The 128,037-nt window shown below is 47.5% G+C and overlaps 6 protein-coding genes and 1 long non-coding RNA gene across 11 annotated transcripts; 3 read left to right on the forward strand and 4 right to left on the reverse strand.

Moving 5' to 3' along the window:
- Positions 1–15,188: 15,188 nt before the first annotated feature.
- Positions 15,189–46,005, reverse strand: LOC122388230 (probable Xaa-Pro aminopeptidase P). 4 transcript variants are annotated; one of them, XM_043379114.1, is made up of 17 exons: positions 45,742–46,005; positions 37,580–37,670; positions 31,874–32,019; positions 30,391–30,509; positions 29,865–29,979; positions 29,594–29,707; positions 29,249–29,386; positions 28,881–29,007; positions 28,458–28,584; positions 27,203–27,349; positions 26,915–27,116; positions 20,933–21,081; positions 20,605–20,701; positions 18,772–18,840; positions 18,548–18,624; positions 18,276–18,371; positions 15,189–15,946 (listed from the first exon to the last, which is right to left on the reverse strand). In XM_043379114.1, exons 1-17 carry the CDS (start codon positions 45,800–45,802, stop codon positions 15,719–15,721), a joined length of 2,103 nt encoding a protein of 700 aa, XP_043235049.1. In that variant the 5' UTR covers positions 45,803–46,005; the 3' UTR covers positions 15,189–15,718. The 4 variants fall into 4 exon arrangements, with proteins under 4 accessions (XP_043235049.1, XP_043235051.1, XP_043235052.1 ...); XM_043379115.1 differs by lacking the exons at positions 15,189–15,946; positions 18,276–18,371; positions 18,548–18,624; ... (1 more) ...; positions 20,605–20,701; positions 20,933–21,081 and adding exons at positions 21,510–22,562; positions 22,831–22,926; positions 23,177–23,253; ... (1 more) ...; positions 23,943–24,039; positions 24,670–24,818 and having other exon boundaries at positions 45,742–45,995; XM_043379116.1 differs by lacking the exon at positions 37,580–37,670 and having other exon boundaries at positions 45,742–45,995.
- A 12,595-nt stretch (positions 46,006–58,600) lies between these two features.
- Positions 58,601–108,220, reverse strand: LOC122388239. 2 transcript variants are annotated; one of them, XR_006257759.1, is made up of 5 exons: positions 107,969–108,220; positions 72,150–72,255; positions 71,740–71,860; positions 59,637–59,735; positions 58,601–59,331 (listed from the first exon to the last, which is right to left on the reverse strand). It is a non-coding gene; the product is annotated as an uncharacterized LOC122388239 (long non-coding RNA). The 2 variants fall into 2 exon arrangements; XR_006257758.1 differs by lacking the exon at positions 107,969–108,220 and adding an exon at positions 72,792–72,834.
- Positions 73,687–77,948, forward strand: LOC122388238 (cytochrome P450 2C15-like). The gene is made up of 2 exons (XM_043379125.1): positions 73,687–73,951; positions 74,895–77,948. The coding sequence occupies exons 1-2, from the start codon at positions 73,867–73,869 to the stop codon at positions 76,259–76,261; spliced, it is 1,452 nt and encodes a 483-aa protein (XP_043235060.1). The 5' UTR covers positions 73,687–73,866; the 3' UTR covers positions 76,262–77,948.
- Positions 78,258–80,737, forward strand: LOC122388236 (cytochrome P450 2C15-like). Its single transcript, XM_043379123.1, has 2 exons — positions 78,258–78,460; positions 79,348–80,737. Exons 1-2 carry the CDS (start codon positions 78,376–78,378, stop codon positions 80,715–80,717), a joined length of 1,455 nt encoding a protein of 484 aa, XP_043235058.1. The 5' UTR covers positions 78,258–78,375; the 3' UTR covers positions 80,718–80,737.
- On the reverse strand, positions 88,349–91,277 carry LOC122388237 (cytochrome P450 2C15-like). The gene is made up of 2 exons (XM_043379124.1): positions 91,059–91,277; positions 88,349–89,869 (listed from the first exon to the last, which is right to left on the reverse strand). The coding sequence occupies exons 1-2, from the start codon at positions 91,141–91,143 to the stop codon at positions 88,500–88,502; spliced, it is 1,455 nt and encodes a 484-aa protein (XP_043235059.1). The 5' UTR covers positions 91,144–91,277; the 3' UTR covers positions 88,349–88,499.
- On the forward strand, positions 101,215–103,285 carry LOC122388235 (cytochrome P450 2C15-like). Its single transcript, XM_043379122.1, has 2 exons — positions 101,215–101,428; positions 101,749–103,285. The coding sequence occupies exons 1-2, from the start codon at positions 101,344–101,346 to the stop codon at positions 103,119–103,121; spliced, it is 1,458 nt and encodes a 485-aa protein (XP_043235057.1). The 5' UTR covers positions 101,215–101,343; the 3' UTR covers positions 103,122–103,285.
- Positions 108,221–117,223: 9,003 nt separating the features above from the next.
- LOC122388243 lies at positions 117,224–120,095 on the reverse strand. Its single transcript, XM_043379130.1, has 5 exons — positions 119,944–120,095; positions 119,214–119,806; positions 118,899–119,021; positions 118,615–118,690; positions 117,224–118,359 (listed from the first exon to the last, which is right to left on the reverse strand). The coding sequence occupies exons 2-5, from the start codon at positions 119,286–119,288 to the stop codon at positions 118,061–118,063; spliced, it is 573 nt and encodes a 190-aa protein (XP_043235065.1). The 5' UTR covers positions 119,289–119,806; positions 119,944–120,095; the 3' UTR covers positions 117,224–118,060.
- Positions 120,096–128,037: the final 7,942 nt, after the last annotated feature.

Here is a 128,037-nt window from a genome sequence, read left to right on the forward strand (position 1 = left end):
TTCCTCAGCGAAGCCCGTTTTGAAAACAATTAACTTTTTAGATATTTACTAACCTGAGGAAAAGAATAATGACGCTTCGGCAACAACAAAAACTGTTTTATCCTCTAGATCGCTGTGCCCTCAAGACGGGGAATGAATGGGGTCTGAGACGCTGAACAACACGGGCCGTGCAGCACAAATTAACCCGCGCCGTGCTGGTGGCCTGAACTTTCCGCCGAGTGCTGGGGGGGGGGCGTTTTCACGCCCCCCCGTCTAACTCGGCTCCTGGGCCACGTAGCGACACGCGGTAAGCGGCAATCGAAAGAGCGTCAAAAATAAGGACGAAAACACTTCGGTCATTTTTTGGGTCAGGTCAAAGGTCAGGTCACCAGAGGTCACCAAAGGTAAAATGTTGACTATTTCAACATTTTGGAAACTGCCAACGGCTATCTCGGGAACCGATAGAGCTACAGCGCCGCGGAAAAGCGCATTCGATAGCCCTTTTACAGACCTTTCTGAGTAATGTTCTCAGATTTGACCTCAGGTCAACGGTTTAGCCTCTAGAGGGCAAAAACTCCAAAAATAGCCGTTTTTACGAAAAACGTTTTTTCGTCAATAACTTTTGACTCATAAGCGCCATGACATTACTTTTGCCAGCATCGTGTTCCTCTCGTCGAGACGCGTCGAATGAACTATTTGTTGACCTTGAAAGGTCATTTTGAAAATTTGACCTCAGGTCAAGGTCATGACCTGACCGAAAAGGGTCATGTTGCATATCAGTCGATCCGTATCGTCGAGCTGAACACATCTGACGTGTTTTCACCGCTCTAGCACGTCTCTATCAAAAGTTATAGCCAAAGAACTGCTGGCGACCGTTCATGACCTGAGATGACCTCAGGGGCACACAGAGGGGTCACAGGTGCATTTTTCCTATTCAGTGTGTCATGTTTACCTATGAACCGATGTTTGAGAGCGTTTTGAACGATACTCGTCCAAAAGAGGCGCATTTCAATTTTCTCCCATTGACTTATAATGGAGAGGTCGCAAAATTGACCTGACCTTAGGTCACAGATATCAAAAATCCGAGATATACATTTTATACATACTGTTACTCATATCAATCGCTGAAAGTTTCAAAGTGATCGTTCAGTCGGTGTAGCTATAGCGAGCCTTTGAACTTTTTCTGAGGTAAGGTCACTTGACGTGACCTGGTGACCTGACCTTGAACGGCCTAGGTCTGAAATTTTCACAACATGTGCGGAAATGATGTAGGAACACGTGTACCAAAAACGGCGGCGCTGCGCGCCGCCGTTTTTGAGATATTCGCGAAAAACCTGAGGGGGGGGGCGTAAAAACGCCCCCCCCCCCCCAGCACGGCGCGGGTTAAACGGAACGCACGATAAATTAAACGCAAATACGTTTGGCTACAAAGCGCTCAGATACCGTACAATTTCGCTCTTGTTTTTACCAGACAATAAGTAGTGGGCTTGGCAGGCCGTGGCGGGGCTGCCTAAAATAATTGCAAGCCGAGCTGTATGTTCAGAGACAAACAGGGCAATGCGTTGATATACGGGAAGGTCACAAACAACAAATGCAGCAGCATATCACGTGTCCACTGGCGCACAATCAAACAGCCTTTCTATAGTCCTTTGTATGCATACATACAGATAAAACTGTTAGTGATTCCTTCCTCTCACAATCTACCTAGGTGTATCCAGGTAAAAATGAAGTGAAAAATCTCGCCATCAGCCCAGCTTGAGCCTCCAATAGGGTAGTGCCGTATCTATGCATGGAACCAATCTTGGTGTGAATGGGGTTGAGCATATTTAGCGCCATTGACATTCTGACCTTTCCAAGATCGGGGCAGCCGCGGCGACCCGACGTATCCCGGCCAGGGTTGTCGATGGATACTGTGAATCGTGGGGTCACGGTGCCACGGCTGCCTCTCGCTCCCCGAGTTGAGGGCTATCGAGCCCACTCAAAAGGCACTTACTCAACAACCGCCCACCTAAGCTGAGCTGTATGGGCTGCGGCCGCAAGGCACACATGCGGATGCGGTCTTCATTCGTGCATCCGTGTGGCAAATACCTAGTCTTGATAATACTGCTTTCCGATTATATTTTTCATTGATCTCTTACATAAGTGAAGGTTTGGTTTGTAGATTATTCGTGAATTTTGGTGTCAGCTAAACTGCACTTTATCTCCATCCCTTCCCCTCTCTCCCCCTCTCTCTCCCTCTCTCTCTCTCTCTATCCCTCTCTCTCTCTCTCTCTCTCTCTCTCTCTCTCTCTCTCTCTCTCTCTCTCTCTCTCTCTCTCTCTCTCTCTCTCTCTCTCTCTCTCCACGTTCGCCCTCAATACCAGCCCGTTGTCATCTTTTCCGTGGGGGCGTTGATCCGGCGTTAATATCTGGGACGCGTCCCCGCGGGATCTAACGACATAGTCGTGTACCCAGTCGAACTGCGGACCAAACAGGACCCGTCGCTGCTCCAACGATTCTATCGCCGCTGAGCGAGCCGGATGAGAGCTGATTGTAGTTAATGGTGCAGTGAACTGATGTCTCTATTCAGTGAAGCTGATCGTAATTATTTCATCTACGTAGCGCACTGCCATCTTATTCTATTCCATTTTATAAGTTCTGAGATAGACCAACGAACTTCCAAAGACTTGCATATCATAAATTGATAAGCTTCCTAGTAAGCGGAGCTTTGGTCTGCATGTTTTTTTTTAAGTCATAGTTTTGCATATAATTATGGCGTGGCAGTAGATACAATTATCTCTCGCCGGCCCAGGGGGGTGCCGCCCCCCCCCCCCCCAGGGAGTTTACGCGATAGCTCCGAACACGTCGGACATAGAGAGCTTAAACTTGGCATTCCTGATCTTTGATCCAAGCCGCATCTTGTGACACCAACAGCATTTTCAGGTCAGGTCATGTCACTGACCAACGACGTCATACGTGAACCTCTGCACGATCCTCAGATGTCGCAACTTCGCAAGTCCTCAGTGCCAGAGGATGTTTCACATGAAGATTAATCCTCGCCCGCACATGCCATTTTCCCATCCTAGAACGCACATGGGGGGGGGGGCTGGCGGTTGCCACCCCCGCGCCATTTCCTCTTTCGGGCCATTTCGTTCCTGTTGGAGATAGAGCTTCGCGAAAAAGACAAAAAAGATTATTTGGGAGGAGACAAATCCAATGATACCCAGTTTTACCTTCTCAGGTCAGTCGTTGACCTTCTAGATCAGGTCAAACTAAAAAATGTTGCTGTTTTGGGTCACCGTTGGATATCAAGTGCGCTGCTTATCATATACCGATGACGATGCCGTTTTCTGGTGCCAAGCCAGCTAGAACTTCTTTGTCACACTACCCGACCAGGTTTTTCCTGCTGAGGTCATTTCAGGTCAAGTTAGGTCAAGGTCAATGATATGTGTTTGTATGTCTGTGTGTGTCTGTGTGTATACTGATGTGTGCACCGACTGTTTATGTGTCCATATTACATGAAATCAAGATCTGAGAAGCTTTTACCAAAAATGCAGTCAAAAAACTTCATGAAAAGAATTTAGCTTGCCTAAAGCGCAATTATTTTAGATGACCTAGGTTGACCTGGACCCTGACCTTGACATCTGTACATCGTCAAACAACATGTTCCATGATAGGTGGGAGGTGAGACTGGCAAAAAAGACCGAAATCAAGGTGTCAAAAGCTCACAAGGCCCATAGCCAACGCAAGATGTTGAAAATTGGTCATTTGGGTCATGACATGACCTGAAAAACAAGGTCATATCTCCGAAACAAAAACCACAGAAACTTGAAATTTTCAGTGGACATCAAGAAAGGATAGAGGAGCAGCTATACGAAAAATCAGGTTTCTAGCTCTAAAAATGTTGAGTGCAGAGCAGAAAGACTACCTGGGTGGTGGCAACCCCCCCCCCCCCCCATGTGCGGGCGAGGGTTAATAAAACATAAGCTCATCATCCCATTTCTTAACTGCAGGGGTTGCTGACAGGACGAAGCTCGCGCTGATCTCTGTTCCGTCGGAGTGCACTCCGCCGTATCATCCGCGCCTAAATTCCACCATTCTGCGGCGCATTAACTCGCCGCCAGGCCGGGTCCCGGGGCGAACAAGTTGGTCAGTGAGTTGGGCCGAGTTGGCCAGCGTTGTAGTCGACCGCACTCGTTACCTGACATTGTGAGCGAAGGCGGCGGCCCTCCCTCACGCCAGATTATGCCAGTAACGAGCACAGTAAATTTCCATCAGTGGGCGGGCGCTTCGGGATCGCAGCGCGCAGCGAGCGCCGGCAGGTGAAACGGCCGCGCCGTAATGGGAAACCCGATTATCTAACCACCGTGCGGCAAAAACAGTGTCCCTGCGGCCAACTACAGCGAGCCGAAGTGGTCGGGGCAGCCGCCTAAAAGAGATCGATTATGGGATCAAATTGGACAGATGCCTCACCCTACGCGATGGTTGAAACCAGCATTGAGCATTGAGCATGATCTTCACCCAATACACATTCCTCTGTGAAGCTAAGCTGAAACGAGATGGGGATGTCAGTAAATAAGTAAATTATAACAGTTTTTCTCAAGTCAAATGGCTATGCCATGGCTTGACAGCCAGGGATACAAATGTAAATCTCGATTATATATTTAGGTAGGTGTTACGTCCTCGGGCGCTAGTTTCGGAACTGGAAATGTCCTATGCGAAATGAGGACAGATTCACATAGTCAAAGTCATATCAATATTCACGTTGGTTCCCTAGTGCCCTGTGCATGTTTTCGTTGTTTGCCTTTATAACGCTGCTCTGCTGTACCCAGAAGCGCAAAATACAATGGCGCTACCACAGAACCAAGTTTGCAAACTTGCTAAAACATGCTCCCTTGCCCGATCACCCCAGTCCAGAGGGGATTTCGCTTTGGAAACGCAAAATTAGAAATCCAAAGTTGTGCAGACAAAAAGTTCAACATTAGACTTACGAGTAAACACATTAGTGTATAAACAAGGCTTAGCTGGTCGGTATTCGTTACATTACCTATATGAACAGCAAATGCTTTCAAAGTATTCGTTGCATTGGCTAATGCGGCTACTTAGAACTTATGCTGATATAGCATATTACATTACTATTTCAGCAGCTCGTCGGTCATCTACAGACAGCCGCATTTTAACAAACTGTCAGACATTCCCAGTCGGCTAGATTCCAGGAGGTAAATTGTGTTTATGTTGTCCTTACCACTGACCTGAAAAGTAAACTTTTTGGGCACATACAAGTTTGACAACGATTACAAGTATTTCAGATTATCACATTGTCAGGCATATCACGTCCTGACAGCCATGAACTGAAATCAGCCGTGAAACATATCCACCTCTCTGCAACATAGTTATACATGTAGTTATTCATGTATGTAGGGCCAACAATGATATTTTTGCTGCATTGCCGTCAAAAGAAAATAGTCTAACTTCATTTGCAACAACTGTCAAGTTACAAGTAACGCCTGTTAGTGTGCAAAGGGCATGTCCTTTATACATTACTAAAAATTAGGACAGTATTCATGTTACCCTTGATATCTTATCAGTATGAAGATTTCTGCATGGTAGCACGAAATAATCTATTTTCCTGGGATGTTTTCAGTGGCGTCTGACACTATTGTGGTTTCCTCTCTTGGCTTTGCATTCACACCCTCAACATTTCATATCTCGTCTGCTCAGTGTGGCGTATTTCTGGGGGCATATTTACCGGTTACAGAGAACGCCAGCTTACCTATCCAAAATCTTATAAAGCCAGTCGTTTATACAGTTGGTTGCTAAACGACAGTTGAGCGGGCGTCACTAGCAGCTAACCCCACGAGTTCCGCATTCCATACAGTCTATGCTATACCAGCGTGTGATAAGACGAAGCGTCTAATGAATTCTCGCGGAAGTGGGGCAATGTTTCACGCGGCCGCACAGGTCGTCATTCACGCGTCGCTACTCCCGAGAGTGTCGTACACTTCGTCCAACAAGTGGCTGGGGACGCTCGCGGCTGGTACCAAAAATTAAATGTATATGCTCCCGGAGTTTCAGCTGACCTGTGACGCCGCAGGGGACAAGTGTGGCAGACAACTGGGTCATTGGGCCTCTCCTTAGAGCTAGATCCTTGCTCTTAACCACGCAGGTGAGTTCACGGAGAAATAAGCTTATAACAGGAAAAGCTACGCACGTTTGCGGAAGAAAAAGACAACTATCTGTCGGAGGCATATAAAACGTTAAGCTGAATCCAAAGTGTGCTGCTTGTAACAGCAACCTGCCTGAGCGTTACGCCCTCGTGATGCATGAGGCGGGCACCCGCAGCCTCGGCCCGGTGCCCAACAATCTGGAAACGATCGTGCCGTGCCTCTGTCTGAGATGAGACACATTTGTAGCGCTGCCAAACGGCGGGCGCATCGGAACCCGGTAGCCCGTACGAGAGACACAATGTTTGGCTTACTGGGGCTAAGCTGGGTGATGCGTTTACCAATTGCGCCGTAAAGATGACGGGGACAAAAACAACATGAGGCTATTTTTATCGCTCTTTGGTCTTTACATTGTGTCTTGTTTCTTCCGTGTAAATTTCGGCAGAAACTACTGCTTCACCTGCTTCTGAGGTGTTGACTACAGGCTGGTGAGATAAAAGCGTAGTCTGGCTCAATAGACTTTTACACAATATATGGTAAGGTGCTTCAAATACGAACGACATTATGCGGAAAAGAAAGCTGCTTATACGACAGCAATGCACTAGCATCATGCAAAATTGAGAAGTGGTCACAGTATGAAGTGTTAGAAGTGTGACTCTGAGAATTGCAACTGCAACATTGCAAAATAAAGCACTTGATTCTTTTGAGAGCCGACCAGGCACCTACTCGAGCTGCCTGGACAAGGAAATTGAGCACTCTTACCTTTTGGAGTGTTTAAACAACATCCTGAATCTATTGCAGTTGCCTTAGTAAACTAACGAAATTTTATAAATCTTTGTCTACATACATGCACTCTCAAGTGTAATCAAGGTGGCATATATGTCAAATGCCTGCTCCTTTACAAGTAGCAATCAGCAATGCACATGCAGGGGGCTCACATATGTCTAATGCAGAAAACAGTCTTGAAACAGTCTACCGTAGGTCAACAGCGCAAACAATGGTTGCATTGATGATTACACCTTTGTACGTACACGTGTCTCTCTGGATAATGAATGGACCGGACTTCCCTTGTATTTCCCTCATATCAAATTGCATGCATATATTTATCGGAAAATGCATCCTCACATTTTGGCAAAAGTAGGTTTATTCAATTAAGTATTATAGAACAAGCTTAGACCGGATCGACATCTTCATTTTCCATAAAATACATACGGGCCGCATTATTAAGCTGGGGAAAACAGTGCAATATCTGCAGGTAAATGAACATACTCGGATGACATTTTCAGCTCCGGCCGTCCGGCTCGGCCGCTCATTCCGTGGCCGAATGCCACTCAGAAGCGCCATCAGTTTCAGCCGACCGGCACACATTGACGCTGTCAGCCCGCCTCGACAGGCAATCGCTATTCGCCGGCCACCATTTTTCCGCCTGTATGAACCTGCTGTCGCCCTGGCGCGGGGGTGGCGGCGGCCCGCACGCCGGCTGACCGCTGCCCGCCGCCGCCGGCAGTTAGCCGAGAGCGGCCGCCTATTGACCACGTGTCAGCGCCAGGCCACCGACCCCGTCACTACCGGTGACGTCCAGTGCTGCCCGCCGATGGCCGCACGAGGAGAGCCGGCGGCCAGCCGCCGCACCCTTTGATCTCCGCGGCAGCGCTGCGGACGGTCGCGAAATAATGGTCCGCGTGATGGAGCCCACAGAGCGCCACTTTGCACTCCAGAGGTGGTCTGGCCACCACCTCGCCGCTGTCCGACCACCCTAGTCCAGTGACCCGCTCGCTCTTGTTATGCGAGGCACGGGCTGGGAAAACAAGTCGTTGGCAAAAATGAAGGTACCAAAGTGAATAAAGATGAAAGACCTGACTATTAGATGCGAAGTGGAATAGCTAAATTGTTGACGCGGTGATAAATTGACCGTTTAAAGGTTAAGCATTTTTCATTCTTCATTTTCAAACATTTAGATACAGTTGCAAGCAGCAGAGCATCAGATGACATGAAATCGCCGATGTTTTCAAGATAGACAGTCTTCTTCAAAGCAAACGTTTAACACTCTTCGGGACTTTGAGCAATCTTCCAAATGAATTTGCATCCTGGCGATAATTAAAGTGAAATAAGTATCATCCTGAGCACTTAAGGTAATTTAATTCAGAAGTCCGTCATACAAAATGGCAAGGAAAGGCAATTATTGACATCCGGAAAAAGGCAATAATCCAAGTCATTCCAAGCAAGTTCAAAACATTCCATCCCAAGCAAGTCATTCCACCTCAACATTTCCGTTAACTTCGACTCCTCAAATGTGTGAAATAAATCATAAATTGTTTCGATCAAGTAGCTTTAATGCACAGTTAACACTTCGACGTCCAGCTTCACAAACACCTCAAGCACACACAAGAACACGAAACACTTCACCTTGAAGCACTTAACCAGCACCTGCGGCCCTCCTCGGCACCTCGCCTGCACCATGGTAGCGATGTATCGGCACTGGGATCACGCGGCGCGGGTATATACCGGCCGCCTCGGCAGCACCATGTCGATTGTCGGATCCCATCAGAGTCATCACTCTCCGCTCGGCTCGGGCTCATTGTGGCTTGTCGGCACGGGCCAGCTCACCTGCCCAGGAAGTCGTCAGCTGTGTGACCTCGGTGGGGTCAGAGGGGACGCTGCCGGTGGGGACGGTGATTAGAAGTAGAGATCGAAGCTGCACCGTGCGCAGTGATGATTTGGCGATGACAATAGGTGCAATGGAATGTTGCGCAATAAGTAAAGTTTGGTTTGCTGTTTGGAGGAGATTTGAGCGAGCTTTATTACAATTCAGACATTTTTTACATACTTCTAGGCGTGAAATATCGTTTTCTGTATGTACGTCATGGATGCTTGCAATATGTCAGTGCCTTCTGCCTATCCATTTGGACCAAACATTTAGCTCCATATGCGATGTAGGCACTTACATACATTCTTTACAGCAGCTACACCAAATACATAGTCAGCAGCTTTTTGTCTTCCCAATTTTTCCGCACACTAGGATAAGGTGCGTCATAATTGGAAACACGTTTATGGTCCAGTTTACGACCTATACGGAGGGAGCAGGAATAGCAACCAATGTTTTTCGGTTACCCGATTCTCTGTTTCCCCCTGGAAGCGGCGATCTTCGGTGAAAATACGCACACAAAAACACGCTTACGCGAAGCTTTGTCAGAATCCCTGTCGGGACGGACGCAAATAAAGCTACCTGTCCTATTACACGGTACCTATTGGTTTCATGTATCATCGGTCGCCGCATCCGAAGAGGGTGGAATGACTGTGCCGCAACACACATTGCCTGGCTGGTAGGCTGTGCCGCACCACATGGCCTGGTTGGTAGACTGAACCGCAAAACACAGCCTGGGTGGTAGGCTGTGCCGCAACACATCGCCTGAATGGTAGGCTGTGCCGCAACACACATAGCCTGGCTAGTAGGCTGTGCCGCAGCACATCGCCTGACTGGTAGGCTGTGCCGCAACACAATTTTGTCGGTAGTCTATGCCGCTTTACATGGCCTGGGGGGTAGGCTATGTATATGATAGTGATGTCAATTACGGAAAATCGGAATACCGATACCAAACCAAATACCAACCAAAACCACGGGAAAATACCGAAACCAAACCAACTTGAGAAAATGAGGGAAATACCAACTTTTTACCGATTTCTTACCCTCTTGTACATTAGTGAGGGTTTATGATACCAACAAAATACCAAACACATTACAATTGAAATACCAAATACCAAGTTGGTATCGGTTTGGTATCGGTATACCAAAAAGTTGGTATCCGATTGACATCTCTAGTATATGATGTATAGCCTGACTGGTAGGCTGTGCCGCAACACAACACACATGCCTGACTGGTAGGCTGTGCCGCAACACACATGCCTGGCTGGTAGGCTGTGCCGCAGCACACACAGCCGGTTGGTAGACTGAACCACAACACATAGCCTGGATGACAGGCTGTGCACAATGCAGAGCTGGAGTGGTAGGCTGTGCTGCATTGTACTGTAAACTAGAGATGTTCGTTTACTTTTTCTATATCGGGCTTGATGATCAGAGAAAATCGGTTTGTGACAGTTATCTCTATGCATCAGAAATAATTTATAAATAATATCAGCAAACATGGGTTTTGTTATTTCAATTACCTACAGTCAACAATTTGTTTATATAAAACTAGTACCTACCTATATTTCGATAGCTGTTGCCGTTGGACGTGGTATCTCTCAGAGAATAGTCCCAAGCCTCTCATGAAAAACATTCAACTTACCAAGTCCTCATCACGCTTCTCTGACAAAAGTTGACCAAATCAGTCCGACCGCACGTCCCTATTATTGACCGTGGGGCGGACACCCCTGCTCCCCTGGTTAACCCATTTATGCCCAGGAATATTGACCATCATGAAAATCGATGAAATCAAGATATGTTACGCTTCTACCAGGGCCTTGCATGGAATCGAAAATAATTTTTGCCGGCAGCAAAAGTTTTTCGAGAAAAACGTAAAAAACGTGCGTTGCGAAATCGCAACGAAGGGCACACCGGGCGCCATCAGCGTTGCGAAAACGCAACGACGGGCACATCAGACGGACATAAAGTGCACTAAACCGCCGTATATGCTAGTTTGTTTTAACATATATTTCACCAACTTTTGAAAAATATTGCTTGAGAATGCGGAACCCACATCCCTCATGCTTTATTACCCGCCTAAGAGCCTCAATGAGGGAGCATAACTTAAGGGTTCGCGAACGGGGAGATGGCAACAAACGGTCATTATCAACAACAATTGTCCATTTAAAGTACCTAGTGGTCGGCACGTACCCTGGGCGGTGCTTTCTTTTTGGAAGTTAGACAGAGCCATTAGCCCATTACCCTCTCATATGAGAACCCCAAACTGAAAACAATTTAACCGAGGATTGGGAGTCAACCAGTGCCTCGCCTAAGCGCCTATCCGCAATACCATTGTTAACCACCCTCCTAGGAGTAAAGACAAATTCAAATGCGGGGTAGTCGTGCACACTCTTATAAAAAATGAGCCTATCCGGCTTTCACAAATTACCTGCGTAAGGCGTAGAGCGTCATAACAACTCGGCTTTAAGTGTCTCCCAGGACCCATTTTATCACTTTTACACCTAATCCAAAATTTTCATTGTCCCACTCTCAGCGACCTTCACACTTGTAACCTCTTTCTCGAGACAATGCCAGGGCAGACTGGTGATTCGACGCAGTTCACACTTTCCAAGTATTTCGTCAATCCGTTCTTTCCATCTTCAGGATAGTAGAATCCTTCTCCATGCCTCAACCTTTGTTTCGAGCTGGACGGGCAACTAGGTACATCGCATTCGAGCAGCTCCCATAGGAGCACAGATCTGTAGCCGGATACAGAAAGTGCTTGGGAAGGGGGGGGGGGGTCTGGTTCATGGGTGGCCTGGATGGATGGGCTCAGCCTCGACGATTCACCATGCCCGCTCAGACCAATGTTTTCCCTAATTCCAATAATGCTTCTAGCTCTAAAATGGTCTGATTAGACAAAAGGCCTACCCTCAGTAAAAAAAAAACAAGCAATGCTTCACATCAACCACCTTATCAATCCGTGCAAACCATGAATTCTAAAAATAAACTATTATTTTCCAGACGCCCTCATCACTCCTGCCGAAGGGGTCTGTTGCCCCCGAGGGGGCATATCCCACATTTGCCGCTTCTGCGAGTTATCTTTTCTAACGTAAGGGCCAGCGGATTGCATCCAGAGAATGACAATGCTATCTGTCGTCTGATACCTGACTACGTCCCCATTATTTAGTACTAAGTAGATCCAATTTTCAAAGTACCTCGCTATCTCTCAGCTCCGTTAGCATCGCCGACCGTTTGATGCAGGTCCTTTTCCTACCATGCGATTTTCAGATGCTCGAAAACCCATTGCTCGAATAGCCCAATAATCTGCGAGAAAAAGAAATGAGTGTTTGATAACTGTTTAAGTGAGTTAATGTGAAACGTGTCGCAACATTCACGTGCAAATGCACCTTGCACTTTACATACCTACACGTCCCTCACGACTACAAAACGAGAAAGAGAGAGAGAGAGAGAGAGAGAGAGAGAGAGAGAGAGAGAGAGAGAGAGAGAGAGAGAGAGAGAGAGAGGGAGAGAGAGAGAGAGAGAGAGAGAGAGAGAGAGAGAGAGAGAGGAGAAGGAGAGAGAGAGAGTTGGGGGAGCGTGGAAGAGAGGGAGGAAGATTGGAGAGAGAAGGAAAGAACCCACAACGTATCTCAAGTGAAGTCTATTTGATGTTCCTATACTTCCGCTGCCCTGCCAATTTGCCCCTTGTTGCGTTTTCGCAACACCCCTGTCTTTCCGATGTGCCCAACGTTGCGTTACCGCAACACGACTGTAGTCGTATTTGAAAATAGTCACAAACCCTATTTGCAGCATAATTTGTTAATAAAATGTATATTCTAGCTATTGTAGGGACTCTGCAGAATATGTTCACACATTATTCATTACGATATAATCAATCACTTAATCTACTTATTTTGGTTTTCGTGACGTCATCACTGACGGGACCTTCGACTTCCCTCTGGGAGCTCTGGACGGTAAGTTACCGGCCGCACAGACTTGTAACTGCGTAGCATTATGCGCGGATCCATGCTAAACGCGCTGAAACTTGTCTCATCGGTGAGACGCCATTATACACTTCTCAAGATTTGATCACGTCGACGCTTGCTTGTGTTGCGAAAACGCAACGAAGGGCGTAAATGGGTTAACTAAACACGGCTCCTGCGGGGAGGGAGAAACTTTGGGTGACGACACAATGCCCTGGTAATCGGAGGGGCGGCTGCTGAAAGGAGGGAATCCGAGATGTGGATGGGGAAGGAGGGTGTAGGGGTCGTGGCAGAAAGCAACAAGTCATTCACAAGAGATAGAGACGGATCGGTATACCCACCCGTTGCCTTTTTTGTTGACATCATCGGTAAAATACATATAGTTTGCCCCTTGGTAAAGGTGATTTTCTTGTGATTTTCAGTTCAAGTTTGCGCGAGCCATATAAAGGCACGGGTTCGTGGGTCCGGTTAATAGGTCTCTTCGGTAACATTTTGTTTGGTGGTCTCAGAAAACAAAAACGGCTCATATTTCCCCGCATCTCGCCACACCTCATGGTCGCTTGATTTCCACCCCATCGCGCGTCCGTCAGTCCCCTCCTCCCGTCCCCCGCCTCAGCTTCGATATCATATCGGCGCCGTACGGATACCGTCGCCCGCCGTCGCCCCCGCGCCGTCCTCCCGGTCCCGCGGGACAGTGACGACACGCCGCTCCGTCATCCCATCGATGTCGATTGCCGTCGCCGAGCCGCCCGGCCCGCCCAGGAGGCGCAACAAATAGGCCATCACGAAGCCGCGACGTCCGCGGCGCGTCTGAGACACCTGCGGCGCAGCGTCCGCCCGCGGCGGCGAGAGACGATCAATGGAGCATCCCCAAATGACGGATGACGCCGGAGCAGTCAACGACGACGTAACGCACCGAGATGGCCGCAGAGTGATCGCTCTGCCTTTTCGCACCGTCAGTTGCTGTCAGGTCAGGAAGTATAGGGACACGGAAACTGAAATACGGACTGACTCCTGTAATGGAAGCTGTGCTTTCCGAAAACACAACTCGACTTGGAGACTGAATGTTGAAGATCTGCTCATTGGAGCGTTGTAATTACAAAATATAAACGAAGCGTGGAGATAGAGACAGAGCTAAATCAACTAAATACCTATCCGGGGCATTATTCCGGGACTTTACAGTGCAGCTGTAAGAGGCTTTGACACACAGTTCATTATAATTGACGGGGATTCACCTATTGGTGCTCAACGGCATCGCAAGCTTATTATGTACTGAATCAGTGAAGTCCCTACCGCACACACAGACATATTATTGATTAAATAATAAACAAATTACCACCTGGGTTTCTGTACTCGTGACTGCACCCGATTATGGACCTCTGACAAGACATTACATGTCGGCGGCCATAACTCTAACTTGTCAATTACATTCAATTACCCAACACCGCCACCCCGCCCGCTGCTGCTACAGGGTAAATGGCGCAATCGGGCAATGCACCTCCGCCGCTACGGGCAGCCGTCACGAGCGAAGCACAGGTCAGAAACGGACATTGTTCGGGGCGTTTCTGCCGCCCGCTCAAATCGACCCGGCCGGTATGTATGTAGAACGGGCTAAGGTCATCAAAGTATGCCGTAAAGTGGTGCATAAACAAGTATGCAAAGCATGTCGAACAGATCTTTTGCCGGTTTTGTTGCCGTTTGCAGGTGGTCATCGCGGCTCGCAATTTTACCGCGTCAGGTGAGGAAACGGGCTCATTGCAGACGTACCTGCATCGTCGCAGCTCTTTGCAGCTGCGTCACTGCATACACAAGAACCATTAGCTATCTTTTGTTATGTGTGGGTGAAAATGTCACAGGTGGTGCTGAGTGCCTTCGATTGCTTGTGACACTGGCACAAAAGCGGGGCGAAGTCGGAAAAAAAGAATAATTTAGTGGCATAGGAATAACGCAGTCCCTCGAGTTTCGCAGACAGCGCAAAAAGCGCCGTTACATAGCGCCACCAAATTTAATAGAACCTTTGAAATATATCCTAACTATCTAAAATCTCAGTGACCTCACTTTCATGTCATGTCACCCGGTCACGAAATCGGTACCTACATCGTCAAAATAACACCGGAATGACCTTCATTATATAATCGAATGCATAGTTTTGCATAGATTTTGTTCATGCTCGCAGGGTATGCTAAGCCGTCGAGTGTCATAATATGTGTTTGACTTTGCATTTTGTGGACCTGAGGTCACCTAAAGGTCATTATGTCGTAATGCTGAAAATATGCAAGCGAAAAATCAAATAGCGTTATATTTATGAAAACATTAGAGATATCGATCTACTTCACAGTAGTGTTTGTGTTATGATACTTCACCTTACACCCATACATAACGTTTGTGTTTCTTCGGCGCAAAAACGGAAGGACATTTCTTGCATGTCACCGTCTGTTTTGCAATTAAAATCGATCATCGGATCAATCGATGTTATTGAGATTGAAGGACAGAAATGTCTTATCAAATCGAAAAATACAGACAGCCAATGGCTTGTGTACCACAAGCAGCGTACCAGCCTGAAAATCTATCATGAATTGTAATTGGTACTCGGCTGGGCGAAAATACGAAGTGCCAGCACTTATACCAGCACCCTGTACCTATTGCAACACTAAACACTTCGTCCAACAGAGCCAAACGCATAAAGTAAATGTAGGAACATCTCATTCTCAACGACGCACTCAACTTTGTAGTGTGTTAAAGGTAAAACGACATCGACTACTTCATAACATCGCATCGGCTGAACCAGATTTGGGTATCGTATCCTAACTGACATATATACCTATTACATACCTATTACCTTAGACAGCGAAGTAGTCCCAACTGCCAATCGCCTGGCAACATTTGTGTATATTATGGGGTGGTCATCTCACTCAGATACGTTTTACAAACAGCACAAAAATATCCTATACACATCAATGTTCCAGGCACCCGTAAAAATGGTATAGTTATAGGACTCGAATTGCGACAAATGAGAGCAGAATGAGACAGACTGAGGCGATGGTGCTGCCACCTGCCGAGTGTCCGGAGAAGTCCACAGATGGCGCCACCTCCGCCCTACGGATGGGCGCCGTCCGCTTGGTAAGCCAGTGGTAGGCCTGCTGTTTGTCCTGGCTCTTCAGAATGGCGCCCACCTCTTGCTCCACAGTTTTGTGGTAGTCATTCAACCACCATAGCTAAAACAGGGAGAGATTTCACATGGCCTGAGGCTGGTACCGACATGGTAGATGGATATTATGGATAACCAGGGAGGTTGACTAATGGCTTGGTCGATATGCAAGATGCTGTGAACGTTACTCTTTAGGTATCTGCGCTAATGGAAAGTTTCAGGATTAATAATGAACAAAATAATTTGTTATTAACGGGCTGGGCCTTATAATTCCTTTATGAGACTATCTGAGCAAAAGGTAAACTGCGAATGATGCTAATGGACATCAGCTGGATAATATGTAAATATAGGTAGGTATAGCCCCACAGAGTTCTCACAAGTCCCTGAAACATATTTATGATTAAAAGATAAAATAATGATGGTGGTTTGTATGTCGTACATTGTCTAGACCACCAAAGGCTCGCACTAGTCGGGACAAACTATTTCTAGGCATTGAAACCTCCACTTCTTTTCAGTAATGACTACGTGCTAGCATAGTGTAATAAACCAGTAAAACGCCTTTTGGGCGAAGAACGAGCGAGCGAGATAGTGATCCCTGCAGGCTGCACGTGCGGAAGGGCGAGAGGGTACTTCCAACGGGTTTGCGCAAAGCACCCTTCTAACCGGTCGCTAGCGGTGTGCCAAATTTGAACGCAATCGGCCCAGCCGCTCCTGAGATCTGGAAGCGGCATTCTGCACGTGCGCACGTGCAAACGGGGTCCAAACTGACTTTTGCACGGACCCTACTAACTGGTCCCCAACCGTGTACCAAATTTGAGCGCAATCGGCCCAGCCGTTCTCGAGATCTGGAAACGCCCCTTGCACGTGCGCACGTGCAGTAGCACCTTAACCGCAACACATGGGAATGCATTGCCTGGTGGGTCCCTACCTGTATGCCAAGTTTCAACGAAATCGCCCCAGTAATTACCGAGTTAATAAATTGGGAACAAATTTGACACCTCTTATTGTTGTATTTTGCACGTGCACTGGGGGTGACCCACATTCATCGAGAGTATTCTATTTTTGGTAGAAGGGATGTTGCTACCCTACAAAAATTACCGCAAGTCAATCGCCCAAGCGGCTGCTGAGATATGAGCCTCTCAAAATCACTACTTTTGCAAAACAGCTTGAACACCCTTGACTTTTCACGTGGCACGTGCCACGACGGTCACTGAGGTGTATCAAAAGTAGTCAATTACGGGGTAGAAGGGATGGGGCTACCCAGCAAAAAAGACCGCAGGCCAATCGGTCCAGCGGTTGCTGAGATATAAGCCTCTCAAAAGCGTTACAGGCCGGGCCGGGCCGGGCCGGGCCGCTCATACTGAGATTTTTCCGTTATATTGAAAAGACTCACTTCGCTCGCTGCGCTCGCTCGCTCGTAATAATATAGTGTTAACAGCATAGTGTTATTTACCAGTAAAACGCCTTTTGGGCGACGAACGAGCGAGCGAGATAGTGAGCCCTGCACGTGCGGAACGGCGAGAGGGTACTTCCAACGGGCTTGTGCAAAGCACCCTTCTAACCGGTTGCTAGCAGTGTGCCAAATTTGAACGCAATCGGCCCAGCCGTTCCTGAGATCTGGAAGCGGCATTCTGCACGTGCGCACGTGCAAACGGGGTCCAAATTGACTTTTGCACGGCACCCTACTAACTGGTCCCCAACCGTGTACCAAATTTGAGCGCAATCAGCCCAGCCGTTTTCGAGATCTGGAAACGCCCCCTGCACGTGCGCACGTGCAGTAGCACCCCAGCCGCAACACATGGGAATGCATTGCCTGGTGGGTGCCTATCTGTATGCCAAGTTTCAGCGAAATCGCCCCAGTAATTACCGAGTTATTAAATGGGAATAAATTTGACACCTCTTATTGTTGTATTTTGCACGTGCACTGGGGGTGACCCACATGCATCGAGAGTATCCTATTTTTGGTAGAAGGGATGCAGCTACCCTACGAAAATTACCGCAAGACAATCGCCCAAGCGGCTGCTGAGATATGAGCCTCTCAAAATCAGTACTTTTGCAAAACAGCTTGAACACCCTTGACTTTTCACGTGGCACGTGCCACGACGGTCACTGAGATGTATCAAAAGTAGTATATTACGGGGTAGAAGGGATGGGGCTACCCAACAAAAAAGACCGCAGGTCAATCGGTCCAGCGGTTGCTGAGATATAAGCCTCTCAAAAGCGTTACAGGCCGGGCCGGGCCGGGCCGCTCATACTGAGGTTTTTCCGTTATATTGAAAAGACTCGCTTCGCTCGCTGCGCTCGCTCGCTCGTAATTACACTATGGTGCCAGCAATAGGTTTTTTACTCATTAGTATGATTACCAAATTATTCATTGGACCACGCTTATATCTTACCTGACGACTAGACATGAGCTCCGGGATGATCATACTCCTTTCGAAAGGTACGAGAGTGACCGGCTCAAACTTCATGTACGGCCCGTCAAAGTTGTACTGAAACAATGGAAGTGTTTTGCGTTATAATTGTTTTCCTCTCAATACGTCGTCACGGACGAAATGGGAACAGTGCGACCTTACGCGTGAACACGGCACCACGCTTCTCCTACGAGTTCCAGCAATTATGTCACGGCAACATACCGCACAATAGACAGACTCAGCGCACTCGTTACCTGAGTGGAGGCCTCCGTCACGAGAAGTATCGTCTCCAGACGAATACCAAAATCTCTTCCATGATAATATCCGGGCTCTGAAACAAACGTCACACAGTCTGTTCGTAAACAGCGGTTTTTGAAAATCATAGTATCGCTATTCGCTAGCACAGCTGTTGTTTACTATTACTGAAATACATGTGAGATATTCTGAAGAGTCGCAGGCATGAGCAATTAAAACTTACCGTCGGAAAAGAACTGTCCCACTTCCAGTAGATGCCCAGCTCTCCGGCTGGTTGATATCAGGGTCGGCCCTGCCGCACACGCATGGTGGTGTTACCGGATATTTTGGTTATTCCACACCAAATCCATCAATAATTGACCCGACCCCCTTCGATTTTGATGAAATTTGTTCGAAATGACCCGTAGATCTGACCAAACGGGGTGACCGACGTGACCGTAAGACAAAGGGTAGCTAGCGATACCATCAAAAGTGATGCATGCTGATTGAATAGGTAAAAGTGGAAACAACCATGGAACAATAGACAGTGATATATTGGTATCAATTGAAACGTTTACTAAAAGCTGATAAACAAAATGAAACATGTTTAATGTTTATTAACAGAACAATTCAAGGTAGCATCGGAATTGATGCAATTTCCAGGCATAACCATAATTACGAAGGCTTAGGGTAGGTAACTGTGGGGAAAACGCACCCCTGGGTTAAACGCCTCCCCTAAAAAAATCGTATTTCTTATCGACGGATAGGTGTTTTATCCTGTCTTTCAGAACAGTCAGCTGCTTGTTTACGTAGGTCTCTATTTCCGGTTCTGAGTCTTGAGGAGCAGCGTGGGTAGGTACTGATGTTGGTTTTGGATGTTGTTTTTGTTGTTTTTACAGAAGATTCCTAATAGTTTGATGCCCTCTTTATATCACAAACGTTGCTATTGTGCACATCACTCAAAACTGCGTTTTATTGTCATTCTGTTGAATATATTATGCTGCGGCGTTAGTGGCGCATTTTTTGTCAATATTTTGCTGACCGGAAATGGAGTGGATGGGGCAAGACGCCTACTCGATGCATGGGGCAAGACGCCCCCGGTTTTCTGAAAGGGGGGCGTTTTGCACGGTGGTGAGAGTGCAGGGTAGCGCCCTATAGGTCGGGGCCGAAAAGGCCTCTCCCTGTCCTTTTTTGCTGATATATCCTAAACGACTGCAGATATCGTCACCAAACTTTCAGGACTCCTCCGGGCATCCATTTTACACATTACAACAAAATTTTATTCCAAAGGCTATGATAGGTTGACCAAAAATGACGTCAGAATGACGTCAAGTTCTGCCATGTTCATCATTTTCTGTTGATAGATGGGGTGGGGGCGCTTTGCACATGGGTGTGGGCGTATTACCCAGGGTATGGGGCAAAACGCCCTTTTGCAAGGGTATGCTAAAACCTTTTTGGGGGGTTAAATACCACACGCAGGTGTATTTTCTTGGTCTCAAAACGTAGTAAAAAGAATGAGCTACATGATGGTGCCCAAAGGTTTCAGTAATCTGTGTTGGGTTGCGTGTCAGAAGGTTTCGCGCTTAAGGGGGGCGTTTTTGACCTATTCACCCTATATGTGGCTCCAAGAAGTGCAATGAAATGCAAATTAGTTGAGCTAATTTAAGTAAGGCGTAAACGCAAAGGTGTTTCCTTTTTGTTTCTGATTGCATATAATTATCTGTACTTAGTATTGGGAGATAAAAAGTGTAACAAATTGCACATTACTGCAAGTTAGGGCTTATTTGTTCTAGCAGATGGCGTGACTTTTGACGTCATATTTAAACCCAAGCGATATATAATGAATAAAACATGACGAAGCCGACGAAGCTGCACAGAAAACATCATGAATCACATAGTTATGTAGAGCGTTTTGTGACATTACAACGAAATAATTACGAATAAGTAGTATCGCAATGCCTAAACACAAACCGTGAAGCAATCTACATACATTAATGTATTTAGACATTCACCGATTTAAAAAAAGAACGTCTCTAGGCTCCAATCATCACACCAATGTGATTGGTGTAAGCCTGACCTTCATGTACGGCGAGGTAGGAGCCGATGCCATGACCCGAACCGTGTCTGTAGCTGAGGCCGGCGGTGAACAGCGGTTGGCGTACAGTCAAACTGAGCTGGAAATAAACACAGACAGCCGTGAGATGGACGGAGAGAGAGAGAGAGAGAGAGAGAGAGAGAGAGAGAGAGAGGGGGGGGGGGTAGGGGGAGAGAGACAGACAGACAAACAGACAGACAGACGACAGAGACAGACAGACAGACAGACAGACAGACAGACAGACAGACAGACAGACAGACAGAGACAGAGACAGAGAAAGACAGGAAGACAGACAGATCACGTCTCTTACCTGCATGTCTACGGTATTGTTATTGACAATGAGGTCTGCCAGGTCTATGGCACCCATCAGGACGCGGGTGTAGGCCTCTTTCTGAAACTCAGTCGGCTGTCCATAGTGCATGGTGCGGGTCACATCTGTGGTACCGTCCAGATACTGACCTGGCGAGAAAGACAAAAGGGAAGGTAAAAAAAGCTGCTAGTGAAGTCACATCCATGTAATGACTATAGCCAGGCCATCGCTTTTTAACGGGTGCCATAGATCATATGAACGCTTCTAGTGCATCAATGTGATGAGGATCTACATAAAGATAATATGTGTTCTGATTACCATGCTAACAGAAGTCAGCTATTTTACATAGCGATCACTCTATATGTCTGCCTTTGCTAAGTGGACAGCAACATGATGCAAGATACACACTGTTTTGGTCAAATATGGCTGTGCTCATTCCTACAGACATTTCATACGCAATACGCATGCAAATGCTTATTAAACGGCCAAGCTATTTGCGAATAACATCACATTACATACGATGAAAAAATATACAAAGTGCATATGTGCAGATCAAATTTATAAGGCTTCGTCACGCGTGACTTGGGACCAATACACACTGAAAATTATATCGATATTCGCGTAGTAACTGAGTGAACCCTACTCATCGTTGCTCAAGGCTAAATCATGCTTTGGAAAGTTCGATGAGCGATCGATGTTGAGAATGCGTCCACATCTAAAGACTTCGCATTTCGTAGTAACAGTATATTACAGAAAACGTTATTTCATAAAACTTACAGGCATATTCTATACTAAGATGATTGAGTTCGTAAAAACACACTGCTCGCCAGTACAGTTGGATAAACAAAGTAAAGTAAATATCACAAAGAGCTAAAGGTAAGGTTTTTTTTTCGTTGGGTTAGGCCCTTTCGGTCTGGCAAGACCATTTCAGAGCCGGAAGGATGATAGGAATTAAGAGGGAGGAGACATTGGCCTGGGCAGGCATCCTAGTAAGTCACCGGGGCTGAGTCCGTCCCAAAGGACAGGCCGACCAGCCCCCCCCCCCCACCCCCAAGTCCCCAAGTACTTACTGCACCCGGCTAGGGGTGTGCTCCCTTGGGAGCAGCGGAGCCGCTCCAAGGGAGCAGCCCGCATGAGATAAAGTTGCCTATCCAGCCCAGACCGAGGGCTGCGGCGTGGAGAAGGAGGATTTGAAAGTCCTGAGGATGGAAACGACGGACGGATGTGAAAGGTTAGGGATGATTCGAATCAAAATTAAAAGACACAGCCTCGAATAAATGTTAACCCCTTAGTTCATAAAATGACCGAGTTCACAAACAAAAGAATTCATCGTTAGCAACAAATGGCGTTCTACAAATATGAAGTTGAGGCGACACAATAAAACACAAGCCTCAAAATAAACAGCAGAACGCAGAGTATTATTATCAGCTGAGACTCCAGGTAATTAGCAGCGGCAGTGCTGCTAGCTGAAAGTCATTTTCCCGAGTCAGGCAGATGGCGTCATATTCGCCGGCTTTATCGGAGCGATGCGGGCTGTGAGCCAGCGCAGAGCCCTCTGCCGATTCCCCTGTCGCAGGACGGCGCCCATCTCTTGCTCTACCAGCTGGTGGTACTCATTCAGCCACTGCACCTGCGGGAAAAACGGCGGCAGCCGGTGAAGGGTGTGAGCGTATGCACTGCGTACCCACCAACCTCAAGCCCGTGTTTAGTGGGTACCTACTACCTACTGGGCATACGATTGGCGTTATCTTTTTCTCTGGAACTTAGTATTTATCGTCTGATATGAGCTCATTCCACCAAAATATGTTATAATCTGGTCAAGTTTATCATGCTTAGTCAACTTCAACTCGAGAAGCTCACAGAACAGCGACGCATCTCCCGCTGCCGTCTGTTCTTACCTGGTCCACGGTCATCAAATCTGGCTCAATGAGATCGCGCTCAAACGGCACCAGGGTGACCGGCTCGAATGTCATGTAAGGCCCGTCAAAATTGTGCTGAAACATGCATAATTGGTATTGGGTCGCTGTCCAATATCACAAAAACGATGATGGTAGCGAAAGGTCACCTTAAAGTATCATGATAAACTGGCAACCTAGGTGCATGTCCTACACACATTAAATTTTAAACGATTCTGCCACGTTCAAAACCCCCCAAACTTGATCATATCCCTCATAAGCAATATTTTAAGAATTATAGCTACGAATGCTTCACTACGGACAACGTAAAAATCGTATTTTAATTTACCTTAGTTTCGGCGTTCTTTACCAACACTATATTTTCTAGACGAATGCCAAAGCTCCCATCTTTGTAGAACCCAGGCTCTGCAAATTATCGACGTTGATAGCTGTCAAAACAATTAACCGAAACAAGACGAAAAAGTTGATACCAGTTAAAGGGAAAGTAAAATTAGAGAAAACAAAGATGATTGCTTTTTGTCACAGCAATATCTACGAACATCGGACACTTGAGTGGCAAATGCTTTCTTTTGACTTTCACTTGACGAGCTGGTAGGTAGACGACCGACAAGTATAATGTCAACCATATCATCTTACGTACAATGTCGCTTTGTAATCAAGCCACGTAACAGAACATGTCATTATTTACCATTTAAATGTCTGCATTGTCATTTGCAGAGCAGCACACTGTTTTAGCGTTTTAGCTTTAATAAAATGCTACAGTATAAATCCACTCACCATGAGACAGGAACTGTCCTAGCTCAAAAACATGAGGCAATTTGTTCCTGAAAGAAATATTAATGGGACCTGGAACACAAAATAAGTAAGGTTAATGTACACGACAGTTGCAATTAAAGGTACCGGTGCGAACCTATGCAAGCGACATGATATTTTTCATTTAACAACACAGCTTTTGCGCATTGTGAATATTAAAGAAGATTATATTTAATTGGATGACATGTAGCCTTGGAATCATAAAAAACAGCAGTGCCACTAGCCAGTAGCACCCACTTTGCCAACACAAGCTGATGTTTGTACAATACGTAATTCCACACCTTCGTGGATGCCGAGATAGGATCCGATACCGTGTCCGGAGCCGTGTCGGTAGCTCAGCCCAGCTCTGAACAGTGGCTCGCGAGCCACAATCTCCAGCTGCGGGGTCAGGGACCGAGGCAAGGTCACATGGGGTCACTGCTGAGTGCTGACACTACCCACTCGGTACCCAAGCACTATAGAGTCATTTAGGTCATCGCACATCATGTGAATAAATAAAGGTAGTAATTTGCACTTATTGTTTTATATCCGTTGGTTTCTTTTCAGTCAATGTAAAGAAATCGAAGAAATAAGCTATTTAGGGTATACAGCTAAATAAAAGTGGGAACCGGGAAGAGTGATTTCCCTTCTTCTTCGTCCAACATATTATCTTACATGTTTTTATAATACATACCAAAGAAAATATTTCTGCCCGCCTGTACATACCTAATTAGTTACGGTGCTCGGTAGGAATTTGCGGAGATCTACAAAGTTAGGCAAGAAATATTGCCCGAGCTGCCCGCCACGTCGGACTAATGACATTATACTTGTGCTATTTCATTGCTTTTGGTTAGGGTGCCCTCCTAAATTTTCTTGGAAGTAATATTACTCACAAAACGACAGCATATCCTCTGATATCTAGGGTTCTTCTTTTTCCAGCGTGCTTTGAGAAGCTCCTAACACATCGCGAATGCAATATCAATTTGTCATATCATCTAGATATGCCGAAATTGCGGCGTCCTGACCTACCTGTGTATCAGTGATCTTTCTATTGACCACTGTTGTGGCCAGGTCAATAACTCCCATCAGGACGCGGGTGTAGGCCTCCTTCTGAAACTCGGTCGGCTGTCCGTAGTGCATGGTGCGGGTCACATCTGTGGTACCGTCCAGGTACTGACCTGAGGTCAGAGGAACACGACATCAAACGGGTTCGAGTGCAGTGATCGAGAATAAATCACATATAACTTATATGAACACGACATAACTATATTTAAAAGAAAAAATACTTCCTAGGAAACATATAAAATAAATGCACATTTTGTAACGATTCGCTGAAAAAATTGAAATGTGGTTCAACTTCCATATCGAAGGAAATTTGTAGGTAATATTTAATTTCAGCAAACTAGCTCTTCACTTGAATTAAAATGGCAATGCATATCGGCATTTTTGTCCAAGCATTGATCATTATTGGGAGTATAATTTTGTAAAATGCGGGAAGCTTAGCGCGCTTATTTTCGCGCTATCGGTGGGGCAAAAGGCTCAGCAAAGAACTGAAGCAATCGGTGCTCTGCAGAGCATCGAACGCTAAGTATCAAATCGTGTTACACGCGCCAAAGCTGCCATTTTCCAGTGAAAGTTTGCATAAACTGAAACACTAAAAGCAAGGCATAAGCTTACCATGTCGTTTGAAGAAAACCAGCGAAGTTAATGCAGACGCACCGGCACCAAATGCATTCATTTCATTTATGCATTTATTTAGCAAATGCAATGCGTACATTCAGCCCAACAAAGACTGTGATCAAGGCACTAATATAACGCAATGCGCACATTCAGTCCAACAAAGACTGTGATCAAGGCACTACGTGTAAGCGGGAGCAGATGCAAACGCAACGGCAGACTGAAAGCCCATGCCTGAAAATCCCACTCTCAGGTGACGAGCTGTTGTAAATTATTTCCCCGTCGGGCCGGCGCTATGTACTAAGTGCGCTCTCGCGGTGCGCGGTGCATGGACGATCAGATGATCGTACAGTCGCCGAGTCTCGCACAGTCTCGAAAACCAGTGCTCGAAAAGCTTCGCCGTGCGACATATACATACCTAAGTATTCGTTCGTTCGCTGGCACTTGTCCCGCTGCCTATTTGATTATTCGCTAGTTGTGTTGAAAGGAATTGAAGATCGAGAGAGGATCGTTTGAGTATGTTGATTGTTGAATTCGAGCAATGAAGCGGATTGCCTGCTTTCGTAGGTTGGTACGTAATAACTTGTTTGCTCTTCAAAAATTTACTTCGTTTAAAAGTCAACCGATGAAAATATTTGTCAAGTATCCTAAACAGATGGCATCTTGACCACGATGTAGCCGGTAAAGTACAAATTGAATATTTCAGAACAGGCCAAATAATACTATTGTAACAGAACAAAATAGTTCAAAGCAAGAAGATTCTCTCTCTCTCTCTCTCTCTCTCTCTCTCTCTCTCTCTCTCTCTCTCTCTCTCTCTCTCTCTCTCTCTCTCTCTCTCTCTCTCTCTCTCTCTCTCTCTCTCTCTCTCTCTCTCTCTCTCTCTCTCTCTCTCTCTCTCTCTCTCTCTCTCTCTCTCTCTCTCTCTCTCTCTCTCTCTCTCTCTCTCTCTCTCTCTCTCTCTCTCTCTCTCTCTCTCTCTCTCTCTCTCTCTCTCTCTCTCTCTCTCTCTCTCTCTCTCTCTCTCTCTCTCTCTCTCTCTCTCTCTCTCTCTCTCTCTCTCTCTCTCTCTCTCTCTCTCTCTCTCTCTCTCTCTCTCTCTCTCTCTCTCTCTCTCTCTCTCTCTCTCTCTCTCTCTCTCTCTCTCTCTCTCTCTCTCTCTCTCTCTCTCTCTCTCTCTCTCTCTCTCTCTCTCTCTCTCTCTCTCTCTCTCTCTCTCTCTCTCTCTCTCTCTCTCTCTCTCTCTCCACTTCATTGGTCCCCGCACCCTCTTTTTTGCATTATCTTCAGCCGCAATCACCTCCCATGGCCATTTGTAGCAGATAGTTCAAACATATGCCGATACTCATCTCCCCTTTCCAACTGGGATATCAAACTTGAGCTGGTCATGCATCTACATATATTGCTTAGTACTCGGTGCATGGAACTGAGTACTCAGTAATCGTGTGCGAGTACTTAGCTACTGTAGGTTGGGCTCAGTACTATGGGCTCACCTCCCGAGTCGAGCAGGTAGGTAGAGCTGGTGTCTATGGGGAGCTTGGTAACGTTACTCGGTACTCGGTACTTGGTACTCAGTACTCAGTAGGTACTCAGTACTCACCTCCGGAGTCGAGCAGGTAGGTGGAGCTGGTGTCTATGGGGAGCTTGGTGGCGTTACTCGGCGCGTAGTGGATGACGGCACCGTTGCTTCCGAAGGCTGAGATGGTCTCGAAGCTAATCCCGCGGAACAGCGTCTGCTCAGCGCGGAATTCCTTGAGTTTTTCGGCAGCGGATATTTCGTCCCACTCTTTGCCAGCGTGAATCTGTAGGGGAGGGCGACACGTTTTAGAGAGTCGGCAATTTATGTCACAGCTTGAGCTAACCTCATCTCTCTTCGTGTATTACTCACCTCCTCTTCCATGAAGGCCAGAAATTCGCAGAGAGCTACGCTGTCGCGCTTGTTGGCAGCTTTCATCCCCGCAATCTCGACTTCATTTTTCCTTCCTTTCATGCGCACAATCGGAGACTCGACAAACACCAACCTTGAGGCTGGAACCTGACAAACAAAAAGTAATCAACATGTGTTTCTCTCGACTTATCAACTTGTCAGGCTGAAGCTAACTTTGTCAGATCACTGCCTTCGTTGTTACGCTCAAATTCAGAAAATTGAAGGTTTTTCTTAGTACAGAGCTTAGACGCGAAAAGCCAGATAATGCTGATCAAATTCCCGTTTTAACCATATTAGTGGCAGGCTCCTGGCTACCCCTATTAGTGGCAGGGGGGGGGGGCTGTTTACGACCCCCCCTTGATATCTCGAGATCTAACCGGCCGATTTTCAAAATTCAAACGGCATTCGATTTGGCTCAACGAGATCTAAATTTCTAAAAAAAAATTAAAAAAATGTCAATAGGGGGGTAGAGGGGGGTAAAAACGAGCATATTGCAGATACATTTTAGACTGTTTATCACGGCCAGGTTTCTGAGCCAATCTTAACGCAACTTTTGCCGATCGATAGAGAATGAACCAGGAATTCACATGGATCCTAAAAATATGCATTTTCAAAAATCATAGGCGGATACAGATCATTGAGATTGGGGGTACACAAAAAGTATAGTTAATAAGGTTTTTGTTGGTACTGTTTCTAAAAAGGGTGGTAATGGTCTTGTTATGTTACAATTTTCTTATGAAAGAACACTACAATTGTATTGGTCATGCATAGGCGGTGTCAGGGCACCTATGTTGGGAGGTAAAACATAACCCCCCTTTTTGGACGCCTGGATCCGCCTATTATAGCAAAAACGTGTCAAAAGAGGATGCACAATAACTGTATATGTTATCACATGATACCTTTCATTCACTGTTCGTAAAACTGGTGCAGCATCGTGATCTTCGCCCAAATGACTCGCTTCACGAATAGGACCCCCCAATTCCCAGTGCTCTGGAGCCGCCCCTGGTAAAGTTATGAACTTGAAATTTTCAGGGAATGTGCCCAATTTAGTTTTAGGAAAAGTCAAAAAATTTCAGCATCGTAGCTTCAGAGGTTTCGGAGATATTCCCGAAAAACCTGAGGGGTGGATAAAAACACCCCCCCCCCTGCCACTAATAGGGTTAAATCAGTGCCAGGAGTACACACTACAAAGCAATGTAAACAATATTATTATTACCTGGTTGTAAAAAGAAAAGCTAACACTATCAATAAAAGTCGATTCGTCAGGGAGAAGAATCTTTCCCTTCCACTTCTGCCGGATGTAGGTTCCAAAGTTGTGAAGCACTTCTTGATAAAAATGCAACCTAGATGACATAAAGAAGTACGTCAGCAAAGTACATCCGTCTTCCCGAGAGACATATCACGATTTAAAATAACATAAACTAAATAGACAATGTTTCCTCCACAAACACACTTACTGACCAAACAATCATTACTCTCTTGTCGAAATCCATATACAGTTCATAAGGAAAGCTGCGTCCTCGACACAAGAGAGCTAAGGCAAATTATTGATGTGGTTTACAATGGAAACCATCACTCACGTGTGGTAAGTGAGATAAAAAAGTCGTGTTTCCAGTGCCTTTAGTAAGCCCGTACTCACGTGACACACATATCCCCGATCTGACATCCGGGAGCTCTGAGGTGCTGTCTCACTTCGTCCGTCAGTTTGTCGGGGTCTACCCACAGATGGACGCTGTCGGAGTCAATCACTGCATACGCCTTGAAAACTGCCGACAGAATACGACATATCAGACGGAAGGATGGTGACAGTTGAGGTAGTCATGATCACGCTTGATTGGTTTGTATACAAACCAATGGTGTTTCGGGTATACCCGAAACACGATGACTGCGCTAGCCCGGTCAACCATAGGACTATCTTCACATCAAATGGACCCCTGCAACTTTTTTTACAGATATTCAGAGGACGTGATGTCGAGCACGGAATATCGATTGTCCGCTGTCCCATACCGGGTGTGTGTGGGATGTCGTTTCCGCGCAGGTTGAAGAGCCAGGCGACCTCGTCCAGTGCCGAGACGAGCAATACCTCCACCTTCTCCTCCCGCATGTAGTCCCGCGCCTCCTCCACTTTGCTCTCCCAGGTCTTACCTATGAGATAAAGGAATCGGGTCGGTTGCGTGGGTCGATTAGGTAGCTATATGGCGGAGAGAATACGTTTTCAGAGAAAATGGAATGTCAAATTCATGTTATTCTTTAGCATTTGACCTTCTGAAGAGACAAGGTGAGGAGACAGGCTCACTCGTGTGTCATAGCAAACCTAGCGATTATAATCATAGCGTTCTACCGAGGACGTACCGGCGTATGTCAGATTGTGAACTACAATCGGCTCATCTGATAGAGGCGGGCGCCCTTCCGTCCAGATGAGGTCAATCAGGTTTTCGTAGGCCAGCTTCATCTGCATCCCTTCCGCTGTGAAACACAATGATAAAAATAAGTGAAAACAATACTGGAAATGAAGGAAGAACGGATAAATAAACGAACAACTTCACTAAAAAAAGACAAAAAAATGAAACAGATCGAAATCAGAATACCTCAGCGCAGCGCAACGGCACGTTGAGAGACTGACCTCTGAGCTGGCTGTCGATGTAGAGCCAGTCCTTGGCAGCGAGAAGTCGCGGGTCGGCACCCACAGAGCTGCCCCGAGATAGCTCCGAGGTCAGCCACTGCACCTCCGAAGGCGGCTGCACGAACGACGCAGTTGTCAACATTCAGTGAGGAACGTGGTTGTGAGCGTAAATATAAACGTGCAGCAGCTTTAATCGAGGGTCTGGTTCGGTAGAGTAATGCTCAGTTTTTTTGTTGCGATAATTCGAAAATGATAGGCATTGCTCCTCACATTTATTGGCAACGATAAAGCAATAGCAAATGAGCATATTTTCATGTGCGCCTCGTACGTCAATCCTTGCACCGACCTTATGTAAGCATATAACGTAAGTGCATACAAAACAAACACAGTTACACAAGTGCAACAATCATCGCCAAACGACCTAAACAAGTGCGGAACTAAATGGTACCGAGTCGAGTGTTGGCGACTGCGTGCGGCCAATGCGCCGCGCCACCAGCTGAGTCACTCGCTGGGACCGGGTACTGACCTTGGGTTCAGTTCCGTTCCTCATCAGCTCCCAGTTGCAGTCCATCTCCTGTTCGGCCTGCAGGAAATAGCGGCCGTCCGTCCACAGGGCCGCCTTGTCCTTCGTCACAATGGCCAGTCCTGCACGGAGGAGGGGAGGACAGTGAACGTTACGCGTGCATGTGCGGGGAGGAGGGGGGGGGAGTGAACGTCACATCAATCATCATTGATGAGTGATCAGTACGAATCAATAAAGTAGCTCCAAACTTGTTCCGCGACTATTTGAGATCCATCAAAATGTCTTAGCTAATTGGTATACAAAACTAATCACCAGTATAACGCCTTTTGGGGCGAATAACGGAGCGAGCGAGAGGGTGAGCCTTGCACGTCCGAAATTTCGAGGGGGTACCTCCAGCTGACTTGTGCACGGCACCCTACTAACCGGTCTCTAGCGATGTGCCAAATTTGAGCACAATCGGCCCAGCCGTTCTCGAGATCTGGAAGCGGCACCCTGCACGTGCGCACGTGCAAAATGGGTCCCAACTGACTTTTGCACGGCGCCCTACTAACCGGTCCCTAACCACGTGCCAAATTTGAGCGCAATCGGTCGAGCCATTCTCGAGATCTGGAAACGACCCCTGCACGTGCGCACGCGCAGCAGCACCCCAACTCTGGCACATGGATATGCATTGCCTAGTGGGTGCCTACCTACATGCCAACTTTTAGCGCAATCGGCCAAATAGTTACCGAGATGTTGCAACAATCACAAAAGTGACACCTCTTCGTTTTGCACGTGGCACGTGCATAAGGGGTCACCCACATGCATCGGGAATAGTCCAATACTTGGTAGAAGGAATGAAGCTATCCTACAAAAATTACCGCGTGTAAATCGGTCAAGTGGTTGCTGAGATATAAGCGTCGCAGAATCGTGACCACGGCCGGCCGGCCGCTCACACTCAGAAATTTCCGTTAATCTAAGGAAAGACTACGCTCGCTTCGCTCGCTCCGTAACTACTTGCTGATGGCTTACCATCCGATGAATGTTTTTTATGAATGAAGTGGAGCGTGACACTCAGACGCCGTAAGTTTGGGTTGGCTCGGTATCACGGAGATAGGTCACCTGGCTGTCGGCATCGTCGACGTCATTCTAGGCCAAAGTGGTCTGGCGCTGCGCCTAAATAACAGCACGCGACAGCGGCACCATGGCAGCCAGACAGCACGTGCCGGTGAGGTCAGCGGCCTCCATCACACACCGGGATCCGCTGATGTGACATCGGGGCACCGTGGTTTTAGCATGGGACGTAGGTGACGTAGGATAAGAGTATTCTAGTCTAGCATCGGTGTGACTCAATTAGGTACTTGCCTATCAATTACGATGATCATGTATCATGATGATAACTATACTGCGGAAAGTACTCAAAGAAGATTCTTGAACTTCATCCCACCGCTCCGTAACTGCGCTGACCGATCACGTGACCCCAGGGCACGCCCCGACCTCTACTGACCTGCCGAGCCACTGAAGCCGCTGATGAAGCCGATGCGGGCGTCGTGGGGAGACACATACTCGGACTGGTGCTCGTCGTCCATCGGCACGATGTAGGCGTCGATGTTGTACCGCGAGTCCGCCATCACCTCCCGGAGTCTCTGTAGCCTGCAGGGGGCGGGACGATAAGTGAGGTCAACACCCAACAACAAGTTGGGTGGTGTGGTCCCAGGGAGAAATGGGCATGTGATGCAAGGGTGGGAGTTTCGATGAGGCACACATTCGTTAGGTTTTTGTCTAACGACGCAGTCACGAATAAAGTGAAAGATGCGAGACGAAGCACACATGTCTTGGAACTATCACAGGATTGATCACGTGAATGTCATTATCTTTGACACTGCCGCTGGTCCCTATAGCAGCTAGCTATAGCACAACACCATTTGCATCACATAAAAATTCAGCTCACGGCAGGGGTGAGTCACTGTCAGTTCTGTTCAAGGTTGTTTGCAGTCTGAACAAACACGAGTCTGCCCATGTGGCACCATAGTGCCACCCCTTCCAAACCAATAACATCCCCCTCTCACACAAACAGAGCGGAGTGACAGGAACCTCGCGTGCTTCGAAGCACTGGAACGGTTGGAAACAAACAAATGACATGAGCGGAAACGGCTAATGACCGCCGCACCGGAAGCATCATGCTCACTTCATTGCTCTTTGCAATGATAATGTTGATCGGAGGGGGAGGGGGATGTGAGGCAAGGGTGTTGATGACTCATCAGTAATATGCTAAGCACGCAGAGAGAAGCATTACGCAAACACTAAGCTCCGAGATATAGAACAGTAGCTCGGTAATCACCCGGTCTTCACTTTTTACGCAAATTGACCACGACAGAAATATGTTACTATGACGTATGACTTCGTATCTTTCGAGTCCGATATGAGCCCCAATTCCGCAATATGCATAGCATATTATATGCAATCGGAACTGTTGCCTGCTTCTGTCGCACAAGATTTAAAAGTAGTCCCATGTGCCTGTCCTAAGTCATCTATTGGCTGCTGTAGTAGATTGTGCTTTTATTCTTCTTCATTACGTGAATTCGCTCGTAAGAAGTTTTAACCCTCGCCGGCACAGGGGGGAGGGGTTGATGCAACCCCCTAAGGTTTTTTTCGCGAAGAACTCGCGTAAAAAAGCGGCTGATCGCGACGTAACTTCCATAGTGCGCTGAAATTCGCGCAACTTATAGAACAAGGATGGGTAACGTGCCTGTGAAGAGTCACAGCTCGATCGGGCCGGTGGTGAGCACATGGCGCGTGCTCAAAAAGTGCAAATTCGCGTCATAGACTTTACATGCATAAATCGGCTTGCAAAAATGGGCGACAATGGCTCAACTTGCCCGACACGGGTCCGGTCCCCGTGCAGTATCTCGGTAACCGTGGGTCTTTTTTTTTTTTTTTTTTTTTTAAGTGCATTTATTGTCAAATAAACAGCATTACTGCCACAGTCCAGTCATCCATCACACTTCCACTCTTCCGCGATCCGCCCACAAAAGATGCAGTAAAGAGCACATGAAACTGCATAAATAGCATATCAACTAGATCATTATCACCATTCTGAACCACAAGCCCTTCCGGCATGCCAGCGGTCGTCACCCACCACCAACCGAATACAGAGGCCGCGGAGACATTTACGTACATATGGCCCGTCGTCGGCAGCGCCCAAAGCGCGGCCCGCCCGCCGGCGGCCTCCACAGCCCGGCTCTCACGGGGCGCGGGCACGGAGCACGGAGTTGACGCACGACGCATTGCAACATCGCATTAAGAGCGGAGTTCAGCTCATCTCGTCGACAGCCCCCTCCCCCACGGTGGGGGCCCCACCCACCCACCGCGAGACGGACGCGCGGCGCGTCAGCTGACAGGTATGACACCACTCGGGTATCGGTGCCGGCGTCCGTCCCTGTTACAAATGTCAGAACGCACATCAGCGCACAGCAGCCGGATCAGCTCCACCAGGGAACGGCCACCAACACGGCCACCGCGGCGACGCAGGAAGCCGAAACGCGGCCGACGGCAGCGCAGGCCGAGCAGCCAGGCAGCGGCAGCCATTCTCCGGAGGCGGCGAGGGCGGGCAGCCCAGGTCCCCCCGACAGCAGCGACCGGGATGGCGACGACGGCGGCGGTGACGGCGGCGGCCATCACATTTCAATCGGTGCCTATGTTTTGTAGAATATTTATAACATTCCCCCATTTGTTTTCGAATTTTTCAAATTGCCTAGAGTTTTTAGCCGCCTTTTTTTCTTTCATGGCTTCTGCCCGGAGCAGGGACGTAAACAAAGGGATACTAGGGGGACGGTTCTTATTTTTGGAGCGCATTATTGTGTGTTTTGCTACCAATTTGATGAGTATTTCAATGTTTGTTTCCTTGTCACGACAAGGAAATATCCAGCTTTCAGGTGTTGTTATTAAGTTGATATTATAATGACTTTGAACATGTGATTTTAAATTATGTATAAAGTTTTGAATTATGTTGCATGTATACAGAGCGTGAAACAATGTATCGTCGTTACCACAAAGGTCGCACGCAGCAGTTTCTGTTTTTCCGATTCGGCAGAGAAAAGTTTTAGTCGCAACAATGCGGTTAATAATTCGATAATGAAGTGCTTGAAGATATGTGTTGTTTGTAGACGATCGCACATCGCAAAAAGTTCCATTATGCATAGAACCAACATCTCGAATCCACTTACAACTTATTTTAGATATGTGTGAATCGCGATTTACTTTAATTCCTGTTACTAAGGTTTTATATACCACTTTGGAAAGATGCAGGTTTTGTGAGAGAAGCTTGATTTTAAAAGGTTGAATAGGATACCATATGTGTTTAGCTATGCATGCTACATTGGGGGAAGTATCAAATGCCAGGCTTCTTATTATGGAGGTATAGCACAAAAATGTCATTTTGATTTTATATGTGGCTGCAAGCTGCTCTCTGCTCAGTAGCGAGCCATCAAAAGGATTGAACAGGTCTGATATAAATCGAAGGCCTTTTTCGTTCCATTCTTTAACGATAGACTTTTTGTATTTTGTGCTGTCGGAAAACCATATGAAGTCCGCGAGTATTTCATCGTTGTCAGGTTTATATGCAGTGCAGAAACTCGACCATCCGCGAATTACTTCTTCCCAAAACCTGTTCTTTACCTTTTTGGCCTCCATTCTTAATTTCACTGACCCGAAGCAGACCAGGTTTTCTAGTGGTGGAATTGTATCCTGTGCAATAATTGCCCACCCAACGTCTTTAGGTGCCCAGTATAATCTTTTAAGCCAGGATACTTTTAAACTTGTCATGAAGGAGCGAATATCTATCATTTTAAGGCCACCCCCGCTAAATTCTTTTGTTATTAGCGCACGTTTTACTTTATCCGGGCCATTGTTCCACAGAAAGCGGTATAGTATGTTCTCTACCTCTTTAATGGTCTCTTCCTCAAGGTTTGGTAGTGATGTCAATAAATGAACTAGTTTTGAGACTAAAAGAGATTTAATAACGGTTATTTTTCCAATTAACGTTAGGTGCCTTCTACGCCATTGCGCTATCTCTTGTTTTATCCTCGGTATGATCGTTCTGATATTGTTAGACGTTATATTGTCATTATTTTTGTTATACACTATCCCAAGAATCTTCATCTCACTAACGACGCTCAGACCTAGTTCCACAAGGGTGTCAGTCTGCACCTGGCCTATAGGGAGACATTTTGTTTTTTGCAAATTGACTTTTAATCCACTTATCTTTGAGTAATTATTAAGCTCATGTAGTATGCCTTTAATGGAACAGATGTTATCGCTTGAGAATACAATGAGGTCGTCGGCATACTGTGATAATCGGACTTCCGTTCTATCGGATATATCGATGCCTCTTATACAAGGAGAGGTATTCAATTGATACGCGAGAGGTTCCATGATAAGATTAAACAGATAGCCGGATATAGGGTCACCTTGTCTAATGCCTCTTTGCATGAATATTTTTGCACCAAGATTGCCATCTAGAAGGATACGTGAGTTTAGATCTCGGTTAAGAAAAAGCACATTGACGAGCTTTCGAAAATAATGACCAAAATTATAAATCTCAAGCGTGTTTGACAGGAATTCCCAGGAAACTGTATCAAAGGCTGCCTCAAAGTCCACCCCCATCACAATCCCCGACCCATCCTGACTGTTCAAGCGCTCAATAACATCGTACAGCAGCCTACTGTTTTCCCCAATGAAACGTCCCGGAATGTATGCTGTTTGAGAGGGTGAAACGAGTTTGTGTATCACAGCTTTTAATCTTTTAGCTATTGCCGCCGATATAATTTTGAAATCTACATTTAGTAGCGAGATAGGTCTCCAGCCTTTAGGCGAATCCTTTGGTACGCCTGGTTTAGGAATCAGCTTAACAATACTTTCGTTATGTGAATTCAGATTTTTGTGATCTTCGAATCTCTCAATCCATGCTCGATATAGAAAGATACCTAATGATTCCCAAAAATGTTTAAAAAACTCGGATGTAAAACCGTTCGAGCCCGGCGTTTTGCCCTTTTTCATGTTCATCAATGCCTGTTTCAGTTCTTTCAAAGAAATAGGTTCGTCTAAGACTCTTTTTTCATGTTCATTCAACTTCTTCCTTATATTATTACTCAGATAACCGCTTGGTATCACGGAACGAGTTTTGAGATACTTTTTCCGAAGTCCTTCAGAAAAATATTCAAGTATTTCTTTTTTATCAGTGATAACTATCAGTGATAAAAAGTGAAAGATGCGAGACGAAGCACACATGTCTTGGAACTATCACAGGATTGATCACGTGAATGTCATTATCTTTGACACTGCCGCTGGTCCCTATAGCAGCTAGCTATAGCACAACACCATTTGCATCACATAAAAATTCAGCTCACGGCAGGGGTGAGTCACTGTCAGTTCTGTTCAAGGTTGTTTGCAGTCTGAACAAACACGAGTCTGCCCATGTGGCACCATAGTGCCACCCCTTCCAAACCAATAACATCCCCCTCTCACACAAACAGAGCGGAGTGACAGGAACCTCGCGTGCTTCGAAGCACTGGAACGGTTGGAAACAAACAAATGACATGAGCGGAAACGGCTAATGACCGCCGCACCGGAAGCATCATGCTCACTTCATTGCTCTTTGCAATGATAATGTTGATCGGAGGGGGAGGGGGATGTGAGGCAAGGGTGTTGATGACTCATCAGTAATATGCTAAGCACGCAGAGAGAAGCATTACGCAAACACTAAGCTCCGAGATCCACCCTTCTACAACAGTGCTGGCGTCTTTTGTCACGATCTGACAGTCACTGGGTGAGCAATCAGCATGTGCTTGGAGGGAGACAATCAGACGAAACACTGAGAGGACCCAAGGAATGTCTTAGCCGCCTTAGCAATTAAGTCATAAAATCTAGAGAAAACGTAGACCATCAGGTCCTTCTCGGCTGAGCCCTCCACATCGAAAGATGTGATTTCCTTTTATCGAAAACGAGACACTGCCAGATATCATTTTTACATCGTGGAAGGCATCACAACACGCGGACTTTGGACTTTGGTGCAACCACGACCGAGTGTTTGGATCAGTTGGCCATTGCGAATAATTTGCATAAGTACTTTCACCTGATGTTGAAACATGAATGCAACCGGTTTAGAAAGGGTGATGTTCATTTTACTAGGTGCTGACAAGCATAGCAGCCTCACCGTTCAGACGTATCAACTCTGTTGGGAGGTGCCGACGGTCCATCCTGACAGTCCGGACGGGTGACAGGGGCTCCGGAGATCGCATCCAGAACTGGAAAATTACCGGCAGTGATATGCGTTAGTGATGTTATGAACAGTCTGATACTATAAGGTATATGATTATATAGTCGGCTGACTGTGTTGTTCTTTACCTTGTCTCGTCACTATTTCTTGAGGAAAACAAATTCAACTGCAATTCAGTGGCGCAGCCAGGATTTCGTTTCGGGGGGGTCATCGCTTCCAAAGCGGGCCCCCTAGTGTGCGGGCCCCCACCCATTTTTCAGAATCTCTCCATATTTCATACGCATTCTGCTGGGCGGGCCCCCTTTACCTGCACGATAACCCTGAGCGAGTTTGAATCAGAAAATTTGCATAGAACAGTAGCTCGGTAATCACCCGGTCTTCACTTTTTACGCAAATTGACCACGACAGAAATATGTTACTATGACGTATGACTTCGTATCTTTCGAGTCCGATATGAGCCCCAATTCCGCAATATGCATAGCATATTATATGCAATCGGAACTGTTGCCTGCTTCTGTCGCACAAGATTTAAAAGTAGTCCCATGTGCCTGTCCTAAGTCATCTATTGGCTGCTGTAGTAGATTGTGCTTTTATTCTTCTTCATTACGTGAATTCGCTCGTAAGAAGTTTTAACCCTCGCCGGCACAGGGGGGAGGGGTTGATGCAACCCCCTAAGGTTTTTTTCGCGAAGAACTCGCGTAAAAAAGCGGCTGATCGCGACGTAACTTCCATAGTGCGCTGAAATTCGCGCAACTTATAGAACAAGGATGGGTAACGTGCCTGTGAAGAGTCACAGCTCGATCGGGCCGGTGGTGAGCACATGGCGCGTGCTCAAAAAGTGCAAATTCGCGTCATAGACTTTACATGCATAAATCGGCTTGCAAAAATGGGCGACAATGGCTCAACTTGCCCGACACGGGTCCGGTCCCCGTGCAGTATCTCGGTAACCGTGGGTCCGATCGGCACGAGGAACACAGTATCGTGCATGAGAATCGAACGGGCTATCGAATGGTGTGCGGTGCAGGGATGGCACGCGGCACGTGCACCCGTGAGGGCACTTATGCTTGAAAAATTGACGTTTTGGACGGATTTTGGACTTAATGCTATTTTTGGGTGACTGTCAGACGGAGCGGGTTCAAACAACGCTTGTTGGCAAGAGAAATGTACCTACCGCCTCTCATGGGAAAATTGTGAAAAGCTAATTGATCAAAAACAAGGTGGAACAAATTGCTGGAGAAAATAGCATTTGCTTATGACTTACTTAATTACAGGGGTTTTGCTACATAACCTGGTATGTTTGACAATTGAAATGGGCATAGATTGGAAGAGCATTCAATTGTGACCAAGGTCCAATCATCGCTTTTGCATGACGAGCAACAATATTCTTAAGAATATAAATGTTTCAAACCTCTACATAGTAATTCATCGATGGCTTTCACTCTTCAATAACCTACGCCAACCTATGTCATGAAATACACTTGGCATGTTCTATAGTAGAACGCATGGTTATTATCAGACACGAGCACCTCGATGCGATTGATATTTTTTTCCCAAAACCAAAATGCTTAGCCGTCAAAAGGCAATCGACCGTAATGGATACATAACCCACAGACACAAGACCAACCAAACGCCCACCGATCGAAAATACCCCTTATTCGCGTTGCGAAGCAAGCGGGTCACCCTAGCGGGCCCCATTCACCCGGGGGCTCGGGCCCTATCCACATGGGGGACCAAGCCCTATCCATACGGGGGCCCGGGCCACGTTCACCTGGGCTCCGGACCTCGTCCACCCGGGGCTTCGGGGCCCGCCCACCAGGGGGCCCGGGCCCCATCCAGCCGGGGGCCCGGGCCCCGTCCACCCGGGGCCTGGGGTCCGTACTCCCGGGGGCCCGGACCCATCCATCGGGGGGGGGGGCCCTGGCCCCATCTACCCGGGGGGCCGTGCCCCATCCACCTAAGGGGCCCGGGCCCGTTCTCCCGGGGCCCGGGCCCCATCCACCCGGGGGCCTGTGCCCTATCCACCCAGGGGCCCGTGCCCTATCCACCCAGGGGGCCCGGGCCCGTTCTCCCGGGGCCCGGGGCCCATCCAACCGGGGGTCCGGCCCCGTCCACCCGGGGCTCAGGGCCGTTCTCCCGGGGGCCCGGGCCCCATCCAGCCGGGGGCCCGGGCCCCCTCCACCCAGGGGGCCCGGGCCCGTTCTCCCGGAGCCTCGGGCCCCATCCACCCGAGGGGCCTGGACCCGTTCTCGCGGGACCCGGGGGTCCGGGCCCCGTCCACCCGGGGCCCGTTCTCCCGGTGGCTCGGATCCATCCACCGGGGCCCCATCCGCCGGGGGGCCCGGGCCCTATCCACCCGGGGGCCCGGACCCATCTACAGGGGGCCCGGGTCCCATCCACCCAGGGGGCCTGGCCCGTTCTCCTGGGGGCCCGGGCCCTGTCCACCTGGGGCCCCAGGCCGACCCCTCACCCGAGGTGTCGCAGTGGGCATTTCTCGAAGCGGGCTCGTCCGATTAGATTAGGACCTCTCTCTCCTCTCTCTCTCTCTCTCTCTCTCTCTCTCTCTCTCTCTCTCTCTCTCTCTCTCTCTCTCTCTCTCTCTCTCTCTCTCTCTCTCTCTCTCTCTCTCTCTCTCTCTCTCACTCTCTCTCGAGCGGGCCCTGACAGAAATTTCGGGGGGGTCAGCTGACCCTCTGACCCCCCCTGGCTGCGCCACTGCTGCAATTTTAGGCATTTGTCATATCTTCATTCTGGAAAAAATCACCAATATCGGTAGCTTCTCTGAATATCGTACTATTTGTTGTTCTCTCTTGATTTGATCACACCGATGTGGCTTACTACATAGCTATACTACATACACGGCATTGGAAAAAATATCGGCATTGCTGACAAAAAAAAAACAAAAACACGAATCACAAACATGGAACTTTAATATCGAAACTGTCGTAGTCCACATATGAACGTAAATATTGTGCGAGAAGCTAGACATGCGCAATGCGCACAACAGGTCCGGGGTCCCATGTGAGCCGGGGACAGGGACCCACACGTCACGTGCCACACTGCAGTCACGCACCAGGCGGATATCAAAGAAACCGCTGTGCCTGTTCAGCGCAGATGTGCAAACACGCGGGAGCGCACGTAAACAGGGTAGGAGGGTTCAGAGAGGTCGTGCCATGGCAGGCAGGGGGACGGAGAGGTAAACCGTCACGTGTGTCGCGGCCTAGGGACGCAATGAATGTATCAAAGGAGTAATATCAGACCGGTAAGCATTCAATAAACAAAGGAGTGGGATGTCTGTTCCTCAAATCCAATAGCTCCTCATCAAGACGGTTTCCTGGTCGCCAGTATTTGCTCGGGTGTTTCGCATTGCCAGTCGCCAGATATACACTGCAGCCAATACGCGGCATATTTGTTCGCGGTCACGTGACCTACTAGCCGTCACCCTTCACCAATAAACCTCGGCTGGAGCGTCAATGTGTCAGTGATGTCACCCTGTCTGAGGGTGGAGTTCTTAGTCGCGTGCAGCAGCCTGGGCCACTCGACAGGAAGCCGAGAAAAGGAGAGGGTACTCCAGAGGAGGAGGATGACAATGCAGAGGAAAAAAGCTACCTCAGGAAATATTGATTTCCAGCCGCCCACGGTGGTTTTTCAGTGAGGACAAAGACAAAGACCGGGATTTGAGAAATGCAGCGTTGACGATCTGAAATGTGGACTTACTAACAACCCCTAATCTGCCTCTCAGCTGAATGACATCGTTAAAGTGTAGCATGTAGATTAAATGCGGATCGCGGCCTGAATAGTCGCTAAAAGACGCTTTGTAATACACTTGGTAGGGGGATATTTGGTAGTGGCTTAAAACAAGGATGTCGTTATTTTAGGATTGCGGCATTATCACAGATCGTCGACCACTATCCTAGCAACTTATTGAAATGGTATACAGATTGAACATCGTTTACAGAGCAATTCTGAACAAAAAGCATTACGACCTAGGAATAGACATCTTATACGGATGTCTGGTGATTTCACGATGACCCAATGACTTCGCATACGGCAGACTTGCATGACTAACTACATCATCATTTTTCTGACGTTCAACTCCATCTTGTCCGTCGTCTCGCGCTGTTCGTTTGACCCCGACCCCGTCCCGCTGTCTCGGTGCCGCCTCATGGACCGACCAGGGAGGGACGGGGGTGAAATTGGAGCGGCGGGGGCGGGGGCGGCGGCCGTCTGCGTTCCCTGTTTATTTACCTAACCGTGCCCTCGGTCGAGAATAGGAGGCGTATGCACGCCAGCAGCGCTCCACGGCTACCATTGACATCGCTGGAGGTTGTAGTTGTGAGGTCTGGAGGGTGGATTTGTCGTCCATGGCAGTTGTTGTCCAGTTTTCTGGCGTGGCCAGGGCAGACTGACCCCGTTAGCTGTATACGGCGGGGCTAGTGTGGAACCTCCCCCTCTCACTGAAAAAGGTAGCATGTGTTTTATGGCCACTGGTCAGAGTAAAACAGTCTCCAAGTAGTCAGCTGGTCGGCTTGACCACGGGTTAGAAATGTCCCCTAGAAGCCAAGCATGGTGTGGAGGGGCAAAACCGTCGCCCCGTTCTTCAGCAGTCAGTTGCCTACACGGCTCGGATAGGAGAAACTGTACCCCCGCTCCAGCAGTGTGTGTGTGTGAAATGCTGTTAAAGGTAGACTGCCACCTTTTTTCCACAAAACGGTTTTCACTAGAGCTGAGCCACCTATGTCCCAGACTGAAGTCGGTTTTCCGAAATTCGAACCCGTTTGCGAGAAATCGGAGACCAAAGTTCAGTTTGATGCCATTTTTTTAGTCCAAGAAAACCGACATCTCTACTGTTTATCGATAACTTTGAAACATGAATTTTCTTATCTTTTGGTAAATATATGCCAAAACTTTGATTGTTTCGAGATCAGAGAAGAATTTTGGAGTGTCAAAATAAAAGTTAAACTGATATATTCAGTAGTTCATTTTTTCCAAAAAAGTGTGGGAAATGGGGTTTAACATGGGCCAGACCCATTCCAAATGAGCCATGATTTTTTTAAAATGTTTTACGAACTTAAATGCAAAATAAATTAAACATGGCCAACTTCTCATGAAATCATATATTAGTAAATTATAAAATACCTTACTTTTTCAAATAAAATGTAATAATCTTATGACCTTGAAGTCTAGTGATGTGTAAACATTGTCGCTAGACATTAACCGATTGATAATTGTATGAAAATCGACAATTTTTTTCGCGATTCACGTGATGATACTTTGTCAGGTGAATTCTAAAATTTTGTTTTGTCCAGGGAATAAATCATAGGCCGATCTGAGAAAACTTTTTGAAGGTGGCATCCATATCTCCACTTATTCAGTGGCATGGCTGCAGTCAGTGACGTGGCCCAACAGTCATCACTCGTGTGTATACCGTGAGGTCTGTTTTGACTGGAGGTATCTCCCCGGCACAAAGTCCAACTATAACTCCGTCACCTGAACATAAACGTCCCTCCCCGACGGCTCGTCTTCCCAGACCGTGACTGGGCCGTAAAGCTGTGCACGACCGGTGACCAGCACGGCATGTGTGCACGGCGCTGCACAAACTGACCCAGGCAGACGGCCGGAGGTGGGTGGGACCCTTGGGTGGGACCGTGCCGAGTGGGCGGAGGCCGTGCTGAGTGGGCAGAGGTAACAGCCTGATGCAGGGTTGGGGTGGGCGGCTGCAGAGAGGGCATGTGGCTTCGTGATGAGAAGAGCCTCCAACTCTGATGGGTGAGTGAAGGAGGCGTATGGGCGGCTTGACGCAAGGCCATTTCAGTTTTGTTATATGAACATATAGGATCCGTATGATTTCTTGGAAAATAAGACGGTTACAGTGTGATTGTTTGTGAAGTTGTTTGTGAGTTTCCAGACCTGCAACTTGGAAGTTCAATATCCGGGTACAACTACAAGTGTCCCGTTATCAAAGAACAAAGTTCGCGCTCCTAAATAATCGCACCAAAAGAAACAAATTCCGGTGCTATTTCAATAATAATCTAGCATCCGTGTGTTAGTAATCAACTTAACCTGATCCAGCCGCACTGTACATCTGAAAAACACACGATGGGGTGGGGCTGGCTGCTGTCTGAATGAACACCTACCTCCCAATTCGGCCGACTCCTTCAGCAGTCCACCTTACAGACTGAGGCTCCCCTTCGGCTGCCCTTTCGATCCCCACTCATAGTAACCACAATTTCAACTGAAATAACTCTCTTCTCCGATGTTCCCTTTCCCCAACACCACATGAAAGACGCTTCAGTCCACTTACAGCCGGAGCCCAGCTGTTGCTAGTCTGATGTCCGCCCAGTACCGGCCCAGGTCGTGACTGGACTCAAATTACTCGTGACGGACGACCCGACCCGTCGGAGGAGGTGCATGGGTCGACGAACGCTGGCAGGATGGGAGCGATTGAGGCCCACCTCACGGCAAGGCGTGACTGAACATGGCACAGCAGGACGGAAGGATGCTGGAAGATGTTGCTGCTAGAGAACAGAAAGACATTCAGAACCTAAAAGTGCGTTGTGGCATAATCGAAGGCAATGAATTAAATGAAACATAATGAATAGCCTGGCTGGCAACTTTCTAGACTGATTTCGTGACTTCTCAATACTAACTCGCTATGCACCAAAAAATGGCACGCCTAAGACGCCCAACGAAAAAACGCCCACATTATATCTAACGCCCAAAACAGCGGTAGCTCGTGCCGAGATATCTCAACTCAAATCCATGCGGCTACTGGGTGCGGGTCGTCGGCTTTGGTCGCTCCACCCAGGCCCCTGTACGGAGCCCTCTGCACGGAGCCGACCGCTCCACCCTGGTCAGTGGTCATCAACATCGCTGTCTGCCCCCATATCTGCCCGATACGGATACGGCGGGCGGTGGTCCGCCATATGGTGGTCGGCACGGCGCTCCAGCGCGAGCGGCCCGCTCTGGTCGTGCTCGGTCGCGGTTCCGCGGTCTCTATTCCTGGCGTTGCCGCGGAGCTCGGTAAAAAGCAGCGGTCCCCGTGGGATGAGAGGTGGGAGGGAACAGATGGACGGCACGCGCAGAAGGAGAGGAGGAGATGTGCCACGGCAGGCAGATTTCAAACAATGGATGTGCGAAAAACACACATGGTGGCGACTGTCGTGCGTGGCTTTTTCGGTAGAATGGGGAAGTGGATTGTCGACTTGTTTCCGATGAATGATGTTTGACAGAAACTAAAACTAGCATAATATTTGAACGAATTTATATTTACTAAACAGTCCTACAATCCAGAGGAATTGTGGCTGTCGTTTTCTCCCTAAACGAACAAAATAGGCACACTCTAGTCAAACATGTCCCCAATCTGTGAATCTCGTCACGAGATCCTGGGACTGGTTTGTGGAATGGGATGGGTGACATTGACCCAGTTAGATGCTTCTGCATTTTTCCGAGCTAACCCAGACTGGCAGCTGAGATTCATGCTGGTACCGAGTGGCGTGCTGGCAGGACAGGTGTAGATGCACCACCAGTACGCGGGTGCCCGAAGGTCGTGACCATGCATGCGCACTGCGTACGCGGGAGGCGCCTTTACAACGTATTTTTGTGGACGTAGTTCATAAACGATGTCTCGTTGAGTGGTGTGTCCGGTTCTGGATGTAGCTGGGATGACAAGCGACACAAATGGTCGTATTTCTCTTTTTATCACGAACACCACTTAGTTTACACATTATACTGTGGGTAAGGAGTAGATATCGAATAAATTTAGCAGAAAATTATTATTGAAGGCTCTTGAGTCTTGTGTTTATGAACTTGTGATGATTCGATAAAAGATCCAGACTGTTTTGACATCAAGGTGATAATAACTGGCTACCCCTGCTCATATTGATATTAGGACGTGTGAGTGACATTCACTTAGCCTTTTTATCACAACTGCGTTTCGATTATTATACAAATTCATGGCAATAATAACGATCCATCACACACATTAGCAGATCGTCGCAGAATGTGCCACGAACACACACTAGCTCGCATCAAGCAGCCTTTGGGTATATTATAAGGTCAACTTCATAACCCAACTAACAAAACAAGTGAACTCAACTCACCTGTCAGCACCACGAACAGTCCAGCCAGCAGAGGCGGTCCGGTCCACCTCGCTCGTGCCATCTCAGCCCGACCGTGCTCACCACAGCTGCCTCACAACCACTGGCCGTACGGCGCTGGTGACCTCGGCCGGTTAGTAGCACACGGGGCCAACTGGCCGACTGGTCGCGGCCCTAACAGTTCACTGGACCCGCTCAGGGCTGAGCTGGCCGCCTGTCCAACCTATCCTCGCGCCTCGACAGTCACTGGGCGACTGGGGCGCGCCCGGGCCGCCGCGCCGCCGCGCGGGCGGGGGCGGCGGCGGGGGCGGCGGCTGGAGCGGGCTGGATAAATATGCACATCGGGAGCTCACGGGGTCGTATATGACCCAGCCAAGCCTGACGCAGTGACAGAACAGAGGTGGGCTGTCTGTGGCAAACATGTTTTTGAGGAGAGGAGAGGGGGAATGATCATAATCATTATTCATCTATATTAACCCGCGCCGTGCTGGTGGCCTGAACTTTCCGCCGAGTGCTGGGGGGGGGGCGTTTTCACGCCCCCCGTCTAACTCGGCTCCTGGGCCACGTATCGACACGCGGTAAGCGGCAATCGAAAGAGCGTCAAAAATAAGGACGAAAACACTTCGGTCATTTTTTGGGTCAGGTCAAAGGTCAGGTCACCAGAGGTCACCAAAGGTAAAATGTTGACTATTTCAACATTTTGGAAACTGCCAACGGCTATCTCGGGAACCGATAGAGCTACAGCGCCGCGGAAAAGCGCATTCGATAGCCCGTTTACAGACCTTTCTGGATAATGTTCTCAGATTTGACCTCAGGTCAACGGTTTAGCCTCCAGAGGGCAAAAACTCCAAAAATAGCCGTTTTTACGAAAAACGTTTTTTCGTCAATAACTTTTGACTCATAAGCGCCATGACATTATTTTTGCCAGCATCGTGTTCCTCTCGTCGAGACGCGTCGAATGAACTATTTGTTGACCTTGAAAGGTCATTTTGAAAATTTGACCTCAGGTCAAGGTCATGACCTGACCGAAAAGGGTCATGTTGCATATCAGTCGATCCGTATCGTCGAGCTGAACACATCTGACGTGTTTTCACCGCTCTAGCACGTCTCTATCAAAAGTTATAGCCAAAAAACTGCTGGCGACCGTTCATGACCTGAGATGACCTCAGGGGCACACAGAGGGGTCACAGGTGCATTTTTCCTATTCAGTGTGTCATGTTTACCTATGAACCGATGTTTGAGAGCGTTTTGAACGATATTCGTCCAAAAGAGGCGCATTTCAATTTTCTCCCGTTGACTTATAATGGAGAGGTCGCAAAATTGACCTGACCTTAGGCAGGGTTGTATACGACTCAATCAATAGCAATCAATTCAATCACGACAAATTTGGGAAACCAATCAAATCAATCAAGTCAGAGCAGTTTTCGGGAATTGATTCAATCGACTCAAACGCGCCAATGAAAGGAATCAATCAACTCAATCAAACGACTCAAACCAAGATATACATTAGGTTTTTTGCCCCACCAACTTCGAAAAGTGTCCATAGCAGTCTAGTGTACCTACCTACCTACCTACCTACCTACAGAAGAAACATAAAAATATTGTCATTTAAAATTATAAATTACCATGCCATTCAAAGTTTCTATGTCATAAGGAAGGATACCTAGTGATGGACAGGTGGATCATGATACTGAGGTTCAATGGGTAGAATTGGAGCAGAAGTTTCATTTAATGGGTGCAAAATAACCCAGTAGTTGACTCGCCCCTTAACCCAAATCACCACCTTTCACCTAAAAGTTGTCAATTTAATTTTGACCATATTCCAGCTAAGTCATCAGGCCATCTACCTCATGTAAAGCCCCTGTCTGTCTCTTATGTGAGTTATGCGGAGCTCTTCTGAAATGAATCCTGAACATAATGAACCTAGCTAGGTTTCATGCCACACTGACACCATATGAAAGTGTTGAAAATGTGCTACAAATTTGACAACTTCATTAGGTATGCTTTATGAAGACAGCAGGAAAGCAGGTAGGTACCTACTTACCTGCCTAAATGTGTCCACTGGCTACCAACAGTACCAACGAAGGTAGATAGGTAAGTACCTGTGAGGTAGGTCAATCATTCCTTCCTTTCCTTATTAATATAGCCTGTGATAAATCTGGTACATTTATGAAATAAAGTTGATAAATTGCAAGATCATAGTGAAGGAAAATTAAAACGCTAAAACGGCACGGTGAGAGTGCGTTTTTTGCCAATAAGTATGCTAAGCTTTTATAAATCCTTATTCTACGTCTTTTGATTTTTTGGTAAGATGACGTCATTGATTATCATGTAGTATGGTAGCTCATCATAAAATAAATCGGTTGTACAACACCAATTTCGTTTTGATTATTATATCATTTGAAATAAAACCACTATTAATAATATTCGGTAAAATATTTTAAGGAAAATGAAATATATTAAATATGTTATGCTTAGGCTCTCAGGAGAAAAGGATCAACAAACGTTCTGCTGCAAATTAAACAATGCAGCAAATTAGCTATTAATTAGGCCCGAAAACGTAATTAGCGAGACGAAAACGGCGCTTTTGTTTCAGTTATTTTTGTAGGGGTTTCAGATATTTATAGAGTTCAGTGGGTTGTTTCTGAGGAGATGTGGAGGTGTGAATTATTAATTAATCACACTTTATTAGTATATAGGACCTTGCACTTTATCATCTGGATTAAAAAAAACGTTTCCTGCTGAGTGCAGAAAGGTAGGTAGGTGCATCGCCAAGTTCTATCACTGCAGGATTGGAGCAGTTATTGCAGTTGAAAGTCAAAGTTGGCCGTTCATGTTTAGGCCCTGTTCTTTATTTGGCCTTCTACCCCATATTGCAGTTGTGATGACAAGCAGTTTTCAGTGTAGTTTTGTGATCTTTGATGTCATCAATTGGTGTCATTATTTTTCGTCAACTAAAACTTATTTGAACTTTTCATTCAATCGACTCAATCATACGAGTCACTCTAATTTTCGGGAATCAAATCAGTCAACCAGTCGCTAAAGCCAAACGAGTCAGTCAACCAGTCATCTCGAAAAGTCAATCGACTCAATCCAATCAACTCAAAATACGCGTTGAAACAAATCAATCAATTCAATCGACTTGATTGGTATACAACCCTGACCTTAGGTCACAGATATCAAAAATCCGAGATATACATTTTATACATACTATTACTCATATCAATCGCTAAAAGTTTCAAAGTGATCGTTCAGTCGGTGTAGCTATAGCGAGCCTTTGAACTTTTTCTGAGGTAAGGTCACTTGACGTGACCTGGTGACCTGACCTTGAACGGCCTAGGTCTGAAATTTTCACAACATGTGCGGAAATGATGTAGAAACACGTGTACCAAAAACGGCGGCGCTGCGCGCCGCCGTTTTTGAGATATTCGCGAAAAACCTGAGGGGGGGCGTAAAAACGCCCCCCCCCAGCACGGCGCGGGTTAATAGCCGATGTATTTACTAGCTTAGTTCATGTTCCATCATCCATGTATTCCATTTTCTGCTGCTTCGGAGTCCGCAAGGTCGATTGGGCCTGCGTTGCCGGCCGAATGCCTCGATATTCAGCACTGGCTGCAAATGACACCACGAACCCACGGACCGGCTATGGTAGCTCCGATTTACCAGTGTAATACAAATCAAAGTGCGGTGCGGCGCAGAAAGAGTCAGCTGTCGTCCACACGGTATGTCTAGTTTAGTTATTGCTGAAATTTGATGAAGAAGCTCGTTTTTATAAACAAACTTGATGTTTGGCTCGCAAGAAACGATATAGGATTTAACCCGCGCCCCACTGACTGGGGGGGGGGACTATTAATAGCAATCCCTCCCGTTTTTCTGCAATAACTTCCAAACCGATTGACGTATCGATTCCAAACTTTCAGTGCCTTCGCCTGCATCAATTTAACACCTTGTGTCAAAATATTAACTTCATAGCTACCATAGGTCGGCCGGAAATGACGTCAGAGTGACGTCATGTTCGGCCGATTTCGACGCAAAACATTGAACCACGGCAATCGCTCCCAAGAGCTCAGTTTTTAAGCTAGATCCAATTTCTTTGCATGAGAGGACTCAGAATAGACTGCGCTATCAAACTGTTATCTCAGATTTTCAAAATTTTGAAAATTTGAAAGTTATACCTGTATAATAAAATTCGAACTTTATATTTACATTTTTTCTTTAAAAAATGACTTTTCAAAAAAACGAAATATATGTGATAGAACACATGATTATGATTTACTCTAGCAAGCTTTTGCTAAATATCTTCAGAAATGGCCAAGTTTTACGCATTATTGCAAAAAAATCACAATTATATTTTTCAAACCAATTTCTCAGTACGTTTTTGACATCGTACACCAATATAAGTAGCACCATCGTGTTCCTGAGCTCAAACTGCATCCGATAGGCATATATTTTTTTGAAAAATTTCAACTTTGAAATTTGACCTCTTTTGACCTAAAAACCTGACCTCAGCTATATTCAGATGACAATGGCCTCAAATGACACAGACGACACCGAATTCGAAATCTTTGGCCTAAATGGACCATAATGTCACGTGACCGACTTATGACTTAAGAATTCCGTGACCTATGATGACCTGACCCTGACCAGAAAATCAAAGTACAAGTTTGGTACCCTCATGGTATCTAAAGCATCTGTTCACGAGTGTTTAAACAAAAAATTAGCGTGATCTGACTTGTAAGACGGCAGCCAGAGCCCAAAAAGTGATCAAGCCAAATATCGATAATCTTTATTTTGACCTGACCTGTGTTAACCCGCGACCTGGTGGGGGGGGGGCTATTTTTTGCCCCCCTCCAGACTTTTCGATATATCTCCAGAACCACTGCGCCGATCGTCACCAAACTTTCAGTACCCTCCCGGACATCAATTTTACACATTGTGACCAAAAATTTTTCCAAAGGCTATGATAGGTTGGCCGGAAATGACGTCAGAGTGACGTCATGTTCTGCCGTTTTCGACCCAAAAAAGGGTTTCGCGGGAAGAGCTGTCAGGCCTATAGCTTTGCAAATACAGAAAAATGATACTGACATAAAAGCTGTAGAATGGACAGGGCTACAAATCTGCTATCTCGGATTTTTGAAATTTTTGGATTTTGACCCCCAAAAATCAAAAAATAGATTTTTTGAATATAATAGTTAAAAAATCCAAAAAGTTTTTTGAATTTCGAAAAAACCGGAATATATGTGATAGTCCTTACCGCCTTCTATCTACATACCAAATTTGAGATCGATACCTCTTTTTTTGGCCAAGTTATAGCGAAAAAACTGTTCAAAATTGATGACGTCAAATATTCAAACTCAATTTTCAGCAATTCTAGACCTCGTAGCGCAAAACAAAGACCACCATTAGACTCCCCGTGACGAGCTGCATCGAATCAATACCCATTTTATGCAAAAATATCAACTTTGAAATTTGACCTTTTTTGACCTGACCTTGACCTGACCTCCACCAGAAAGTGACCTAAACCGTACCTGATGGTCTTATAACCAACACCATTGAGTTGGAAATGAAAAACTGGCCATAAAACATGCATCGCATAACCTTAGTAAAGTTGGGTTCATGTGGTGACCCTTGGTGACCTTTGGTGACCTGACCTGTGACCTGACCTGGTATGACCAGTGACCTCTAACAGCAACATATCTACTAGGCAACTGACGCCCTATCGCTGATTCCCGACAAAATGCGTTTTCCTCGGTGTTATAGCGCATTCCCTAGAAGACCCGTGAACGGTGAAACATTTCATCTTTGACCTGACCTGTGACGCCATCGGTGACCCCGAGGTCAATAAAATTTGGTTTCCTTCGACAAATTTGACAGGCCTTTCGAACGCCGTTTGAATTTTTCGGATCCGTCCAGTAGTTTCGGAGATACGAGGGGGGGCAAAAAATAGCCCCCCCCCCCCACCAGGTCGCGTTATAAACAGACCCCACCAGGGCGCGGGTTAAGTTTTGCTACTTTAGCCTAAGAAGTGTTTTCTTTTATTATGTGTATTGTGTGCATCGTGTACCCCGTGCCGGCGCTGGGCTCGCCAGCCGGCCGCCGAGCAGAGCCGCCGCGCCGCTCTGCGGCACAGCCTGCGTTCAGGGGCACGCGCGCCTCTGGATTGGCCGGTTGACTCACGTGGTTCGAGCTGTAGTCGAGTTAGGTCGCGGCGGTGCGCGGGGAGTTGGGCTCCAGCATTGGACGCGGCCGGGTGTGTCGCTGGATCGCAGTGGAAGGATCGGTCTGCCCGGCCGTTTCAGAAACTCAGATCCACAGATTCATGTATAAACGGGTGTCTGAAAATCGGTAGTCGGTCTGCCTGGCTGTCTACCGGGGTAAGGAGGCTCGTTTATACATGCGTCTGCAAAATTAAGGGATCGGTTTGATCTGCCGGTCTCTGTGACAGATTTGGACCCAACGCACCAACTTAACCATTTCACTTTGTACCCGACATCATGTCGGCTTGAAGGGCGGCAATTTTGGGGTAGTCCTCGAGCATATCTTCTCGGGGTTCATTTGTCATATAGGTTAAGGGTAGAGCCGGCACTGCGGCCGTTTCTCCGCTGACGACTGGTGGCTCTAGAGTCTCTGACAGTGGGCGTTGTTTTCTGGTGAGTGAACTGGTTTGTCTGGTTTTCTGGTTATTAAAATACATCCTCCTGGTGTATTTATACACTCTTTGACTTGGAATTGTAACAACCTGTGACGTCATCGGTGACCTCGAGGTCAATGAAATTAGGTTTCGTCTCACAGTTTTTCCGGGGCTATTAGATACTGTTTGAGCTTCGACGATCGGCCCAGTAGTTTCGGAGTTAGGAGGGGGGCTATGAATAGCCCCCCCCCCCGTGGGGCGTGTTATACACAGACCCCAGTGGGGCGCGGGTTAAGTTTGATCTATTGTTCCCAAGTTCATCATTGAAGCTCTATTGTTGTCTGTGAGCTTGGCCTGTGTATTGTGTATGCTGTCTCTCAATATATGTATCACTTCGTCTATTCCGTGCCCGCGGCTCACAAACATGGCTTACCCATTTAGAGAAGAGCACTCTCGTCCCTCTCTTACCCGAAAACGACGTTACAAAGGCAGTGCGTAGCTTGGCTCGGTTTTGGAAATATAATGACGTCATTAACTCAAAAACATTCGAGAAACAGCACAGTCGACACAGGGCTTTGCCAGACCATTCGCTAGCCGATCAGAATGTTTTATGAGCTCCACTGAGCACGGAACAAAAGAAAAATTTACGCTCAGTGCCCACCATATGCCAGCTAGCCTGGATTTCTCGTGAAGCAGCAACAGCTCATCAGTGAGACGTCGTCTCACAGAATATATTTTTTATGCGTTTTGTGTATGTGCTTTGATAAACGTTCTATAAATAGACACGGTTTGTATGTTTCATATTTTTACCTTTTTTTCTTATATGGAAATTTTGCAGGTGAACGGAATGCAGATGAGTGTAATGGCTCGATTGTCAAGACATAGGAATATTGTCAAAGAGGTTTGCGTGTAGTAAGGTTATTTGGAGCGCCAAAGCCAAAGTGTAGCGCCGTGAAATGTGGCATGAATTGACTTTTCCCTCATCAATTTTACACATGGTGTGCAAGTTTGAACCTCCTACCTTTCAAGGTCAGGTCACCAGGTCACTTCGAAGGACCCAACCACAAATCTTTTTTTCAGCTTTGTCACCGTGTCAGAGCTACAGTAGATGACGGAGGCCTTTGAAAGTCGCAGGATGTTATAAGGTCACTAGTAGCTACAATTTGTTTATCTCTGAATTTTGATATCGATGACCTAAGGTCAGGTCAATTTCTTGACCTCTCCATTATAAGTCAATGGGAGAAAAACCAACTCCGTGTTTTTTTTTCACTAAAACGCGTCGGAAGGGCCCAATATTCCATGATTGACCTTATATACGATCAACCATGACTACTTTGAGGATTTTTGTGTTAATGGGCAGCTGTAAGGTCATGTGACGTCATCAAGGGATACCAAATATTTTTTTGCTAATAACTCCTCACAGGAATAAGATATAGCACGCGGATGGTATCATCGTGTTTGGTTCGTCAAGGCGCATCGAATGATATGCATGTTGACCTTGAGGTCACGTGACCTGAGGTCAACTTTTGACCTTGAACTTTTGAAGTCAACACATATTAGATTCGATGCGGATTGACGAGAGGATCACGATGGTGCCACTAGTTTGTTCCTAGCTTGCCTACTTCGAAAGTTATTCGAGAAAAAAAAACTCCTTATATCTAGCGCCGCCATTTTTACCTTTTGGCCCATGTGACGTCATATATGACCTGACCTGAAAATTATCTTAATACAAAGTGTAGACCTTGTCCGTGCGTACCCCATGCCGTTTACCGCTTGTCTCTATCTTGCTTCGTTCTCGAGATCTCAGGGAGGGGTGTCAATCACCCCCTCCCCACGTCGGTTCTAAGTTGGTGCGCGGGATATATCTCTAATTCGTATAATTGATAAGCGGCAGGGCCTAAAAAATAAAGCATTTGCTGTGCTCCGTCCGCTGACTTCTCAGTGTCATATTAGGGCATCTTATAGTGGGGTAAAGGTTACACAAATTGCATATTATCCTCCCATGTCCGGTTATTCATGAATTATTATGTTGCTAACTATTTCGGAAAACGCAAAGTTTGTGGTAAACTCTGAGAAGTGGCTCAAGCATCCGTAGCTCCGCCACCCACTTACATAGCCCCGAAGACAACGTCTTCCCGCAATCTGCACGAACCGCAGCCAGGTCTCATGATTACAGATCACATCTGTCGTTAGTAGATCATTCGTGTCATTGATAGATCAGTCGCATTGTGGCCATTCTTATAAAGAAAAGAACGGAGGGACGCTCCGTCATTTCTGAGATTAGACGGAATTTGGTTATCATAAAAGGACGAAGACGAAAGACGGAACCCGTTAAAAGAACGAAGCCAGATTGACGCTACCCCCACCCAAAAGGACGCGTTTCCGTATCATAAAGAGACAAAGACGCCTCTGGTGACGTAAGACTTTGCGTTGTTCGTGAAAAATAACGCATCAGAAATAGCGCTGCTCTTCAGCAGCGCTTTTTTACGGCATTGATACGATATTTAGCTAGTTGCGAGAGCAACTTGTGCGAAATGTGTTTCAGGCTGCGTGCTAATCAATATGTGAACTGTATGACATTGGTCGGGAGTTATTTCACACGAAAATTAGTCAATTTCACATGCAGACCAAGTACCTATAGACCGCCACCTTATCGTTCTGCAGCTATCGTTGTTTATCGGGCATACACATAAACAGGCAGGATTGGACACCTTGAGATGCAATATCCAGTAAGTGGTAGGTGTTTACTGTTTGCAACTGCCTCCCAGTAGCTCCACCCTCACCTGGCCTGTGTCCTGTGTCCTCTGGCGCCTCGACTGGTATCACGGTTGGAGGTCTGAGTCACGTGGCACTACAACTTCTCGTTAGCACTTAAAGTTCTTGTTTGCACGCAGAGAAATTCGTATACACTCCACCACGCTCAAGCGCTCTCGCTGGACTGTCCTCGCTGTCCCCACACAGAGAAGATCCACAGGCCATTTCTTCCCCCGCTCCCCCTCCCCCCTCTTTAGCGTCAGTTCGTCAAAACAACACCTGCGCCCCCCGTCTCTCTCTCTCTCTACCTACTCCTTCCCTCTCTCCCTCCCTTTCATCCCGAGCCGCCGCGCGCGTTCGCCGCGCGCCGCGTCGTCCCCTTGAGCGAAAGATGCCTTATCAGTATCCCCTCCTCTTTTATCTCTACCGCTTGTCCCGAGCCGCCACGCTAACTCAGGGTGTCTGCGTTGTTCCCTTACCGCTTATTAGACATCCTATCACTGAGTAAGACATAGACATTACCACATTTATACGCAAAAACAATCTTTGGTAGGTTTCAGCCTAGCAGGAAAGACTACAACATATTACATACTTCGCCTATCTGCACGTATATTATCCTTGATCGTAGCCAAGGCCTCTGGCCAAGGCTATGTATCGTAGCAGACAACAGTCCCCGGTCCCATAAAAATTCAAATGTGATCCCAAATAATTGCAGGTTCTCATTTTATTATACCCATATAGCGATCACACAGTATTTTCTTAGTCTTATTGCATTCTTTGTGACGAAATTTATAAGAAAATATTGCAGGAAATAATTCCTGTTTCATTTACTAAAGCTCTTGATCATTTAGACGAAAAACGCATCCTAGCAAAACAACGAAGGGGGAGGGGTAGAGGGACGGAACCTTTATGATAACCAAAAAGGACGGAATCGTTTAATTCATTGAGTTCTTTTTTTCCTTCCGTCCCTCCGTCCTTTTTCTTTATAAGAATGGCCTGGTCGTCTTTGTCATCTGTGTCACCTGTGTAATTGCCATAGTCCATCTGTTTCATTGGCAAAAGGTAGTCCGTATGATTGACGGACTACCTTCAATGATTATTACAACAGCCCCTCCCCCCAAATTTTTTTTAGCAATTGTTCACTTCTTTCCATTTATGCTACAATCGAATGTAACAGCACTCAGCTGAGTTGCTATTTCCTTTTCATTGTGGCATGATATTCCGCGCCAGGGACTCACTACACGTTTCTGATGTGTGGTAGCCATGTCGGGTAACATGATTGACGTTTAGATAGAAGCAGAAGGGAAAGGCATAAAGACAGACCGGCAGACCGATAGACCGCGACATACAGACAGACAGACAGACAGACAGACAGACAGACAGACAGACAGACAGACAGACAGACAGACAGACAGACAGACTGAATGACACACCGACAGACAGGCATACATACATACAGACAGGCAGACAGACAGACAGACAGACAGACTGACACACCGACAGACAGACAAACAGACAGACAGATGGACATATAGATAGACAGACAGACAGACAGACACACTGACACACCGACACACCGACAAACCGACAGCTCAGGCTCCTGAAGACAGGTGACATCCCTCTTGGGCACACTGTTCTAACAATCGCCGAGCTGCGCTGAGTGCCAGCCCAGATACTTGCTTCACGCCTTCGGCCTTATTGATGCCGCCGCGGTTCCGCCATTGACAGCTGCTGGCTCAGGCATCTCTGAACAAAGCGAGTGCTAGTGGCTCTCAGAAGGCGGAGACCGAATCCACGCCGGGAGAGGGAGGGACGCTCAAAGGACGAGCGGACCGGACGAGGGGGAGGACCTGCCGCTGACACAGCGCCCGACAGGGGAGGACGGCCTGGTTCCGGTCTCTCTGCAGCAGACATACAGCAGGACGTGACTAGACTGGTAGCTCGGAAATTGGAGAGAAAAGAGAATATAATTTTGTGAGTGGAGCTACGTGCTCGAAATGTATATCAGGTAAAGCTTGGAGTTGAGCTAGAAAGCTGGTAATGCTGCAATGCTGCATGCACTGAAAACAATTCAACCCGCGCACAGCGAGTAAAACCCGCTGCTGGCGGGTACACCTACCCACCACCTAATTTGACACCCTACCAGCGGGTGCGTTTACCCGCATATCGCAGGCTGTCAACCCGAGTATATTGTGTACCTAACCCGCATAGGATGGGGACTCAACCCACACACAGAAGGCAACCTACCCGTTCGCAGCGGGTACACAATCCGCACATGGCGTATTACCTGCGCTGCGTGGGTTGGGAACTCGCTTTCTGCGAGTACAAATATCCGCTGGTAGGGTGTCCAAATCAGCTGGAGGGTAAAGTACCCTCCGGTGGCGGCGTTCAAGGAGGAAAACGCCGCCAACCCGCCGGGATTCGAACCCGATATCTTTGATATTGCAAACCGATGCGCTACCAACTGCGCCACATGCGACCTGGCCCAAAGCGACTGAAATGTCGGTGTATATCAGATTAAAATGAAGAACTGACGGCGGACTCAATACAGAAAGTAAAAAGGCTTATCTCAGACAATTGACATGAATCCGCCTATAGTGTTTTAAATATTAAGGAATAGTTTGGACAAATATTTCATTTGCAATCGTAAACTTGGGAAGCAAGTTGTTTTCGATGCAGATCTGGTCACAAGAGAAGGCGCCTACACAACGCGCCACAAATCATCAACACATGGGTTGCGCGGGCTGAAGCAGGCCGGCGCATGCATGGCCTTGGACCGGCGTAAGCAGGCTGCTGCAGGTTCCGCAGAAAAATCCAGAAAGTCCACGTGGTCATCAGCCATGACACATGCGTGATCAAGGCAACCTGCGTATAGCATGTCACCTACCTTGGCGCAGCGAGTTACACGATGCAAAACCTGCGTGATGCGCTTACTCCGTGGGCGCGAGTAACGCCTGCGGCCACAACCCGCTGCGGACGAGTGATTGACCCCGCCAGAGGAGGTTTCATGTATCCGCGCATGACGGGTTGCTGTTTTACCCGAGTATAGCGGGCGTTGACACCCGTGAAGCGGGTGAAAGCTACGATGATAACGGGATGCTCTGCGAAACGCGGGAAGCTAAACGGGTAGTCAGCCTACCCGGCAGCAAAAACTCGCGCAGAGCGGGTAATTTCTTCAAAATACCCGCGATACTCGGGCCAACTCGCAATCCGCGGGTTGAATTGTTTTCAGTGTGGGTGTAAATCATATGAAGAGCGTGGTAATGCTTATTCGGAGGCAAAAAAAAATCACCATTCAAACAAGCACAACTATGAAAATAAAAAAAGAATCGCTCGGAAGAAAACTTTCGTCATTTCTGAGAGTCTATAGGCAAGCAAAATGATATAATTAGCGCTCCATGACGATTCCGTCTCCTTAGTTTTTTTTCGTCTTTTCAGACAAATGAAGCTGAATACAGCATCGAGCATCAGTGGGGATTTTGCTCCTGTATTTGTTTACGATTTACATCAGTCTCCAATATGACATGACGTTACATTACAAGCGCTGACATCGACTGGCCTCTAAGTGAAACAAGTATGCCGTAAGAAAAATATGTGAGGCTTGAGAATGACTTCATGATCAACAGACAGATGCATTCTGTTAGAAAGATAGATTCATGCTAGATAGCAACTCAGTCACTGCCTACGTATAGGTTCAACATCAAAATAACGACTACCACAGATCCAATCCGGCACTAAGCCTACGGTTATCGTCGTTCGCCGGCTCGTCAGTATCGGGGGTTCTCAGCAATCGACGTACTGACGGCTGCACGCCCTCTAAATGCGATAAACACGGGCCCATCGACTCGGCGGCTATCGACGTCGAGCGACCTGACGAGCAGCCCCCCCCCCCCTTGACGTGGGCTCTCCTCGAGGGGGTGAGGTGAAGGACTCTTATCCGACCGGCCCACAGCCGCCTCCAACCGGCTCGCCCGGCCGTGGTGGCTCAGATGAGGTCATTATCTTGGCGGAGCTGTTGGGAGCCGCGCTGCCCGCCGCGAGCGGCGCTCGGCTGCTGCTGAGACGCTGAACTATAGGACGCTGGTGATGACTTTCTCGGTGCGTCGCCGGGTCGACGATGACTCCCCTCGCGCGACCTTTCGCGGAGGGGAGGCTGAGTCCCTCACGCGCGCGTCGGAGATGGCCTGGGCGTGCGCGCAGCTGATCCACTGAAAGAAACCCAACGAAAATATGGGAGTGTTTTTAAAATGAGAATGCTTAAAACATGTTTATTTCCTCGGACATTACGCATATTTGCTTCAATTTCAAGTAAGGTAATATTGCGAGATGCGGAAGTGTTTTAGACCAAAGCAGAAGTCCTCCGAGTTATGTCATATCATATAGGATTTCTAATACATCTGCAGCTATTGTCATTTTCAGCGCCGTAAAAACCGAAGCCCTGCAGCATCATGCTTGTTATTGACGCCTCCTTTTCTCTGTACCTCTTTTATATGGCGTGGTGTAAACACCTTACCTGGAATAACTTCTCCCAACTGAGTTGTGTCTCCATATTCCACAGGCCTTGTTTCAGGAGTGATCCTCGAATGACGAATATAAACTGCTGGCCGAGAGCCTAGGGAAACAACGAGATACAAAAACACTTCAGATTACGTCTTTTGAACCAATAAATACAATCACCTACAACCAAGTCATACAATGTTTCAGAATACCAGGTGATCGGCATTGAACATACATGAATTACAGACACAGCTTTCAGATAATGGTACAGCATCGATAACCGATCGCGGAAAGATGGTCTAACCGAATATCATCAACTGTTCTATAGATGTTTTAAATGGACGAGTCTGGCTGAAACGATAAGGAGAATTTCACGGATAGAACCTGGCCAGAACCTGGGAATTCGATCTCAGCCTCTCCCCACCGCCCACAGTTCGTGTATTTCAGCACAAATGAATCGGACTGGTCTCTGATATTGATCTCCTGGATGCGTGGCAACGGTTCCCGTGCCAGCTGACGCAAAACACATAATGTAGTTAGGACTCTCTGCCGGTCTTTCCCTGGACTACGTGGTCTGTGAATGCTCACCCATTACGAGAAGCTGCAAATACATGTATATGGTTTTCGCTGAACGCGAGGATAAAGAAAATGGGATGGGAATGAAATTTGCAAAAGGACGTGAAGAGGGAATGACAAGTACCGAATAGCGAATCGCATCAGGACATTTTTGCCATGCAAGGCCTGTTTTTACTAATTGACGTTTATTGCAGACATATCCGTTTCAAATGGTGCCAATTGCTATTAGGTTGCTAGGCTGCGTTCTGTACTAAAAACTAAGTGAACAATCTGGTGCGTTCAATGGGATAAAGTAGTTATATTTGATCTCTTTGGTGCATCAGTCACCTCAACCCCAGTTGTTGTTTTAGTCGGATAAAATATTAATGAAGTGACCCAGAGTTCCTGCAATGGCCGCTGAAAAGTTTGAAGCAAAACTGACCGATCTGTCAAGAAAGTTGACCGCTAATTTCAAACTAATTAGCGCAACCTGGGCAAAGTTCCGTTTCTGCCGCTTACTAAATTTATCTTAATTGCGCGAAAACATGCTTGGAAAAAAAACAGTTGGTTCACACATTTTACTTACTGAACGTGTAAGGTGATGCTTTTTTAGTCTCGACAGTTATGCATTACCATTATCATTGAGCTTGACAAAGTCATTTGTAGGTATTTACAGGTTAAATGCAAATTATGCATCCAGTGTAGATTGGGTTTACAAAAGCAGATGCAATAACCACTTGTGTGCCCCTACCAGCCAAGCTGCCATATGAAAAAGCTCGTTGGATTGTGGATATATCAGCGAAATGTGCATTGCTCGAGCCTCGGGGTGATGCGATGTTTATCAATTAGTATCTGCGAGCAGAGGAGCTGTTTTCGCAGTCAAATTTGAAATTCATATACCTAGTTAGCTGTCATGTAACGAGAACAGTCTAACACAAAATTAACCCGGCAGTTGCTGGGGTATTTCGCCACCCACCGTTTGCTGGGGGGGGGGGGGGGCGTTAAACGCCCCCAGCCGATAACTCGAGAACCAATAGGCGCAGCGAAACGCACCAGGCGGCAAACGAAAGAACGCGACGAGACGCTTCAGATGAGTACTTTAAAGTTAAATTTCGAGGTCACAGGCCAGGTCAAGGTCAGGTCAAACACCTGAAATCTGGCTTTCAGTAGCATGGACTTCAGGACTTCGCAATGGGCGCCTCTCGTCATAAACTCTGTCGAAACGGTGCACAATCCATCATATAAGGCTTACAAGGGTGTCAGCTCCATGTAGGGGTCAGTCAAGCATAGGTCAGGGTCAAGGTCAGGTCAACCGGGTAGGCACATATCCCCGAAAATCAAAACTGATATTCGCAGCCTGTGACACATGTTTTGTGAGTAATGTGGGGCGTAGAACATGATGGTGACATTCATCTTATCATATGTGTACGTTTTTGGCTCAAAAAGTTCATTCTAATAAATGCACATGTATCATTGTCGTGAAGTAGTCACGAAAAATTGCCAAGATTCAGTTCAAGATTTTGGAAAATTCGGAACGATAATCAATAATCAAAGATAGCCATTTGATTGTTCAAGGTATTGGCAGTCTAATGGCGTTTACGGCATATCTGTATGTCTATTTTGTGATTTTATATGATTTTTTGAACATATGCCGTTTTTGGTCGAAAGCTCAGAAATCATGACGTCACTAAAACCTCGATATCCCAAAAATTTTCCGACCGATTTTTTTTGAAACTTTGTCACAATAAACTTCAATCAATTCCCTACAGGTACCTAAAATTTGACGCGCCTGCGGCGCGCCGTTTTTATGCTATGGCCCGGCGAAAAAAGTCGGGGTGTTTAACACCCCCCCCCCCCCAGCAACTCGCGGGTTAAATAAAACCAATATTTATGCTATTTTTCAACTCTGCTCCACTGATTAGCTCTTCGCTGAAACCTTGGCAAAAACGAAATGTATAAACGCATGCAGACCGCTGCATACTGGTGTACATAGACCCATGGACCTCGTTATAGAGGTCTATAGTACAACATATCTAAAAACCCGGCAAAAAAAAAAACATATAAAATGTCAGGATGAGCCAAGCACACTCGGGTGTGAATCAATGGATGTTGTATTCGATGGTCTATTATATATCTATCAAGTGGCGAGCAAATATGGCTTTATAGTTCAGACTTCAGAGACTTCAAAGGTCTGTCTAATGGAGTTTGAAAGCACCATCATGCTTTTGACGCTTTATTAATTATACGCAAATCGCATTAATCACACGCATAGTATGCGACTGGTAAGCACGTTTGGAAAATCAAATTGAATTTCGAATAGATTTGACATAATTAATTGCGACGGCCACCAGCAGTCAACCACAACCTGCCAATTGCTTCTACAAAATAGAGACATGTTGGCCGTTTTCACGACGGGACTTTCGCGCTGGAACCTATTTGATGCCTGAAAAATACCAACCCTTTAAGCATTAGAATGCTTACAACTGAAGTCTTTTGCCTTCAAAATATTTTTCTACACTTCGTTCGAGCTCAAATCCGCCGCCACCTTAGCAGTGACATTGACTTCCGCCGTCTGCTGCGGCTCCACAGCCAAGCCAACGTGGAATTGGGAGAGCTCGGTCATCTGCAGCTGGCAGCTCAGTATATTGCCTTATCATTGTACTAGCACTATATAGATTTGAGAATTTCATAAACGTGCTTACGCTTTAGGTTTACATGAGTGGTAAACTCTTGGATAAATCAATTAATGTAATATTTAGTAGAAAAACAGCAAAGTAACGGGCCACTCATTCGAAAGGTGGAAAGCCTACTATAAAGAACTACCTGAGGTATCAACGGACCAAACAAGTATCTATTAGGCGTGGGCTCGGCATCCGGAAAATCAAGGATAATTTTCCGGGATCAACGGGATCATTCGGTGTTTTAGGCTGACACCGTGCACAACGGACATGCCAACGAGTAAAAGAGCCATTACTGAAGCAAAAACATTATAGAAATATGACTAATTGCATCGATAGTCCCTGCAATACCAGATTATCACCGGTGATCCCGGATAATTTCCCTCATTTTCCGGATGTCGAACGCACGCTAGGTACCCGCTATTTCGTCGTGAAAACGGCTACTAAATACCTAAGACACACTATATAGGCATTTTAGTAACCTTGTCTTCGTCATGGCTGGTCATATGAAAATCAGTTTTCACATTTTAAAATCAGTTTAAATGGTTTACGTTGATCACTGGGCGGGATGAGAGACGCAAGATGTACCTATCCTCGCAGCATAATGAAGGTTGTTTCCTCCAGTAGCGAATACATTGAGCTGGCCTTCAATCAGATACACTGTGACGCCCCAGCACAGCAACTGCCAACTACGCTAGACAGACGTATGGATATCTATAGCTGGTGCTATTGTCATTGTCTGAAACTGTTATACGCCAAGATTTCAGGTCACATCGACTAATTGTGGTCAGGAAAGGAAATAAAAAATGTGTGCAATTTGGCAATGATAAGCGTTCATTTTATGCCGTCCCCTATTTCTATAACATTCCGTGCGACTCATTTTGGCACTCCCTGAATTGACGGCTTCTGTGCGATTTGCCGAACTCGAATGTCTCTGAAAAAAAACTTAGACAGGCTGGGTAAGGCACAAACAAGTCCCGACAGTTTCCCATTTTAGTCACTTACATACGGACCTTGGCTGGGTCGAGCGTGAGGCGAATAAGAACGAACATATCAAGTTCCGTCTACTTTGGCACTGGGAAGGGACTTGACTTTGAGCATAGACCGATGTTTATCAGAAGCTTTCACATTTTGCAAACTTGAAGGAGAGTATCTGTATCTTAGCGGTGGTTTGAAAGGTAATCAACCTGGTCAGGCTGGTGAGCTTCATAGCACCTTTTAAATGTATGTAAAGTTAATAAAGTGTGGAAGCTTCAGTTGGAGATAGGCAACACAAATAGGAAAAAAAAACAGTTCGTAGTGCGTGACAGCTAAACAATAAAACGACCAACCTTGAGATCCGAGCCCTGCGACTGAACTTTTTTTAACAGCTCTATAGGGAAAATATCACAGTTAGCATTCATGTTAGCTACATGCTGACAATAAGCAGAATTTTAGAAAAAAAAATATTTTGTCTCCTTTGGCAGGATGCGTAAACATTCTTTTAACTAATTTGTCGCCCAACATCGCCAAAGACAACAAACGTATAATTCCAATTTCCAGGACATACTACTTTTGCCACGGCATGTCGACAAAAACGAGGGCAAATAATTAGTTTTCCATTCGCATGCATTGACGATCTTTCGTCGGCAGTGCTAAGAAAGACAAGCTACTGGCGGGCAGCGAGCCCACTTCTTGACGTCAGGAAGGGCTGCTTCAAAGTGCCGATCAAAACGTCTGCTTGTACCGTTTTGTGAGAGAGTATCTAATGGAGATGCCAAATGATGCATGCTGGTACAACAACCCGCGCCCCGTAGGGGAGGGGGCTTGTTTGTTTGTTTGTTTGTTTTGTTGGGTTAGGCCCTTTCGGTCGACAAGACCATTGCAGAGCCGGAAGGATGATAGGAATTAGGGGGAGACATTGGTCTGGGCAGGCACCCTAGTGAGTCGCCGGGGCTGAGCCCGTCCAGAGGACAGGCCACCCAGCCCCAAAGCACTCACTGCACCCGGCTACGGGGTGCGCTCCCTCGGGAGCAGCGGTGCCGCTCCAAGGGAGCAGCCCGCATGAGATAAAGTTGCCTGTCCAGCCCGGAAGGGGGTTGCGGCGTGGAGGAGAAGGATTTCTGTATCCTGAGGATAGAAGCACGGATAGGTGGGGAGGGGGCGAAACGGTCCCCCTGTCCTTTTCCGTCGATAGCTCCTAAACGGCTGGAGATATCGCCACCAAACTTTCAGGACCCCTCCGGGCATCAATTTTACACATTGTGACCAAAAAATTTTCCAGACGCTATGATAGGTTGGCCACAAATGACGTCAGAATGACGTCATGTTCTGCCATTTTCGACCGAAAAAAGACCTTCGCGAGAAGAGCTGTCAGGCCTACAGCTTTGAAGATACAGAAAAATGAACAAGTTATAAAAGGTGTAGAATCGACAGGGCTACAAAACTGTTATCTCGGATTTTAAAATTTTTTAGTTTCGACCCCAAAAAATCAAAAATGCAATTTTTTGTATATATTAGCAAAAAAATCCTAGAAGTTTTTTGAGTTTCGAAAAAAACGGAATATATGTGATAGTACCTAACGTCTCCTATCTACATACCAAATTTCAGATCGATATCTCCTTTTTTGGCCAAGTTATAGCGAAAAAACTGTTCAAAAATGATGACGTCAAATTTTCAAACTCAATTTTTGGCAATTCTAGACCACGTAGGGCAAAACAAAGACCACCATTGGACTCTCCGTGACGAGCTGCATCGAATGTATACCCATTTTATCCAAAAATATCAACTTTGAAAATTTGACCTAATTTGACCTGACCTTCACCTGACCTTGACCTGACCTTAACCTGACCTACACCGGAACATAATCTAAACTGACCCCAAAGGCTGTCTGACCCACATAATCGCATTTGTCATGTAAAATGGACCATAAAACATGTATCACACGACACTTTCATATTGTGACCCCCAGTGCCCTGCCCTCTGTGACCTGACCTGGTATCAGTGACCTCAGATAGCGAAGTATGTGTTTGGCGGACAATGTACCATCGATGGTTTTCAATAACTCACCAATTTACTCGATTTCACAACACATTTCTGGAAATGCCTGTGAAAGGTGAAAATCAGACCTCTGACCTGACCTGTGACGTCATCGGTTTGACCTAGGTCAATGAAATTTTGTCACAAGGTAGTTCCCCGGTGGGGCTATCGAACGCCGTTTGAATTTTGGAAATCGGCCTGTAAATTTCCGAGATCTTAGGGGGGCCGAAACGCCCCCCCCCCCCTTACGGGTGGTAGGGTCCGCCGGTAGCCCTACGGGGCGCGGGTTAACCCTCGCCCGCACATGGGGGGGGGGGTTGCTACCCCCAGGTAGTCTTTCTGCTCTGCACTCAACATTTTTAGAGCTAGGAGGCTGATTTTTCGTATAGCTGCTCCTCTATCCTTTCTTGATGTCCACTGAAAATTTCAAGTTCCTGTGGTTTTTGGTTTCGGAGATATGACCTTGTTTTTCAGGTCATGTCATAACCCAAATGGCCAATTCTCAACATCTTGCGTTGGCTATGGGCCTTGTGAGCTTTTGACACCTTGATTTCGGCCTTTTTTGCCAGTCTTACCTCCCACCTATCATGGAACATGTTGTTCGACGATGTACAGATGTCAAGGTTAAGGTCAAGGTCAACCTAGGTCATCTAAAATAATTGCGTTTTGGGCAAGCGGAATTTACTTTTTGTGAAGTTTTTTGTCTGCATTTTTTGGTAAAAGCTTCTCAGATCATCATTTCATGTAATATGGACACATAAACAATCGGTGCACACATCAGTATACACACAGACACACACAGACATACAAACAAATATAATTGACCTTGACCTAACTTGACCTGAAATGACCTCAGCAGCAAAAACCTGGTCGGGTAGTGTGACAAAGAGGTTCTAGCTAGCTTGGCACCAGAAAACGGCATCGTCATCGGTATATGATAAGCAGCGCACTTGATATCCAACGGTGACCAAAAACAGCAACATTTTTTAGTTTGACCTGACCTGGAAGGTCAATGACTGACCTGAGAAGGTAAAACTGTGTATCATTGGATTCGTCTCTTCCCAAAGAATCTTTTTGGTCTTTACCGCTAAGCTGATCTCCAACAGGAACGAAATGTCGCGGGGGGGTGGGGGTGGCAACCCCCCCCCCATGTGCGTTCTAGGATGGGAAAATGGCATGTGCGGGCGAGGGTTAATATGCTTATTTTCAAAAAAAAGGTAAAAAAAAAAAACAGGAATCATCGGACGGAAATTCTGTGAATATGGGATGTGATGACGCTCAGTAGATATTTTGTGCGGTAAAAAAATGCTTATTTTGAAACATGCTATAGCCGGAGCGAATGCAAATCTATTTCATACCACATCATGCAGTAGCATCACATTTCCTTCGATAAATGATTATATTGTTGACATTCGTCGTCTTCATACGTCCCGACCGTGGTTCTATAATTTAGGGAGTCCCACTCTGAGCTTGAAGACTGAGGTGAATTCCAAATGTCTCTAAACTTGGGTTGAGATAATTATAAATGAGGCTTTTGAGGATCACGAAAGACCCCCGATGAAATAGAGGAACGAACATGGAAAAGAATCGAGGCAGGAGAGAAAAGGCGCCGGGAAAAAGTTTGAAATGAAAAGAATCTAAAGTTCGCAAAACACAGAACCCTCAGTGAAGCACTGAGTGTTGGGAATAGCATTTATTGCTGGTATCAGCAAAGTGTATTAGCACGCGCAGTGGAAGGGTTGCGAGTACTATACGCCCAGTGGAAGGGCGGATGTCGCCCCTCCCCCTCCCCCCATAAGATCTCAGCTCCCACTGAAGCTAGAAAGACGAAATTTGAAGGGTAGGTGGGGGTCCTGAGGAACTCTTTTTGTGTGAATTTCATGACCCTAGGTATTTCATCTTCAAGGTCGAATGAGGTCAAATGTGGTCAACTCTGCACCATATGACCGACTTTTTTTGCGTTTACAGCCGATGGCTCAAATAAGTTACCGGCCGATTTTCTTTTGTCTTTCACTATACGAAAGAACAAACATTTCAGAGTATTCAAAGTGAATTTCATGTTAACCCGCGCCCGGCTGGGGGTCCTGGATTTCCACGCCCTGCTGGGGGGGGGGGGGGTGTTTGAACACCCCCCCCCCTTCTAACTCGGCTCCTGGGCCACGTAGCGATACGCGGAAGGCGGCGTTCGAAAGAGCGTCAAAAATAATGACGAAATCACTTCGGTCAATTTTTTGGTCAGGTCAAAGGTCAGGTCACCAGAGGTCATTGAAGGCAAATTTTCGCCGATTTCCAGGTCGAATGTCGAAAATTTCCAAGAAGCCAACGCATAACTCGGGAACCAATAGAGCTACAGCGCCGCGGAAAAGCGCATTCGATAGCCCTATTAACGCCCTTTCTGAGTAATTCTCTCAGATTTGACCTAACGTCAACGGTTTTGCCTGCAGGGGGCAAAAACTGCAAAAATAGCCGATTTTTTCGGAAACAGTTTTTCTGCAATAACTTTTGACCCAAGCATTGTACGAGCTTACTTTTACCGGCGTCGTGTTCCTCTCGTCAAGACGCATCGAACGAACTATAATTTGACCCTGAAAGGTCAACTTGAAAATTTGACCTCAGGTCAAGGTCATGACCTGACCGGAAAGGGTCATGTTGCATATCAGTCGATCCGTATCGTCGAGCTGAACACATCTAAGGCGTTTTCATCGCTCTAGCATGCCTCTATCAAAAATTATTTGCGAAAAACCGTTAGATACCATTCGTGACCTAAGATGACCTCAGGGCATAAACAGGGGTCACAGACACCATTTTCATGTTCAGTGTGTCTAAACCACTTGTAATTCAGTGTTTGGGAGTGTTTATAATGTCTTTCGTCCAAAACAGGCGCATTTCAATTTTCTCCCATTGACTTATAATGGTGAGGTCGCAAAATGGACCTGACCTTAGGTCATCGATATCAAAATTCTGAGATATACATTTTGTACATGCTAATGCTCCTAGCAATCGCTGAAAGTTTCAAAGCGATCGGTCACTCGGTGTAGCTATGACAGACATTGAAACTTTTTATGAGGTGAGGTCACTTCGAGTGACCTGGTGACCTGACCTTGAATGACCTTGGTCTGAAATTTTCACAACATGTGTAGAATTGATGTATGATAACCCGCGCCCGGCTGGGGGTCCTGGATTTCCACGCCCTGCTGGGGGGGGGGGGGTGTTCAAACACCCCCCTTCTAACTCGGCTCCTGGGCCACGTAGCGATACGCGGAAGGCGGCGTTCGAAAGAGCGTCAAAAATAATATCGAAATCACTTCGGTCAATTTTTTGGTCAGGTCAAAGGTCAGGTCACCAGAGGTCATTGAAGGCAAAATTTCGCCGATTTCCAGGTCGAATGTCGAAAATTTCCAAGAAGCCAACGCATAACTCGGGAACCAATAGAGCTACAGCGCCGCGGAAAAGCGCATTCGATAGCCCTATTAACGCCCTTTCTGAGTAATTCTCTCAGATTTGACCTAGCTTCAACGGTTTTGCCTGCAGGGGGTTAAAACTGCAAAAATAGCCGATTTTTTCGGAAACAGTTCTTCTGCAATAACTTTTGACCCAAACCTTGTACGAGCTTACTTTTACCGGCATCGTGTTCCTCTCGTCAAGACGCATCGAATGAACTATAATTTGACCTTGAAAGGTCAACTTGAAAATTTGACCTCAGGTCAAGGTCATGACCTGACCGGAAAGGGTCATGTTGCATATCAGTCGATCCGTATCGGCGAGCTGAACACATCTAAGGCGTTTTCATCGCTCTAGCATGCCTCTATCAAAAGTTATTTGCGAAAAACTCTTAGATACCATTCGTGACCTAAGATGACCTCAGGGGCATAAACAGGGGTCACGGACACTATTTTCATGTTCAGTGTGTCTAAACCACTTGTACTTCAGTGTTTGGGAGTGTTTATAATGCCTTTCGTCCAAAAGAGGCGCATTTCAATTTTCTCCCATTGACTTATAATGGGGAGGTCGCAAAATTGACCTGACCTTAGGTCATCGATATCAAAATTCTGAGATATACATTTTGTACATGCTATTGCTCTTAGTAATCGCTGAAAGTTTCAAAGCGATCGGTCACTCGGTGTAGCTATGGCAGACATTGAAACTTTTTATGAGGTGAGGTCACTTCAAGTGACCTGGTGACCTGACCTTGAATGACCTTGGTCTGAAAATTTCACAACATGTGTAGAATTGATGTATGATAAGGTGTACCAAAAACGGCGGCGCTCCGCGCCGCCGTTTTTGAGATATTCGCGAAAAACCACAGGGGGGGGGTGTTCAAACACCCCCCCCCCCCCAGCAGGGCGCGGGATAAGGTGTACCAAAAACGGCGGCGCTCCGCGCCGCCGTTTTTGAGATATTCGCGAAAAACCACAGGGGGGGGGGTGTTCAAACACCCCCCCCCCCCAGCAGGGCGCGGGTTAATCCAATCATAAATATGGCAGTTAGGAGCCTGTTAAGAGCAAGATGTCGCCACTTGAGGCGGAACCGGCCGACGCGGTAAACGCGACAATCACAATTTTGTGTTTACACGTTCATGACGTGAATCGAATGTAATCAGCGGTAAGGAGCGCGATGTGAAGACGGAACCATCCCGCCCCGGCACAGTGTACAAACTGATTTGCTTATTTCTTGCACGAGAAGATCCGAAATTCAATCATAGACAGGTAGTCGAAATTTCACACTAATGCGATATTCGTGGCGCGATTTATTGGCGAAAAACAGGTGGGTGGGTAAAATGGCGCGTGTTAAATCACAGCATAGTTTTATCACACTACCTATGGTTATAACAATCGGAATGATGACCCTGCGTGAATGGTACACACATGTAGGGTAGCCTGGGGCAAGACGCCCCAGATAATTTATTTTGCTACATAACTTTTGTCCTACATCACCTGGAAGGCCAAATTTGTGCTCAATGCGTTCGTTGGACATTTTACTTTAAGTTCCACCCCTCAAATTCATTCACTTATGATCTGACTCCCAGCTATGAAGTGATTTGTGAAGCAACTGCAAATGGGGCATTTTGCCCCGACCCCAGGGCAAAACGCCCCACGGCCCGGGGCAAGAAGCCCCATACTCTAGATTAAAGATTAAACATGCTAGTTGACCAAATCTTATATGAGAGGTCCGTTAGACCTTGGGAGGCACGGCACTGAAGTTAGCACCTTCCATCCTATCAGGTGTTCAGCTATAACACTATTGTATGAGCAGGTTTTTCACCTGCCTCATAAGGCCAAATAATAAATTATTGCCATGCAACTGTCAACCAAATACTTCCTTTGCCATCCGGTTGCTGAGAAAACTGCACATAAATGCATAGAAACTTACTGTTAGCCAGCTACCGAACATTAGGAAGTGGGTAGTACGAACAACACATGAGGCAAAACGCCCCATGGGGCTTTTTGCCCCGCGACCTACTGGGGCGTTTTACCCCATCACGTAGTTCGGTCAAAAAACAACGCCCTGCACTCCAGCAAGACATAATTTAACACGAACCAACCCGGCATTATAAGCGTTAGATAATAGTTGTTCAAAATACATAAAAGTCGTTAACCTGATGTGGACCATAAAAGAACGCCATGATGCATAACCTGACAACAAAACATAAAAATCACTCCAAAAACACATTTTTGGCTATATCTCCCTAAGGAGTCATCACAATTTCTTTTCAGTCTGGTCATATAATGATCATATAGTGCACGTTTTATAGAAGAGAGAATATTTCCCCAGATCCTTGCCAGTTCCGAGAAACATCGGTGAGGCGTTTTACCTCGGCGGGGCGACTTGCCCCGGTCTACCCTATCGTGTTATCCACCGGAGTCTCACCGTCATTTGGTAGGGCAGCGCGCCATAGGTGACATGTCGACAGCACAGCTCCCTGGCTATTTTAGCGCATTGCTCTTCCGAGTCTAGTCGAGTGATCACTTTGTTCACGAAACCCATCACCCTGTAACAAATGCAGAGGTGCGCAAAAAAGTTATAATAGTGATTTCCCGCTACATCCTTAATTCATCATTCATAAATCTTTACAACTCACCATGCAGTAAGAATAAAGCATACTCAGAAGTCAAAAAGACGATCTTGTTGGCATAGATCATAACACACCGCTTTTACATATATCAATACGAAAGATAACCAGTTGCAGGGTTGCCAGGTTTTATGGGACGATGCGGATGACTCCACATCACACCATCTTGTATTGTTCAGCTTTCTCGAAATCCCCTCAGACAACTTACCGGGATGAGTGATTTCGGAGCTCGTGAGACGTCTTCAACTGGTCGATTTCGACGTTTCTAAAAGCCGGAAATGTCCTCTTTCATGTCTGGATATGCCTCGAACAATCTGCAAAGAGGGAAAACGAGGACATAAGGAGAGCTGCAGCTGAAACGTGTTTTGATTGGTATTTGGTCGTTCCGTAAGGGTGTTTATGCTCTGACCACTGAACAAAGCAACACATCATTGTAATGTCATACTCATAAATAATCCCAGTCTCAGATCACCAAGGACCAGTCAAAATGCCTCAGTTGTTAGAAAATATGAATATTCTCCGAGTACACACGACTCCGATCGCTTACGTTCTATATGTTGCAGGCACTTTAGAAAATCAGTCATTTTGTAAAATGCCTAGGTATTTTGCAAAATGCCTGATTTTCCAGGCTTTTTGCAAAAAGCCTAGGCATTTTACAAAATGACTGACTCTCCAGTCATTTTGCAAAATGCCTAGGCATTTTACAAAATACCTAGCCATTTTACAAAATGACTGAGCAGCGTGTTGTAGATACGAGTACCTAATTATATACGTTTTGGTAGCGTGTAGGTGGACCGAGGAGTCCAGCATTATGACCAGAGGAGTCCAGCAGTGGGAAGTCCATACCTACCTCTCTCTATTTTGAGAAGTGCAGGCCCGCGACATTTCCAACCCCCACGTCAGCGACGCTGCTGGATGTAAAATGATCGATCTGGAGCGTCAACAAACGACTGGCCCTATGCCGGCCTGTATCTGTAAAACCATTAGGGGTCGGGAGGATTCGATCCCACACACTTAGGCGTTAGTGTCTTCTGAAACCAACGCTCTCGTCCTACGCCAAGCGACCTGATGATTCTCCCGATGTGGAGCTTGATATTTTTAACTGAGACCATGCAAGTAGGTACTCAAAGCTGTCAAACAAAGACACAATCAAACAAAGACTACACTCATTCGTTTACATGTAATTGTACACCAACCGGGCCTGCCTATTGACTAGGGCCGGTCTCCGGCTGGTTTTGTTAGGTCTAGTTTCAGGCAGAACATGAACGGCGTTGATGTACTTGGGAGTTTTTACAGCGTTAACTAAACAATGCTTTATGCTACAGCCGAGTCTGCAACTCAACCTGGTCGTTACTCAGCATTGTCGTCATCACAGAGCATCAAATCGATCAGCTACAGGCTGAACACGTACCTGTAGGGTATTGGAAGACGTCCAAAAACTGTTGGCCATAGTATCTGTAGTGGGATCTACGTTCCATGCTGGTCAGGCATTTTGCAAAATGCCTAGTCATTTTGTAAAATGGCAAGCCATTTTGAAAAAAGCCTGGTTGCGTTCAGTCATTTTTCAAACAGCCGTCTTTTTGTAAAATGCCTAGGCATTTTACAAAATGACTGATTTTCTAAAGAACCTGCAACATATATATACCATAGTCATTTGTCGTTCACATGCCATCCACCTCGGGGTAACTGCTGCACACTTCCCGTCCCCACAGCTGCAGCGGCCCAGCGTGACGCAGCGTTTCTGCCGGCGCGGCGGCCGCACTCCGCTAACCTTGAGCGGCGCGGCGTGGGAGGGCGGGGCCGGCAGATACCCGCAGCGCCTCTTCACGGCACATGCGGCTGAGAGGCGCCGCCACTGGTGGAAGGAGGCAGCTACAGCGCAGCGCGGTACAGCGGTCAGCCGTGACCCGTGACAAGGGGTCACCATGTGGGCGGTGGCGCTGGCCGTGGTGTTGGTGCTGGTGACACTGGTGTGGCGCAGCCGAAATTCCAACAAGAAACTTCCCCCAGGTAAGATGCAACGAGGGATAGCGTCATTTTGTGGGCCGTGAAAATTACCAAATTAACTATGTGCCCTGTTTTCGTTCAACTTCATATATCTATGGATAATGCTTAATGTGCCCTGCTGATGCACAATGCTTGTCCAAAGAAGATCTATGTTGACAGTTAGTTGACATGCATCAAGGGCACAAATAGCCGTATTCACAACAGCTTATCTAGTGAATGCACCAAACTTGACCATATCTAACCAAATATCTCGTACAGAGGCCAGTTTTACCAGCAGAAAATTAGCCGCCTGCCGGAATGTTTTGCCTAAAGACCGCTTCACATACGGAACATAAATGGTAAAGCCCTATCCGCTTACGTGCCTATCACATTTGCGTTTACGCTCCGTATGTGTAACGATCTTAAGGCAAAAAATTCCGGCAGGTGGCTATTTTTCTGTTGGTAAAACTGGCCTCAGTACAACAAATATCTTCCAGTCGTGAATTTATTTAAATGCTTTACTTTCGACGATAATGTCTGATAATTTGATAAATCAGGTATATGAGAAGCAATTGCCACGAAAGATAAAAACCTACAAAGGAACTCCCTTTTCCGACGGCACCCAGTCGATGGAATTTGAAAGCAAAGAAGGAAAGCAATGACCATTTCATTCAAAACGCGGAAGCCATCGCGTACTAAACGGATAAAAAGGGTCAAACAGATGCCAGGGGTCCGTCGTGAAACGGCTTCTATTCGATGATATGAAGTTAATTCGACCAATCTGCACCAAATGTGACCAAATGTTTGCCAGATAACCGTCGTGAAAACGGCTAATTGTTACACGGACCATGTTTCGTAGCTTAGGCAGTGTTGTCTGCGTAGGTAATCGTGAGTCCGTGACCCACTCCATGTACTGTTGTGGGTGATAAAACAACGAGCAAGCCATTGACGTTCTTTCCCCTTTCAGGGCCGGGTGGATTGCCTTTTATCGGCCAAGCAGTCGTGAACGGCAACATACGCAAAGAACTTCAATTCATCGAATGGTACAAGCAGTACGGTCCAATTTATCACTTCACATCGCTTGGGGAGAAGATGATCGTGCTTTCTGACCCTGATATTATACGGGAAGCCTTCTCAAAGACCGAGACAACAGATCGTCAGTCCAACGCGATGTTTACGCTTCTTTATGCTGACACCGGTCTCATCTTCAGTAGCGGAGAACTCTGGAAGCAGTCACGACGCTTCTCGCTCCACCATTTGCGCAACTTTGGCATGGGCGGTGCGAAACTGGAAGGAGTCATCCGAGACCAAGTGGAGGAGTTACTCGACCGGGTTGTGATGCCGAACGAGGGCAAACCATTCTGTATCGATGACAACCTCCAGAACGCTATCGCCAACATCATATGGGGCATGGTGTCTAGTCAGAGGTTTGACATCACTGATACGCGGGCGCTGAGTGTCATGAAACCGCTTGATGACCTTGTGTACTTTCTTCCAACCATCTTCCTCGTCGCATTGTGCCCCCCGCTGATGTATCTGCCGGAATGGCTAACAAAGCTTGACAAGGTGAAAGCCATGTTTCAGTTACCAATTGACAACCTTATCCAACCGGCGATCGACGAGCATGACCGAACGGTGGACTTGAATGGCGAGCCTCGCGACTACATCGACTGCATGCTGCAGGAGCGCAGTCGCAACCCGCAGCTCTTCACCAACAGACACATGATTCGCTCCATCTTCGACCTGTTTATTGCGGGCTACGACACAACCACCTCCACCCTACGCTGGGTCTTCCTTTACTGCTGCAAGTTCCCGCAAATTCAACGTAAGCTGCGTGAGGAGATTGCCAACATTGTTGGCAAGGAACGTTCGCCGGCACTATCGGATCGTCCCCGCATGCCCTACACAGAGGCCTTCATAATGGAGACTCAACGGATGGCCAACATCGCCCCCTTCGGTGTGGAGCACGTGACTCGCGAAGAGATCCAGCTTGGTGGCTACACGATCCCGCGCGGAGCCCAAGTCATCTCGCTGCTGATGGCCGTACACATGGACGAAAAGCACTTCCCGGAGCCGGAGGTGTTCCGCCCAGAGCGGTTCCTCGACGACCAGGGTCGTGTCAAGCCGAATCGCGCCCTGATGCCGTTCTCGGTGGGCAAACGGTCGTGTCTGGGGGAGGCCCTGGCGCGTGCCGAACTCTTCCTGTTCGTCACGGCGTTGCTGCAGCGCTACTCGCTGCGGTTCCCGGACGGATTTGATGGCGACCTCAGCTGCAGTGAATCTAAATTCATTCGACAGCCGAACCGATATGACCTGGTTATGGAGAGGTCATGAGTTCTGGTTGATGTCAATGTAAGAATGCAACGCAATACTGTAAGCAAAGGACAGCATACCATGTTACCTTCTTGTGCTGTTAGTAGGATAGTGAAGTGAAGCGAGAGACAACACAAATGTAGCTTAGCGCAATGCCTAGCCTGAGCCAGGGTGATTTACCGAACGCGTTTACTCCAGGCGAGGAGAACCCTCCCCACTCCACGTTCCGGGTAAGTAAATGTGTGTGCGATTGCGTAATCAGAGCACTTACGTAAATGATCCACCCAATGCACGGCAACTCTTCGCATGTCATTCGCAATATCATATACATGTTTTAGTCTGACAATCAGAGACAGTTTGCTTGAGCTGTTTGAACTACTGGTCGTTGTGACAACATAAAGAATAGCAGACCAAAATGTTCTTATACTATTTTTAAAGATAAATGTCGATGGATTTACGTCACCCAATCTAGGAGGGGCAAACAGTTTTCAATGCCGTTGAATGTGGATGTTCCGCACTTCCAACGGGTGGATTTTTGCAGCTTCCCTGCTTTGACAGCACTCGTTCATGACCAATTTAGTCCCTGGGCAGCGGGCACTGAGCTGAACGCTGGTGACTCTGCTATCTGTCTGTAATCGTTTTGGCCCAGCAATATATCTAAGGGCCGATAAATGTAAGTGTATAACAATGTCTTTTCCACGCCGTTCCATGTCTATGTCTGCATTTTATCAGCGTTGTTTAACCCTCGCCCATGTCGGGGGGGGGGTTGGTGCAACCCCCCCCCTGAGGCTTTTCGAAAATAGTGCAAAAACGGCGGCGCGCAGCGCCGCCAAATTTTGGGTACCTTATGGGGCAAACCTTGCGCATCTTTTTATAAAAAAAAAATTTGACCGGGTCATGTCAGGTCACGGAGTTATGACGTCACAAAGGGAACAGCCTCCGGCCGGATTTTCACAAACTGAGTGCCAACGCCCGAGGTTTCCTGCCGGTGGTACGGACATCGGTTGATGGATCGTGATGAAACTTCCCATGCATGTTGGGGCAAGTATTGGCTATCATATGGTATAAGAAACTTGACCGGGTCAGGTCAGGTCACGGAGCTATGACGTCACAAGAGGAACAGCGTCCGGTACTATTTTTGAAAAGCGCCCGAACCACTATTTTGCTAATTCTTGTCACCTCAATGGGAATATGCAGCAATATTAGCTTCTATAGGGAGCAAATGGACCTCCCAAATCCAAAAATATAATCAGATTTCAAAAATTTAAATTTTGATTTTTCGAATTTCTGCCGCCGACTGTGACCTTGCCGACTTCCGGCGCTCCCAACGCGCCATTTTTAGAGCTAGGGAAACGAAATACATACCAAACGATAGAGAATTGATCAAGGAACACGATAGTGAAGGTTTCAAGTCGATATCTCCCACCGTTTCGCCGCAATCGCCGCGGAAAGTTGAAAAAAGTCTATTTTTCCGAAAATTTGACCTTTGACCGGTCAAAAGTAGGTCAAATGTTGACCTATGACCAAAAAATATACCACCAATCGCGAGATCTCGGCGAGAGCAATCCGTTGGTCTTTTCCGCTAAGCTCTACGACGCTCCGTTTTCAAACGCCAAGGGGGGGTCGCACCACCCCCCCCCCCCCTGCATGGGCGAAGGTGGCAGATCGCCGTTTACGGGCGAGGGTTAATATACCATTTGATTCAGCACCAACTGCATCAAACACTTCATTTCTTACTACTACGCGCTTTTTGCTTTATCATATTTACGAGGGTCCTAATGGGTAACGACATTATCAATATCCCTCTGATATATCCCATAAAAAGTTAACAAGACACTTCAAATACATAAGCATCTCACAGGGTATTTACATTTCAGCGTCCCTCAGCGGCCATCCTCCGCAGCAGCGGCGCCCCACCAATAGACCTAATACAGTCAGCATCCGTGGTCTGGAACGTCAGCACCAATCGGAGCCCGCAGCTCGGGTCCACCCAGTGACCTTGGGCCATCAGGACGGCGAAGTGGCCGCCGCTGTCACGCGGTTCAGAGTGGAGGCTCGAGTGAGGGGCGGCGTCGCAGCGTTCACGGCTATCTGTGTTTGTCAGAGGGGCGTCGACCAGACTGAAAGCAGCAGCCATGTGGGTGGTGGCTGTAACGGTTCTGGTGGTGCTGGTGGCACTGGTGTGGCACAGGAAAACGTCGAACAAAAACCTTCCTCCAGGTGAGGCAGATAATATTTAAGGCATAGCGTTATGTTTCTCGTCAATAAAGAGCACTTGCCCCTGCGTATCCAATTTTAGGCAAATCAATCAGCTGTCTATTGGAGTTCAGAGTCAGACAGACGCGACTTGCGCGACTTTTCACAATAGGCTAAACAATGTTCAAGAAAGGGCTCTATAGAGCCCACCCATGTATCCGAAATCACGGGGCCGATTGTACGCCAAGGTAACTGATGACGTTGCAGGTCAGGCCAGAGCGAAGATTAATAAAAATTTATAATATATACTTTTGCATGCTCACACCTTGGGCCGGCCTTGCTTATGGACTCTAGCCGCCGGGGAACAATTCACATCAAACTAATTTTCGGTTTACATACTCGCAAATATATGCGGAATATACATACTCTGAGGGTACTATTACTTCTTGTTTAGGTACTTGTACTTCTTGTTTCTGAGGGCATTTGTATCTCGTTTGTCTCAGGCTAAGTCTAAACACTTAGCGAAAATTCATCATCACGAAAATTTTATATCATGAATCGGCCGCAGCCCACATAACACATATTTTACGGTCCATTCCGGTCACTTACTTCTACCTCAGTGCGGTAGTTATGTGTTATCTGAGGCCATTTTCAAGTGAATCTGAATATAGTTAGTCAAGGTAGGTCACCAAGTTAAGGCTACCATCACGTAAAAAAGACCAAATTTGGAAGTTAAAATTTTCAACGAAAAAAAAAAAGAACTATAAAAGTAGACGCAATCTATAGTAGACGCAGATTCACCTCAGCAAAACGATGCACGATATTGTTACATTGGGCTTTCCTAAAAAAAAAAAACAGCTGTGTCTAGAACTGTTTATTAGGATGTTTACTTGATTCTTTTGTCGTTGCAGGTCCTGGTGGTTTACCTCTAATTGGACAAATCGCCAAAGCAGTTGATCCACGGAAAGAGCTACATTTTATAGAATGGCAAAAGAAATACGGGCCAATTTTCTACTTCAATACCATAACAGAGAAAATGGTCGTAATTTCCGACGCCGACCTTATCCGGGAAGCCTTCAGCAAATCAGAGACAGCTGATCGTCCATCAAATATAATATTTACACTCTTCTACGCCGACAACGGCCTCGTCTTCAGCAGCGGGGAACTTTGGAAGCAGTCACGTCGCTTCTCTCTACACCATTTGCGGAACTTTGGCATGGGCGGCGCGAAATTGGAGAGCGTCATTCAAGACCAGGTCCAAGAACTGCTGGAGCAGGTTGTGGCGCCCAACGAAGGCAAACCACTCTGCATCGATCACAGCCTACGGATTGCTATCGCCAACGTCATCTGGGGCATGGTGTCCAGCCAGAAATTCGCTGTAACCGACACCCGAGCACTTGAAGTTATGCGGCCCTTCGACGAAATGTCGCAATTCATCTGGATTTTCATCATTTTGACGATATGCCCGGCATTGGCGAGACTTCCTTCTTGGCTCAATGGACTGAAGAAGGTTTACAAGATATTCAACGCTCCCATCGACACACTTATCCAACCAGCAATTGACAGCCATGAGGAGACGGTGGACCTGAGGGGCGAGCCTCGCGACTACATCGACTGCATGCTGCAGGAGCGCAGTCGCAACCCGCAGTTCTTCACCAACAGGCACATGATTCGCTCCATCCTGGACCTCTTTGTTGCAGGTCATGACACCACTTCAGTGACGCTTGGGTGGGCATTCATCTACTTGTGCAAGGATCTTGAAGTACAGCGGAAACTGAGAGAGGAGATTACTAACATTGTTGGTAAGGAGCGTTCACCGGCCCTGTCTGATCGTCCCCGCATGCCCTACACAGAGGCCTTCATAATGGAGACTCAACGGATGGCCAACATCGCCCCTACCGGTTTGGAACATGTGACTCGCGAAGAGATCCAGCTTGGAGGATACACGATCCCGCGCGGAGCCCAAATTATCTCGTTGTTGATGGCCGTACACATGGACGAGAAGCACTTCCCTGAGCCGGAGGCGTTCCGCCCAGAGCGGTTCCTCGACGACCAGGGTCGTGTCAAGCCAAATCGCGCCCTGATTCCGTTCTCGGTGGGCAAACGGTCGTGTCTCGGGGAGGCCCTGGCGCGTGCTGAGCTCTTCCTGTTCCTGACGGGGCTGCTGCAGCGCTACTCTCTGCGATTTGTGGACGGATTCGACCACGACCTTAGCTGCATCCAGACGAAGGCGATAGTTCGTGAACCGACCTCCTACGAAGTAGTTCTGGAACGGTCCTGAATACAAATGCAGCACTCTGACCCATGCTCGATGCTCTGATTCACGAAGATGTTTTGCTTGCTGCAATGGCAACATGTATGTAAGTTGTTGCACGTTACAATCTGTTGTGCTCAGAAACTTTTATTGCACGCACTTTTTGCTTTGAGGCGTGCTTGTGCCACAAATCAAATCCTGTGTATTTAGCTGAAGCATGCCAATTATTTAGAATTGTTAAGCTCTGTGAACATCACACAGATGCGAACGTTTTGATGAGAAACGGCGAGTCGACGAAATATAAGAAGGTAAGTAGTGTTTATCGCTGCTGACCTCGTTAGCATTCATGGAGTTTAATGAAAACTTCTAGCATCTTATCAGCTTTGGCGGAGATGGATCTCATGCTGCTAATGCTGATGTGTGCGAAATACCTGAAAGTGCAACGAAAAGAGAGTCCATTGCGATATCGGAAAGGTGACATTGGGACGCTGCTAGAAGGAGGGAAGACTCCCTTAGCCCTCGCCGGACGAGGGGGGGGGGTGCCGCCACCCCCCATAGGTTTTTTCGTGATAGCTCCGAACACGCTGCCGATAGAGAGCTGAAACTTAGTATACCTGACCTTTGATTCAAGTCCGATCTTCTGACACCAACCGCAATTTCGGGTCAGATCAGGTTACTGACCTATGACGTCATAAGTGAACCTCTGCACGGTCTTCAGATGTCGCAACTTCGCAACGCCCTCACTGCCAGAGGAGCCAGAGAGGAGCACAGGAAAATGAAGCTTGCAGGATCTAGTACCCATTACGATTCTCACAACTTGCATATCTCAGATTTTCCTGAAGGTTATATGAGGTCAGGTCATTTTCATGACCTCACCATTATAGGTCAATGGAAAAAATGAGAACTGATATTCTGGCGCCGGGAACAATCTCCAACTATCCCAAGCACACAGAATCGTGATTTGATGCATTCCTTGCAAGGTTAGATGCGTCACTTTTGCAATGCTGACCTTGCGTGACGTCATTTATGACGTCATCAAGGTGATATTAGTTTTTCGTCAATAACTCCCGATCAAATTGAGCTAGCGAGTCGGGAAAGGCACCAATGGACTCAGGAAGACCTGACGAATCGAATTATATGCAACATGACCTACATCGACCAATTTCGTGACCTGGGGGCGCTGACCTGACCGTGACTTGAGGTCAGCACCCTATGTTGACCTCACCCAAACAAAAAGTATATCATTCGACGCGCCTGAGCAAGGCGAACGCGATGCTGCCAAAATCGCGGCTCTGCGGCCGTTTTTTGCGAAGTTATTCACCCAAAACGGAACCGTACCTTGGGGCACTTGAACTGACCTCAGAGTTCACTGATTGACCTAGGACCTTAACCCGCGCCCTGCTGGGGGGGGGGGGGTGTTTGAACACCCCCCCCCCTGTGGTTTTTCGCGAATATCTCAAAAACGGCGGCGCGGAGCGCCGCCGTTTTTGGTACACCTTATCATACATCAATTCTACACATGTTGTGAAAATTTCAGACCAAGGTCATTCAAGATCAGGTCACCAGGTCACTTGAAGTGACCTCACCTCATAAAAAGTTTCAATGTCTGTCATAGCTACACCGAGTGACCGATCGCTTTGAAACTTTCAGCGATTGCTAAGAGCAATAGCGTGTACAAAATGTATATCTCAGAATTTTGATATCGATGACCTAAGGTCAGGTCAATTTTGCGACCTCCCCATTATAAGTCAATGGGAGAAAATTGAAATGCGCCTCTTTTGGACGAAAGACATTATAAACACTCCCAAACACCGAATTACAAGTGGTGTAGACACACTAAACATGAAAATGGTGTCCGTGACCCTTGTTTGTGCCCTGAGGTCATCTTAGGTCACGAATGGTATCTAACAGTTTTTCGCAAATAACTTTTGATAGAGGCATGCCAGAGCGACGAAAACGCCTTATATGTGTTCAGCTCGACGATACGGATCGACTGATATGCAACATGACCCTTTCCGGTCAGGTCATGACCTTGACCTGAGGTCAAATTTTCAAGTTGACCTTTCAAGGTCAAGTTATAGTTCATTCGATGCGTCTTGACAAGAGGAACACGATGCCGGTAAAAGTAAGCTCGTACAAGGCTTGGGTCAAAAGTTATTGCAGAAAAACTGTTTCCAAAAAAATCGGCTATTTTTGCAGTTTTTGCCCCCTGCAGGCAAAACCGTTGACGTTAGGTCAAATCTGAGAGAATTACTCAGAAAGGGCGTTAATAGGGCTATCGAATGCACTTTTCCGCGGCGCTGTAGCTCTATTGGTTCCCGAGTTATGCGTAGGCTTCTTGGAAATTTTCGACATTCGACCTGGAAATCGGCGAAATTTTGCCTTCAATGACCTCTGGTGACCTGACCTTTGACCTGACCAAAAAATTGACCGAAGTGATTTCGTCATTATTTTTTACGCTCTTTCGAACGCCGCCTTCCGCGTATCGCTACGTGGCCCAGGAGCCGAGTTACAAGGGGGGTGTTCAAACACCCCCCCCCCAGCAGGGCGTGGAAATCCAGGACCCCCAGCCGGGCGCGGGTTAACCCTCGCGGGCACAGGGGGGGTTGATGGAACCCCCTAAGGTTTTTCGCAAATAGCTCGCGTAAAAAGTGGCCGATCGCGACGAAACTTTCAGTACCCTCGCATTGATCAATTTTACACCTACCCTGAAAATTTCATGACCCTGACCCAAATGATCTTAGACCTGTGACCTCTTTTCCGAGACCATCTTTGACCGGAATCGCGATTCGGTGTATGTCGGCTCGCATTAGCCGCGCGTTTGCAAGCTTTTCGTGGTTTCAAACGTTCAAACATGTGATTTGATGTTGCTCCCATGCATTAGGGTGGGTGTCAAGGTCACCTGATGCCACGGCCTGCCACGGCAGGCTGCCTACGGCCTGCCACCACCCTTTGTGCCGTCGAAGGACTCAAAATAGCCTGTGCCGGCGAGGGATAAAATCGGGTATCAATCTCTGCGTCTCGTAACGGGGCACACGCTCGTTTTTTGCCGCGACACGCTAGCTCCACCAGGGGTGAAACGGCGACGGGGGTCGTACCCCGCTCCTCCCCCCCCCCCCCCCTCGGCCGGCGCGTATGTAGAAAACCAATAGGTCCGCCGAGGGTGAAATGATAGTTCAACTTTCAATTCTTTATCTTTTTCCGCTTCTTTCTGAGTTGATGCGTAGTTATAAAGCAAGTTTTCTTATACAAAGATATGCATACTTTCTGGTGTGCTGACTAGCACCAATCAACCAACAACAATACAATACAATACAATACAATACCAATTACCATACCCATCAATATGCCGCTGTAGGCGTTGATCTTTTGTAGGTGCCTGAACTAAGTCGTTTAACAATCCTCACTATAAGTGGGGTTCCATTTGTCTTCGTAATCATGCGTGTAGCTGACTAGACCAAACATCGCTTACGTCACCGACTGCCGCCGACGCCGACTGGCGCATCGCTCGCCGTCCAGGAGGGCACCCTCGGTCCCTTGGTGACCTTCACCCATGTACTCTGTGACTGCGCACAGCGCAGCTCGCGGCAGGTAAGTGTGGGGACGGGCGGCTCGTGACCTGCACGGCTATCTGGGTTTGTGAGAGGGGCGTCGAGGCCAGACTGAAATCAGCATTTTTCAAATTTAGCCCGAACCTTTTGGATGGAAGGATTCACAATGACAGAGCCCCCGCTAACCGAAGCTTGGTGCGGTGACTCTGCCCTCTAACCTCCGATCGCGCAATTCCGGTTCTATGGCAGAATTTGGAGTTTTAATTAAAGTTTAATAACGTGCGCACATAGCCGCGCACGACCGGTCCCCTCACTGACTTCGCCTGGCTACGGCCTGCTACGGCCTGCCACCAACCGCAACCATGTCTGTCAGGAGGCCCATGAACGTCATACGCCCGTCGTGCTTCGATCCCGGACTGTTGTAAACGGAACGCGTGCTCTCACCATGCGGAGGCCAACGCTCTACCGACCGAGCTAAGGGACAGGCAGCAGCCATGTGGGTGGTGGCTGTAACGGTTCTGGTGATGCTGGTAGCATTGGTGTGGCACAGGAAAACGTCGAACAAAAACCTTGCACCAGGTGAAGAAAAGTACCTATCTTCATTGGTCAGTGTCCATCATCGAGTTACATCTAACCACTTTTAGCCCTCGCCGGACCTATTGGTTTTCTACATACGCGCCGGCCGAGGGGGGGGGGGGGGCGGGTACGACCCCCCCTCGCCGTTTCGCCCCTGGTGGAGCTAGCGCGTCGCGGAAAAAACGAGCGTGTGCGCCGTTACGAGACGCAGAGATTGGTACCCGATTTTAAGGTCCTAGGTCATCTGGTGACCTCTGAGGTCAGGTCAAGTGCCTCAGGGTACGGTTCAGTTTTTGGTGAATAACTTCGCAAAAAACGGCCGCAGAGCGCCGATTTTGGCAGCATCGTGTTCGCCTCGCTCAGGCGCGTCGAATGATATACTTTTTGTCCGGGTCAGGTCAACTTGGGGTGTTGACCTCAGGTCAAGGTCAGGTCAGCACCCCCAGGTCACGAAGTTGGTCGAAAGAGGTCATGTCGCATATCATTCGATTCGGCAGGCCTTCCTGAGTCCATTGGTGCCTTTCCCGACTCGCTAGCTCAATTTGATCAAGAGTTATTGACGAAAAACTAATTTGACCTTGATGACGTCATAAATGACGTCACGCAAGGTCAACATTGCAAAAGTGACGCATCTAACCTTGCAAGGAGTGCATCAAATCACGATTCTGTGTGCTTGAGATAGTTGGAGATCGTTCCCGGCGCCAGAATAGCAGTTTGAATTTTTCCCCATTGACTTATAATGGTGAGGTCACGAAAATGACCTGACCTCATATGACCTTTAGGAAAAATCCGAGATGTACAAGTTGTGGGACTCATAATGGATACTAGATACTGCAAGTTTCATTTCCCTGTGACATCTCCTCTGGCAGTGAGGGCGTTGCGAAGTTGCGACATCTGAAGACCGTGCAGAGGTTCACTTATGACGTCATAGGTCAGTGACCTGACCTGACCCAAAAATGCGATTAGTGTCAAAAGATCCGGCTTGGATCAAAGGTCAGGTATGCCAAGTTTCAGCTCTCTATCGCCAGCGTGTTCGGAGCTATCGCGAAAAAACCCTATGGGGGGGCGGCACCCGCCCCCCCCCCCCCCTCGGCCGGCGAGGGTTAAGTTTTTGTCATGGTATGTCATGTATCTTATGACATGATGCGTTATAACGTAAAATATGCAACCTGAGCACAAAATACACGTTTTCGTTAATCATAAACGGATTCAGGCACGCCAAGATGGGAGGCAGTACATTGATATTATTATTTTCTCTTTATAGGCGAATCCATGTACCTTTCTCAGGTACATGGATTCGCCTATTCCAATATTTTCATTGTAAAATGACGTCACATAGTTTTAACCCTCGCCATCCGGGGGGGGCGCCCCCATAGGTTTTTTCGCAATAGCTCTGAGCACGCCGGCGATAAAGAGCTGAAACTTTGCACACGTGACCTTTCATTCAATCCGGATCTTTTCACACCAAACGCATTTTCGGGTCAGGTCAGGTCACTGATTTATGACGTCATAAGTGAGCCTCTGCACGGTCTTCAGATGCTGCAACTTCGTAACGCCCTCACTGCCCGAGGAGCTTCAACAGGGAAATAAAACTTGAGGATCTAATATCAATTACGAGTCTCACAACTTGTATGTCTCGGGTTTTCCTAAAGCTCATATGAGGTCAGGTCATTTTCGTGACCTCAACATTATAAATCAATGGGTAGAAATGCAAGGTAAGATGCGTCACTTTTGCAATGCTGACCTTACGTGACGTCATTTATGACGTTATTAGGGTCATATTTTTTCGGTAATAACTCCCGATGAAATTGAGCTAGCGAGTCGGGAAAGCCTTCAATGGACTCAGGAAGACCTGCCGAATCGAATGATATGCGACATGACCTCCTTCGCCCAGCCTCGTGACCGGGGGCGCTGACCTGACCGTGACCTGAGGTCAACACCCTAAGTTGACCTCATCCAAACAAAACGTATACCATTCAACGCGCCTGAGCGAGGCGAACACGCTGCTGCCGAAATTGCGGCTCAGCGGCCGTTTTTTGCGAAGCTTTTAACCAAAAACGGAACCGTACCTTTGGGCACTTTACCTGAACCCAGAGGTCACCGGTCTGAACTAGAACCTTAAAATCGGGTATCAATCTCTGCGTCTCGTAGCGGCGCACACGCTCGTTTTTACCGCGACGCGCTAGCTCCACCAGGGGCGAAACGGCGAGGGGGGTCGTACCCCCCTGGCCGTCTGCGTTATGAAAAAGGCCATGGCCTGGCGAGGGTTAACCCGCGCCCCACTGGGGGGGCTATTTATAGCCCCCTCCCGTTTTTCTGCAATAACTTCCAAACCGCTTGACGTATCGACGCCAAACTTTCAGTACCTTCGGCTGCATCAATTTGACACCTTGTGTCAAAATTTGAACTTCGTACCTACCATAGGTCGGCCGGAAATGACGTCAGAGTGACGTCATGTTCGGCCGATTTCGACGCAAAACATTGAACCACGGCAATCGCTCCCAAGAGCTCAGTTTTTAAGCTAGATCCAATTTCTTTGCATGAGAGGACTCAGAATAGACTGCGCTATCAAACTGCTATCTCGGATTTTCGAAATTTTGAAAATTTCGAAAATTTTAAATAATAAAATTCAAAATTTATATTTTTACATTTTTTTCAAAAAGTTTTTGACTTTTCGAACAAACCGGAATATATGTGATAGAACGCATTATTATGACTACCTCTAGCAAGTTTTAGCTAAATATCTTCAAAAATGGCCAAGTTATACGCATTATTACAAAAAATTAACAATTATTAATTTTTCAAATCAATTTTTCAGCACGAATTTGACATCGTACGCCAATATAAATAGCACCATCGTGTTGCTGAGCTCAAACTGCATCGAATAGACACCTTTTTTGTTGAAAAATTTTAACTTCAAAATTTGACCTTTTTTGACCTGAAAGTGACCTGACCTAAGCTAAATTTGACTCAAAATGACCTCGCATGACACAGACGACATCAAATTCGAAATGTTTGGCCTAAATGGACCATAAAACATGTGTCACGTGACCGACGGATGATATAATATTTTCGTGACCTGTGATGACCTGACCTTGACCTGAAAATCAAAGTACAAGTTTGGTACCCTCAGAGTATCTAGAGCATCTGTTCACGAGTGTGTGAACCAAAAATGAGCCTGATCTGACTTGTAAGACGGCGGCCAGAGCCCAAAACGTGAAGAAGCCAAAATGCTAATAATTTTTACTTTGACCTGACCTGTGACGTCATCAGTGACCTCGAGGTCAATAAAATTAGGTTTCGCTCGACAGTTTTTCCGGGGCTATCAGACGCCGTTTGAATTTTGACGATCGGCCCAGTAGTTTCGGAGTTAGGAGGGGGGGGGCTATGAATAGCCCCCCCCCCCCCCCAGTAGGGCGTGTTATACGCAGACCCCAGTGGGGCGCGGGTTAAATCGTACCTACCGTCAATACTCAGTAACATCACAGAGAACTATTCTTCACACGAACCAGTTCGTCTTGCCATCAGCTCGACATTACGAATGTATGTATTTCCAGCGTCATTTACTCACGACCATTGACCAGACAGGGCATGATTGCTTACTGACACCCGTCATAGACCCAGTTGAAACTGTACTTCTTGTACGGCCTTGCTCTCGACGACCGGCTTTGAGACCTATGTTTCATACCCGCTCCAGCACAAGCTCGTACGGTGATGGCTCGCGAACGAGCATCTTTTTCTGGTTACAGCTGAGGTCGTGGTCGAAGCCGTCCGGGAACCGCAGCGAGTAGCGCTGCAGCAACGCCGTGACAAACAGGAAGAGTTCGGCACGCGCCAGGGCCTCCCCCAGACACGACCGTTTGCCGACCGAGAACGGCATCAGGGCGCGATTCGGCTTGACACGACCCTGGTCGTCGAGGAACCGCTCTGGGCGGAACACCTCCGGCTCCGGGAAGTGCTTTTCGTCCATGTGAACGGCCATCAGCAGCGAGATGACTTGGGCTCCGCGCGGGATCGTGTAGCCTCCAAGCTGAATCTCTTCACGAGTCACGTGCTCCACACCGGTGGGGACTGTGTTGGCCACGCGCTGGGTCTCCATTATGAAGGCCTCTGTGTAGGGCATGCGGGTCCGATCAGACAGGGCCGGTGGACGCTCCTTGCCAACGACGTTGGTGATCTCCTCTCGTACCTTTCGCTGGACTTCCGGATGCTGACACAGATAGATAAAGGCCCATTCGATGGTCACTGCAGTGGTATCATGGCCTGCCAGGAAGAGGTCCAGGATGGAGCGAATCATGTGCCTGTTGGTGAAGAGCTGCGGGTTGCGACTGCGCTCCTGCAGCATGCAGTCGATGTAGTCGCGAGGCTCGCCATTCAGGTCTACCGTTCGCTCATGTTCATCGAGCGCTGGTTGGAGAAGTGTGTCGATGGGACCGTTGAATATCTTGTAGACCTTGCTCAGACCATTAAGCCAATGGGGTAGTCTCAACAGTATCGGAAACATAGCCAGCACGACGAAGCGGCCGACAAACCCTGATATCTCGTCGAAGGGTCTCAAAACATCAAGTGCTCGGGTGTCGGTTACAGCGAATTTCTGGCTGGACACCATACCCCAGATGACGTTGGAAATGGCAATGCGTAGGCTGCGGTCAATGTTGAGTGGTTTTCCTTCGCTCGGTGCAACCACCTTATCTAACAGGTCCTGGACGTGGTCTTGGATGACGCTTTCCAGTTTTGCGCCACCCATCCCAAAGTTCCGCAAATGGTGGAGAGAGAAACGACGTGACTGCTTCCAAAGTTCTCCGCTGCTGAAGATCAGGCCTTTGTCAGCGTAGAAAAGGGCCATGATCACATTGGATATACGATCTGCTGCCTCGGCTTTACTGAAGGCCTCCCGAATCAGGTCTGGTTCAGATAGCACAATTAGATGTTCAGACATCGATGTTATGTGGAATATGGGGCCATATTGTTTCTTCCACGCTAAGAAATGAAGCTCCTTTCTGGGATCAACAGCTTTGGTAAGCTGTCCGATCACGGGAAGGCCTCCAGGACCTGGAACGAAAACAGACAAGATGACATGACGATCACCTGCTCGATACGTCTGCCAAAGTGATTTCTGTGAAAACGTAGATTATACGTAATCAGCTCGATAATTGGCATAGCAGTATTGTATAACATACATATTGTCAGCAAGCGCAGCCAACCGTCCCAATTCGCTTTTGTCTTCTCCATGAATCATGTGACACGCATCTGGGAGCAAGCGATAAAACATTGGTCCGATAAAATATGTTTATATGTAGAAGGTATGTAATGACTCAGAATATGTCTTTCACGGGCCAGATCAAATGGTTTTACAGATGAAAGCGTCCGGATGCCTTGGGCTGATCTGTAACATCCATTGTCCACCTCCAGGGACTCCCTTGTCCATGGCGGCACTACTGCTACCTACACTTATTTGATTTCCGGTATGTTTCACCACATGACGCAACGCGTATCGACTATCGTAGTATTAGTTTCCATGGAAACATTAACAAACTCGGACGCTCTCAATTATAAGAGCGTTCGGGTTTGGCGTTTGGAAAACCAATGCCTACCGCGATACGCGAAGCGCACTGTAGCCTCTTGCCGTGAAACAGGGCCCTGGACATACGGCTGCTCTGTGTATGATGATTCATTTACGACTCTAAAGACCGTCTACACTGTAATACCTAATGTATCACCACGCGATTGATAGAGGGGGAAGTTGACTTAGTTACTTGAGGACCTTAACCAGCACATGGGTGTGGCTGCTTTGCTAAGGGGAAAATGCAAAGCGGATATCGAGTGGCATTATATGGTGGTCGCTATGATAACCATGGCAGAATGTTTTCATATGGTTTCTTCGATGGCATCGTCACCAGTGCTCTATGTGTGTTTAGTGTTCGCGAGGTTTCAACAAATTTGGAAGGTTTACAATGGACCTTGCATAATATTGATCGCTCAAGTGTTTAATCTGCTTTGCTATGACTTTGCATAACACGTTTTCCAACCGCAAAATTCATTGGTCCTGAGTCCTGGCTATCAAGACAGTAGCAAACACTTCCATGTTCTGTTCACGCGACGTTATGTTTCATTTGAGACGGCAGACTCTAAAACACTTAATTTCAGCTGGTGTGAAAGAGATAGGCCAGCTGCACTTAACACTCGCCAATTAACGCACACCGAGCGATCAATTGTATAATCGCACCGCTGGATGTCTCACCTGGTGGAAGGTTTTTGTTTGTTGTTTTCCTGTGCCACACCAGTGCCACCAGCACCACCAGAACCGTTACAGCCACCACCCACATGGCTGCTGCTCTAGTCTTCGTTACTAGCCGGAACAGCTCCCTCTCAGCGCGGCTCGACGCGCACGCTGCGACGCCTCGCTTCTCCCCGAAGCGTCGACACGAGCCGCGCCCCTATCGCCGGTCGTATAGCCCAAGGTCACGAGATGAGCAGGCGGCCCAGAGGGCGCTGTAGGAGGCGCCAGGTGAAGTGGTGCTTAGCGTCTGGCCAGCGCAGTCCTCATGAGACGCGCTGTAGCCTTGGTGTGGGGAAGGTGCGTGAATGAAACAAACAGATGCTATCCTCAAGGACACCTACAGTTCATTGTTCAATCAGGATGATTCATGGAGGAGCGGAGGGAGAATCTGACAAGCTCCGGAGACGGTGAAATGATTTTTATTGAATCGAAATTTATCTGGCACCACTACAACTGGTTGTAGGAGGTGGCAATAGTGCAGTTAGCCTAAAAACGTTATTGAATACCTCCGTCGTCCGTTCCATTGTTTCCATCCTCAGGATAGTCAAATCCTTCTCCTCCGCCTTCAAACCATTTCCTGTTCCGGGCTGGACAGTCCCCTTTATCCAACATGAGTAGCGCCACCTCAGGAGCGGGCCCGTAGCCAGGTGCGGGGACCGCTAGCGGGGATGGCGGCCTGTCCATGTGATGGGCTCAGCCCCGGCGGGTCACCAGGGTGCCCGCCCAGACCAATGTAGCTCCCCCTAATTCCCATCGTCTATCCGGTTCTGCAATGGTCTCGTCAGACCGATAGAGCCTCACACTTGGGACACAAATTCGGGTGACGTCTCACGTAAAAATCATACGGAAGAGGACCCTCAATTTCACGTATTCCCGACATGTGACATTCCCACAGCAGAATGAAACGAATTACGCACACGTTCCACTTAACCCGGCAGTTGCTGGGGTATTTCGCCACCCACCGTTTGCTGGGGGGGGGGGGGGCGTTAAACGCCCCCAGCCGATAACTCGAGAACCAATAGGCGCAGCGAAACGCACGAGGCGGCAAACGAAAGAGCGCGACGAGACGCTTCAGATGAGTACTTTAAAGTTGAATTTTGAGGTCACAGGTCGGGTCAAGGTCAGGTCAAACACCTGAAATCGGGCTTTCAGTAGCATGGACTTCAGGACTTCGCAATGGGCGCCTCTCGCCATAAACTCTGTCAAAACGGTGCACAATCCATCTTATAAGGCCTACAAGAGTGTCAGCTCCATGTAGGGGTCAGTCAAGCATAGGTCAGGGTCAAGGTCAGGTCAACCGGGTAGACACATATCCTCGAAAATCAAAACTGATATTCGCAGCCTGTGACACATGTTTTATAGGTAATTTGGGGCGTAGAACACGATGGTGACATTCATTTTATCATATGTGTACGTGTTTGGCTCAAAAAGTTCAATTTAAGAATTTCATTTATCATGGTCGTGAAGTAGTCACGAAAAATTGCCAAGATTCAGTTCAAGATTATGGAAAATGCGGAACGACAATCAATAATCGAAGATAGCAATTTGATTGATCATGGTATTGGCAGTCTAATGGCGTTTACGGCATGTCTGTATGTCTATTCTGTGATTTTATATGATTTTTTGAACATATGCCGTTTTTGGTCGAAAACTCAGAAATCATGACGTCACTAAAACCTCGATATTTCAAAAATTTTCCGACCGATTTTTTTGAAACTTTGTCACAATAAACTTCAATCAATTCCCTACAGGTACCCAAAATTTGGCGCGCCTGCGGCGCGTCGTTTTTATGCTATGGCCCGGCGAAAAAAGTGGGGGCGTTTAACGCCCCCCCCCCCCAGCAACTCGCGGGTTAATAGATCCGTTAAAGCAGCAAGCAGTGACCAGCATGAAAAATTCATATGCGCACTAAGGGTGCGCTCTCTGCTGGAGATGGCATTAACCCGGCCGGGCCCTGGGGGTAATCTCAACCACCGCAGCCCGGGGGCGTTTTTCGCCCCCCCCCCCCCCCCGTCTAACTCCGTAAATAAGGGAGATACGGAAGCAAAACTGATACCAAACGAAAGGTTCTTAAAGACGATTCTAAAGCACCTACAATCTTTGAGCTCAAGTCAATTTTGAAGGTCAGAGGTCTAGGTCAAAGGCAAAAACCGGCACATGTGCAGTGATCTCAAAGTAAGCGTTCTAGAGGACGGCAGGATGCATAAAACCGGCAAAATTAGGTGTCAAACGAAAGACGAGAATCTGAGAATTCCGCAAAAGTGCTCCAAATCAACGGTCAAGGTCAAGGTCATGCTCAAAATTGACCTCAAACTTTGCACTTTTTCGTACATCTTGCGTGCTAATTTTCAAGATGTTTTGAAATGTTTTGAGGCTTATCAGGTCCCTATTTGTGGTTCATCTTACGATACAAGGCTGCTCAAAGGTCAAGGTCACACAAGAGTTTCCTTGCTAGAGGCGATTTCACTGATTTAAGTAAGCAATAATAAATAAGACAATTTTGCCATCCGGAGGTTCTAAATGGAGGATTAGAGGAAAATGGATGCCAGATTCGTGATCAGCGGGTACGAATCTATCATATACGACCTTTCATATGTCAAGGTCAACCAAAGGTCATTCGAGGTCACATGAGGTCAACATAAAACTTAACCCTCGCCCGTATTGGTGTTTTTCTAGCCACGAACGTGTACCTAAGGGGGGGGGGGGGATCCGTTGGACCCCCTTGCCGTTTCGCCCCTGATCGAGCTAGAGCTTCGCGGAAAAAGCAAGTGTGTTGCCCGTGACGAGAGGAAGCCGAAGATACCAATTTTAAAGTCCTAGGTCATTGGTTGACCTTCCAGGTCAGGTCAATGACCCAAAAGTCGGGAAAATCGGGACCTGTTAGAATGTCGTAAAGTGTGGCTGCTATAGGGTTTTTCGGGGTGCTGATCACGAATATCATGTTAGTTTTGATCACAGATGATGTCTTCATGCATTTAGGCCAGGTCGGGTCAGGTCAGGTCAGGTCAACCAGTAGGGGTCCTGCCGGGTATTCGTAGTAGGTGTCAACCGCCTCTGACAGCTTCGTAACATGTTACGAAGGCACCAAAACTATTTCGTAAACGTTCATATGGCTGTTAAATTCGAATTCAGCTCCAAAAACTGGCCTAGAAACATGTAAAACTCGAAAAAGTGAACCGAGGTCATCAAAGGTCAATGACCTGACCTGACCTTCAGATGACCTTGACACACACCCTAATGCATGGGACTAACGTCATTTCAGATGTTTGAACGCTTGAAACCACGAAAAGACTGCAAACGCGCCGCTAATGCGAGCCGACATACGCCGAATCGCGATTCCGGCCAAACATGGTCTCAAAAAGTAGGTCACAGGTCAAAGGTCATTTGGGTCAGGGTCATGAAATTTCAGGGTAGGTGTAAAATTGATAAACTCGAGGGTACTGAAAGTTTCATCGCGATCGGCCGCTTTTTACGCGAGTAATTTGCGAAAAACCGAGGGGAGTCAGTTCGACCCCCCCTAATACGGGCGAGGGTTAACCCTCGCCTCGTTGGGGGGGGGGGGGTAATTTGGCCCCCCTGTGGTTTTTCCTGAAAAGCAAGAAAACGGCAAATTTTAAGTACCTTCCCGGGCATCAATTTGACACCTTCACACCAAATTTCAAGTCTTAGGTCACCTTAGGTCAGGAGTTATTGAGGTCAAACTTAGGTCATGTTCGAGCAAAAATGGGCAAAAAAACATGCAATCTTGAAACGCTCACCAAATCTACATTTACCAAGCAATTTCAAAGTTGTTTACATGGTCAAGTAGAGAAAAAGCGGCGCTACAAAACTGCTATCTCGGATTTCCAAATTTTAGGTTTTTGACCCCAAAAATTCCAAAAAATTGATTTTTTAAGAAAAACTAAAAAAATCCAATTTTTTCTAATTTCGAAAAATCCGAAATATATGTGATAGTCCCTGCGCTGTTCTATGTACATACCAAATTTCAGATCGATATCTCATTTTTTGGCCAAGTTATAGCGAAAAAAAAAACTGTTCAAAAATGATGACGTCAAATTTGTGAACTCAATTTTTAGCGATTCTAGACGACGTAGGGCAAAACAAAGACCACCATTGAACTCCCCGTGACGAGCTGCATCGAACCTCTACCCATTTAATGCAAAAATATCAACTTTGAAATTTGACCTATTTTGACCTGACCTTGACCTGACCTTGACCTGACCTTGACCAAAACGTGACCTAAGCTCGCCCTAAAGGCTGCCTGACCCACAAAATCGCATTTGTCATGTAAAATGGACCATAAAACATGCATCACACGACACTTTCATATTGTGACCCCCCAGTGACCTGACCTCTGTGACCTGACCTGGTATCAATGACCTCAAATAGCAAATTATGTGTTTGAAGAACATTTCCCTACCGATGATTTTCAATGAAATGCATTTTACTCGATTTTACAACGCATTTCTTGAAATGCCTGTAAACGGTGAAAATTCGACCTTTGACCTGACCTGTGACGTCATCGGTTTGACCTAGGTCAATAGAATTGGGTCACAAGGTGGGTCCCTAATAGGGCTTCCAACACCGTTTGCGGCTTGTCGCTAGGTTGCGTGGCTCTCGAGATCTTAGTGGGGGGAGGCAAATTGCCCCTCCCCCCCAACAGGGCGCGTTGCTCGGCAGAGCCCAACGGGGCGCGGGTTAACCTTTTCCAAACAAATATAGGTATATATCATTCGACACGGCTTGACAAGGCGAATGCGATGGTACCACTGACATAGATCTAGGGCCATTTTTGTCGAAGTTATATGCGAAAAACTAAAACCACCTTTCGGGGTCGTAAACAAAAAATTGTGATTGCCGCGTTTCCCGCGTCGGCCGATCCCGCTTCAGCCGGCGACATCTTACCCTTGGCAGGCTTCTAAGTTCTAACTGCCATATTTATTGTTGGATTAACAAGAAATTCACCATACCTACGCAAAAATGTATATTCTTTCGTATAGCGTAAGAATAAGGAAAAACGACCGGTAACTTTTTGAGTTATCGGCGTGTAAACGCAAAAAAGTCGCTCATATGGCAGATTTGACCACATTTGACCTCATTTGACCTTGAAGATATTGACCTAGGGTCATGCCATTTACACACAACAGATTTCCCAAGGGCCTTCACCTACCGTCCAAATTTCGTCTTTCTAGCTCCAGTGGGAGCTGAGATCTTAGGGGGGGGGGCGACATCCGCCCCTCCCCCCTTCCACTGGGCATAGTACTCGCAGCCCTTCCACTGCGCGTGTTAATGGTGATAGATACGCAAAATACTGCAGAACTCTATTCATACCAAGAAATACCTATAGTTAGTAGGGAAATTTCCCTCGCCAGGCGAGAGCCTTCTTCATAACGCGGACGGCGAGGGGGGTTAGTACGAGTACGAGCCCCCCCCCCCTTTCCCTGGCGATTGGCTCCTATCGTTAATATGGTACAAGCTCCATATACCTAGAAGCGGGCATTGGGTTTCAGATTGTTAGATGATGAGTAAAATCTAAGTCATTTCGCGCCTGGGCGAGGCAAACACGATGCTGCCAAAATCACGGCTCTGCGGTCATTTTTTGCGAAGTTATTCACCAAAAACGGAACCGTGCCTTAGACCACGTGACCTGACCTCAGAGGTCACCCGTTGACCTAGGACCTTAACCTTCCAGGAGTTGGGGGGGGGGCATTTTTTGCCCCCCTTTAGTTTTTTCAATATATCTCGAGAACCGCTACGCCGATCGTCACCAAACTTTCAGTACCCTCCCGGGAGCAGCTAGCGCACATGGTGACTAAAATTTTTCCAAAGGCTATGATAGGTTGGCCGCTAATGACGTCAGAGTGACGTCATTTTTGCTATTTTCGACCCAAAAAAAGGTTTCGCGGGAAGAGCTGTCAGGCCTACAGCTTTAGAGATACAGGACAATGTTTTTCACATAAAAGGTGCGGAATCAACAGCGCTACAAAACTGCTATTTCGGTTTTTCGATTTTTTTTGGATTTTGACCCCCAAAAATCAAAAAATAGATTTTTTGAATATAATAGCCAAAAAATCGAAAAAGTTTTTGAATTTCGAAAAAAAACCGGAACATATGGGATAGTCCCTACCGCCTTCTATCTACATACCAAACTTGAGATCGATACCTCTATTTTTGGCCAAGTTATAGCGAAAAAAACTGTTCAAAATTGATGACGTCAAATTTTCAAAATCAATTTTTAGCAATTCTGGACCTCGTAGCGCAAAACAAAGACCACCATTAGACTCCCCGTGACGATCTGCATTGAATCGATACCCATTTTATGCAAAAATATCAATTTTGAAATTTGACCTTTTTTGACCTGACCTTGACCTGACCTCCACCAGAAAGTGACCTAAACCGTACCTGATCGTCTTATAATCAACACCATTGAGTTGGAAATGAAAAACTGGCCATAAAACATGCATTACATAACCTTAGTTAAGTTGGGCTCATGTGGTGACCCTTGGTGACCTTTGGTGACCTGACCTGTGACCTGACCTGGTATGACCAGTGACCTCTAATAGCAACATATGTACTAGACAACTGACGCCTTATCGCTGATTTTCGACAAAATGCGTTTTACTCGGTGTTGTAGCGCTTTCCCTAGAACGGTGAAACATTTTATCTTTGACCTGACCTGTGACGTCATCGGTGACCCCGAGGTCAATGAAATTTAGTTTCTTTCGACAAATTTGACAGGGCTATCGAACGCCGTTTGAATTTTGCGGATCCGTCCAGTAGTTTCGGAGATACGGGGGTGGCAAAAAAATGCCCCCCCCCCCCACCGCGTGGAAGGTGGCTGGTAGGCCCACCGCCTGCCGGGTTAAAATCGGGTACCAATCTCTGCGTCTCGTAACCCGGCAGTTGCTGGGGCCACCCACCGTTTGCTGGGGGGGGGGGGGGGCGTTAAACGCCCCCAGCCGATAACTCGAGAACCAATAGGCGCAGCGAAACGCACGAGGCGGCAAACGAAAGAACGCGACGAGACGCTACAGATGAGTACTTTAAAGTTGAATTTTGAGGTCACAGGTCGGGTCAAGGTCAGGTCAAACACCTGAAATCGGGCTTTCAGTAGCATGGACTTCATGACTTCGCAATGGGCGCCTCTCGTCATAAACTCTGTCAAAACGGTGCACAATCCATCATATAAGGTCTACAAGAAAGTCAGCTCCATGTAGGGGTCAGTCAAGCATAGGTCAGGGTCAAGGTCAGGTCAACCGGGTAGGCACATATCCCCGAAAATCAAAACTGATATTCGCAGCCTGTGACACATGTTTTATGGGTAATTTGGGGCGTAGAACACGATGGTGACATTCATTTTATCATATGTGTACGTGTTTGGCCCAAAAAGTTAAATTTAAGAAATGCATGTATCATGGTTGTGAAGTAGTCACGAGAAATTGCCGAGATTCAGTTCAAGATTTTGGAAAATGCGGAACGCTAATCAATAATCGAAGATAGCCATTTGATTTTTCATGGTATTGGCAGTCTAATTGCGTTTACGGCATGTCTGTATGTCTATTCTGTGATTTTATATGATTTTTTGAACATATGCCGTTTTTGGTCGAAAACTCAGAAATCATGACGTCGCTAAAACCTCGATATCTCAAAAAATTTTCCGACCAATTTTTTTGAAACTTTGTCACAATAAACTTCAATCCATTCCCTACAGGTAGCCAAAATTTGGCGCGCCTGCGGCGCGCCGTTTTTATACTATGGCCCGGCGAAAAAGTGGGGGCGTTTAACGCCGCCCCCCCCCCCAGCAACTGGCGGGGTAACGGCACACACGCTTGTTTTTTCCGCGACGCGCTAGCTCCACCAGGGGCGAAACGGCGAGGGGGTCGTACCCCCCCCCCCCTCGGCCGTCGCGAATGTAGAAAACCAATAGGTCCGGCGAGGGTTAAGGGAAGATGCCAAACGAATATCCCAGAGAGCATGCTAAACTTGGCGGCGCTACGCGACGCCGTTTTAACGTCATTGGCGAAAAACCTTAGGGGATGCATCACCCCCTTTCTCGCCCGGCGAAGGATATGACGTTACCTGATAGCATGTGAAACAATAAAAGCCATTGACAATCATTTTTGATATGGTAGGCAAAAGAACAGCAATTTTATGGCAGTGATAACCGACGAAATGAATAAATACATGGTGTGGATTGGAACATAGGTATCCACTTTCATTTGTGGATAAATGAGGTAAATTTGTAGTTCTATTTATTTATCATATCCATCAACAAAGCACTGGAAATGCTTGACGCCTTTCAGCAAATAAGTTTCATACTCAACAGTAGCTTAGCGCAGGTGACTTTACCACCAGTCAGCACAAAAGCTGTCTCATGCGCATTGTGCATCACATGGCGACCTCACCATGGCAATAAACATGCGCATTGTGCACGTGTTGATGACTCGTCAGTTATGTTTCCGCTCCTCGCACGCGGCAGACGCCGGGCAAACAGCGTCACGGTGAGCCTTCACCAGCACCCCAACCCGAGCCGAGGGGCACCAGAGGCGCACGCAGGTCGTCGCTGGGGAAGGCGGCTCACACGGGTAGGGCGATCAGCCGACCTCACAGGGCAGGTCACAACATACTGATGGGACCGCGGAACCTGGGCCCCGATCTAACCAAATGCCGTGAATGCGCATTCACGGCATTTTGTAACATTTATAACTATTCCACATTCACTTATTCATTCATTCAGGCAACATTTATACACGCTATCAAAATCATTGGTCAGGATTAGCTAGATTTAAATAAAAAGGACATATTATTTAGATATCAGTGTCGTAAACTCCGGCCAGTGCTGCCAAGTCCTATTGACGGTATTGGTAAGATTGGGCCCTGGTGTCCGTTATCCCTCGCCGGTCCTATTGGTTTTCTACATACGCACCGGCCGAGGGGGGGGGGGGTACGACCCCCCTCGCCGTTTCGCCCCAGGTGGAGCTAGCGCGTCGCGGAAAAAACGATCGTGTGCGCCGTTACGAGACGCAGAGATTAATAACCGATTTTCAGGTCCTAGGTCAACCGGTGACCTCTGAGGTCAGGCCAAGTGCCCCAAGGTACGGTGCAGTTTTTGTGAATAACTTCGCAAAAAAAAAAAAACGGCCGCAATGCCGCGATTTTGGCAGCATCATGTTCGCCTCGCTCAGGCTCGTCGAAGGATATACTTTTTATTTGGGTGAGGTCAACTTAGGGTGTTGACTGTTGACCTTAGATCACGGTCAGGTCAGCGCCCCAGGTCACGAAATTGGTCGAAGTAGGTCATGTCGCATATCATTCAATTCGGCAGGTCTTCCTGAGTCTATTGGTGGCTTTAGCGACTCGCTAGCTCAATTTGATCGAAAGTTATTGACGAAAAACTAATATAACCCTAACGACGTCATAAATGACGTCACGCAAGGTTAACATTGCAAGTGACGCATGAATCTTGCAAAAAGTGCATCAAATGACGATCCTATGTGCTTGGGATAGTTGGATATCGTTTCCGGCGCCAGACTAGCAGTTTTAATTTTTCCCCATTGACTTATAATGGTGTGGTCACGAATATGACCTGACCTCATATGACCTTTAGGAAAAATCCGAGATATACAACTTGTGAGAATCGTAATGGATATTAGATCCTGCAAGTTTCATTTCCCTGTGAAAGCTCCTCTGGCAGTGAGGGCGTTGCGAAGTTGCGACATCTGAAGACCGTGCAGAGGTTCACTTAGGACGTCATAGGTCAGTGACCTGACCAGAAAGTGCAATTGGTGTCGAGGGATTCGGCTTGAATCAAAGGTCAGGTATGACAAGTTTCAGCTCTCTTTCGCCAGCGTCTTCGGAGCTATAGCGAAAAAACCCTATGGGGGGGGGGGGGCGGCACCCGCCTCCCCCCTCGGCCGGCGAGGGTTAAATCCAAGCATACTGTTATGTCACACACATACATACACCTACACCACGCAACTAGTTACATACAAAATTGCATGCTCATTGTAGCTACGTCTGCAATGCAGCGTGACGCGGCACCGTCAGCGCACACCCCGCGCGGGACGGACTCGGCACGCCACTGACCGGTGCTAGTATCGCTGGCATGACGTCAGCCCGACTACAAATACGTGCTGACTCAGCGTGTTGTGCTCAGTCATGTCGGAATGCTGCTGAGTGATCCACTCATAGTATATGCGTCTAGCAGGAGGGGCGACCCATAGTGCGGGGCCCGAAATTACCAGTCATGTGGACGGTGGCAGCGATTCTAGTGGGTATTGTGGTACTAGTGGTTCTCAGCCGCAGACTTTCCGAGAAAACATCGCCGCCAGGTGAGTTGTGCTCCCTGTGGAATCCGACGATATGCTCATGGATCCGCCGAGTGTTCAGCTTGTCATTTCAGTGAATCTCATAATAAAAGAGAGAGTAAGGTATAGGTATAATCAGACTTAATTTCATGGGAAAGCATGCGTGAGTTTAGACAGTGCAGTGGTGTAATTTTGCAACGAACTCCGTGGCAATGATCTAGTATGTATGGATCTCACAAAAGGCTGTCTATTTACGGGTATTCCTGAAAATGCATGACAATAAGCACCATATAACTGTGACTTAGGAGCTGTGATCACGGAGTGATCATTTCTTCTTCTTTCAGGGCCAAGAGGTCTCCCATTCATTGGCAACATCCTGGATTTGCAGCGAGAACGAAGAGAAACTGTTCTTCTGCGCTGGAAGGAGAAATATGGCCCGATATACCAATTCACGAGCCTAGGGATGACAAACTTTGTCATATCAGATCCCGACTTGATCAGGGAGGCCTTCAGTAAAGTTGAAACAACTGACCGACCAACAAACATCATTTTCAGTCTAGTAATGGCCGATAAAGGTCTTGTGTTCAGCAGCGGAGAGCTGTGGAAGCAGTCACGGCGCTTCTCACTCCACCATCTGAGGAACTTCGGTATGGGTCGCTCAACGCTGGAGACAGTCATCCAGGACCAGGTGCAGGAGCTGATTGACGATGTCCTGGCGCCGAACGTCGGTAAACCAATTTGTATCGATCACAGTCTGCGGGTGGCCGTTGTCAATATCATCTGGCGAATTGTGGCCAGCAAGAAAATCGATCGCACGGACACCGCTGCTCTGCAAGCTATGACGTCCTTCGATGAGTTCGATAGCTTCAAAAGTCTGTTCATTGTAGTACTAATGTTCCCGGTGTTGCTTCGACTGCCAGGATGGGTAACGGGAATGGACAAGGTTAGACAGAGGTTCAGAGAGTCCGTTAAAACACTGATGAGGCCGGCAATTCAAGAACATGAGGAGACGGTGGACCTGAATGGCGAGCCTCGCGACTACATCGACTGCATGCTGCAGGAGCGCAGTCGCAACCCGGAGCTCTTCACCAAAAGACACATGCTTCGCTGCATGATGGATTTATTTATTGCAGGCTACGACACGACCACTTCCACTCTGCGATGGGCCTTCATATATCTGACTTTACATCCAGAAGTGCAGCGCAAGGTGCAGGAAGAGATCACCAACGTCGTTGGCAAGGAGCGTCCGCCGGCCCTGTCGGATCGGACCCGCATGCCCTACACAGAGGCCTTCATAATGGAGACCCAGCGCATGGCCAACATCGCCCCCACCGGTGTAGAGCATGTGACTCGCGAAGAGATTCAGCTTGGTGGCTACACGATCCCGCGCGGAGCCCAAGTCATCTCGCTGCTGATGGCCGTACACATGGACGAAAAGCACTTCCCGGAGCCGGAGGTGTTCCGCCCAGAGCGGTTCCTCGACGAGCAGGGTCGTGTCAAGCCGAATCGCGCCCTGATGCCGTTCTCGGTCGGCAAACGGTCGTGCCTGGGGGAGGCCCTGGCGCGTGCCGAACTCTTCCTGTTCGTGACGGGACTCCTGCAGCGTTTCACGATTCGGTTTCCGGATGGATTCGACCACGACCTCAGCTGCATCGAGTACAAGAGACTGATCCGGAAGCCCACGGAATACCATCTGGTGATAATGGAAAATGTGTAGGGTTCTAGACTGTAAAGATGGCCATGGCATTACTGGCTGCTGTGTAAGTTCACGCCATTGTAAAATGCTCATATGTATGTGTGTTTTGTATGTGTGTTATGCATGTGTGTCATATGTATGTTTTTTATCTATTTTCTATCTGTACAATATATTTTTATGTTGAATTCATGATATAGTTGTCGAAGGACCAGCTTTGCAACTGTTTTAAGTTTTAACCCTCGCCCGCACATGGGGGGGGGGGGTTGCCACCCCGCCCAGGTAGTCTTTCTGCTCTGCACTCAACATTTTTAGAGCTAGGAGGCTGATTTTTCGTATAACTGCTCTTCTATCCTTTGTTGTCCACTGAAAATTTCAAGTTTCTGTGGTTTTTGGTTTCGGAGATATGACCTTGTTTTTCAGGTCATGTCATGACCCAAATGGCCAATTCTCAACATCTGGCGTTGGCTATTGGCCTTGTGAGCTTTTGACACCTTGATTTCGGCCTTTTTTGCCAGTCTTACCTCCCACCTATCATGGAGCATGTTGTTCGACGATGTACAGATGTCAAGGTCAAGGTCAAGGTCAACCTAGGTCATCTAAGATAATTGCGTTTTGGGCAAGCGAAATTTACTTTTTGTGAAGTTTTTTGACTGCATTTTTGGTAAAAGCTTCCCAGATCATGATTTCATGTGATATGGACACATAAACAATCGGTGCACACATCAGTATGCACACAGACACACACAGACATACAAACACATATAATTGACCTTGACCTAACTTGACCTGAAATGACCTCAGCAGCAAAAACCTGGTCGGGTAGTGTGACAAAGAGGTTCTAGCTGGCTTGGCACCAGAAAACGGCATCGTCATCGGTATATGATAAGCAGCGCACTTGATATCCAACGGTGGCCCAAAACAGCAACATTTTTTAGTTTGACCTGACCTGGAAGGTCAATGACTGACCTGAGAAGGTAAAACTGTGTATCATTGGATTCGTCTCTTTCCAAAGAATCTTTTTGGTCTCTACCGCTAAGCTCTATCTCCAACAGGAACGAAATGGCGTGGGGGGGGGTGGCAACCCCCCCCCCATGTGCGTTCTAGGATGGGAAAATGGCATGTGCGGGCAAGGGTTAACTAGCGCCCCGTTGAGGTCTGTCAGGTTCCAGGTCCTCTTGGGGGGGGGGGGGGCAAACAGCCCCGTCGTATTTCCGGAAGGCGTAGTAGGATAGGAAAAATTGTACCGATTCACGGTGATAAACATCTTATTAAGTAAAAGTGACATTATCCACGTAGAAGAGGTGAGAACGTTCATATTTAGACAGGAAGAGATGAAAAATTATAATGAATTTTACACTAGACTAGCTCTTAGTGGGTACACATAAGAGATGTCAATCGGATACCAACTTTTTGGTATACCGATACCAAGCCGATACCAACTTGGTATTTGGTATTTCAAGGCTAATGCATTTGGTACTTTGTGCGTATTGTGAATCGTAGCTAATGTAAAAGAGGCTCTGAAATCGGTAAAAAGTTGGTATTTCTCTCAGTTTCTGAAGTTGGTTTGGTATTGGTATTTTCCTATGGATATTGTTGGTATTTGGTTTGGTATCGGTATCACCATTTTCTGTAACTGACATCACTAGTACACATGCTGAAAGTAATGTGACGCCAAAAGTACAGTCGCTGAATTGTATTCTTTGAAATGGTTATATCTCTAGCAGTTTTAGAGATATTGTGTTATTGTTTTTTTTAATGTGTGAACGCAATACAGTGTTCTCTTATTACCTTTAGTTACCGTTTTTATGTTCACAAAATTTAAAATAAGCACCTCTAAAGAAATATAAATGATAAGTTTGAAAAGCTAGAGATTTTGTGTTTCATATTTTGAAAATTTCGATATAGCAGTTTTGTTTGCCCTGCTTTTTTAAATTGTGAACGATTTTTATTTCTAGATAGATAATCTGATGTTCTGCGATTTCTTTCCGAGAGCAACTTTTTCGTGGTTAGGTTAAAGGTGCCTGTCAAGCAGCAGAGCTCGTTTTCGATACCCGGGATCAGGGACTGGCCACCGGGTACTAAGCTCAAGCCGGTGAACAACTGAACAGGGCATTCCACCCTTGCCCTGGTTAACCGGCATAAGCTTAGTCTGAACGTAACCACCTAGGCATGCTCCTCGTGAGGCCGGTGTCTCCCTATCTTGCCAACAATGCCGGGAGACTGTTTAGCTACTTTGCAACTACCTCCCCGCTGCAACTACCTACCTACAAATGCAACTGCAACTATCTACAAATCAGTATGGGTTCTGATATCTCCCCGCCACCTCAACCGCGCTGGTCGGGTTAAAATGCTCCTGAAAGGGTTGAATTGCCATCTGGCCAGCTCTTGAAAATGGGAAATGGGTATCCTATCAATTTTTAACAACTCTTCTGACCGTATGGTTCATCGCCGAGCCTTAACTTTTTTCAGTATCACAATTTATTGAGCACATTGAAACACAGCAGAATGAAACAAAACACCACAACAGTATGCACGTACATTAATTTTCCCACTCTCAACACAGGCCCACTATTACCATTCTCCAGTCCCCCTTCCCACACTCCACGACCGCATGAATACCTCAAAGCATGCCCCACTACGGGCATCGTGCCGTGCGGCCCGTCTGGCGAAGCCGAGCCGGGGCGGCACACGGCGATTGCCGCTCCGGCCCCGGGGAGATCAGTATTGCTTACCTCCGAGCCGGGGAGGCTGTAAGCCACCCCGGCGCTCCAGACTTCATCCTATGTATGTGCAAAATGCACCACGCACTGAAATTTCGAGGGCTACTAGTCGCATCTCAGGACTCACATGCAGAGTGGCATCAAATATCTTCCACACATATAGCAGTGTCAGGCGTCAGCTTCCATTCGATACGCTTTGGTGCCATTCTCCTAAAAGAATCCAACCACATTGGCAGGCATTTCGTTGGAAACAAAGCCAAGTCAATAACGATGTGATATTGACGGACGTGGTTCTGCCATCATCATTAACCCGCGCCCTGCTGGGGGGGGGTGTTTGAACACCCCCCCCCCTTGTGGTTTTTCGCGAATATCTCAAAAACGGCGGCGCGGAGCGCCGCCGTTTTTGGTACACCTTATCATGCATCAATTCTACACATGTTGTGAAAATTTCAGCCCAAGGTCATTCAAGGTCAGGTCACCAGGTCACTTGAAGTGACCTCACCTCATAAAAAGTTTCAATGTCTGTCATAGCTACACCGAGTGACCGATCGCTTTGAAACTTTCAGCGATTGCTAAGAGCAATAGCATGTACAAAATGTATATCTCAGAATTTTGATATCGATGACCTAAGGTCAGGTCAATTTTGCGACCTCCCCATTATAAGTCAATGGGAGAAAATTGAAATGCGCCTCTTTTGGACGAAAGACACTATAAACACTCCCAAACACAGAATTACAAGTGGTTTAGACACACTGAACATGAAAATGGTGTCCGTGACCCCTGTTTATGCCCTGAGGTCATCTTAGGTCACGAATGGTATCTAACAGTTTTTCGCAAATAACTTTTGATAAAGGCATGCTAGAGCGCTGAAAACGCCTTAGATGTGTTCAGCTCGACGATACGGATCGACTGATATGCAACATGACCCTTTCCGGTCAGGTCATGACCTTGACCTGAGGTCAAATTTTCAAGTTGACCTTTCTTTCAAGGTCAAGTTATAGGTCATTCGATGCGTCTTGACGAGAGGAACACGATGCCGGTAAAAGTAAGCTCGTACAAGGCTTGGGTCAAAAGTTATTGCAGAAAACTGTTTCCGAAAAAATCGGCTATTTTTGCAGTTTTTGCCCCCTGCAGGCAAAACCGTTGACGTTAGGTCAAATCTGAGGGAATTGCTCAGAAAGGGCGTTAATAGGGCTATCGAATGCGCTTTTCCGCGGCGCTGTAGCTCTATTGGTTCCCGAGTTATGCGTTGGCTTCTTGGAAATTGTCGACATTCGACCTGGAAATCGGCGAAATTTCGCCTTCAATGACCTCTGGTGACCTAACCTTTGACCTGACCAAAAAATCGACCGAAGTGATTTCGTCATTATTTTTGACGCTCTTTCGAACGCCGCCTTCCGCGTATCGCTACGTGGCCCAGGAGCCGAGTTAGAAGGGGGGGTGTTCAAACACCCCCCCCCCCCCCCAGCAGGGCGTGGAAATCCAGGACCCCCAGCAGGGCGCGGGTTAATAAGATTAACCGTCGTATGACGTCTCCCGCACAGCTATAAGCGGACCTTCGCCAATAAAAAGCGGACCTTCGCTTTAATTTTGTTGGCTGTAGAACTGAAAGAAGCTGACCTATCAATGCTAGCAGCGCTGGGATAATGAGCTACTCGCGGCAGGTCTGAAACAGTCTAATCCGCCTGCGTCAGAAAGCTGAGCCAATTTGGCCGCTGGATCGTCAGATACACCAGAGAATGGGGCGCAGCTGGGCTTGCGGAAAGATGCTAGCTAGCGAGCTTTCATTAATTCGGCAGTTTTTAAAGATATTTGTAGTTATGTTGCTTAAAGGGTATAACACGATCAGGGCCTCCGAGAATTGAAACCAAATATTGATCAATAATTGGGTGGAATTTTCGGTACCGCTGTTCGGTGTCTTCCAGGTGGCCCTAAACCCTATACATCACACCATGGTGGAATCAAAATCCAGGAACAATTATATTTATGCATGGTAATTTCTTAGCTATATTTGGGATATTCTATGAGTTGTTGGTTATAATATCATAAACATCATATAATATAATATATCATATCATATCATATCATAAATAAGGGAATATCACCTCGACATTTCGACATCCTAGCTCTCCAGCCACCGCGCCTCACCTGGTGAACATGATAATGCCGACAGCGGCGGGATCCGACTCGAGGGCGTTCCAGGTCTGTCGGAGGCGCACCTTGTCCTCTGCGGTGAGCGGCTCCGGCACGACCAGCTGGTTCTCGGGAAGGTCCTCGGCGTCATCACGCCAGTCGTCGGCGTCATCGGCGTCATCGGCCGGCCGCCGGCAGCCGCGCACCAGGCTGCTCCCCATATCGGAACGGCCGTCCGTGCCGCAGGGAGGCTGCTCCACCAAGGCGCGCGCTGGACGTGTTACAGGGTTACGGTACTTCCAAGTGAGCTGTCCTTAACCCTATTCCTGGCGGGGGGGGGCCTCAGGAGCCCCCCCCCTGAGGTTTTTTGGTTATATCTCCCAAACACGTTGAGCTAGGAAGCTCAAATTTTCTGACTTTTCTTAAAAGGCTTCTACGCAACATGTCTGAAAATTTTGAGTTGATCTGACCTCAGGTCAGGTCACCAGAGGCGGTTTGGTGACGCTACCTCAGAAAAGTTTGCAATCACGCCAGAGCTAGAGTTTTTGACCGATCAATTTCTTCTCTTCAGGGTTTAGTAAGGGTACCAGTATGTGCAATTTGTATATCTCGGAATTTTGATATCGGTGACCTAAGGTCAGGTCAATTTCGCGACCTCCCCATTATAAGTCAATGGGGGAAAATCAACTCCCTGTTTTTACCACTAAAACGGGTCGGAATGGCCCCATATACGATACATGACTTCATATACGATCAACCTTCACTACCTTGAGGTCTGTTTTGCTGTTGGGCAGCTGTGAGGTCATGTGACGTCATCAAAGGTCACCAAAGGTTTTTGGCCAATAACTCCGTACAGGAACAAGATACAGACGCGTGGATGGTCTCATTGTGTTCAGCTCGTCAAGACGCATCGAATGATATACATGATGACCTCGAGGTCACGTGACCTGAGGTCAACCTTTGACCTTGACCTTTCGAGGTCAACATATATATCATTCGATGCGGATTGACGAGAGGATCACGATGATGCCCTTAGTTTGTTCCTATTTTGACTAATTCGAAAGTTATTCGAGAAAAACTCTCTCCATATCTAGTGCCGCCATTTTGACTTTTTCGACCCCTGTGACGTCATCTTTGACCTGACCTGAAAATGACCTTAGTAAAAATTGTAGATCTTGGCCGTGCGTATCCGATGCCGTTTACCGCTTGTCGCTATCTTGCTTCGTTCTCGAGATCTCAGGGGGGGGCCGAATCGGCCCCCCCCCCCCCGCCAGTTTCTTGTCCCGGCGGAGCCCGCCAGGAATAGGGTTAAAATGTCTTACGTCCTGGTAAAGAAGGGTAGGATTTAGCTGTAGGACTATCTGCTCTGCCAAGTAAATAAAAGCTGGACGATGCCTTTTCCACGTCAATATGCTTTTCAAATGTCAGCAAATTTCGATTCTTCGTCAGGTTTCGGCTCACCTCAATCAGACACCTCACCTATAATTGATATCCACAAGAGTGTCTTGACACCGGCAGCGCGAGCAGCACTCACCGCGTACCCTCTTGACCCACAAGCGTTCCCTCTCGACGCCCCACGTGTCTTTCTCGGCGCCTCACGTGTCCTTCTCGACCGCCACCGCCGTACCGCGTCCTTCTCACCGACGAGCTCGGAAGCACTCTGACGATCGAGTCTTCCACCGAGCGTTCATCGTTTTCCCCCTCCTCTCCCCGCTGCGCAGCGCCGACCACTCCACCTCTCTCTCTCCTCTCCCAGTCAGTCCCCCGTCTCTCTGGTTTGCGGTAGGTCGATCAGTGGAGGGATTTGATACATCAGTCGCGACACTCGCCTGCCGAGCTGGGACGGAAGAGAGAGAGAGAGAGAGAGAGAGAGAGAGAGAGAGAGAGAGAGAGAGAGAGAGAGAGAGAGAGAGAGAGAGAGAGAGAAAGAGAGAAAGAGAGAAAGAGAGAAAGAGAGAAAGAGAGAAAGAGAGAAAGAGAGAAAGAGAGAAAGAGAGAAAGAGAGAAAGAGAGAAAGAGAGAAAGAGAGAAAGAGAGAAAGAGAGAAAGAGAGAAAGAGAGAAAGAGAGAAAGAGAGAAAGAGAGAAAGAGAGAGAGAGAGAGAGAGAGAGAGAGACAGAGAGAGAGAGAGAGAGACAGAGAGACAGAGAGACAAAAAGAGAGAACACAGACAGGGAAGGGTGAGTCGTTGTAAGGTATTTATCCGGCATAAGCCCGGCTTTCTAGGACAAAGTTGCTGTTTTACTTGAGGATTGTAACAAGAGATTACGTAAAAGTTAAATGACAGTCTGAATTCAATCATTCCAAAAGCACTGTTCCGGTCCACATATACATTTTCATACGGACTACACTGTAAAAAATGTTTACTAACTTCCTAGTCATCCGGCCACTTTTCACTAACAAAATGCGAGTAGACTTCACACACAATATGTGTGCAAGTGTGTTTCCAGACACACGTAAAATGGAACTGGCGTGTTATGAAACACACTAGGTTGTTTCAGACATTTTGTAAGCCTACTAAGATAAGGTTTGTAAACTTGTTCGATTACTAGCTTTTGGCGTGTGAAATGACATCAAAGTTAGTCATCCGGCCACTTTTCACTAGTAAAAGGCGTGTGAAATTAAAGCCGCATTTTACGTGTATGCGTGTAAATATGCAAACATCCTTGCTTCTTATGCCTACATCTTATAATAAAACACACAGACGAGTATTTAAACACAAAGATGTTTATTCAAACAACGTTACTACATATTGTTATAAGACTAGTGCAGCAATACAGAAATACGGTAGTCTGATATTTCTCATCATTGATTATAGCGTCTGTCTTAATAAGTGTGTAAGAGAAACACTCTGCTTCTCTGAGGTATATTGTATGTACAAGCAGTTCAGCTCATGCTCTCAGTGTCATACTGCCGCGAGCCCCAGCTTGACAGTTTGGTAGCCGTGTCAGCGGAGTCTACAGGAAATGACTCATTGATTTCCTCGCACCAACCCCCCTCAAATCGCACCGCCGTCCGACTCTGATGTTGAACACATCCGATCCCAAGTCCGTCTCCTCCCATTTCCCATCCCATCAGCCGCACTGGTGAAATAGTGATTACCAACGGCTTCCGCCCCATACGGTATGGCGTGTATTTACACATGAGTCGACCGACATCCCATGGTCACTCTAATGCAATAGCTGAACCACTTACCGATTGAATAACTGAATATATTAATGAAACTATTTATGAAACCAACCATGATACCCAGCAAAGTCATTTATTGAACACGTCGGCCGCAGGAAAAGTGCGAGCCGCGTTTCGCCCGCCGTGGCCGTCTCAGGGCCGGATGTCGAGGTGGCCTCGGCGATTAGGTGCGTCGCCAGGACCGGCCGATCTCACTTTGGAGGGGTCCTCGGGAGCTTCTATTTATTACCTGGGAGACGGGGGCGGAGTTGGGTTCAGCCCAGGTGCCCCTCGCCCCTGCTCGTAGTAACGGGAAGGAAGGGCTCCCAGCTCTTTTGAAGATATTTTCATTATGTCCAGTGTAGGCCCTTCAAGGGGCTCCATAAAAAGACCGTGCTCAGCTACTTGCTAAATTGACAATGGTCAACACAAGCAGAGCGACCTAACGACTAAACCAGGAACTTTTCCAAGTCGGCCTTAATGGCCGCATAGGTACATACATGGACGAGGAGGAGGAGCAGAGGTCTCTCCTGTAATTGGGAAATATATGCCCGTTGGAGAGAGGTCCGAAAAAATCTAACCCCGCGTTCGATGTCTCCCGGACGGCGAAGATTCTACGTCGTCCGGTCAATCACGTTCCACAACCGCAGCCGAGCCCCCGCTGACTTTAAACGGGATTGGCCGGACGACGTAGAATCTTCGTCGTCCGAGAGACATTGAAAGCGGGGTAAGTCACTCAAGGCAAGAGCTGCCAGCGCTGATCATGGGCGCACCCTTCGCTGCATCAAACGCTCCGACTCACTCCTTCTCAACCTACGGGTAAGTATATAATTATACATGGCGTCATTGACAATAAAGAGTGTTGATGGCACCGATCCAAGCGCGGGTAGTTCAGTCCAGCACAAGACTTCCTACGATTAGTTTGAGCGGATTGTGCCCAGTGACCTCGCGAGATGGAATGCACGCTGGTCAGGCAACTCCCTACAGAAATTCTGGAGGATATCTTCAGCCTGCTGGACGTCGAAGATGTTCCCAACATCGCTTCGTCCTGCCGGAGATTCCGCGACATCTTGGCAACGTCCAACAAGATATGGAGGGCGATGTTTGAGGGGCACCATTCCAATTTTGTTCTTTTTTTTTAACAATTTGTTCGTCCTCAAAATCACCCCGGAGGACGTCACGTAGTAATGTAAGTCGCCAACACGGAGTTATCTCAGCACTATGCCCTATCTAATGACCTGACCTTCAATAATATCGCGAATATGAATTGTCGTGGAAGTGCGTCATCTACCTGTGCAAAACAACGACAGATTCGGCGTACATAATGCCAACTATTGATTAAATGAAACCAATCAGTAAGAAACGCTTCGTTCACACTTGTTGCCAATTACGGAATTTGTCTCTCCGGCAGGTTCTTTCGGCTGGCGCAGCCGTCCTGCCATCCCGAGATCAGGGCGCTGCTCTGCGGCATCAACTGGCGCACCCTCACCCAGTGTCGCCTGGGAGGGCCGGGCCGCACCTGAGGGTGTTTCTGGACCGCGTGGCTGGCCAGTTCCACCCCGTGCCCGGACTGCCCGACCAGGCGATGGAGGAGTTCAGAGGGAAAGGGTTTACCTAACGGTAATAATAAACCCGAAATGAGGCAGTCACCTTATGAAATCGCTATCAGATCCCTCATTGCTTTTACCGCTGTCATCAACCAGGAGGCATGAAGAACGCTAACTTGCCTTTCCCTTCTTCAGGAGTACCTGGACGAAGCCAATGTTTCGGAGGACGAGATGGCGGGTAACCGGCAGTTCATGGAGTCGCTGGTAAACTGCAGTGACAAGGTTTACCGATGTGTCGACAACACCTGAATGCTCCTGTGACGATAGGCGAGCTCTATTTGAAGTCAGTTGTAGGAATATCCCAAACTGATATGACAGACCAGTCCGACAAATAAACTAATGTTAGAATACCGCGACTCTTGCTTCCCGGTATCGCTACCAGAGTACGAAAAGTTGTCAACCCAAGGCATAGAAAGAGTTCTCGGAGGAAATGAAAAGCCCGGCCGCTCGGCGCCGCCGCTCCTATCAGAATCCCGACTCGGCGCTCCGCTCACCCCTCGCCGGGTCAGGTCACGTGACCCGTGGCCGCAGGCCAGCCGGTCCGGGTCACCGGCCAATCAACGGCCGCTGCAAGCACGCAGCCCACGCGGCCTCCGGTCAGGTAAAGCTCAGGCAGTAGTTGTCACCATGTAATAGTCACCAAAGTTTTTTGTTTTGCTAATAACTTTTTACAGGAACAAGATACAGCCGTGCAGCTGGTCTCAATGTGTTCAGCTCGTCAAGGCACATCGAATGATACAGATTACAGATGATGACCTTGAGGTCACGTGACCTTAGGTCAACATTTGACCTTGACCTTTCGAGGTCACCACACATATGATTTGTTGCGGATTGACGAGAGGATCACGATGGTGCCATTAGTTTGTTCCTAGCTGGGCTACTTCTAAAGCTATTCGAGAACAAAAAATATATTTATTTGTAGCTCCATGTATTTGGACTTTTTTACCCCTGTGACATTTTTGCCCTGATCTGAAAATGACCTAGGTAAAAATTTAGACCTTGTCCGTGCGTACTCCATGCCGTTTATCGCTTGTCGATATCTTGCTTCGTTCTCGAGATCTCGGGGGGGGGGGGTCGACCCTTGTCGGTTCTAAGTTGGCGCAGACCCCCGTCACGGCTTAACCCTCGCCCGCACATGCCATTTTCCCATCCTAGAACGTACATGAGGGGAAGAAGTGGTTGCCACCTAGCGCTGTGTGTGTGTGTATGTGTGTGTACTGATGTGTGGTTTGTGTGTCCCTATTACTCGAGATCATGAACTGAGAAGCTTTTACCAAAAATGCAGTCAATGAAACTTCAATAAAAGTAAATTAAGCTTGCCCAAAACGCAATATGTTTAGATGACCTAGGTTAACCTTGACCCTGACCTGACATCTGTAGCTCGTCGACCAACATGTTCCATGATAGTTGGGAGGTAAGACTGGCAAAAAAGCCGAAATCAAAGTGCCAAAGCTCACAAGACCCATAGCCCACGCAAGACATTGGGTATTGGTCATTTGGGTCATGCCTTGACCTGAAATACAAGGTCATATCTTCGGAATAAAACCACAGAATGAACCTGAAATTTTCAGTGTACGCTGAGAAACGATAAAAAAGCAGCTATAGAAAAATCCAGCTTCTAGCTTTAACAATGTTTAGTGGAGAGCAGAAAGAAATATCTGGGGGTTGGCACCCTCCATCCACCCCCCCCCCCCCCATGTGCCGGTGAGAGTTATGTGATTTTGCCACATTACGCCTTTTTTAATTACGTTACATCTTGCCGCTAATCACACGCTGCTTATTTCGTTACTTGACACCGTGTAGATTCCACCGCTGCTCTCGCCGTATACGGTCAGTCCACCAGGGAACGTCCTCAAATTACTAAGCGAACACCCACCCCGCCTCACCCCCAGATGGCCATTGACCAGGCCCACCCGTGCCTCGAGTCTGGCTCCTATTCAATTACGTCCACACGTTCAGTCGACGCTGGTCCCGTGCCCACCCCACGTGGCGCACCACGTGGTGTCCACGTGTAGGTGGCATGGCTCTGTGACACGGAGGGGGGGGGGGGGCATGAACACGTGCGTCATTACCTTACCCTCTGGAGTCGGCCAGCTACCGGACGGAGTTAATCCGTGCCTTTTGGAATAATAGCGCTGGGGTTCGGTGATTTGGGGAGAGTTCGTAGCAATTGATTCTCAGCGATGATCAGGGAGGCGCCGACCTGTCGCAAATCCCAACCAGGCTTAGTCTTAGGGGCAGCAGGAGATTGGCGATGCTGCCATCCCGCTGGTGGCCTGTCGCCAATATTGTGAGCGGTTTAATTGAAATTTCTGCCACCAGTCTGACCGCTAATTAGCAACCCTTCACCACGTGGTCACCCATCCACCCATCCGCGTCTTATCTATCTTATCTAGCGTCTTATCTATTACACCACCCCTCATTTCGAAAGGCGCCTACCATACCCGTCGACCAAACGCGCATACTGGCATGGCGGTGAGGGGAGGACACATTATCATGGACAAGCGGATAACGCTCACAGCCGAGCAAGGAATCTGGTTACCTACTCTTTTATTGGAGGTTACCAATCATACTCCTGCTGGAAGATCAAACATCGTGCACGCTATCAAAGCATTAACCCTCGCCCGCACATGCCATTTTCCCATCCTAGAACGCACATGGGGGGGGGGGGTGGTTGCCCCCCCCCCCGCGCCATTTCGTTCCTGTTGGAGATAGAGCTTAGCAGTAAAGACCAAAAAGATTCTTTGGGAAGAGACGAATCCAATGATACCCATTTTTACCTTCTCAGGTCAGTCATTGACCTTCCAGGTCAGGTCAAACTAAAAAATGTTGCTGTTTTGGGTCACCGTTGGATATCAAGTGCGCTGCTTATCAAATACCGATGACGATGCTGTTTTCTGGTGCCAAGCCAGCTAGAACCTCTTTGTCACACTATCCGACCAGAATTTTGCTGCTGAGGTCATTTCAGGTCAAGTTAGGTCAAGGTCAATTATATGTGTTTGTATGTCTGTGTGTGTCTGTGTGTATACTGATGTGTGCACCGATTGTTTTTGGGTCCATATCACATGAAATCATGATCTGAGAAGCTTTTACCAAAAATTCAGTCAAAAAACTTCACAAAAAGTAAATTCAGCTTGCCTAAAACGCAATTATCTTAGATGACCTAGGTTTTTTTTTTATAAATTTAGCTCGAATGTTTGAATGGACGGATTGACAGAGCCGGAGTCCACGCTAAGCAGAGCTTGTTGCGTAGACCCCGACCCCTACCGTCCGATCGCGCAATTCCGGGTAACGGGAGAATTTAGATGCCAAAGTTTAACGTGCCCTTCAAAGCCGGACACGGCCTGTCCCACTCAACTGACTTCAACTGGCTGCGGCTGCTCCCACCAACCGCAGACCATCCCCGTCAGGAGTCTCATATATCGAGCGCCGGAGCGTCTCGAACCCGGGCTCTCACTACCGGGAGTCCGATGCTCTACCAACTGAGCTACGGGACAGGTTGACCTTGACCCTGACCTTGACCCCTGTACATCGTCGAACAACATGTTCCATGATAGGTGGGAGGTAAGACTGGCAAAAAAGGCCGAAATCAGGGTGTCAAAAGCTCACAAGGCCCATGGCAAACGCAAGATATTGAGAATTTGCCATTTGGGTCATGACATGACCTGAAAAACAAGGTCATATCTCCGAAACCAAAAATCACAGAAACTTGAAATTTTCAGTGGACATCAAGAAAGGATAGACGAGCAGCTATACAAAAAAATCAGCCTTCTAGCTCTAAAAATGTTGAGTGCAGAGCAGAAAGACTGCCTGGGGGGTGGCAACCACCCCCCCCCCCCCCATGTGCGGGCGAGGGTTAAACAACTCGAGTTTGTGTAGCTCAACGATACGGATCTACTAAAAGGTAGCATTGATTTTTTTCCGGTTAGGGCCTGACGGTGCCATGAGGTCAATTTGTCAAGTTTACTTTTTAGCTCAAATTTCGGTTCATTTGACGCCTATCGAGAAGAAAAATCGCATTAGAATAAATGACGCAAAGGCTTTGTGTCTGAAGTGTTTGCTAAACACACTTTACATAACTGCGTCTTTTTTTGTGTGCTTACACTCTGGAGACCCAGCCTTTGACCTTAGCTCAAATCTGATAACGCAGTTACGAAAGAGCATAAGGTTGTAATGGATTTTGCAGCTTGCAGTCCATGCAGTTATATGAACTAGTTGTGCAGCCGATTTGCAACTTGCAAGTTAGATTTATGTAATTGTAACATTTGCACTTTTTCAGCAATTTACGAAAGCAGAGAAGAATCCGATCCCACAGGCACCGCTATCCGTGACCAGAAATAGAATCCCTCGCCACCGCCCGACCGCGCGGCCGGCCCAGCCCAGGGACAGGATCTCTGGCCGCCGCCCGATCACGTGACCGACCCTGCCCCGGGGCGAGGTCAGCTGACACAGGACGGCCCGGTGGACCCTCCCACTGCACTGGTAGCTCAGATCCGTTCAGGACGCACGGCCGGCTGGCTGCCCGTCTTTGTTAGAGCGCAGGTTTTAAATCAGTTTCTGTCAGTCCGTCAGTTCATACCAACTATCTGTTACTGTATTATGTATTGGGTTTCGCATTCATTCCTGTATTATTTAGTTTTCTTCTAGCAGCTTATCAGCGTCGGTTTCATATAGGTACTGAGCGGTCTCATCCACTGGTTAGACCACTCGTTTCTTCGAGAACGGCTGTACTAGTGTCAGATCGTGTGAATAATGTAGAGAAGCAATTTCAAAGCTAAGCTAAAAAGCTCTTCAAGATAGTTCGCCGTGCCCGCCAGTAAGAGTCTCTCGTACCCAGATAGTGTTGCTTTCCACCCCCCCCCCCACAAAAAAACTAGCCGTCCACCAGCGGAAGAAACCCTCAAGAGCGAGAAAGGTGGATCATGACAATAAGTAGGTATATTGCACAGCGTGCAATGCAGATCACGACACAAGAGTATTCGACAATAACAAAGGGCTATAATTACAATATTCCAGGTTCAACGTCTTCAAACAGGCACCCCGTGGCATCAACAGCGTCACAGTTATAATCAGCATTGCAACATATTACAAGATAATCACAACACATCGTAAGTCTTATCAAGTTTGAAAAAAAAAACACGAGAATTGGTAGAAAGCAGTAGCATAGGTATAACATCATATCACAGTTCATTCTAAAACAGCTAGACACAATATAACGTAACTAAACTAAAAAATATGTACAAATAGGTATATTACAACATCGCATATTCAGGTCAGGTGATAGGTTCTGCCCACATTGGTCTCGGGCCACCTTCGTCAGGGCCGGGCGACCTCAGACGGAGCCGGCACCCTCTTCCCCCGCCCCCTCCGGCACGTCCCCTCTCCCGAGGAAGGGCCAGTCTCCGAGCCAGGCGGTGGGCGGCCTGTCCTCCCCAGCCTCCCGACCGGTGTGGGGCTCCTGAGGGACCGAGCCGTCCACCAGACGAGGCTCCCGGCCGACTGCCGAGGGGGGCTTGCTGGTCAGGCGCAGGTGCGGCAGGGGCTGGTAGTGTCCGTGGTGGAAGTGGGAGAAGTAGCGTCCCAGCTCCAGGTGGCGGACGGGACGGGGACGCTCCGCCAGCACCAGGTCCTCTGAAGCAGAGAACAGAGATAGTTAGGGAGGTGTACCGAAGAATTTGGTTGGGCGTGATGACACACAAACACTGCTGATATATCACAGCTTCTTTGGCAGGCTAGCTCCTTTGCTTTTTCAAATATGATCCCGAGACGACGTTATGCTATTTCAGATATTGTTCTATCGCTAGGGAGAAAAAGGGAAGTGGCGCAGCATTTACTACCACGCTATGCTGTAAATTACTGCAGCGCAGTCTGCAGAGATGCTCTTACCCTCCCTGACGCGGAGAGCGCAGTGTTCGCCGTCCAGGAGCAGGTCGTACCACGCGGTGGGCTCGTTGTCCGTCACCTGACGGGGAGACAACGCCGCAGGGTCAGCATTCAGCAACGTTTGGGCTGATGTGTTCAGTTATCAGGCACAGAAGCAAAATCTGTTTAGTTTGGTGAACTAGCCAACATCATTATTGAATGTTGTAAGGAGACAACATTACAAATTAAAAAAAAAAAACTATCTAAGGGCCATGCATGAAAGGTAGCGCGTACTCGCCAAAGCTGACCTTTGAAGAGAGCACGGCGTAGATGACGCCCATCACCCCGCTGTCAGCCACGAAGGTGACGACGTCGCCGATTTCCAGCAATGGGTCGTAGTAGCCGTAGGACTCGATGCCCACGAGAGCCGCCTGTGAAATGGAAAAATCAATCTTCAAAGCCGGCATTTCAAACAAAAACGATAAACCGAAAAGGCCGTACCACCGTTGCCCAATATCCCATCTTGAGCTACGTTTCGGCATCAAATTTTGTAGTTTTTCAAGAGCGTAAACCGACACGACGGCAATGAATCTCCGGCACCAGCTCGTTTTAACTGAACTCACCGTGCGTCTCAGGTACGCCTCGTTGGTGTTGAGCCACCGGTGAACCTCGGTACTGCGGCTCACCAGGGACGCCATAAACTGGCGGATACCCGCCGCCTCGTCCTCGGACACATTAGCCGCGTCCAGGTACTCCTGAAGAAGGAGAAAATAAACTCATAACTGCTGATTGAGGATTATGATGACGGTTTGGGGTTTTAGGGCGCCCAGACTGCGGTGGTTCATTATTTCATTACGTCCATTACTGCGGTTTGAAGTGACCATATTTACAAATTTCAGAAGAAAAGTATGCTATCTGTACCTTTGTGCTTGTTAGCACTTCGGTTAGGAGATGTGCAACATCACTTGAACACATAGAACCCGTGACACCTATTGCTGGCACCCCGTTCCGGTTGGCTGACCTGACAGAGGCGGCGGGTGTAGGCCCGTCTTGCGGCCTGCAGCTGGCCGCAGACGCTGCGCAGCTGCAGCCGTCCCGGATGGCAGCCGTCCATGGTCCGGTAGAGCAGCAGCTGGTTGGCCTGGTGGTCGGCCTCCGTCTCCGCGCGGACGCTCCGCTTCCACTGGTAGCCGCCGGCAGACAGGTAGTGCAGAAGCTGAGGACAGAAACAGGGGCGCGGTTAGCAGCAGCGGGACACTGATGAAAAGTTATATATGATGATTCTCACAATGGCAACTTCAGTTTGATTTAGGCTTCATGCTTCAAGTGATGGGCGCTAAGGGCACTACTCACCAGGCCAGGCGTCATGGGCTCGAGGAGGATCCTGTGGAAGGCCTCCCCGCAGACCTCCTGGACCTCCTCCACGGCGGTCTCCAGGTTCAGTTGGACGCCACCGCGGGCCACGTCGATGAAGATGACGTCTTCTTCGCTGGTGAGGCAGGAAAAGACATCGATTGAATTCACCACGATACAATATTGCTGCCAAAAGCTTTACATTCAAATTCGTAACAATACACAGTTCAACAGCAAACAAGTTCATCCAAACGTAAGGAATCTAGAATCAGCAAAACAATTTCCCACTCTAGACGCATCAGTTTTCCCGATAGTCGGTACTCACACTGGCTGCCAGCGGACCAGCCACGGATCCATCATCCTGAGGTGCTGGATCAGCACCCCGAGACGTCCGGCGACGGCGGCATACAGCGCCGTCATGACGCCCTGCAGGCCGCCTCCCCACGTGACGATGTCGCGGTGCGCCACGCGCAGCTGTTGAGAGAAAATAAAGTTGACCGATCAGCTCAAATTGAAGTTCAACAGACGATGAAGACGAAGATCACACATGTGCAGTGCTTTCGTGGGCCGCAACGACAAACAATGTCGGCAGCATTTTTTTTTCAACATTTTGTAGTTGTAAATTTGTACTCGTAGCACATCGGCAACTTATCGATAGGCTTATAGCTCAAGCTTCAACGGATTATTTTATGTTATTTACGGTCGCGTGCAGCTCCCGATCCTCCGGCCTGTCCTGGTCTTCCGGCCCGTCCTGCTTCAGCAGCCGGAGCCGATCGTAGAGCGTGTAGTTCACGCAGTCGAAGACCTGCTGGGACAGCAGGTCGGACCACAGGGTGTCCACCAGGGGCTCGGAGCGGGTCTCGGTCCAGGCAGACGCTGGGTGGTCCGGGTAACACCGCCTCAGCTCCTGGAGAGCAATCTCAGCCACCCGAGTCGCGTACCTGGACAATCAACGGAGAGTCAGTTAGGAATGCAGGAGGATTGCTGGCGAAGTCAGAATCTGGTGGACTTTATTACTCTTTGGTTTCGAGGCAGTCACATCTTTTACAAAAAAGTAACAGTTGTAGTTTCCGGCTATCCACACGTAAAAATGTTTATCGCTTGAGTTTATTCCCGAAAGCGATTGATGAATAAGGTACCTTAGTCACCACATTCGCTGAACAGACTCCCTTACCTCTGCACGTCGGAGGCCGGTCGTGGCCCGACCTCGGGGAACCGCCACATGGCCAGCAGGCGGTAGGCCTCGCCGACCTCCTGCTGTTCGGGAGGCAGCTCCATGAACCTCCGCATCAGCGGCACCAGCACCGAGTCCCGCTGCACCTCACGGTACAGCATGGTGGCGTAGTAGCCACGCGAGAGTCCGTTCCTGGCAAGGGCATGTCATATTGTCACATTCGAGTTGTGAAATTCTTAGATTCCACTTCCTGGAGATGTCATGTTGAGCATCACATTGAGTTAATATCTCGACAATTTTTTGTAATATTTGGTATAACATAGCAAGTTACGAGAACAAATAACCAGAAAGTAATGGAAAGTTACTCTCACAGAACAAGTACACAGAGTACACTCAGCTATCAGCCAAATGATGTCCTTTGAATTAAAAAAGAATAAAAAGACCCCTTAGTCACCTCACCTCCGTGTAGGCCGTGGATGGAAGATTTCATCCAGGAGGGCGTCCCTCATGACGAGGGAGCCGTGAGCCGAGGCGATCCCACGGAACTCCTCCATGGTCTGGTCGGGCAGTCCGGGCACGGGATGGAATTGGCCAGCCACGCGATCCAGGAACACCCTCAGGTGCTGCCCGGCCCCAAGCCGACACTGGGTGAGGGTGCGGCAGTTGATGCCGCAGAGCAGCGCCTTGACCACGGGACAGCAGGACGGCTGTATCAGGCGAGGAAACCTGCCGGAAAGGGATCAATTTCGTTAGAAATTAAATTACACAATAATTTCAACTGAAACGGTTTACGGTAACGAGATGATTTATATTACCACTTACCTCGATTGCTATCATACTTTATAGGGATTGATTACCTATTCGTTATCGCATTTTACTCTCTCACTCGATAACGTTATAAGAGCGCTCTTCACCAGAGCCAATAAATCACTCTGCTGTTCTTCGTATTTCATGCTGCTGCTGAAGCCAGCTCAATGCGATTTTTAGTTTGTATGACCACTTGAGCCGAAACTTAAACTTACCTCCTCTCAAACATCGCCCTCCATATCTTGTTGGAAGACGCCATGATGTCCCTAAATCTCCGGCACGACGAAGCGATGTCAGGAACATCTTCTATGTCCAGAAGACAAAATATGTCTTCCAGGATCTCCGTAGGGATCTGCCTGACCGGCATGCACTCCATATCGCGATGTCAGTGGGCTCAATCCGCTCCAACTAACCGTATTCGTAAGAAGTCTTGCGCCGTACTGAACTGCCCGCGCTTTGATTGGCGCCATCAACCCTCATTTCAGTGACTGCGGTGCCATCTATAGGCCCGGTTATGGAGATCTGAGCGCCCGGGACAGCCAATCACGCCCCAGCAGGGTTGAGGCCGCCAATAATGAACCTAGGCGAACGCTAAGCTCCGCCTCCTTGTCATCGAAGAGATGTGACGTCATTATACCCTGTTTGCTATCGATGTTACCGTGTCGAAGAAAGTTAGCCCGTTCATATTTTATCAATAAGACAGATTGACTGGATATATATGAAAACATTCTCCTTGTACCTAAAATATGTGACAATAAAGAATGAATAATGAGATGTAAATACCACTTTTCTGAATCTGCATTCTGTAAATGTCTAATGTAATATTGCAAGTCAGAAAAAAGACATCCAAAGAGACACATCGTTTTATCAGTCTTCTAAAGATGACTTTGCTTCTTTTTAACGTTTTCTTTTCATTGATTTTTGTTCTTTCAACAAATGACATTATCACCGAGAAGCCGGGCACAATTCTGGATTCGTATGAATATGTGTGTCATCAAGTTGCACAGCTTGTTTGCCGATGTTTCTCTCCGCACTTCTTTCAGATGCCGCTCGAGCGGGCTCAGAGTCAGGCTGGTAGTTAGGTAGGTCCCGCTCATTGAGACTTTCCTTCGCGAAAAGTGTTTTTCATACCATTTTTGACTGCGTTTTGAGATGTCCCTCGGCGCTTCAACTTGCAGAAAAGTACCCGCGACATTGAATGGCCGAGTTTTTTTCGTGCGTCGCCCATTGCCCGGGGACTTGACAGCTGCCATGAATTATCCTCAGAGGATTTCTGACTCGTATTTAGCCTTGTTGACCACCTTGTGCATGGATGCAGCGTGGAACCGAGTAAGACCCTATGCCGCGTTATTTCGCCCCCATATCATGATATCGAGAGGCTGTTGGCGAATTTATTTTCATGCGTCACGGTGTATACGTTACGCACTCATTGGGTAATCTTTTTTCTTCAAATTCAGTGACAATAGCTGATTAAGGTTTTCATTAAAACAAAAATATCGTCACCATCAAAACAGAGAAATTCGGTTAACTTGAAACTGATCTGCAACATTCCTCTGAGTAGCATCTACGTTCAGTTATAGAATAGCGCGTTGGCGTATATTATACGCATATTCCAGAATTGGAGGATCAAAAGCATGCGATAGCATGCTTTTGCATCCGGAAATTCCCATTGGTGGGTCGCTGAAAAAAAGTTCGGCTGAACCTGTTTGTCAGTGAGTGAGTATGTGAGTGAGTTTGTCCAAGCTTTTTTGGACCTGGAGTCAAAATGGGTGGACCGATCGGGACGAAAGTGGGACCGTTTGATTCGTCTCCGGCGAGGTAAACTTTTGGTGCTGGCCTCGGTTCGCTCGGTACTTCGTGGCACATGCTATTCCGCTTCAAAGTTTCGGTGACACGAATTTTTTTGTCAAGGCTACAGGTCAACCCGAGGTCACGGGCAAAACCATACTGGCGGGACACATCGGTAACACCTTGAACCAGTTTCCAGGGGGGTCACCGTCTGCGAGGGGTGCAGGCTGCACGTGCTGGGGTCGGAAAACCGTTTTGACGTGAGGTCCTCTGGCTCAAAGAAATTTTAAGCTATCAACCTCAAAATCGGTTCAATGGTAGTCCCAGGCAAGGCCTCCAAAATAATGCGCATTTCATTGGGCTATGGATCCTCCAATTCTGGCCCAAGGCAACGCACGAGCGCTGCCGGCATCTAGTTGTATGTAGTATGTACATTTTCAAGGCAGTCTTCAATCAGTCGTGGCTATTATTGCCCCAAGGCATAGGGTAATGGGTAAAATCATGCAGGTTGCACTTGCAGTCATCTCAATCATCGACACTATTACGATAAAGCAATGAAAACAATTACACACGCTCTGGCGCGAATATTCTTTGGCCGCGTGACATATTCACTATTCGGTGACCTGCATGTCTGCGACTGACCCATCTCGTTTGTGGCCGCCGCGCTGTGATTCTCCAAGCAACAGGGAGGGAGGGAGACTTTACAAATCGCCAACCGGACAAGTTTGTCTGCCAAGCCTCTGCCGTCGCTCGCGGCACAATGCCCTAGTAGCGAATAGGATGACGAGATAACACCCCAGCTATGATTGCTGCGGTCACAAGGTGTTGCTTATCGACATTATTGCCATCATACATATCATTATATGTGTTATTAACCCTCGCCGGCACGGGGGGGGGGTTGATGCAACCCCCCTAAGGTTTTTCACAAATAACTCGCGTAAAAAGCGGCCGATCGCGACGAAACTTTCAGTACCCTCGCATTTATCAATTTTACACCTACCCTGAAAATTTCATGACCCTGACCTAAATGACCTTTGACCTGTGACCTCTTTTCCGAGACCATGTTTGGCTGGAATCGCGATTCGGCGTACGTCGGCTCGCATTAGCCGCGCGTTTGCAAGCTTTTCGTGGTTTCAAACGTTCAAACATGTGAGTTGATGTTGCTCCCACACATAAGGGTGGGTGTCAAGGTCACCTGAAGGTCAGGTCAGGTCATTGACCTTTGGTGACCTCGGGTGACCTCGGTTCACTTTTTCGAGTTTTACATGTTTGTTTCTAGGCTAGTTTGTGGAGCTGAATTCGAATTTAGCAACCATTTGAACATTTACGAAGTAGTTTTGGTGCCTTCGTAACATGTTACGAAGCTGTCAGAGGCGGTTGACACGTATTACGAATACCCGTCACAAACCCTACCGGTTGACCTGACCTGACCTGACCCGACCTGGTCTAAATGCTTGAAGGCATCATCTCTGATCAAAACTAACACGATATTCGTGATCAGCACCCCGGAAAACCACATAGCAGCCACGCTTTACGACTTTCTAACAGGTCCCGATTTTCCCGGTTTTTGGGTCATTGACCTGACCTGGAAGGTCACCCAATGACCTAGGACCTTAAAATTGGATATCATCGGCTTCCTCTCGTGACGGGCAACACACTCTTTTTTCCGCGAAGCTCTAGCTCGATCAGGGGCCAAACGCAAGGGGGTCGTACCCCCCCCCCCCCATTGTGTCGTCGAAGGACGCAAAATGGCCTGTGCCGGCGAGGGTTAAGAGAAGCTTCCACCACTTTAAACTCGTATATCAATACTTCATTTTCGTTCCCTAAACTCTGGCTGGCCCTTTCTTTGTCTTCGATTGTACAGCAGGTAACATTCTCTGTACGAGTACCTACAAACGCAGGGCCTGATGAATGGACTGTGGAGTGTGGGTGGCCACTGACCACATGGTGAAGGGTGTCTAATTACCGACCAGACTGGCGCCTGAAACTTCAATCAAACCGCTCACAATGTTGGCGACACACCGCCAGCGGGGTACAAAAAGAAATGTGAGTCTTGCCATCAGAACCAGCCGCGCCTTTAGAGGATTTGGGAAAGGCTGACGCTGTGGTAATGAGGATCAGGTACCCAAACCAGGCGAGAGCCATTCCCATAATCCCGACTCATGGAGTGATGGCGATAGACGCAGGTCTGCTAATCTCTTCCTCCGTGCTTACTGACCATAGCCGTGTTTGGTAATTGACATTGCCATACCACCCACAGTCGTGGCGCCAGGCACGGGATTACCGCCGACCGACCGCTGGACACTATCAAAAAGCTGAAACGAGACCCCGAATGGGGCACGTCACTTGGCGTGGGGACGGTGGCATCGTGGTCACTAATTTAGAGACGCTCAGCTGGGCAGAGCGGCGACAACCGGTATTCTGAGCGCTATTGAAAATCGCTGCTGGCAAAGTGCAAGAGCTGATAAGATGTTTTTTTCATTACCTACCTCTTGATTGCCTTGTAAGCTTATTAGCAGCAAGGACATTTCCATACACGAGTACCACTGCCCACTTTGCTGGCAAAAATTCATCATTCCGTTTTCCGTATACTTTTCCAGCTTAGTTTATGATCCTTGTAAGGGACGGTTAATGTTGCATTTTAATCGCAAGAATATCAATCGTTTTCCTTTCATTCGTTTCATCGGAATGACAACAGAAAACAGGGATGCGGAAAAATATGTTTTTTTTTCTCCCGAGGCATAAAACACGTCATACCGTTACAGTCACGCTGCACAGACAGCTACACACGTGGTCGCCACGTGGGTAACTGCGAGCCTGGGACCACGCTACCGACCGTCTGATGACCGTCTGATGCCGATGGTGGCATTAGCGCACACCCCGGTGGTTAATTACTAAACCTGTCACAGCAAGGAAACCCAACTGACATCGAAACACTGGGGTCCGGAGCTGTGCGGAAGTCTCTCGGCACGTTTGGGTATGAGACGCCGAGTGACGCCAAATTATCAGCGGATTAACCCTACTAGTGGCAGGCTCCTGGCTACCCCTATTAGTGGCAGGGGGGCTGTTTACGACCCCCCCCCCCCTTGATATCTCGAGATCTAACCGGCCGATTTTCAAAATTCAAACGGCATTCGATTTCGCTCAACATGATCCACATTTCTAAAAAATAGAAATTAAAAATAATGTCAATAGGGGGGTAGAGGGGGTAAAAACAGGCAAATTGCAGATACATTTTAGACTGTTTATCACGGCCAGGTTTCTGAACCAATCTTAACCCAACTTTTGCCGATCGATAGAGAATGAACAAGGAATTCACATGGATCCTAAAAATATGCATTTTCAAAAATCATAGGCGGATACAGATCATTGAGATTGGGGGTACACAAAAAGTATAGTAAATAAGGTTTTTGTTGGTACTGTTTCTAAAAAGGGTGGCAATGGTCTTGTTATGTTACAATTTTCTTATGAGAGAACGACTACAATTGTATTGGTCATGCATAGGCGGTGTCAGGGCACCTATGTTGGGAGGTAAAGCATAACCCCCCTGTTTGAACGCCTGGATCCGCCTATTACAGCACAAACGTGTCAAAAAAGGATGCACAATAACTTTGTATATGTTATCACATGATACCTTTCATTCACTGTTCGTAAAACTGATGTATACAGTTATAATACATCAGCATCGTGATCTTCGCCCAAATGACTCGCTTCACGAATAGGACCCCCCAATTCCCAGTGCTCTGGAGCCACCCCTGGTAAAGTTATGAACTTGAAACTTCCAGGGAATGTGCCCAATTTAGTTTTAGGAAAAGTCAGAAAATTTCAGCATCGTAGCTTCAGCGGTTTCGGAGATATTCCCGAAAAACCTGAGGGGTGGATGAAAACAACCCCCCCCCCCTGCCACTAATAGGGTTAATTGAGTTTCCTGCTGTCAGTCCTGCTGGTTATCGTGCGACCACTCCGTGGCGCCCCTCGGTACCATTATCTATTCTTATCTTATCAATCGTCCTATCTTATCCAACCCCTAATTTCCATTGCCGAAGATTAGTCAAAGTCAGAGTTCAAAGGTGCCCTCCAGCTGGAAGGGTGCCAGGATCGTTATCAGGGGGCAGCTGGGCGTGGCCGGGCAGGAAACGGCTGTGCTGTGGTTATTCGATGGCCACGTGGTGAACATATACGTCAACTTATATGTAACCATACTATAAAGTCCTGCATAAGAGACACCTGAGTTCATTCACCTGTCTGTTGCTGAGTGTCGGATTAGTTTTCTATTAAAGTGCAACTTTGAACTTGCGAGCCGCGCGAGGCGCGAAGCAAACCTT

Source organism: Amphibalanus amphitrite, unplaced genomic scaffold, assembly GCF_019059575.1.
Source record: "Amphibalanus amphitrite isolate SeventyFive unplaced genomic scaffold, NRLGWU_Aamphi_draft 000314F_arrow, whole genome shotgun sequence".
Lineage (NCBI taxonomy): Eukaryota > Metazoa > Arthropoda > Thecostraca > Balanomorpha > Balanidae > Amphibalanus > Amphibalanus amphitrite.

Excerpts from the sequence above, each read along its gene's own strand:
- LOC122388237 (XM_043379124.1), bottom strand. The coding sequence starts at position 91,143 with ATGTGGGTGGTGGCTGTAACGGTTCTGGTGGTGCTGGTGGCACTGGTG. Across the intron at positions 89,870-91,058 it reads AAACAAAAACCTTCCACCAG|GTCCTGGAGGCCTTCCCGTG; the intron begins GTGAGACATCCA and ends TTTTCGTTCCAG.
- LOC122388235 (XM_043379122.1), top strand. The coding sequence starts at position 101,344 with ATGTGGACGGTGGCAGCGATTCTAGTGGGTATTGTGGTACTAGTGGTT. Across the intron at positions 101,429-101,748 it reads CGAGAAAACATCGCCGCCAG|GGCCAAGAGGTCTCCCATTC; the intron begins GTGAGTTGTGCT and ends TTCTTCTTTCAG.
- LOC122388243 (XM_043379130.1), bottom strand. The coding sequence starts at position 119,288 with ATGGCGTCCCTGGTGAGCCGCAGTACCGAGGTTCACCGGTGGCTCAAC. Across the intron at positions 119,022-119,213 it reads AGGCGTACCTGAGACGCACG|GCGGCTCTCGTGGGCATCGA; the intron begins GTGAGTTCAGTT and ends TCCATTTCACAG. Across the intron at positions 118,691-118,898 it reads ACGCCGTGCTCTCTTCAAAG|GTGACGGACAACGAGCCCAC; the intron begins GTCAGCTTTGGC and ends TCTCCCCGTCAG.
- LOC122388230 (XM_043379114.1), bottom strand. The coding sequence starts at position 45,802 with ATGGCACGAGCGAGGTGGACCGGACCGCCTCTGCTGGCTGGACTGTTC. Across the intron at positions 37,671-45,741 it reads ACTGTTCGTGGTGCTGACAG|TTCTGGATGCGATCTCCGGA; the intron begins GTGAGTTGAGTT and ends GTAATTTTCCAG. Across the intron at positions 29,008-29,248 it reads CGACATCCCACACACACCCG|TTTTCAAGGCGTATGCAGTG; the intron begins GTATGGGACAGC and ends TTCTGTCGGCAG.
- LOC122388236 (XM_043379123.1), top strand. The coding sequence starts at position 78,376 with ATGTGGGTGGTGGCTGTAACGGTTCTGGTGGTGCTGGTGGCACTGGTG. Across the intron at positions 78,461-79,347 it reads GAACAAAAACCTTCCTCCAG|GTCCTGGTGGTTTACCTCTA; the intron begins GTGAGGCAGATA and ends TTGTCGTTGCAG.
- LOC122388238 (XM_043379125.1), top strand. The coding sequence starts at position 73,867 with ATGTGGGCGGTGGCGCTGGCCGTGGTGTTGGTGCTGGTGACACTGGTG. Across the intron at positions 73,952-74,894 it reads CAACAAGAAACTTCCCCCAG|GGCCGGGTGGATTGCCTTTT; the intron begins GTAAGATGCAAC and ends TTCCCCTTTCAG.